Source organism: Thalia democratica, chromosome 6, assembly GCF_965202585.1.
Source record: "Thalia democratica chromosome 6, ktThaDemo2.hap1.1, whole genome shotgun sequence".
Lineage (NCBI taxonomy): Eukaryota > Metazoa > Chordata > Thaliacea > Salpida > Salpidae > Thalia > Thalia democratica.
In genome coordinates this window covers 25,629,193-25,773,371 of record NC_139170.1, presented here as the reverse complement: position 1 = coordinate 25,773,371, position 144,179 = coordinate 25,629,193, and the positions used below count along the sequence as shown (strand labels likewise).

Below are 144,179 nucleotides of genomic sequence, written 5' to 3'. Positions count from 1 at the left end.
AAATTTTGCTTACTCAATTTTTTGTAGGTGGGAAATCACATTAATAAAAAGAACAAAAAAAAAATTCCTAGCTATAAGCCTGTTAGAGCTAGACACTTTAAAAGATTTTGCTTTATATCAGTATAATTAAAAAAACGAAAAAAGACTATTTCACTAAACATCTATTTTCTCCTACGTTTTTCGAGATAATTACTTTAAACTTTTAGGAAACGTTCCTTACCATATTTAGAAAATTCTATAGTACAAAATTTTTTTAAATTAAAAAATTAGAACTTCATGCAAAAAAAGTGAAAAATATTCAGTTTTGTTTCTTTTTAATTGGTATTATTTTTATTTTTTTATTTTTTTATTTTTTGATTTTGCTACGAAAGAATTTTCTAAATATAGCAAGAAACATTTTCGAAAAGTTTGAGGTAATTATCTCAAAAAACATAGGAGAAAATATATTTTTAGTGAAATAGTTTTTTCGCCTTTTTAATAATACCGAAATAAAGCAAAATTTTCAAAACTGTTTAGTTCTAACAGGCTTATAAATAGGCAGCTTTTTTTGTGCTATCTATTTATGTGATTTCCCTCCTACAAAAAATAGACTAAGCAAAATTCTAAGATCGGGGCAATAGATGCATCCTATTATGCATATTTTTTTTTGTTTGATACAACATATACAAAGTTTTAAACATTATAAAATTTCAACATAATTTGTATATAAAGCGGTGTCATTTAAAAATAAAAATCATGAAGAAACCTATATATAAGTTTAAAAATAGGTACAATTTAAAACTAGTACTTTCTCTGAAAGTTAAGTTGTTTATAGCATTCTTTTTAAAGTTCGTTTTTTTCGGTTTAATAAAAGTATAGCTTAATGATTTATAACAGCAATAAGAAGCACAGTTTATTACTTATACAAAACAAAGCATAGAGCAGTCATAAATTTTTCAAAAATTTGTATTTAACTTTAAAAAATTTGAAAAAAGAATATTTAAACTTTCTCCTAAGTGTATCCATAATGAGTAATACTAAGTTTGCAACAAACAGAAATATCTTTATTTGATTTGATACGATATAGTATGATTAAGTGAGAACTTTTTTATTTTTTTGCAAATTTTTTAAGCTTACTTTCAAACTGTTATAAAAGTTTTTAATTTTTAGAAAATCTTTTTTTCTTTATTAAACGTAGCACAAGCTTAATTGTTATTAATACAAATATACTCGTAGTTTCATTCAATACTTTTTTAAGTAAAAATCAAACATTACTTTTTGTTGAGAGTGAACTTTTTAAGTAGTTTTCAGAGCGTCGTTTTTCCCACAATGTTTTTTCAATAATAGGAGCATACTTGCTAACATAAGCGCCAACAAACCTTACTGACTCTGTTAATTTTTGTTCAGTTATTATCTAACAATTTTTTTTTGAAACAATCTATTTTTTTCCAGAATACATAAGTTACTAACAATATTTACGATACTTTTTACGATAAAATATTACTCAAAGATTAAATACTTTTTCTATATCTTAAAAAAAAATAAAGTAGTAATTGAAGTTCAATTTATTAACGGATAAACGCTTAATATTAAGTTATCTATTAATTAATTACTTAATTAACTATTACTTAGCTTAAAAAAGCTGCGTTTTTTGCAGTTTTTATACTTGATGCTATTAAGGTAATAATTAAGTTAATATAAAACTAACAATTAATATAAAAGGTTATTAAAAAACTCTGATTAATTTTGAAAAAGTTTTAAATTATCAAACAATTATTAAGTATGTTAAAGATACCACTATGTGCTTGAACGGGAAACATATGAATATTTTTTGGTTGACACGACCCAATTTGACCATTTGCTAATCCAATCATTACCATATTTTTAATACCTTCCTTAAATCCATGAACTTTCAAACCAACCATACAGGTAGGTACCTGATCTTGTTTGTTATCGTGTTTAGCATGAACTCTTCTGCGGTAATTCGATGTCGTAGAACAACAGTATTCCTCTAGTGAACCATCATTGTTTAACAAAAAGAGTTCATCGTGGTAAATATCATAGACTAAACTTGTAAAAGCCTGTAGTGCAACAAATTGAAGTACATAAGTTGTACTCAAGTTTTGCTTTGTATACATAATACGTAGATTCTATTTGTTAATTAGAATAAGGTTTTGTTTAGAAGTTCTTCAAACTTATAATATGTAATTTTACAGCAAAGTATTAAAAAAGAATTTTGTGAAGTTTAAATGTTTGAATTGACTATACTGTAAAACATTAGTATTGTTTCTCTGAAATTATTATTGCATAAAATAATTGTTTTATTTTTTACCTCTTAAAATAAAAAGCTACTTATGTTTTTTTTAAGTTTTAAGAAAGATAAAAGTTTTAGTTTCTATTTTGTTTGAGTACTACGTAATTTTAATACTAGTTTTTAATCTAAAATTGAAATACAAAAGCATAAAAAAATACTCTTTTTAGGTTTACGACTTTATACTTTTATAGTTTAAGCGGCAAAACCTTCAAAACTGTTCATACAATTTTACAATAATTTAAAAATTAAATGTTTTTCAACAAACTAATGTTAAAAATCTTTCCTTAGAATTTAAATGTATATTACCAAGCTTTTTTCTTACTAAGTTTGAATGAGCAGGATGGCTTACGGACAATAAACAACCGTTAAGTGGAGAAAAAAATGCAACTGAACCATCTGAAAAGTATGCTGCAACTTTACCAGGTATAGAGAGATCTGTGTCACTTCTTATATGCTGCAGTTTTAGCACTGCTGAATCTAGTTTTGCAAAGTACTGACAAATATAAGACACCCAATAAAGGCCGACCTAAAGTAGTTTATTCACAAGTAGTTAAAATTATCTATATGAATTCATTACTTTAGTGCATGCTAGTTTCAACATTTTTTGTACAAAAATTAGTTGGATATTAGAAAAACATATTTTTTTATATTCTACTGGAAAAAAAATTAACATTAATAGGGATATGCAACTGAAAAAACTTTTGTTTTAACTTTTGATTAGCTTGAATACCACCTTTAAAGTTTATTTATGTTTAAGAAAATTGTTAGCTATATAAAAACAAATTTTAGTTTAAACGACTATTTTGTTTTGATGTTTTTATGTATAAAATGTGTTGATTAAATTCAAACTTTATTTTAATTTATTTATAATAAACAGTTTTACAAATTTTTAGTAAAAATTAAAACACATTATAAACTAACAGACTTAGCAGTACTGTAAGCAAGCAGGCTGTTGTCTTTAGACAGTTGAAGCGACTCAATATGATCTGGGACTTTGATCCGGTCAATTTGAGTAAATGTTTTCATGCACCACATTCTGATTGTAAGGTCTGTTCCTGTGCTTATTACGATTGGGTTTTTCTTGTGACATTTGAGCTCAGTAACTGCTTCTTTGTGCGCTTTAAGTAACTTTACAAAAGTAAAGTACGGCTAAAATATTAATAAAAATAGTCCTGAATTTGTTCATATTATACCATTAGAAAACATTAGTTATTTCTTTTATGAGCGGTTTCATATTCAAATAATGATAGTTTTAGTAAAACTTACATGGGTCATGTCTTACATAAAAACAGTTTAGATAAAAAAAAAGCGTTAACCATTTAAAATAGTCATAATTAAGTGTATTAAAATAAGTTTTTTTTTTGTTACAGTGACCGTTAGAAAATTGAAGGTTTTTAAAATTTACAATCGGGAATAATTGTATATGTTATTAAAATATTAGAAATCAAAAAAAAACAACAACCCTTAAGAACACAGCAAACTAAAAATATTAAAAAAAAATAATAAGAAGAAAGAAGTTATATATTTTGGCTAAAACATCTGTTAGAGTAAAAGTTTCAAACAAAAAACATTTTTTTCTAAGGGGCCCTACTCAAGAATTCAAACCCCAATCCAATGGATTTTTTTCTTACTAATGACAAAGGAGCATTCTCTAGAATTAAAAAAAAAATCTTAGTTAGCTCTAAAGATGAGGAAAATAGTTTGATCTTTAGTTTGGACATATTTAAAAAATTGCAAAAAATGCTAATCGAACTAAGTTAATGCCCGTAAAAACTTCAACAATTTACAGTTACAGTATGGACCAAGGTTTCCCAAACTCATTTACTAAATCGCCCCCTTTTCGGAAGTTCAGAAAAAAATCGCCTCCATGATTTCATACAGTAATTTTTCTCTTAAGTACGCATTTTTGAGCCAAAAAAGTTGTGTTTGAAATGTAATTTAGACTGCTACTTCCTAGGCACGCTTTTTTGGGCTGTATTTAAAGTAATTTACAGGACTTGAGAAAACAATTTGCTGTTATTTTATTATAGGCCTGGTAAAAAGTTTTAAGATATTTAATTACTAAAAAGTTTTATGTATTCTGTAATCAATTCTGTCCAAATATGAATTGTTTTGAAACTAGTAAATCCTTTATGTTAGTGGTGGACAACTTTTTTGTCAGCAGGTCATATTTACTAAAAAATCCTTTATCTTGTCGACTTGTTAAAAAAAATGTACTTGCGGGCAGCGTTATTTTAAAAACTAACATATAAGAGTTTTAAAAACTCCAGCAAAATTGTAATAAAATTATCTAGTATTATTGTGACCTGAGAAATGCTATTTAGAACTGAAAACTAAATTAAAAGCGTATTTAAAAATATTAGCTATCAAAAATTTTATTTGTTTTGCACAAGTAGTTTTCAAGTTACTTAGTGGGCCGAAATTTTACTGGATCTGGACCATACGTTACCCATCTTAAATCTTAACTGAAACCTGACATTATAATAATCTCTGATTTAACGAATTTCGGACATTTAGTAGTTAATTCTAAGTAACTTATTTAAACCGCACAAATTATTGTGATTACCAAATACTTATAATAATAACAAATTTGCATATACACTACCTGGGAACGGGTCAAAATTGTACGAAAATAAAATTCACGGGGTTACTAAATTGCACGAGGGGCTAAATTGCACGAGAACAAAATTGCACAAGTGCATAAAACTTCACGAGGTCACAAAATTGCACGAAGACAATTTTGCACCTAGGGCCAACTTTGCACGAGTTACATTTTTGCACGAGAGTAAAAAAAAAGAGAAAAAAAGTAAATTAAAAAAAATAAATAAATAAAAAATAAAGGATAAATTGATAAAAAACAAAAAAAAAATTAATCAAAAAATAAATATAATTAAAGTTAATAAAAAAAAAAAGAAATCAACCCGTGCAAAAAATTCTCCGTGCAAAATTGTCTGCTTGTACAAAAGTGTCTTCGTGCAAAAGTATCTTCGTGCAATTTTATCCCCTCGTGCAAAAGTATCTTCATGCAATTTTGTGCACTCGTGCAATTTTGTCCTCTCGTGTAAATTTGACAGCACACTACATATACTTAAAGTATTTGATTATCATGTGAGTACATGATAGTCAAAAGTTTTTTTTTTAATTTAGTAGTGCAGGCTCAAAAACAAAATATTGATTTCAAAACATAACTTACAAAATATATCTTAATAGTTTACAACATTTTTTTTGTTATATTGAAAAATTGACTTTAGAATAGTTTTATTTTTAGTCTAACTAAGTTACTTTTTTAAAAACAATTGGAAATATAATGAATAATAGTTTATAATAGATAACATAGATTTTTACAAACAACTTATGATCCCAAAAAGCATATATGTCAGATCATGCTCAAAATTTTAAAATTGAATTCCCCCTTTCGCCCTTTTACTAGTTATTGCTACCGACCTACTAAAATCGCCCCCAGGGGTGCGGTACCGTCCATTTTAGGAAACTCAGGTACGGACATTGATAAAGTACTCACTAAATCTTAAAAGTTAATGGGATTTCTTTTTTTTCATTACACTTTATTAAACGAAAAAGTTAAAAATAACGAAAATATGACTTTGGTATGATTAATGCACTGATAATATAATTACTTTGTGAAAAAATATTTTTACTTAAAAATAAACAAGAATAGCTTGTATTTCTATTTTAAAAACCTAAAAAATGGTAGTTATTAGCTATTACTTGGCGTGAAAAGATTGATACTTTCCTCAAAAGTTTTAAACAAAAAACACTCAAAAAGATAGTCAGTCAATCATATGTATGTGTATATAGTTTTTAAGTCTAGCACTAAATCCAACTTCCTAGAACCCTAAACATATTTCTTTTGATAAAATAAATTTTTAGCCCTCAAATTTTATTTCATTAATACATTAAAGTATACTTTTAATATTTAAAGTGATCGTCAAAGTATACAAAAATTTTATAAATAAGAAATTGTGCTTACTTAATTTTTTAAATACAATTTAAAGCACAAAGCCTTACGCAGTTTAACACGAAAAGTTAAAACTTTTTAAATCTTTACTATCTGTGAGGATTTTATTGCAAAAAATTTTTAATTCTTTCTAGTTTTAGTATGACTTCATTAAATATAATCTAAAATCCAACATTATTTTACCTTTATGAGATAATATGTGTTATTGAAACGAGACAATACCTATTTTTTCTTAGTCTTTGTACACCAAGTACAAAGTCGTCCAGCCTTGGTCTAAATAATGCTTTTATTCAGATTGTCTAAATAGTCTGAACAAAAGGTACTATGTAATTTTTTACAGCAAAATACTTATAAATGCTTACTTGTTGCAATATAACTATGTTGCCTTCAACTCCAGCGCTGATGAACAACTTAAGTTTTGGGCACATAGTCATACACGTAAATCCAATATGTCCTCGCAACCCATACGAAACTGATCTAAATTTTTCATCTAAAAAATAAAAAAAATAAAAAATAAAATAGAACTATTGCTTAATTATTGCAAAAAGAACCACCATAGGTTTTATAAGAAACTACAAATACAATAAATTACGTAATGGTTAATGAATATACTTTTGTAAATAGCTAAACATTGTTTCAAAAATAATAAACCTAAACATAAAGTTAAAAAGATATTAGTTTTATAAATCAAGTTGTCTATGCAAAGCACTACTACTAATTAAAATATAATAGTAAAAACTCTAGCAGCCATATCTTGTATATTTTCTTTGTCCTATTGTTTGTTGAATGCTAGTCTATAGGTTATTTTGAGGTTTTAGGCTATTTTTAAACAAAAAAGCATAAAACGCGTGCTATAAACGCGTGCTAATAAAAAAAATCGATAAAATGGCACTCACAATAAGTTTTTGACTAAATTAGCGTATACCAGAATAACTTACTTTTTTTTACCATAAGTTCTTTGTTCCAACCAGGATTGCCAATGATGTCCCACATCATGTTTCCTTGCAAATTGAAATTTAATTGTATGTCCAAGCCCATAATCCACAACTGTCTTTTCTTTTTGTAATCAATGGCTAAAATCCTTCTGCTCGTAACCGCAATTAGGAGACAGACCGTTTTTTCGGTCGCGTGGTTGTGATACTGGTGGACTGCTAAACACACAACCCAGTCGTCGTCTTTTAAGTCGCAAGAATAAGGCTCTAGTTTCTAAAAGTAGAAACAATTATTTTTATCAATTTTCTTATCAAAAAAGGTTTGATAAAATTTAGATTTTAAACAAAGTTGTTTTTAATTGTCATTTTTTTCGGCTGACGATTTTTCGTCAACATCGAACAGCACTTTTTAGTGGTATTGTATAAAATTTTTGATATCTTGAGAAAAATTTATCCAAATCATTAAATTTTTTATGTTTTTTCATTAAATTCGTTTTGTTACTTCTTTCAAGAAAATTTATTTAGTTATTATAGTTATAATTTTTCTTTATCTGAATTAATATCAAACAATTTTACTGATGCTGCTCTTCAACAAATGTAAAGTCTGTATGGAGGACTCGGGTATTATTGGGATGGCTCTTTAAAAAGCACCAGACAGTGACTATATGCAAGCCTCTTCACTCTGTCATTATAACTCCTGTTTGTTGCTCCTTCTACATGACATATCAGTCAAAACTTAATTATATATTCAATTATACAATTTAGGCTCCGTAAAAAAGCTGACGGTCGCCTTTCCATCCTTGCACGTGTGAAAGCAAAGCGGAAAACGAAAATCTTTAAAGTACGTGATGATACTGCACTCTGCCGAAGATCTTCAGACACCACTAAGTCAGTGTCTAAATGCTCGAATTTTGGTCTGCCCATTAGCCTTGGTAAGTACTACACCAAAAAACATTTATTTTACCACCAATCAAGATCGACGGCAAGAACATCAGATAACTCTGTAAACCTTGGCTCGAGTTTTGCGTACACTGTATTATTTTAGAGAGGAATTAGTTGTCGGATCGTAAGGATCTTCAAGTACTTTCGCTTGAATGACTGCAAGGATTTGGAATAACCAAAACTCATGTATTTTCACAGGGGTAAAATAAACACCTTCAACCTACGATGTCTTCGTCTTATCTTTAGAATTGAATTGCAACAAAAGATCATCAACGAGGAAGTGTTGAGACGTATTTGTCTCACCATAAGGTACTATACCCTAAGCAAGTGCTAGCTTCACTGACTAAATATGTAAACCGAGTTGTTTGTTATTAGACGCAAAAATTTTCGACTAACACTACACTTTAATGATTTCGGCAAGCGCTGATAAGAGGGGAAAGCTTTTTAATGAGGATAAAACCAGGTAGCACAATGTCTGTTTTGAGTTTTTGCTGATGATCGTATGATTCAATATGATGTTTAATGATTTAAATATAAATCGTTTTCATCAAAAACAATTAAATGATTATTTTTAAGTAAACTTTGACTCATTTTTTAAGTTTCTTGTCCTTCACTGGTGATAATGCTTTTTACAAACGATGCTATTATTTAGCTACAACCTATAAAGATCTAAAGTTAAGAATCTTTTTATGTTTATTCAAATAACTAGACAGAAAAGTCTGAAAAAAAAAATAAAAATACAGTTGTATAAATGGTGTATACTATCTATGAGTAACTTATTCTTTTGTTAATTAAATATATTAAAATAAACTGATTTGTTTCTACAACATAACATAACAAAACTAATATAGTGTTTAGTGTATAGATTCCGCATACTTCTAGTAAATGACGATCTTTTCCATAATTTGAAAACTTCACTTCTTTTTCCTTAACACTTCCTAATTCAGTATCACTTTCTGCATTTTTTTAAGATTTGTTATACTTTTAAACGTTCTGAACCCAACTTAAACCTTTATTTTTATTTCCATATAACTGCTTTAAGTATTTTTATATCATTAGAATTTTAATAGCCTATTCTACGGTAAAGTCGTAAAAGTCAAATACTTAAATTTTATCTCTTATATTATTAGATCTAGTAAAAATATTTACAATTCTGTTAAAGTTTATTTAGTTTTATCAAATGAAAGATACAACAACGGAACTTATAGAACTAATTTTAACTATTTCAACAAGACAAATTTTTGAAAAAAATTATATTTTTTACCTAACTTTATACACATTACAATATTAGATTTCACTATACAAGTACAATTTTTAATAAAATTTAAGCTTATTAGATGAAACTACGTAAGTAACATTTTTAAAAGTGTAAAAGTCATTTTTTCTACTAAATCACGTAAATTAAAGTTTAAGAAAAAACAACTAGTCAAAATTATCAACTGTTTAAAGTAGACTAAAACTATTATTTTACTTCAGGTAACCGTAAAACTCAATATACAGTTTTATTAAACTAAAATTCCTATAGATAACAAAAGCCTTAGATTCTTTCCTTTTTTGACATTAAAGATAAGTGTTTTGAACTTTTTGAATAAAATATACAGTAAGAATTATTTAGTAGAAAAAATATTTATATGTTGTTGCTAAACAAAATTTCAAAACTTTAATTTTAATGAAGCTAAATAATTAAAAAAGTACCAAACACAGCATCTTACAAGCAATAACCGAAAAAGCAACTTACAATTGAAGGTAAATTAAACAGATCAACTATATATAAAAACTTTAAAAAAAGAAAAGTACACAGATAATAACTATTTTGATGTATACTTAATGTTTTCTAATAGTTTTACCTTTATCCTCATTTTCGTCGTCCTTCAACTCTGTTATGCACACTTTCCACGGCTCAATTTTACCTATCGAGCCAACAACCACCTCATCCGATTCTTTCAAGTAAATCAAGCTCAACACGAGCGGACTACAAAATTGTGGTTTTGAAAGAGGCTGGCAGCCGTTGCTCGTGTCGCTGAAAACTCGCCACTGTTTGCCGCAGCAGTGAGCTAAAAAAACTCTGAAAATGCAAAATTGCTTGTCTTTTAATATTTGAAAAGAACAGTTTAGAGTTCAAAAATAACATTGAAATATTTCCTTAAATTCATTTTAAAATAGCATGTATGATCTTATATTTTTAGTTGTGTACATACATATTTTTATTTAAATTGAAATAATCACTAACATTTTCGTAGCCTAAATATATAAGCTGTTCTAAAAATTTTTGTGTTTACAGTAACCTCTCGCTTATTTACGCACATTGTGTCCACAGAAAAGTTGCGTAAAGATACGAGAGATCGTAAAGATACGAGTGGTTCTAAATATACTTACTAAAATGGCTGCTTTTTGATAATGCTTCTAGTTAAAATCAGACTGGGGACTTCCCACATTTAACAGTTTGTTTACTTTACTTCTAAATTTGAAAACCAAACATAAAACTATACATATATCAAAAAAAAAGGATTTAAATTTAATAAAATAACAAAACTTGTAGAAAAATTTTACTTATTTTTGATAGAAAGTAGACTTTATCTTTATCTTTAATTATATGTGACTTATTTAATACTTAACATTTATATAGTTCTACTTAGCAAATTTGATTTATAATTAAGCATTTGTTTACATTTAAGAAATGGTGTGGTGTCTATATTAAAATTTGTTTATACAGCCCTTTACAAAAATATGCATTTGGTGCTGTAATGGGTTTCTTATTTAGAACAAAAATATGTAAAATATAAGAAAAATGTTTAATAAAATTTTTTTATGTTTAGAAATTTTATTTAATCTATTATTGTTAACAAAATTTCTGATATACTTAAGAATAATTAAATGCTTATCAATTAGTCAAGGAAAATAAGTTAACAAAGTCTTAAGATATAGAGAGGTGAAATAATTTTTTTTTTAATATTTCAAAATAAAAATATACAATAAACCTAATTTGTGCAATATTAAAAAGAAAATGAGATTTTTATTTTTTGAAAATTTTAGAATTCTAAAATGCGTAACTAAACGAGAGTGCGTAATTTCACGAGAGCGTAAAGATGCGAGAGGTTACTGTATTTAGCTTTATTTAATACTTTATAAAATTCCAGATCAAAAAATAAAAATGATGTTTTAATGGTTTAAATTTTGCCAAATGTAACTTAATTAACGATATATATTACAGATAAAATATTTAATCCTAATATTTTCAACAAAAGTGCTGATACATTTAAACAATCCAGTCCTTTAAAAACAAAAAAATTGTTTTTTATCAAAAAAATTTTATCACTTGAAACACTTCAAAAATACATTTCAAAAGTAAAAAACAACAAAAATCTTTAATAGCTAAATAGTATTTATTAAATGAATCACTATACTTTTTCAGTGTAACTAAATAATTTTTATATTTACAAACAAAACATTTTTTCTTTTGGTAAAATTTTAATGTTGAAAAAAATTTAAGCTTTTTTATCTATTCTTATCAATTAAAATTCTTACCTATGAGTAGGTATCCAAAGCAAATGGTTCACTCTAGGAGATTGAATATTGTACGTTTGTGTTGTTTTACAGGTTTTATCTGAATAAAACCATATATGATTATAACATTTTTTAACAGTTGTTAAGTTTTAAACAGTACAAAAAAACTATCCTTATATAAAACATTTTCTATTCAGTTACTTCGTCATACTATTTTTTAGAAATTAATTACAGTTATATATGAAGTATTTCTGTCGTAATTATAAAATAACTAAATAAGATTTTTGTTTAGAAAAGCTAGACTACTTTTTTGCAGATGGTGCTCATTGAACTAACAAAGTAAATACTATACAACTAATTATTACAATTTTCTTTAAATACTATAATCTTTTTCTGCAATACATTAGTTATAAAATCTAGTATAACTAGTTTCTATTGTTTTAATATATGCAAAACTTTATCTTTTTATAAAAGTATTGTACAATTTTTGCATAAAAAATGTTTGTAATAAGATAAAAATAAAGTTTATTTTTTTATTTGAATTTTTTAAATAAAAGTATAAGAAACGTCTGAAATTAAAACAATAAAGCAGTGTAAACTGTTGCTTTATTTTATTAGTAATTAGCCTGAAAAGTATCAGCTAAATTTTGTTAAACAACTGGTCATTCTAATAAAGAATTGTTACTTAATAATTTTTTCTTTTGATCAGAAAGTGTAAAAAAGATTCTTTCTTAAGTGTTTGTTTTTTCAGTTTTAACATGTATAAAAAATTAGAACAAGATATAACTTTCTCATGGTTGTTATATAAATATAGTTTAAAATAAAGTTATTACAACGCCATTTGTCACTAAATAAAAGTAGGAAAAGTTATTTTTAAAGTTTAAGCTTGATTTTTTTTTATCAAGTACTTAACAATATTTTTTATAAGTTTCCTTATTAAGTTTTTTTTCCAATTTAAGACAACTCATATAATAAATTTTATTAGGACATTTTTTTGTTTTTAAAATTTTAGCTTCCATAACACAACAAATTTTCATTAAAGCAAAACAAAAATTATAGTAGATTGTTATTATGTTTTTTTTTAACATTTAAAAATATTTTGGAGTTTTATAATGATGCTCTAATATTTAAATACTTACCATTAACGTCGTCATTAACATGGCTAGGTTTCCGAACTGTTCTTAGATTGAAACTATTACGAGCTCCAGAAAAATGGTTCACTGTAAAAGTTCTGAAACTATAACTGTTATAATACAATTAGTTTTATTTTAATACATTAAAAAAATTTTTTTGTTTAAATATAGCTCAATCATACAGTTCATTCTGATCTGTTACAGCTTTTAGTACTTAGTAACGTAGCTATCTTTGGCCGCAGTTTTGTTCACAAATGTGTCTACAAAGCAGATTAGTTATAAATGAAGAATTTTTTATTTTTAGCATTTTTAAAACTTATACTTTTTTGCACTTTATTATCAAACTAAACGCATTACGGTCTAGGTTTAGGAAACCATAAAATTAAGAACCGCTAGATTTACAAAAACTTATCTTATAGTAGAGGTGGAAAATTTTTTTGATATGCAGGTTAAATTGACCATAAAAAACTCTTTCGCGGGTCGGAATTTAAAAATATTCCTAGCGGACCGCGAAATTTTGAAAAATGTTTACTATAGAAATTAAAAAACTAATTATAAGCAAAAGTACGAGAAGCTATCATTTAAAAAGCGCTTTTTTTACCGATTTTCAAACTAAGAACACATTTCAAAACACTTGTTACAGTTTTATCTATTTTGCTTTAGCTATTTTCAAGCCATATTTTGCTTACTTCTATCTAATAACAACTTTTACGATAGTTAAATTTATAAGTCTTCGAAAACTATCTAATAAGTGAGAACTGTAAAATTAAAACTTCAAAAGAATTTAAAAAATGTTTATTGCAAAAGTTAAACTTATCAATTCAATTTTTTTAATTTTTTAAACTTGAAATCATATTATTCACCTTATCATTATTTACCCAATTCAAGTTTGAGAACTTTTATTGTAATCTCAAAAGTTAAAAGTACACAAGTTAAACTTATGTCTAATGATAGTAAACTGATGATTTTAAATCGTTATTTGATAATTTTGTGAGCTTGTTTTTTGTGACGTGTTTTTCAAATAATAACTTTTCAATTTAAGAGTTAAGCAAACCTAAATGCATTGAAATAATAATCAAAGCAAAAAATCCGAACAAAAGCTAGTTACTTTTAACATTGAAGGTATATAAGTGTTTAAGAAATAATTAAAAACTACTAATATACTAAAAGTTTTTTTATAATTAAGTGATGTAGCAAAGCTTAACTACGGAAAGTAAAACCGGTTAATCAATGTAAAGTGTTTTAATGCAGTCACTAACTTTAAAATCCTTATTATAACTTAATCATAACTAAAAGTATTACTAATTACTATAAGATATTTTAACTTCACAGTTTTGTCCAATATATTTTTTCAAAAATCAAAAATATAAGCAAATTATTGTTTTTCTAAAACAGAGTATTTTTTATTTGAAAACAACATCCGGAATAAATTAAGTTTTTTGTTTTTTTTCAATTGTTTATACAAACAAATTACTCAAAACTTAAAAAATAAATACTACACAAGTTTTTTATTTGCAAATTATTTAAAAGTAATAATTTTCTAAACCTATAAATTCTTCATTGTGACGAGTGCTTCTCTGCGCGATGCATCTTATCGTTTCGTTGTACTTATGGGACGTGTACTTGTGCAAGCCGTGACGCAAGTGAAACGAATTCAATTTGGACGCTTCGTTTCCGTGGTCGCAAATTTGCTTCAACTCGGCTTTGGTGTCCGCCCATTTTCGAAAGAAATTAGTCGATGAAATGTCCATCATACTGTTTTTGAAAAGCAAAACAAGTATCGAAATGCCGAGATTTGACTTTCAAATGTTGCTATGGAAATATTTTAACTAAAATAGTTTAACTGAATATTCTATTTAGATAAGAATCGTTTAACAACTGAAGATATCTTATATTTTACTATAAAAGTGAAACATTATATTGTTTATAATAGTCTGCAAAAGTAAAATCTAAAATAGTTTTACTTAAAATAAGTAAGCAAAGAACTACTGGTATTTGACTTTTTACTAAACTTGTTACGCAGAGATTAGTAATTGCGAAATCACTTACTGATAATTCTAGGTAATCTTTATGGTATGAAAATATTAGGTCTGCTACCTAATAAAATTTTAGTAAGTAGTTCTTTTTACTTTATCTTTTTGTTACAGCTTATTTTACACGACGTTGGTTAAGTGACGTGAGATCTTATACTGATTTCAGCTTTCTTAACTTTAAAACTTAAGTTTTTTAAAGTATTATTATTAACAACTTACTATCTTATGAAAAAAAATATTTTATTTGTTTAGTCCAAGGTTTCCTAAAATAAACCACATGGCCCCTTTGCCATAAGCTATAATCTGCGAAGGGTCCAAAGGGGCGTGACTAGTTAGGACATAAGTCCATAATTTGAAACTTACACTAGATATTTTGGAGTTGTACTTCCTTGATTTTATAGCTCTGATGAAGTGTGTTAATCCGTAAACACACAGAAACATGTGTTAGTGTAATAAAAAAGGATACTGTATAATTTGTTGTTATTATATATTCAGTTAACTTGTTTCGCTAGGATCTTTCGTTAACAAACGCTTAAATTTATATTTTTGAATAGTTATTTTGAAGTTAGTGATGAAAAGATGAAAAGCAAAAAAAAGTTTTAGGCGTACTTAAGGGTAACTTTGAAACTTATACTAGATACTATAGAGTTAATTGCTAAGAGCAAAATTGGTCTTAGGCATATTTTTGGGTAGTTTTAAAATTTATGCTAGGTATTACAGAAAAATTTAAAACTTACACTAGACAAGGACTACCCAAAATGGGCCATTTTCGAAAGTTAAGGCCATAAGCTGTAAAGAAGGGAAGTTAATAAGGTCATAAATTTAAACTTACACTAGATACTCTGGAGATGATGATGAAGAGCAAAAAAAATCTTAAACGTATTTAAGATCAATTTTTGGATAAATTTTATCGGAGAAGCCATAGCATAGCCTTTTTAATTTCATAAAAGGGACCTTTAGAAAATTGGGAGACCACCAGGGTCTAAATGTTTTCCAATTCTATGTTTTTTAATTGATAAGCATATTTCTGAACTAATTAACTGTCTAAACGTTTATATACTTCAGTATGAGAACCAATAAAAACAATTCTAGTATAACATATATATATATATATATATTTATTTATTAAATTCTTTCAAGATATTTTAAAGCAAACTCAGTTTAAACTGAGTCTGCTTTAAAATATCTTAAAATAATTTAATAAATATAATTTATCCTCTAGAAGTTGAGATCTTGTTATTAGTTTTCAAAAAATCAAAACATATAATAACATATTTATTATAATAAGTACAGTAAATAAGGTTATTTTGCCTATAAGCATTTAATTTAACAAATATTGACTGCTTAAAAAAAGGCAAATGTTAACAATAAAGTTTGAAATGAAATGTACACAGATAGAAAATTCTTACAACTTTAAAACTAAGCAAGTTTATTTTAAATTTTGATCTGTAGTTAGTCAAAAATAAATTACAAATATTAGTAAAAGTAATTAAAGTTTAATACCATTAAACTTGAAGCACCATCTATAATGGCTCAGCAATGAAAATAAACTTTTATTTGGACACAAAATAAAACCTAAAACAGAAACTGTGGTCACTAATATGTACTAGTTTACTTATAATTTACATTATTGTTTAAAACAACTTCTAACGTCTTGTAAAAGGTGTAATTACGAAGAACTGGAAATTAAGATTTATTGAACTCTAGTTAAAAAAATGATAATATTTGAAAAACGTTAGAATTCTTTTAAAACGAAATGTAATTTTGACATCTGCTACTAACTAAGCGAATATTCCACATCACCTCGAAATTTCGCTTGAATTATAAGAATCTTGACTTTTTGATGACTTAATGTCAAAAGTATATTCGTTTTTTTTTTGCGTTACGGCGACAATATTTACAAAAACTCATTTTAAACTAACAATGATTAAAAAGAATTAATATTTGTACAACTTACATAGGCATGATTTGATAATTTTACTAACTTTATAGTAATGTATTTAACCAACTTCGGCAAAGCCAAGATGTTTTCTCACTATCACAATAACCATCATTAAACTCAACTGTTCTTATGACCTTCCTATTCTTTTTTCAAAGTAAGTATTTTGTACTATACCTTATTCAATAATATAGTAACTAGTAAAACTTTAAAAGCTTTAAAGAAAACATCAAACTTTAATTTATTGCTGAGGTAAATAAGTTAAATCGTGCAAAACTTAGTTAACATATCTCAGTGATTATTAATATGGTAAGTTATAGTTTAAGGAAAAACGTATACTAAAATGAAAGTATTACGTTTACTGGAGTACTATAATTTGTTTTTTTATTGTTTATTTAACGACAAAAAAGCACTCTAAAAGTTCGATCTATGGACCTGGTGTACGAAAAACCTTAAGGTTATCGAGTCATACTACAAGGATGCAGTTTAAGTCCTTATAGAGTTTTTATTGTCTTTATTTTATTCAATAGTTATTATAAAAACATAAAGCAAGTTGCGACCACTTTAAAGAAAAATGTTCAAGATAGTAACATTAAGTTATTAAACTAAAATACCTTAGATTTTCTGTGTAAGTTATTTAAACTCACTTTAAAAAAAACTTTTGGAAAACATATTTTAATGAACATAACAGATAATAATTATTTTTTCTATAGCTTCAAACTGATCTTGCACTGGTGATAAATTATTAGAATAATCGATTTTCAAACAATGAATATATAGGTATATGTAAAGAGTGTTCCTTTCGCACAAAAGATCCTATGCACTCCTTGAATTCGTTTTGAATAGTGATTGTTCCCTTTTATAACCACATTCTCCTGCAAATAGTCTTAGAATATCAAGTGTAAGTTTGATATCTCCCGTCAATTTACCTCAGACCACTTTTAAACTTATTATTAAAAGTTGTTAGATATTTAGAATAGTGTCTTACTAGTTATCTCCCCATTATTTTAACGTTGACCACAAATATTTTAATATATGGTAAAGTACACACTACTCAGTCTAGTTAGTATTATGTTGTTTATCATATTAGTAACATTTTATGTTTGAATAAAGCATATTTTTTATGCTCAAAATTTGAAATGAAAATAAATAAAATCGTACTAAAAGGCTTATTTTTGAGGATATAATATTTTTTTTCAGTTCTTAATAAAGAAATTATTTATGTACTAAGTTAACCATATATTATTGATTTTTAAAACAGGGCTCAGCAGGTACTTAGAAGTCGTGGGCAAAAATAAAAAAATAAAAAGTTTTGCGGGCTGCAGTTGTACTTTTAGTTACTAAGTAACCATTTTTAAATAAACTCCAAAATTATTCAATATTGTGAAGTCTTTTCATACAAACACAAGGGCAACCATTCAATATGATGGTAGTGTATCTGATTCATTTGAAATCAAAAGTGGGGTAAAGCAAGGCTGCGTACTTGCTCCAACTTTGTTTGGAATCTTCTTTTCGATGCTATTAAAGCATGCTTTTAATTCATTAACCACTGGAATCAAGCTTCATACAAGAACTGACGGACACCTTTTCAACCCTTCAAATCTAAGAGCTAAGCGAAATCTGAAGAAAATCACCATACGTGATCTTTTATTTGCTGACGATGCTGCACTCGTGGCTCACTCTGCCCAAGACCTGCAGACACTGCTGAATCAGTTTTCTTCGGCATGCTCGGATTTCGGCCTTACTATAAGCCTTAAGAAGACTAAAATTCTAAGTCAAGGAACAAATATTTTACCATCAATCAAGATCAATTGTAAGGATATCGAGAATGTAGATAACTTTGTATACCTTGGCTCAAATGTTGCGTCAAACGCATCATTGGACAAAGAAATAAATAGTCGCATTGGCAAAGCATCAGGCACTTTCGCTCGCTTGACTGCAAGAGTTTGGGATAACCAAAAGCTAAGCATCCGAACAAAGGCTAACGTTTACCGTTCCTGTGTCTGCAGTACTCTGCTTTACGGTAGCGAGACATGGACGTTACCTAGCGTACAGGAATGAAAATCTATACCTTCCACCTACGATTCCTTCGTCGCATCCTTGGAATTACATGGCAGCAAAAGATCACCAATGAGGAAGCATTGAGACGTACTGGTCTTACCACTATGTACTTTACCCTCAGTCAGCGCAAGCTTCGCTGGCTAGGTCATATCCTGAGAATGAATACTGAGCGGATCCCAAAGTTTCTATTGTATGGCGAGTTGGTCGTTGGCAAACGAAACCGAGGACGTCCAAAATTACGTTTTAAGGATGTATGCAAGCGCGACCTAAAAAGCTTGAACATTGGAACTGATGATTGGGAGTTGCTTGCAAATGACCGTGCCAAATGGAGATCAACTATACACAAAAGACTGCAAGAAAGAGAAAAGGAATATTTTAGAAAAACGAAGAAGAAGATGAAGAAATAAGAAGCAGAATGAATTTAATTGTTTTTTGTGTGTTTATGTTTTGTTTATTGCATCACTGTGTATGTTTTTTTTTTTTTAAACATGTAATTTTTTATTTTTTTCTCTGTGCACAACACGCATAGCCGATCTCGGCTGATAGCGGCCTTATTATTATTATTATTAACCATTTTTAAGCATAACAACAAACCTAAGAATATCTAGTCTAAGTTTTATATATCTTGTAACTTACATTTGTGAATTGTGACCTTTTTTCGTACTCTTTATTACGAACCCCAGTACGTCTAGCATAAGATTTTTATTTTGTTAAGTATGTTTGTAACCTTTCTAGTTCTATATTACAAACGCAAGAAAATCTAGCGTAAATTTAAACTATTTCTGGTTTAGCGGGAAAAATTAACGTGCTCATGAGCCACATGTCATTAAAATTAAAAACGTCTTCGCGGGCTGCAGTTTGCCGACTATAGTACATTATAACATTTTAGTTTTTTACTTAAGTGTTTTTAGAAAATAACTTTTAAAAACTTTACGCAGTTTTTAAAACTACTAGATTTAAATTAATTTTATTTCATATTTATATGCGTTTTAAAGGAAACAGATATTTGTTCTACAATTAAAAGAATCAACAAAAAACATCGGGGAAAGTCTGCAGAGCAGAAGCCTGGACTTTCGTATGCCGTGAGACAAGCTCAAGTTTAACAAAGGGTTGTTCATACCAATTCGATCATCAGATCACAAGCATTCGGTAGACTGAGATAATTAAAAGATTGAAGAAAATATCGGTAAACATATATTATCACCAAGACCTTAAACTAAGTGTGCTGTGAGTCAAGTTCAAGTAAACACAGGTTTTGATCATACCACTTGGACCATCAGACCACAAGTTTTTGAACACGTCAATTAATCAAGACTGACTTACCTTCATTATAAACTTGATAAACCGTTTGTACACTGAAGATTACAAGTTTTTAAGTTGCAACTTACTGACACGTTTCCAAAAAAAAAACGAAACTTGGATTCATTCTTCCAAATACTAGTGATCTGATAATCAAAGTAGTATAATTGTTAAGGGAGGTATAAGTATTTTAAAAACTATTATATCTTTGAAAAGTTGTATAAGTTTTTGCCTTTCATTGTTTTTTTTGAAAATTTATAACTAAGTTTTCTAGACGTAACTTTGATGGTTAAAAAAAAATATGTTAATCACTAGTATAAATTATTTAAACATTGTTAACTCTTAATTTTATTTTCTAATAAAATTCTGAACGAAACAAGCTTGTTGAAATAAAAAAAAAAGTTTTAACAGCACTCATTTAATAAAAAATTACGACACTTTTTTATTTTTACATATAACATTAAGAAGCTTAGTCTTTTTTAATTGTATTTAGAACTGTTTATTTTCTGTTGTTTAATTATAAATAATCAAAACTTATATCTGTCCCGGTATATTTTCTCTCATTACTAATGAGTATGCTTAAAATAAAAAGTAACAAATACTTTTGTTATTCTGAACTTATTTTCTTAAGAAATAGTAAAAAATAAGCTTTAGGTAAAAAACTAAAAAAACCGACTAAAACTGGATCGGCTGCAATTGTAAGGTTTTTAAAGGTTTTATTCATCACATTATGCAAATGAGGTAAAAAGATAATACAGCAGTATGTTAAGAAGGCAAATATGCACGAAGGGACACTTTTGCACTACGACACTTTTGCTTAAATGGTCACTTTTGCACGAATGGACATTTTTGCACGGCATCAATTTTACACGAAGAAACTTTTGTACGGGTTGAAAAGATTCCTTTTGTTGATGTGACGGAAATCCCCCAATATTTGCTGAGTCATCATAAAAGAATTATAAATTTTTTATCTTTTAATTAGTTTTTAATATGTTTGGGTAAAGTGGGTTAGGGTTAAGGGTATAAATAAAAAAAAATATTTTTTAGGTAAAATGGGTTAGGGTTATGAATGTAAATATTAATTTTTTTTTTAAATTGATGATTCAGTAAATGTTAGGGGAAACGTTTTTGCTTTAAAATCGGACCCGGTTTAAAATTTTATTTATTTTATTTTTAATTATAATTTCTAATTTACTTCATTTCTACTATCACTGTTACCCCTAACCCTTACCCTCAGTCGGTAACTTTGTTTTTCTTCTTTTTTGTTTATTTATTATTTTGTTCTTGTTTATTTATTTTGTTAATAACTTTTATAGGTAATTTTTATTTATTATTTTTACTATTAGTTTTACCCAATAACTCTTACCCTCGGTCGGTAACTTTTTTTTTCTCCTTTTTTAATTTTTAATTTTTTTTTTTTTATGCTATCAATAACTGTTATTAGTTACTTCTAATTATTACAATCACTGTTACGGTAACCTCTAAAACTACCCTCGGTCGGTAACTTATTTTTCTTCTTTTTTGTTTTTTAGTAATTTATCTTTTTTTTCTTGTTTATTTTGTGTTTTTTTATTCTCTCGTGCAAGAGTGTCTTTGTGCAAAAATATCTTCGTGCAAAATATCCCTTCGTACAAAAGTGTCTTCGTGCATATTTGACCCGTTCCATCAGAAAAATCTATACCTTATTTTCTAACTCACCTTACCCAAGTATATAAAAATTAAACAAAAAAAAAAGTTCTAATACTTAAACTTTAATTACAAATAAGTAAAATATTATAATCAGAAGAGCCTTAGATTTGCAGACGCATTAAAACTGGATCTCTGCAATTCCTAGCTAAATTTTAAGAAAATAAATTGGAAATTTAGTAAAGATATATGGGAAATAGAAATTAAAACATTCCTTTCCTCTATGATAAACTCATACTAATGTCAATGAAGTATAAATATCTAATATAAACAAAAACTACCATAATCTTATATCTAAATGCATTATCTAGTTACATGTTGCTTGTAAACTTAAAAAAAAAAAGAAATCCAATAATGAGTTTAAAGAAAATCCTCAAGTTTTTTCTATTTAGTTGAAAAAATAGTTTTTATTTATGTAACTTTGACAAATAAAAGTTAAATGTCAAAGGGCAAGGAAAATTACACATGTTGTAACACATTCACTTTTAAGCTTGGTTCAACTTTTTGTGTGTGGCAAATCTCATAAAAAAATAGCTTTGTGCCTTTAACAACTGTAGTGGTAGTTATATTTTTCTGAAAACAACCGCTTTGTAAATTGTATGGGACCTTAAAAATTAAACAAGTTTTTGGCTGAAAGTTTTTGTATGTGTAGTACAGTGCTTATTCACTTATTTGGACTTCACTTATCCGGACGCTCACTTATTGGGACAGATTCGGTCAGAAGAAAATTTGAAAAATTTTCAATAGTAAACAAAAAAATTCATTCAAAAAGTTTCACAAAGTTTAGTCAAAGTTTCTTGTTTTTTTTCTGTCTGTTTTTTATTAAAAAAAAAATCTTTTAATTCAATTTAAAGAGATAGTTTTACATTATTTTTTGTTGTTAAAGATAAATTTAATTTAATATTTTCTCTAAAACATAAATTGATTTTTTTTTTAAATTAATAGTTAGGCCAGGTGGAATTGCAAATTATGAATTTTACTTGCTTGACCCTCAAAAAACGTATATAGTTGTAAAGGGTTAGTAAGTCTGGTGGTTTTCTACCATAAAAAAATTAATTAACCTAAAGTTTAGCTTTTATTATTTATCATTTTTTTATATATTACTCACAATTACTATGTATTTGTTTTTACCATAACACTTTTATTATGCACTGCATTATACACAGCAGTTACATTACTATATGAAAAAAATGATTTTTTTGTAGTTTTTTTTGGATTTTTAGTTATCATCCGGACATGTTTACAGAAAAATCTTGCCCAACGTGTCCGGATAAGTGAATAAGCACTCATTACAAAATATACTAGTTTATTATATAATTTTTGTGAATCTCTTCCAACTCATGCTCAATTGACCTGTGCAAAATTCCCACCGAATGAAATTGAAAAAATGCTTTCTCACTAAGGTTTAGGTTTAATGTATAATTTATGAGAGTAAAAGATGGGTGGGAATTGTTAGTATACCATAAACTCCAAATATACTCTTTTATTGATGGTGCTAATTGTGTAGTTGATCATTAAAATATTTTCAAACAATTTTGTAACGTAAATGTTAAGGCCATAGTGGGGAGTCCTAAAACATATTTTTTACTGAACAAGACATTATCCGTGGTGTGCGACTCAAAAACCAAAAGGTTATTTGTGCACCAGGTCCTAGGACCAAATATTTTGAGCGTCTTTTTTTTTGTTATTCAATAAACGTTTTACAAAAATTTCTATTGGCTCTTATATGAAAGCTTAAAGTATAAGCTACAAGATTTTTATAATTTTTTTAAATTTTTTAGAAACTGTAACTTTTGTGAAAACATTTCTCTATACAAACAAATGGAAAAAATTATTCATTGTTAATTTTCTCAGAACTTGAATATTCACTAAAAATCTATGTTATTCTTCATTTTTATGACCTACAGACTTCAAATTTCCAGGAAACATTTCTTTTATAGTTTCAAAGACTTTGGTTGTTGGAATTTTATAAATATTAAAAATAGAAATTTTAGATTATAAAAACAAAATAAAAGTTTTTATTTTACGTTTAATTTTTTTTTCTTACTAAAAAAACTCATCATTGAATTGATTTAGATATTAATAAAGGACATAATGTAAAAATTTGAAGAAAAGTGGTTATAAAATGAAGTAGAAGATAGATTAACTGAGGTCACCAACTTTGATTACTTATATCTCAAAAGTTACTTAACATATTGTTAAGCAGTTAAAAATGTCTGATAGCTCAGATTAAACTCTACAGAAATAGATCAACTTGTAAAAATTAAAGTGGACCCCTATGGCCTTAATACCAACTGTGGAGCTAAAGGTTCTAGCTTATATTCAATGTATATTTTGCTATTTTTCTTTGAAAAAACGTTTTTAAAAGTCTTTATAAACACTAATAATATCAATTAGTTATCTTTTATTTATATCTTATTAATAACAATTCAAATTTTTCAGTTTAAATCTTATTAAATTTACTTTTTATTTTTCATGTAGTTTTTTTCAAAAGTTTTTAACAATTTGTGCAAATTTTAAGTTGATTTATTTATTAAGTTTTTTTCTAGAAAAATCTAAAATGTATTTTAAATGTTACAATTGTGAAAAAGACTTTTTTCTTAAGTCAGTTTCCATTAAAGAGTTTGCCAACTGCGTGTGCGGTTCACTCTTGTGTCAAGAATGCTACACCTACTTCCTTAAAAGGAATTCAGGAGTTGTCTGCAGATTTTGCCGCAGAGAATTTTTGCAACCTTGTCAGCTACAAGACAATGATTCATGGACTAAACTTGTCCAATACTGCCGTTCCACTCCAACATCGTTTTCTTCCTTAAGCAATGGTTTTGCCAATAATCTGTATCAAAAAATCAGAAATAACTGCAAAGCAAAAACAAAGCAGAACCTTAACAAATGTTATGAGTGTCAAAGAGTTGAAGCTCAAGTTTTCTGTTATAATTGCCAAGTAAATTACTGTAGTTTTTGTTTTGATGTTGTGCACAACTCTTCAAGAGCAATGAGAACACATAAAAAAAGTCAAATTGATAAAAATAGTTCTTTTTGCAACAACCACCAGCTTCTTAGAGATCAATTTTGTCAGTCTTGTAACAAAAATGTTTGCAATGAGTGTTCAAATAGTCATCACAAAGATCATCAGGTTATTTATTTTACAAAAATTTTATTGTGCCAATTTTAATATAAAGTAAATTGATTATATAAATAGAGATATGCAATTTAAATATTTTATTTACTACCAGGTTTTGGTGGCAAAAATTGTTACCTTTTCAAGTATAGTAAAGTAGTAAACTGCTCATAACAATGTTGCTTATGTATAATGTTATTTAAAAACTTATTCATGCATGAAAATCTAAACAAAAAACCAAAATGTTACATATTCGAAAATTAAAGCTTGTCAGTGTATAATTAGGTAAAATTAGTAATAATTTTAAAACAAATTGAACTTAACTAATGTAATGAGTCAAAAAAATAATAAATAATCTGAATTAAGAGCTTTTTAAAAAAAGAATTTAAAGATGTTTATATCTATAAATTTATCTAAATGGAATTAAAAACTATCTAAAATTGGAATTTAAGCCAAGTATCAACAAAACATTAGCAAAACTTAAAGTCACTGAAAATTTCAAAATCTAATTTGTATCAAGTTAAAAAAAATATGTCTAAAAATTATCTAAATTGAACTAAGAACTACCAGAAAATTTAAATTTAAACCAAATATCAACAAAACTCAATTAAAAAGTCAAAAACCTATTTTGTACTAGTATTATGTTCTGATTTAAGTTTTATTTGCTTTCACGTTTATTTAAAAAAATGTTTCTGTGTCTGCATGAGTTCATTAATTCAGTTCTTTTGATGATGTAATTTGTATTAGGTTCAAGTAATAGTAAAGCTTCTTTTAAGCATAACATGCATGTTATTGTTCCTGGTTTAGATTTTTTTCCTTTTTAGTATTTTCCAAATTGATTTGTAATTCTTGTTTTCATTTTTTAATTTGTGTGTTAGTTTTGAAAGTTCAGTTGCTTGTTTGTACTGGTGTAATGAAACTAACATTTCATTTTAATATTTTAAAGCTCGTGAATAAATATGTTATTTTTTGTAACAATAAAAGCTTTTCCAAAACATTTTAAATTATTCTCAAAACAAGCTTTTCCAAATTTATTTAAAAGCGGATGTTGTAAACTGTTTTACGCAGATTTCGTGATGTGCTTCCAGTTTTGAAAAAACAAAGATTTTTTATTGTTAGGAGTTACATTTGTTTTAGTGCTTATAAAACGGAATTTGACTTTCATTTACTTGCAGTAGCAGTTTCGGCAGAGCATTCGGCAGTTATTAGTGTGCTTTAAGTTAAGATGCATTTTAAACACGTTAGATTTAAGAACTGATGTTTTCATGTGTGTTTAACTTTAGTTCTCGTATAGAGTGATGTAATTGTATCTTTGTGTTGTTTAGTTTATGTAAATAAAATAAAAGTGTTGTTTTGATTGTTGTACTAATCTACTTTACTAATCCCTATTACCCCCTAAACAACCCTGTAACGAGACACTGGAGGTAGTTTTTGTCGTCTAGTTTGTGGTATTGTGTGTTGCTATATTTTTTTAGCTGATTGGCTCTAAGTCCAATGTATATTTTTGATGAATTGTCTGTTTTTATTGTTGCCTGTCAAATTACATTTTCTGGCCTACATTCTTCTCCTTCCAGGGAACATGTTTGTTTCTTTCTGCAGTTACATGCTTCATCTTTGTTTATTTTATTGTTCTTTATTATTTTTTTGTTGTGGTTTTTTATTATTGTTTTAATGTTTGTCATGCAGCTGTAGCTTAATTTTATATTGTTTTTGTTTAAGTGTTTGTTTAACTTACTATTTTCTCCAAAGTGTTTGTTTATTATTTTCAGAAACTTTTTGCCTATGTTTGTTTTTACAGATTTGCAAAATGGGGGATTGAACCATATCATTTTTCTTTTTCTATTTATTTTATTTATTTTTGCATTATTCTGTATAGTTAATTTCATAATTGTATCTGTTTATCTTTAAAGCATCATTGTTGTCTTTTTTATGTTGTTCAATAGGTGTTTGTTACTTGAATTTTTAGAAAGTCTGGTCTCTATCATTTTTAGGATTTGTTTGAGTACGGTTGGTGGGTGCTTTATTTTGAATTTATATAATTTATTTTGTTGTTGTTTTTTCTGTATGGGTAGAATGTATGGTTCAGTAGGTTGAAATTTACATCTAAGTAGTCAGTCTTCCAAGAGAAGTTTTCTATAATTTAATTTATGCCTATGCTTTTAGTAAACTTGTCCTTTTTTTATTTATTTTTTCTATTTGGTTATTGCTTAGATTCTTTTCTACAGCTATTAGTCCGTTGTATCTGTATAATCCTATTATTAAGTTTGGTAAGATGATTTAGTCCCTGTAAAATATATAGCCCAATTAACTCACATATAAATTGATTATATAAATATTGAATGCAACCTATTAGTACAAAATAAGTTTTATAATAATTAGAGTTTTTGTAAAGTAAAGACATAATTAATTTTATTAAAACTAATTCATCAACCTTATTTTAGGTTGTCATGTACAATAAAAAAATAGAAGAATGCTTAGATACCATCAAAGAAAATTATGAAAAAGCTGGTTCAGTAAAACAGCTTTTAATTGTTCAACTAAAACACATGGACTCTGAAGCTGAAAGCCTTTGGAAAGACACAAATAAAGTCATTCATGCGGCATATGTGATGTTTTGTAAAAGGGTTGCTTGTTTACAGGTTTCCTTTTAAATTTATAGTACTTAGCTGCCATAGATGTTTATAAAATTATTTAGATTAGTGTAAACTGAGTTTATTTTAAGTACTTAAAAATATAAAAAAAATGATATAATTTAAATTTTTATATACTAATTTTAAGGAAATACTGAGTAATTAAAATAAATTAAAATTAAATAGTTTAAACATTGCTTAATTAGACATTTAGTTTAAAAATTATAGTTTCAGTCCTGAAAAAGAAATTTAAACTGTACCATAATGGTTTATGACTCAATAACCCAGGGGTCTGCAAACTGCTCGGTGAAGGCCCGCAAGCACATTTGTTTTTTGAATAGAATGTGGCCCGTAAAAAAAACCTGGCCATCAAGCATGTAAATGTTGCCCGCCAATCAAAGTTGTTTTTTCAGTTTTATTTTTGGTAAAACTGCTCTAATTTGATTAATTTCATTTTAAGTCCCTGATATATTTGATAATTTCTTTAAAAGTTTACTGCTTAGACTTAAAACTGTTAAAAGACAGACTGGCATTGTAGCAGTGTTTTTTCTTCTTTTATAAAATAACTTCCTTTTTATAATAGCAATTAGTGAACCTAAACAAGAATTTAAAAGTACTTGAGTTCAATATGCTAATATTGTAATATTAAAACAATTAACTTAATGTAAATTTTTTCCATTGTGTACAAAATTAATGCATAGTAATTAACGAAAATGTTATATTTTTATAATTTAAGAATTTTTATATATATAGTTTATAACTGATTAGTATTATAAGATGTAACGTTAAAAGGCGTTAAATCCTGGAGATCCTGGTAAGCTAAGCTTATCGGAATATATACCACAGATGTTCTTGTGCTAAAACTTTATTTCAACTAACGGCGTTTCACTGCTCTCAAATAAATTTAAGAACAGATCTACAGAGTCTATAAAATATTAACACACATTAGAAAAAAAGCAGAAAAAGCATGTATAATTATGTATAGTGTTTATGTAGGTAGTAACTATAAACGAACTTTATGGTTTAAAAACAAAGTTTGGGATAAAAACATTGGTAACATGGTTTGTTTTTTTACACAACTTTTGTTCGTAATAAAATGCACGCCATCTCATCTTTATAAACCATGTTACCGATGTTTTTATCCCAAACTTTGTTTTTAAACCATAAAGTTCGTTTATAGTTACAACCTACATAAACATTATACATAATTGTACATGCTTTTTCTGCTTTTTTTCTAATGTGTGTTAATATTTTATAGACTCCGTAGATCTGTTCTTAAATTTATTTGAGAGCAGTGAAACGCCGTTAGTTGAAATAAAGTTTTAGCACAAGAACATCTGTGGTAATTAGTATTATATATTTTTTATCACTATACATTAAATTGAAGTGTGAATAGAAACATTTGAAACACCATACCAATAATACATTATGTAAAATATTTTATTAATTTTTTACTTTTGGTTTTATCTAAATAAACTTTTTGTGCTCAAATGCTCATTTTCATATTTTTATCTTTTACTTAATTTAGATTAAGTTTAATTTGATCATAGTTCATTTTTAAATAGATGGCTTATCACTATATATTATATTTAAGTGTGCACGTAATTATTTCAAATAAAATATAAGGTATAACAGTTTTTTTAATCAGAATTAATTTTGAATTATTCAAGTAAATCTTCTGTGAACATAATTAATTTCTATGCACACTAGTGTACATATATATTCAGTTTTAAAACTAATTGTTCAAGTAATATCTAAATTACAGTAAATTTTATTTAAGCAAAGTTTTATATATGTTATTTCACTACATATTATATTTGAGTGTTTACAGGTACATTTAAAACTGTATAAGGATATGACATAAGCTAAAATAGTTTTTTTTCAGAAAATATTTTATTTTTTTTATTTATATTTTGTTGCAAATTAAGTTAATTCTTACACCTTACACACTAATATACACTAATGTTTTTATTTGCATTTACCTATTTATGTTTACTTGATCTAGGATGTTAAATTTAGTAGCATATGTCATGACTTCTAAACTAGAAACAAATATTTGAAAAAATATAAGAAGAAACACATAGAAAAAAGTTAATAAGTCACATAAAATATATTAGTTTCTTTTATAGAAATAACTAAAAATATATGTTTTTTGTGGATTTTTAGTAAAAATTTTTTTTCTAGTGTAGTTGAACCAATGACTTATTTCAAACAATTTCAAAAACTTTTATTTCAAAGTAGTTTTGTGTTACTCTATCTATAGTCTAAAAAAGGGTATAAAAACAAAAAAATCATAAACATAGAGTTGTTGTTTAAGATTGTTGTCAGCAGAGTTTCCAAAAAACCTGGAATCCTTGAAAAACCTAGAGTTTAAAAATTTAGTCTAAAAGAAACTGGAATTTTAGAAAAATTTAAAAAAAAAAACTGTAATTTTAGCAATTTTAACATGTAAAGTGACAAAGTTTTAATTTGACACAAAAAATCTGTCATATTGATAAATGTTTTTTGTAATTTTTGTGTGTTAAAAAACACATTTAAAGTAGGTTTACAATGTATTTTCAATGTTTTTATACTAATTAAGACAGTTTTATACCTTATACTTTACGTAATTTTAAAAATAGACCCAAAAAATTGTACTTTTGAAAACCTGGAAAACGTTTATCAAAACCTTTGGCAACCTGTGTTAGGCAAATTGGTTTTGTAAACTTTAGTTTTTGATAAAGCAAATGATTTAAAAAAATTGAACAAAATATAATAACTTTCACTGGTGTTACAAATATATTTGTTTATTTGTTTTTAAAAAATAAAACAAACACATTTTATTTTTTCTTGAATATATTTGAGTAGTTTATTAGTAAGTCTTATCAAAAAATTGTATCTTACTAAATTAAACTGAATTGAATCAAGATTATACTTTTATTTAAAGTATATATTATAAAATGACGTAATAATCAAATGTAAAAATTAAGGCTATAGGTGGGTCCAACACTTTTTTTCACAAAAATTGACTTTGGCTTTCATATGAAAGCTTTAAGTACAAACTACAAGCCATTTTTGAAAAAATTCAAAATTATCATTTAACTTTTCAGATATTTTAATTTTTTGTAATAAGTTTCCAATACAAACGTATAGAACGCAAATTTTTTGAGGTCAACTTTCTCGGAAGTTTTAAAAATCACTAAAAATCTATCTCCTCCTTCATTTTTCAAGATATCTTCTTCAAATTTTATAGAAATGTTCATGATATTATAGGAGAAAATGTTACTTATGAATTTAAATAATTAGAAAAAAAAATTATGACAAAAATTGTAAAAAAAGTTTTTTTTTTCAAAATAATAGTATTTTTACTTGAAATATTTTAAAGTTCAAAGTAACGTTTTTTTTATTTTTTTATAGATTAGACTGTAAAAGTTTGAAGAAGATTGCTTGAAAAATGTAGGAGGAGATAGATTTTAAATGAAATAGTCTTTTTTCGCTGTTTTAGTTTTCCCTTCCCACAGGGAACCTATAATGCGTCCCGACTTTGACCTGTCATATCTCAAAAAATAATTATTTTTTTTTAAGACTGTAAAAGGCAAGTTGAACCTTAGTAAAAACTCTATAAAATAAAATCAATTTGTAAAAAAACATGGCTGACCCCCCTATGGCCTTAACTTAATGCTTATACTATAGAACTTTGCTGTACTAATAAAACTTGTTAGACTAAAATCAAACTAAAAAAAAACCAACGATAAAAATAAAAATACACTTATAATTTTTTTACGAAAGACTAACCACTTAAAAATTACTAAATATAAGGATTTAAAAAGTCTAGTTTGGTATACGAACTTTTTCTGCTTACATAAACTGGGCCTTAAAGATTGAATGCATAAGGCTTCTAGAATATGTCGCTGAAAAGAGTTCTCAGCTCTCATTAAAACTTTAAAGTTCTCTTTAAAATTTTTTGCACACTCATGATTGTCCAACAAAGTTGCCATATTGCCGAAAAGTATTTTTTTTTAGGTTCTTCGAGAATGTTTATTTTCAGAAGCTGGCAATTTTTACGAACAAATGCGAAATCGATTGCATTTAAAAACTGGCGAGAAACTTTTATATCTTTATAACAACTTTAAGAACAAGAATAGGTTTCTTTGTAGCTTAATGGCGTTGATATTAGTAAATGTTATTTACTTAATTATTTATTTTTTTATATGTTAACGTAAACAGTTGCTAAAGAAGTTATTGTTCATCTTATAGTTCGAACTTTTAAAAATAAAAAATTTATGTAAAACTGAACATAATTTAAATAATTAAATTTTTTTTTAAAGCATTGTAACATGTAATTTCTTTTATGTCATACAAGGTACAAATTTCAAGTTTAGTCGTATAAGTAACTTGAAATTTAACATTTAAACTGAGATTTCAGATAAGTAGATTTTTTACAACGTTCTTTTTCCTTATGTTAAAATACAATATTTAGACAATAACATTGTGTTTTTTTTAAACAAAATATTTGTATTAAAGTTTTTACTATTTAATGGTATTATAATAATTAAATTTTATAAGTTTGTTCTCTATTGAAACTACATAAAACTCCAAACATATAGGATCTTAAATTAGAAAAAATATCCAGAACCGTCCGAATCCTAAATAGTAGATCAGGTAGATCACTAAAAAACATAAGGTTATTAATAATTCATATCTTTTGTAAATTTGCTAGTCACCATATTACATTGGCGAACGGCTCTAAATTGCACGAAGACAAAATTGCACAAGGGAACGAAATTACATGAAGACAATTTTGCACCAAGGGTCAATTTCGCAAAAGTTTCATTTTTGCACAACAGTGAAAAACTACAGAAAAAAAAATAATAAAAAAAAAAGTTACTGACCAAGGAAAGGGTTAGGGGTAATAGTGATAGTAAAAAAAAAAATAAGTACTAAAAAAAACTATTTAAAAAATAAAATTAACCCGTGCAAAATTGTCTGCTGGTGCAAAAGTGTATTCGTGCAAACGTGTCTTCGTGCAATTTTGTACGTTCGTGCAAATTTGACAGCTACCCATATTGACATAAGTTGTTTTTTATAATAGGTTAGTTTTTTAACATCCTCAGATTAATTCCTAATTAACTATAAATTTCACAAATTATCAATTGATATTAAAGATTGTACCAACGTTTTTTAGTATAAAAAAAACAGTCTGTTTGTTATTCTTAACACCTTATTTCTGATTTTGTAAGTATTGAAACTTGTATAACTAACTATTTAGAAATAAAATATTTTAGTTTAATATTTTTGTTTAAAAAAATACAGGTCCAATATCAAAGATGCATTAATAATGTTGAAACTGAAGTTCAAAAAAAGATGATAGACATATTAAAGTATAAAGAACAAGTAAATGAAAGCCTCATGGCAATAGATGATATTTTTGAAAAAACAAAACCTGTAAGTGAAACTAGTTAAAAATTTAAAATATATAAAAAAACGCTTTTTATACATTTATTACTATTTTGATTGGACTATTGTTGAACTTTTTTACTTTAAAATAAAAATATGTCATATTTTAGATTTTATCATCAAGTTCTGTCCTTGATCCTCATGCATTTGTCAATCCACATCTATTAAATGAAGAATTATTAAAAGTTCAACAAATGGCATTCAAGTTTCAAAACAGTATTGGTAAAAACAGGTTAATTATAATTTAGCTTTTAAATTTTAAGTGAATAATTATCTTAGTTTAAATCGTTAATTTTTTTAATGATTTAGAGAATACCACCTAAAAATATGCTATGTCTTAAACTTAAAAAACAAAAAAAAAGATAGATAACAGAGAGTTTGCTCTCTATACGTCTGTAAGAACATTTTTACTAATGGTATCACAAAAGTTAAAGGAAAATTTTATTAACTATAATTATTAGTTTATAAGTCGTTCTTAAAAAATAAATATAGCATATAACCTGTCTGTCCTGGACAAGACCTTAAAAGGTATCCGTGGTGTGCGACTCGATAACCGAAAGGTTTTTTCGTGCACCAGGTCCTAGGACCAAATATTTTGAGCGTATTTTTTCTCGTTCAATAAACTATATATTAATTTAGTAAAATAAACTTTCAACCCCAAAATGCATTAATTTGAATTTTTATAAAATAACTATTGTTTTTATTTATTTTGACATGTAAATTATATACATTAAGTTAATTTACACTTTTTATTATACCTGCATGATTAAAGGCTTTTTTAGTCAAAATATTTCCTATTTAGAATTAGTTATTACCTAAAATATAAAGTAGTTAAATTAATCTAGTATTAGTTACTTTAAATCCATTTAAAAAGTAGTGACTATTGTTGGCATTGAGTTAATAAGTCTTGCTTTTTATTTAAGTCTTATTGTTTCAGAATTAATATTGAGTTTGGGGAATTCCATCCTGTTAGCAAGTTTGCTGATGTGACAAGCACCTTGTCATACGAGTTCAGAAAAGTTGATGCCAGCTTATCCGAGTTGGCGCCCTACTTTAAAACGAAATTACCAGACCCAAATAAGGGTTGCTTGTTGACAAGCAAGCTCCAAAATAAGTCATCTGTTAGTTCTTTTTAATTTCTGTTTTGCGGTTAAACAATCACAAGTTTATCTAAGATAGGGTTTCCGAAACTTAGCCATTAAATTGTCCAATTTTTAGTTAAAAAATAATTTTCTCTTGGTTGAATGAACTTTTTACAAGATATTTTATATATTTTTACAAATTGTAGAGCTATTTTTTTTATTTTTCTGTAGTAATTTTATATTTAAATACTAAGTTTTATTAAATGCTTAAATAAAAAAACTGAAAAAATTATGATTTACTTTAACTAAGTATTAGAACTTATCTATTTTTTATTGTTGTATATGATAGTTATTATAATTTAAGCTATAATTAAAACTTTACTTTAAATGATCTAATTTTATAGTAATTAGTAATCTATTTTAAAAGGGTGTTTAGAAAACCTATAACTATTTGTTTAGTTACAAAAGTAAAAACAAAGTAGTTGCTTTGGATATGCAACTGAGACAAGTTTATTTTTTTGCATGAGCTTAATTTTTAAATAAAAATAAGTATTTAAGTTTTTTGTTTTTAGGTTTTAATAGTTTTATAGAGTTTACCTTAGTTATTAAGTTGGGCTTAAAGTTTTGATTACACTATTTTCAAAACAATATTAACCACTTTTCTAATATCGATCCCTCTTTTTCCATATATTATTTCTTCCTCTATGACTAACTAAGTTGAAACCCTTATCTAAGATGTATGAATAATAATTGATTGAATAGGAACAAGACAGCGAACAAATAACTTGATAATTAATTAATAAATGGGCGATTTCTTATAAATGGGGGTGATATTTTTTTAAATTTCTGTCAAGGGGCGTTTATGAGAATGAGTTTGGAAACCTTGCTCAAAATGTTTTGTTATTTATTTTAAAGTTATGTACATTTATGACTTTTAGACTAAGAGTTCTTACTCCTTATTGATTTTTGTATATTAAATGTAATCTATATGTATAATGTATAAAAGTATCTATAATTAAAAAAACGTACATACAGTTACATGTTTCTGTTATAGATTTGTAACAAACTATTTACACGGACTTCTTTAAAAGTGTGCCCTCGTGCTAAAGTGACACTCGAACAAAAGTGTCAACTTTTGCAAAAGTAACCCTTCGTGTAAAAGTGAGGCTTCCTGCAAGAGTGATTCTCGTGCAAAAAAGACCTGTTCCCATCTTTAGACTTTATAAAATTGTGTTTCTTGACCAATGGATAAACATTTAATTGTGCCTCAGTGTACCATAAATTTTAATAGTTAAGCAGGGTTGCCAAAAAACCTTGAAACCTGGAATTTGACAATTTAGGCTATAAAGCCTGAAATTTTAACAGTTTTAATATGTTAAGTAGTAGATTTCGATTTAACACAAAAAATCTATCCCATAGATAATTATTTTTGTCTTCATCAAAAAAAAAATTTTTAACACATTCGAAGTAGCTTTAAATTATCTTTTCAATGTTTTTACACTATTTAACACAGTTTCTTACCTTAAACTTAGCTTAAAACTAAAAAATAAACCCAAAAATGTGCTCTTTTAAAAACCTAGAGAATTGCACGAGTTCACAAAATCGCACGAAGATAGTTTTGCACGAGGGCACAAAATTGCACGAAGACACTTTTGCACTAGCAGAAAATTTTGCACGGATAATTTTTTTTTTAAATATCTGAATTAATTTTTTTTTTTTTTTTGATTGATTTTTTTTAATTATCACTATTACCCCTTACCCTCGGTCGGTAAGTTTTTAGTTTTTATTTTTATATCTATTTTATATATATTTCTTTACTATCACTGTTACACCTAATTCTTACCCTTGGTCGGTAGCTTTCTTTTTTTTTTAAATTATTTTATTAGTAAAATTTTTATTTTTACTATCTATGTTACCCCTAACCCTTATCCTCGGTCAGTGACTTTTTTTGTTTATTAATTTTTTTTGTATTTTTTCTGTTTTTTTTTTAATTTTTTTTTTTGTATTTTTTTACTCTCGTGCAAATATGTAACTCGTGCAAAATTGACCCTTAGTGCGAAATCGTATTAGTGCAATTCTGATCCCTTGTGCAAATTTGTGCTCTCGTGAAAATTTGGGTGCAATTTTGTTCTCGTGCAATTTTGTCTTCATGCAATTTAGACCCATTTCCACCCAACACAGTAGGTATTTTTGCTACATCCTGTTTGATTATGTTTCCTTGTTTAATTACGCACTTGTTGAGTACGAAGTGTGCGTAGATTCGCAAGAGGTTACTGTAGTTCTATAAAAAGTACTTCAAATCTATAATGAAGAAATACAATAATATCAAGGCAAACAATTAGTAAGTGAAAAATAACATGGAAGTAGCTTGTTGTTCTATAATTTTAGAAAGCTGTGCACGCCATACTATTAGAGATTTTTTTTTCAAAGTCTTTGTTAAATATGTTTAATCAGTTTTTATAATTTTTTTTTGAACAGGGTTGCCACACACTCAGGGAACTCAGGGAATTTTCATACTGTAGAAAATCTCAGGGAAACTCAGGGAATTTTGACATTTTTCTTTTAACTCAGGGAAACTCAGGGAAGTTTTGATTTTTTCTCTAAATTTCAGGGAAGTTTTTGAAAATCTCAGGGAAATTTTTTTCTAGATCTAGAATGAGGTTTAGTTAATCCAGTTTCAATATTTTGTTCAAAAGTAGTAATTTTTATTATTTAAGTGGTTATTTAGAATTTTTTTAGCCTTGCGGCTAGTTCTTCAATATTCTTAGTATTAACATTGTAGTTTTTTTTAAGTCTAAAATTTATATTTACTTAAGTTAAATCAAACAGTTTAGAGAAATGAAAGTTGTTGTTAACTATTTATTGAAAAGTTCTAATAAACTTTTTATTTTTAGTTACTTATGTAGTTTAAAAAACACTATTTTTTTAACTTTGTTGCCTCAATTTTGGTTCCATATTTAACAAGGTATCAGGAAAACAGCCCAAGCATTCCTTTCATGTATGATGATATACAGAAGTTAGTATACAAGTTAATGAATATTGTTTTTACTACTTCTTTCATGGAAGCCCATTAAAATGGAAAAAAGCTACTTGAACTAAATAATGTGCATTTTAAAAATAAAAGTTTTCACAAAAAAGATGTAGAGTTAGGATGTGCTGCTTCTACTTTAATTCAAGATTTGCTAAATCAAGGTAAAGTTTCTAACATTTTGTTCAAGTCATTTCACAATGAATGTAAACTTTTTATATTTGCTATAATAAAAAAAATTAAAACAAGAATGACTGTTGGTTTGAACTTTTTAAGAAGGGCTGCTGTTTTAAATCCGGCATGTCTAATTGGAATGGGTAAAGACCGTTGTGTCAGAAAGTTTACAAGGTTGGTTTAACAACTTGTCAGCATGAAGATACTAAAAGCAAAAGAGGGTGATGACAGCATTAATCAATACATTGATTTGTTAAGTTCTTCTAACACTCAAATACTTTTTGAAAATTTTCTTGAAAAAAGTCACAGTTTAGACACCTTTTATTTTGACACACTCGATATCCCAAGCAAGTATAAAGATTTAACAAGAGTCCTTGAGGCTGTTTTTGTGCTTCACAATGGCCAGGCAAGTGTTGAACGGGGTATTTAGCTTAAATAAGAAAGTAATATCAACTAATATGGGAGAGATGACAATAAGGTCCCGAAAAATGATCAAAGATCATCTATATGCAAACAGTCTAGAACCAAGCACAGTTGAACTAAGTTCTGAATTGTTAAAATTTGTAAAATCTTCTAAGGCCAAATATTTAGCATATCTGTTCCAAATAAAGGTGATGCTTTGAGCAAGTTAGGAGAACAAAAAAGTAAACTTACAAAGCAACTCGAATGTTTGAATGAAGACTATGACAAATATACTGCAGATGCCAACAAACAGTCTGATTTAAAAGCAATGAAATTTAGAGGAATAGCTGCTAAGGACAACGCAATTAAAATAGATTGTGTATGAACATCTAAAAAACATTAAAAAAAAATTAATTTTAGATTATTTTGTATCAGTTGTTAGGTATTAAGTTGTACTTTGATATGAGATATTTCTTTAGCTATTTCTATAAACTTTCTTTTTGCAGGTTTTTTTTACAAGAATGTTAAGCTTTTAAGTTTTATTTACTGCATTCAGAACAGTTGCTAGGAAAGACATACAAGTCATAATGAAGTTATTATGTATGCATTTAAGTGAGTTCTTCATGTGAAATTATTATTATAGTATAATTAAATTTTGTCAATTAAAATGTCAAACAAATTAAATTTTATTCTTTTATGTAGAAAGTTAACTAACAAGTTTACACAAAGTTGTGCAAAAATTTAGTTTTTAATTTTTAATTGGTGTAAACCTTTTAAGATTGAGTTTTTGAAAACAGTTTTTTTCATAAATTTAATGCAGAAGCATACACATACAACCTTCCTTTTATTATTAAAGAAGAAAAATGAGAATGAGGTATTAATAATTTGTGTTAGAAGAGAAAAATTTATTTTAGGATTTGAAAAATACTCAGGGAATCTCAGGGAAATTTAAGGTTACTCAGGGAAATTTTTGGTCACTCAGGGAAGATTTTTTGGCTCAAAGAGTGGCAACCCTGTTTGAATTAAAATGTTGTGATGTTTTATGTTGAATATTATGTTTTTAAAAGAAATGTTTTACAAAAAAACTTTGTCATTTATTTTGTAGATTTTTTTTGATTTTTTTAGATTTTAGCTTAGCCACTAGACTCAAACTGACTAAACGAATTTTGTTACCAAGTTTTTCAGCAGTGCTAAATAGTGCTTTATAGCTGATAAATTTAAAATATTTCAAAAAAAAAATTCTTTAAATATTTCTTTTAGTTTTAATTTGAATCTTGTTTGTACCGTCATTCTACTTTTACAAACCTGCAGTGACTTTTTAGGAACTGGAAATAGATTTATCATTAGAAGCAGAGGTGTGCGTTGTGCTCGCCAACATTGTCAGTCCTCACGATTTCTACGTAAGGAAAAATATTGACAAAAGAAAAAATGCCAGCAACAACAAGGTGATTTGTTATTATTTACTGGAAAAAGCCAGTAAATTTATTGTGTTTATAACAATGTTTCTAACTAGTACACAGCTTAACAAGTTTTTTTTAGTACAAGGTTGAAGTTAAAAATTCTACAACCAGCATTGTTGTTGTATAAAATCAAGTGATTATAGTATAAAAGGTCAAATTAAAAAAATCTTAATCTGCAGAAAACGCTAAACGCCCCCACAAGAAGGTGTTCGTTGATAGGGTTGCGGCCACCCGATGGCAACAAAGAGTGGACGGAAGCAACGAGAAAGGGCATGATCAGGCTAGTGATGGCTTCCAGCCCCGTCTACATGAGCGTGGTGTCCGTGGAAGGCGACATGCTGATGGTGGATTTGGTGAGGAGACCCGGAGACGGCCACGGTCCGGCCCACGAGTCCGTCAGAAACATGCTCGTTTATTACGACCTGGCAAGGTTTGTGTGAAACAATTTAAGGTTTTGAATAACTTTTGTTTACTGTTTGAAATTTTTAACTGTGCTATTTGAAAGCATGTGATTAGCTTATTATACAAGTTGTAAATTGAATATTAAAGTTAAACTCAAAATACTATAGTTAAATAGCTTTTATAGTTATATAGCTAAATTAAAATGCTATTCAAATGTCACATAATAATAATTATTATTTTTTTACTATATGGTCTGCTCTTTAAGTGAGAATACGTAATGTAGAACGATTGCTAAAAACAGGGTTGCCAAAAAACCTGGAATTTGAAAATTTAGGCTCAAAAACCTGGAAAATCTGGAATTTGAGAAATTTTGAACAAAAAACCTGGAAAACCTGAAATTTTAAATAAGTTTAACATGTTAAGTAGTAAAATTTCAATTTGACACAAAAAATCTATCATATAGATAAAAAAATTCGTCATCTTCAAAATTTATATTTATTAAAAAACACATTTAAAGTAGTTTTACAGTATCTTTTCAATGTTTTTATACTAAATAACACAGTTTCTAACCTTAAACTTAACTTTAAACTTTAAATAGACCCCCAAATGTGTACTTAAAAACCTGTAGAAAATTTGCCAAAAACATTTAGAACCCTACCCTGTTAATAAAAATATAAAAATGCTATTTATAAAAGAAAAGTTTTATATTTGAAAGTTTCTTAAACTAAGCTAACAAATCTTAAGAATTTATTTAGCCATTGTATTTTTTTTCAAAAATACTTTATTTCATCAAGAACAAGGTTCGGCAAAATGCAGCCCTCTAAGCTAAAATCAGCGTCTTCGAATAAGTACTTTTCAGCTAAAAATATACCTTTTCAAAACAAAAAAAAATTACGTATTAAAATCTTACAATTAAACTTTTTGTTCAATTAATATATTTAATCACAATTTTAGTTTAGCAACAAAAACATTGGCGAAAGTCTGCAGAGCAGAAGCCTGGACTTTCGTTTGCCGTGAGACAAGCTCAAGTTTAACAAAGGGTTGATCATGCCAATTCGATCATCAGACCACAAGCTTTCGGTAGACTGAGGTCAATAGACTAAGTCTTGCCTAATGAACAGTTTCTTAAACGTTGCGCGGAAAAAATACAATGCTGATGACGTCACTGATCATTGCCAGCAAATGGGTGCTTCATGTTAAAGCATAATAAACCGTTTGTAAATTAAAGACTGCATGTTTCTTCCATTGTGACTGAGTGATAAATTCTATTGAGGACAAAACCGGTCTCAGTTTACCGAATGCTTGTGGTCTGATGATCGAATTGGCATGATCAACCCTTTGTTCAGGGTTGCCACTTTACCTGGAATTTGAGAAATGAAACCTGGATTTTTTTCAGTTTGAGTTATTATTGATTTTTATAATATATGTTTTGCTATTTTAGTTAAAGTCAATTTTTTTACAGAAGTTAAATAATCTATTAAGGGATAAAATTAAAGTTTTGATATAAAAATTGTTGTGAAAGAAAAGTTTCAATAGAAGCAAGTAGAAATCAAAGAAAAATAGTAAGTTATAACAAATCTTAGTTCTGCATACTTGTTAAATTTTATTTCGGTTCTAGCACTTACTTCTAGAATTTAGTTCTTGTTTAAAAAAATATTTTAACTAATTATTGCAACTTTTAAAATATAAAATAATCATTTAATAAAATAGTTTAACAAGAATTAATGAAAGATAACACGTTTAAGCTAAGAAAAAACGTAAGTAGACTTGCTATTTATATTAAACCAACATAAAGGCTTTTGAACAACCATCTTAGAATAGTTTAGTACAGCTTCCAACATAATAAAATAAATTGCAATACTTACAGTTACTCTTAAGTAATCTATATCTTTTGAACAGCAGTTTTTTAATAATAACTTATAACAACTAAAAATTATAAAAAGAAGATGTGCTTTCAAAAACCTGGAAGAAATTTGGAAAACCTGGAAAAATTTTTGAAAAAACGAGTGGCAACCCTGTTTGTTAAATTTTAGTTTAGAATATTATCTTTGACTGATTACCTTTTTTAATAACTGCATCCTGCAAGCAAGTTTTATAGAAAAAGTTGCTTGCATTATAAACTGCCGATTCCTGATCTGGATTATATTTAGTCTAGCTAAACTATGATTGGTATTAATTTTTATGATACATCTTTCTTTGAACTTTTTTTTTATTAGGTAGCACTACAAATTTTTGATTATATAAGTTGTTGACTTAGTTTAAACAACTTTGAAAATATAAATTGGTTTTATTAATTAAAAATTAAGGGATATTTAATACAGGTTTTAATAATAATATCCGTAAATAGAAATAGGAAAAATGTAAAATTTTAACTTTTGCACAAATAAAAATGATAAAATAGAGTTAACTGATATTTTAATAATAAGTTTTACGTTTATTTTACTAACTATAAAAAAATAGTGAAAACCCGTGCAAACTCTCTGGTGAACTGGAAGAAAAGTTGAAAAAGAAAACATTTCGCGCTTTTAAACCACCACCTACATTGAGAAAAGGTGACAATAAAGAAGTAGTTCTAAGTCATTTGGAATCCCCGTCCCGGTAAGTTAATTCTTATAAAAATAATAAACTTAGTAAATCAGTATATCAAAATTACTTTTTGTTGATCCATTTGAAAATACTTACTACTAGCATTTTAAGCAAATGAAAACTTTAAACTTTATCAATAAACCTTTGCTTCTAAGTTTCAATTGCTTAAAAGATAGACCATCTTAAAACTTTTAAAAAAACTTTTCTGGGCTGGAGATCGAAACTGAGATAAGTATTTAGTTTCCAACTTGATTTGTTAGTAGCATTGCGTTTGTTTAACATTTAATTGAATTAAAAAAGGTATTTAAGTAGTTATAGCACAGCATAATGTTTGTTGTCTTATGTGTTCATGCTCTTCATGAGAAACATAATGTGTTAAACAAGTATATTTATAAAATTAAAACTTAAGACTGCAAATAAACTTATAAAAATTTGTCTGTGCATTTATTTCAATAGAACTTTTATTTCATTTATTTTTTTTAAATTTTGTAAACAGTATAACTTTGTTTTACATTAGTTTTTATTTAATTGATAATGAATACATATGTTTACTAATAGCTTATCTTATCTATTTTGGAAAGCTATTGATCATTGTAATAAAACTTAAGAACTTCAGTTGTCAACATTTCATTTTAAAGTCTTCATATGCGCACTGTTCTGAACTTTTTTTGTATCTATCATAATTTATTACTATTATATTAAACATACTTCTAAATTTGTTTCTGCTTCATTTTTAGTATGTATGTTATTTTTAGGTTTGATAACTTCGATTAATTTTTATTGATTCAATGCAGAATCTCCCAAACTCAGTTTCATAACCTTCGACTAGGCAGAAGTTACAAAAAAACTGCCCTTCATAATTAAATATCCACCATCTACTTTTCACCCCTTACTAATTATTGCCCACTGGTAGCCAAAATCGCTACCAAAGGGGTGATATCTCTAACTTCGCGAAACCTTGGCCTAGTTAGTACCATGCAGATACGAACAGCTTCTAATAAACCAATTTAGCTGAGCACTTAAATTGTTTGTTCTTTGTTAACAACGTACTTTTATTCTAAAAAGAAAACAGTTAATTTGAGCTAAATGTTTCAAACGTTAGACACATTTACAAAATGTTATTAGTAGAAACTGTCTTAAAATTTAGTTTTAAACATCATTTTGGTTTCTTTGTTCCCCCTCTTTTGATGTTTTTAATTTCATAATATTTACAATGGAAAACGTTTAGAAAATTTAAATTAAATAGTTGTTAAAAAGTTTTTTTTTACATAACAGTAAGTAGCTTCTCATACTAATTAATTAGTTCAATAATACTTATAGTTTTATTTTTTCACTTGTAAGCAAATAAAATTTTTCTTATTTCGTTCTTTTGTTTCAACCTTTTTATTTTGTTATAAATAGACTAGAAATTAATTGCAAAATTAAACATTTCGTATGTGAAAAGTGATAGCTTTTGTTATTTATGTTGTATTGTTTTTAGTGTTTTTTGATACAGTTGTTTCATTTAAGAAAAGTGTTCAACTTCTTAAAAAGTTATTAAACAAAAAGCTCATGAGAACATAAAGTTGAGTTGTTCAATGCAAGTACAGTTTAGACTTAAATCTGTATAGCTCAGGGTTTCCCAAACTCATTTACTAAATCGCCCCCTTTTCAGTAACTTGAAAAAAAATCGCCCCCCACGATTTTACAAAGTAGTTTTTCTTTTGAGTACAAACTTTTGAGCTAAAAAAAGTTGTGTACGAAATGTAATTTAGTCTTGTACTTCTTATGCACGCACTTTTGTGTTCACAGGGCTTGAGAAAATAATTTACAGTTATTTTCTTAGAAGCCCAGTAAAGTGTATCAAAATACTTAATTATTAAAAAGCCTTGAGTAATCTGTAATCAATCCTGTTTAAATATGATCTGTTTTGAAACTATTGAAACTTTTACGTCAGTGGTGGACAACTTTTGTAGTCAGCAATTCATATTTACTAAAAAATATTTTCTATTTTCAACTCGTTAGAAATTGTAATTGCGGGCTGCATGATTTAGAAAAATTACAAATAAGAAAATTAAAAAACTCGAGCAAAATTGTAATAAAATGATTTAGTATTATTGTGATCTAGGAAATACTTTTGTGAACTGAAAACGAAATGAAAGCGTATATCAAAATATTAAATATCAAAAAACTAAATTTTATTTATTTTGCACAAGTAGTTTTCAATTTACTTAGCGGGTCGAAATTCGACTGGATCTGCGACTGGATCTGAGCCGTACGTTACCCACCTGAAATTTTAACTTAAACCTGACATTTTAATAATATCTCATATAAAAAATTTCGGACATTTAGAAGTTAATACTAAGTAACTTATTTAAGCCGCACAAAATACTTAAATTACTTTATAAATAGGCTTTTTTAAAATATCTATACCAGAGATTAAAAAACTATAAAAGAATTAACAGTTTATTTTACACATAATGTTATAAATATTAAAACATTATTTCTGATCTTTTTCAAGGAAGTTTGACCGACTGGTTGATTATCTCACATGAAAAGTGGTTTCATCAACAGCTTCAGTTAATGCAGTAAATTTACTAATTTTAATGCTAAGATATATTGTAAGCAAGTTAGTTGTAAAGTTAAAAATTTAATTTTTAACTTTTTAAACTATTTTTTTCGTAGTAGAATACCATGAAATAGCATTTGACTTGGAATAATCTTTAGGGAACTAAACCTTAATTCTAACAATTTTTTTCTTTATTTAAATTCAAAAAAAAATCCAATGTTTTACAGTTAATTTTGTGAACAGAAAGTAATCAATTAAAAAAAACTTTTAACTAGGTTTAAATTTTGTTTTGTAACTGTAGCAGTCTTTTTGATGGCTTATTTAATTCTGTTTAAAAAGTTTTTTTTCTAGCTATTAGCCTACAATAATTTAACAGAGGAAAATTGTGAAAAACTAAAAGCTAGTGTTGAAGTATTAAAATAAACTAAGTATATTCTAATTGCTAATATATATTGAATTCAGATAAAACAAAAAACAGTTGTATTAATAGTTTAAAACTCCTTATATTATAATAAACTTTTGAACAATAATAAATCAAGTTAGAAAATAAAATTGTGTTTAAGAAACTTTTAAATGAAAAAGTAGATGTCATTTCAAATAGAGACCTCAAATTTATACTCTTTTAAAACCAAAAAAATCTTTTTAGAAATAAAAACTTTAATGGTTGTCAAAATATTACAATCAGATAATAGTTTTATGGTGATATAAGTTGTATACAGATTAAACTAGTAATAACAAAAACCTGTCAAATAAAGGTCTTTCAAACAAATATTTTAATCACTATGCTATAAAAACTTTTAGTGTAATGTAAAACAACGAATATCAACTACAAAATTAACCAGGTCAAAATAAAATTATTAAAATCTTTAAAACATAAACCATTTAATAAATATAGTAGACTTCCGCTTGAGTTCGCACTTTGAAAAAAATCAAAAAGTGCAAACTCAAAAAATTATTACCATATTTTTTTTTACAAAATGAGAAATTTCAATATGTTATATTCAATGATGTTATGAATAAACATGAAATCCACTAAAACATAAAACAAACTTTCATTAAAAAAATAGATCTATATAATCTATTAAATATTATATATATTTTGTTTTATTAATATTTAGTTAGTAATAGACTTTACTTAGTTAAATTTAAGAAAATATAAATTTGCACTTTTTTTTGGGTAAAAAGTGCGAACTCAAGAGGAAGTCTACCGTAAATAATATTTATTAGGCATTATGCAAACCTGTTGTAGAATAAATAGCTTAATAAAGTTGTTATTATAAAAAGACTACTTAAATACAATACAAACCAGGTTAAATAAGAAATACTTCAAAAGATCAAATAAAATTAAAAAACTTCCATAAAATAATGTCTGCTACTGAAGTCTTATATAATGTGAAGGATGAGGAATATGACTGCTTGCAAGTTTTTCTAATCTGATTCTTAATTAGTAAAATAGAGCCTTAAGTCACCTCCTTTATAAATATTTAGATTAGACCTTTTGCTCAAGATGTTGATAACTGAACTTAAAGCTTTCTCAACAACATAGCTAGAAGGAAAAGCTATAAACAACAATCTAAATTCCTCTAAAATGATTGGATACTTTTGCCTTAGTTTTTGTTGAGTCCAAAAGCTTTCATATCGTTCTTTGGAAGAATTTACTTTAAGTTCAAGGTCAGTTTGTAAGTCTGAGAAGGTTTCCTGTAAGTCGTTTACTTCAAAAGTATTTGCCTCGAAGGGATCCATACTTTTATCTATATGATAGCTTTTTTGTGTCAAATCTAAATTTTACTACTTAGAATGTTAAAATTGTTAAATTTCCAGATTTTTTCCAGGTTTTTTTTTTTGCTTAAATTGTCAAATTCTATGTTTTTCCAGGTTTCTAGGTAAATTGGCAACCCTGTATAGTTTTATTTCTTAGTCTAACTTAGTGACTTTTCAAAAAGCAACTGGAAATATCATAAGGTGATAGTTAGTAATAAATAACATAGATTTTTACAAACCATTTATAACCCAAACATATATGTCAGGTTATAAAATAGTGAGAGGGATTCCAATCGTCTATGATATATGTAATTGTTAAATATGGAAATATATAAATGAAAATATAGTATTTACTTGAAAGTAGGAGTCATAAGCACTAGATTTTTTTCTTTTTTTTTCATAAATAAAATAAACTTTTTTGTTTAAGTTTTACCTCAGGGTCATATAATTAATAGCAAGCTAAAAATAGTAAAATAGCAAGAAAAAAAGTAAAAATCTTATGATAACCCAAAATTTAAAAATCGCCCCCTTTTCGCCCCCTTACTAATTATCGCCCACTTTGGGAAACCCTGGTATAGCTTGATACTTAAATGTACTCATGACATCATTATCTTAAAAGAAGTAAACCTTATTACGTGCCTATATAATTTATTGTTTGTTTTAAATCTAGTTAAATAATTTACACAACATATCACATGTTAATAGATGAGACATAGATAGTGAGTCATAGATTTAATTAAGTTATGCTTCTCTTAATTCTACTTTTGTAAGGGTTAGGTTGCTAGTAAAAATAGTTAGATGGTTTTTACTCGTTGAAATATCTTCAACTGTTCAATAAAAGCTGGGTGAAAGAATTTAAGATTTCAAAAGTTTCTAATACATATAAAATACTTTATAAGTTTTAAACAAGTTTTACTTTTTTAATGTTTAAAAAAAGAATTATTCTTAAGTGCAGTGATAGGCAGCCTTCGGCCCTCGGGCCAATTGCAGGCCTAATAACCAAAATCTGCGGCCCGCAAGGTACTTTTCAGTTCATAATATACCTCTATAAAAAGTATACAAATTTGTTTTTGTGTTAAAAACTTTTAACTAGGCTAAATTAATAACTACTCTTTATTAGTGCTCTTTTATTGCTTATTTCATATTTTTTCTAGTTTAAAATAGTATTTTTATATTGATTAATACAAACGTTTTAAAATAACTGTTCCCCGCGAGCACCTTTTTTTAATAAAATTGGTCTTTTACTTTTCAAAGGCTTCTGACCAAAGTTGTCAGAACACTAATGTTGTTATTGTAATTAAGTACCTGAGCGTAATAAACTTTTGTTTGTTTTAATTTTGAGTTTCTTGCTCGAATAAATAAAACAGTTAGTTTTAACAAGTATGCTGCCGACCCCTGCTCTAGTGTTTATTTTATTTCCATACTTATATTTTGCTTATCGTAGTTAAGCGGTAGGACTTAATGATTTTAATGTTGATAAAATAAAATAAATGTTTTGAGATAATATGTAATTAAAACTTTAAGGTGTATTATGCAATGTGGAAATGTTTATTTTCATATTCAATATTGCAACACGATAATCTTATGTCAACTACAAGTTCAACCGCAATATAATTATGTTCACCCATGATAATTCCTTTGTGCAGTTTGAAATTCTTACACACCTTACCCGGTAATTGTGGATTTCCTTGATTCGAGACAAGACAATTATGTCAAATTTTACTGAAACGCTTCTCACAATTATGAACAGCTGTGTAATATTGTCATTGTTTGTAAAACCAGTTAAAATAAAAGTTCAAGCCCTCTGAGTTGTGATGTTAGCTCTATAGCGAACGGCGGGTTTTCCCAATTAGATTAATTCTTCAAACTTTATTATATGTTGTTGACCTAATCGATCATTCACATATTTAAGAAGAGCTTTTTTAAGTAAATTTTATATTAAAAGTTGAACTATTCAAGATAAATTTTTTGTTATTATCAAAATCCTGTTGCCTGTTACTTTTATATAATTACAACTGTAAGATTTTGTAATTTATTTACTTAGTTTGTCAGTAGCTTTAAAATTGTTGTTTGGGTCATAATTACAGCACTGCTAAATTTTTTAAAGTAGATACATAAACTAATTTTAAAGCGATTACTACTAAAGTTTTAGTATTTAGCTTTATTTGTCAATACTATTTTTAGTTTCTCTTGTATTCTATAAATCTAGAATTTGAAAAACTATTTTCAAAGCTTCTTATTACTAAAATGCTAGTTTTATTAGTTTTTAATCTCAAACTAACTACTGTTTAATCAAAACTTTGTTTACCTTAATATACATCTAAATGAGAAAGCAAGTTAACATTTAGTATATTCTTACGATGCGCTATTGTAAAATCGTTAAACTTACATTCTTATTCTGATTCATCTAAAACTCCCTCCTAGTTTACAGGTTGTCGTGCTTAAGTTTCATTGTTTAAATTTATAACGAAAATTATTTTATTTGGTTTATCATCTTTTTAAACCTTCTAATTGCTTTCAAATAATGTTTCTTGACCTTCCTTTGTTTTTTCGATATGATTTTAATGACTCTATCGTTGATTATAGTTAACAAACATTATTTATCTTTCGTGGCAATACAGATTTAGAAACAAAAGCAACAGTTTAGTTATTTTGTTAAAGTTATTTCGTTTAATATACTTACAAATTTCTGTACAGTTTACACGGTGTAGTATAAGTTCTACACAAAGAATAATTTTTCAGCTTAAAATTATTAATTGCTGTTACTCTTTAATGTTTTATTTTTACAAAAATTTTTTTAATTTTAAAGCGTAAAACAGTACAGTATTTTAATAAAAGAAATTATTAGTTTCTAAAGTTCTGAAACATTTAGTTAAACTATATTGATCCATCAATGTTATAAGATATTATAAGCCTGAACTTGCAACGAAATATTATCTTATAGTACAAAACAAAAAAAAACAACTCTGAAAAAGCTACAACAAATTACTTCAATTTAAGTACTTGGATTATAAGCATAAAATGACAACTTACTTACGTACAGAAATAAAAACAAGTTTTGTATAAAACAAAAATCTACCTAACTTGAAGTCTTGTTATTGTCAAAATAAGATTTATATACATAATAAATAAAAAAATTAATTAGTAAAAAAATTATGTATTTAAGAGAGTAAGCTGCACTACTACAGTTATTGAAATATAATTTAACATAACCTAGCCAGCCGTTATACTCTAAAGTTAACTCACATTTTCTGATGCAAATTACATTGTATTAACTGTAGTTGGTTTTAAGTTACTGCATTTTTTTTTGTACTCACAATGTTTAAACATTTAAAATAAAGGCAATACGGGTAGTACACTATGATTTAATAGGTTTCAGACCGTAATTTATATCAAATGCAGACACGTGAAATCAATTCATGTATTTTATTTAACTTAAATTTGAAGTAGTTCTTCTGTTAGCTTTGGCTATCTTTATCTTTTTTAGGTTTCAGTTACTTCAGATATTTTGTACGATCTTTGCCGTTCTAATGTTGTAAAGTTTGTTCCAGTTTGTTTCATATCTAATGTTTTCAATTATCAGTTGTTTTCCGACATCAAAGCGCAGTTTTATTTTAACAAATTTGTTGTCATTGTTATGACTATATGACCTATTTTTAAATATCCTATCAGTCGACTTATATTGTGTTTTGTGTCTTTAAAATAAAATATATTTTTACACTATACTCTGTAAAATTTCTCCTATACTGTATTCAGGTTCGGATTTGCTTACACCACAATTGCTATGTTTATAATTGTGAGTTTCTGTGAAATTATTTCAAATCATTTTTCGTATATTTTTATCAGCAACATTTCAAAGGATAAGCAATTATATGTTTTTATTCAACTTGTCAAACAAAATAGAGATGTTTAAGTCCGCAACTAAATTCTTATTTTGTTGTATGCTGCCTTTTTCGAACTTTTAGATTTTTCAAACGAATATGAATGTTGTTTCATAGCAATTTCCTTTTAAGTTTTCTAAAATTTATTTCTATGTATTGGTAGGTACATCTCTGATTTGAAGAGTAATTAAATTTCAAAAAAGCTCTTGATTTCTGTCTACATAGTAAATTCATAAGATTAACTCCTATAAGTAGAGTTTTAACTAGTTTCACTGACTATTTGTTTAAACTAGGGTTTCCAAATGTGGACAATATCATCCCAAAAGGGGAGATTTTGGCTCTCAACTGTGTTAATTAGTAAGAAGGCGAAAAATTTAATTCGTAATTAACTAGTAAAGGGGCGACATCTAATAAATAGAGTTGATTTTGTTTGAATTTCTTGCAAGAGGGTGTTTATGAAAATTAACTTTGGAAACCCTGGTTAAAACCATCACATATTTTTTAAGCAATTCGCTTATGTTTTTGTATTTACTTTTTCAGTAACAAAAAGAACTGCCACTGCTGCTTTAAATTTAAATTATACCATAAATCAATTTAAACTTTCAAATTAACAAAAATTGCATTTTTTAAATTCAAAAGACCATGCACAATTTTTTAGAATAATTTTACGGACTCAATTTTTGACTCACACAATTATTCTCAACAGTTTCACAGTGCAGTTGGTGGGCGGTTACACGAGCAAATTGGAAATTTTAAACGCTAAAATAAATAAATTTGTTGCAAGCAGCAGTTCGGAAAGTTACCAGATGTGCCTTCCTGTTGTCGGTATGCCGTGTCTCGCTCATTTCAAACCTTATAATCAGTGGTTCAGAGCGAAAATCACCCTAGTTGATAAAGAAATAGTGGGTTTTTATTACTAGTTCCTTTTTTTTACCTTTTAGCCTTATAGTTTCCTTTATAACGTAAATTTAGGACACTTACTTTTATTAACTTAAGTTATATATCTGTTATATTATAAAGATCAAATAATATTGCATAGTACTTAAACAAAGGTTGAGGTTGTTTATGTTGATTACGGAAATAAAAACAAAGTTAATCTCGATCGTTGCCTGTTAATACCAAATGAGTTCATGCAGTTGTCTTACTGTGTAAGTTTTTCTTTATACCTTAGCACTACATTTATTTGCATTTTATTTTTATAGTAATTTACACTTATTTTACTGTTACGCTAGTTATTATAACTTTTTAGTAAAATGTTTAAAGTTAGTCTATACAGACTTCAGGTTTTTCTTTGGTATGTTAAAAAATAAATAAAATTTAATTTGTAGTTTGTAAGTTCAACATTTAATTTACACTTTTAACAGACTTATGAATGTAGGCTGCACAACATAGAGAGCAAGGAAGCATCTGATTGGCCAGAATCAGCTAAATCGCGTTTTATGGAATTATGCGATGCTACTGAACTGGTCATGCATGTGTTGTTAGTTTCATTCATTTTAATAATGCTTATTATCTAAAAATCTATACAATAAAAATGAATAAATTAAAACTTTTAGTATCGCAGTATATGGGTTTGCTTATGTGTAATAGGGAATAGAAGAGTATAGAAGACGTTTTAGATTAATATAAAAGCGAAATAAAACTAATATTTTATTTACATAAACTAAAAAGCACAAAGATACATGACACTATACTAAAACTACAATTGAACACAAAAGAAGAATAAGAATACTAATAAGTGTTTTAGAACTTAACGAAGCATATTTTATTTAAATCTTACATACTTATATAAGTAATGACACACATCATTACCATTAATTCAACTGCAAGAAATTTCAAGTTAAATGTTTTTTATAAGCATTTCAAAAATGTACCTCCTTGTAATAAAAACCTTTATTTTTAATAATATTTGTTTATGATACTTTAAAGTGTAAAATTTATTATTATTTTTTTTTTTAATTCTGTATTTATTCACATTCTTTAGATTTATAAAATGAAAGATGATTTCATTACATTAGGGCAAATGTTAGTAGTTTAAAATACTAAGTAAAAAAATGTCTTTATCACTAGAATATTTTTATTGCTTTTAACAGCTTCTAAGTATCGATCAAAATTTTAATGTGAAATTTCAATTTGCAGCAAAGAAACAAACGACTTTTACACAGTTGACTTGTGTGACAAGAATGATTTGATGAATGAAAGCGGGGATCTAATCAACACAAAAACATTAGCTGAGAGGCTTGTACACGAAGGACTTGCTTCTTATGTTCATATAACAAGTAATTTGTTTAAGTTATATTTTAGAAATTCCTGGTAACTTAAGGCATAAAAAATTGAATTTACTTATGTACAAAGTTTTAACTTCGTAATTTTGACAAGTCTTACGTTTTGTTTACTCGTCTGTAACTAATAAACTAAAATATCTTGTTTATCTAGATTCTAAGTGTCTATCTAGAAAATGATCATGATTAAAAGTATAATTTTTAAGATAAAAATTTGAAAAACTTTATAAATACCAAATCAGCTTTTAAAAAATTGTTCTAGGCTAGGAATTTTGAACTTAAAATTTTAGTCTTGCAGTTAAAGGTGATTTTGAGAAAATACTGAAATTCCGTTAAAGCTTAATTAACTTCTTTAAACACTTAGCTTTTATAACATTTTTATTTCATAAGTTCAAGTTGTTTGTTGATTGTAGCATCTTTACTTCTTATCTAAACACAGTTTAAAGCTACCTATAAAATAAAGTTAAAGTACAGTCATCTCATCTCTCGTAAAACTACGCACATTGTGTCCACAGCAAAAGTAAGTAACTAAACGAGAGAACGTAACTAAATGAGAGGTAGCAAATATATCTACTTAAGGCTGTTTTCTTGTAAATCATTTGATTAAATACAGTTTTAGGACGTTTTCCTTCATTTTTGTTTGCAAAAATAGTTTTCATTTAAGTTGTACATATGTAAAGATAATTTTGATAAGTGGTGTTTATGTGTATACAAATTATTTTTTTACTTTCTTCATTGCCCACCTAAGATCAAACTTATCTTGCATTTTATTAGATCAGGGGTCGGCAGGTAACTGGTTCTCGCGGGCCAACTTTCAAATTTCAAAAATTTCCGCCGGCCGCAGTTTTAGTTTTAGTCAGTTTTTATTTTCAATCGGTTTTAGTCACATTTAGCTACTTATAGGGCTCTGGTCTGGCCTATTTAAAATATATTTTTATTTTAGAGTCTAAAATTGGTATACAATATAATACTTATGTCCTAATACTAGTTTTATCGTTACTTATTTTTATAAATTTATTTAAATAAAACAACAGTTTTGTTATTTTCATTACCACCTAACTCTTTAACAATGAAATAAGCAATCTATCAGACGTTTTTTGTTTGAAAAAAAAATAGACGATACTTAACAATAAAAGATCAACTACATACACAGTGATGCAATAAAACAATTAATATAATTTGATATCCATTTTCTCTTCTAGTTCGGTTTCATAAAGTGTTGTTTTTTCTCTTTCTTCCAGTCTTTTGCCTTTTGTAAATTGGCGTTTCACGTAGTAAATTACAGGCAACTCTCACTAACATCTGTAAAAAACTAAGCTCAAAAAAAACAGATGTGGATCACTTTGTACACTTTTTATATAATCATCTTATATTTATTTACTTGTTATTTTATTTTAAGTTGTTGAAAATAATTTTTATATATTCAATACATTGCACAGCACATATTTAAAGTTTCAGTTATTTGTTAAATTAACTAAAATATAAGCAAAACATATATTATTAATTTTATTTTAAACAGCGCAAGTTTTTTAAAAAACCCTTAAATACTTTAATAGTCTATGTATTTAAAGTTTTCTTGGTTGCAACTTTTTGAGACAAAAAAGTTACAATCAGTTACATCAAACCAGTCAGTGTTTTTAAAAGATAAAAAAATGTAAAAAAGCCAAGATTGAAAAACTTTGCCATTTAAACAAAATAATTTAAAATTAGAAAAGTATTTTAGTTTTAGTAAGTAGTTTTTGATTTCTTTGCAAAAACTTGAAAAACTTTTGATAAAAATTAGTGGCAACCCTGAATAGTTTACAGGGTTGCCATAAAATTAGGCTAGCACGAACAGTTTTGGCTTCTTTTTTGACGACTTAATGTTGCAGCAAATGTATCCTATTTATATTTTATCAGATATTTTTTCTGGATTACAAATTACATAGTAAGTTTATAAAAAAAGCCTCTTATGAGTTTTTCTGCTACCGTTTTTTTCGAATTATATTGTAAATGTTTCTAATTTAAGTCAATTTGTTAAAAAGCAGATATTAATCAAACTCTGAAGCCGCAAACAGTTGTTTTATCATCATCTTGTAACAATGAGCAAATTAATGCACAAATTGATTTAAATAAAATTGAAGAAAGCGTTGCTCAATTAAGTGTAAGTGATTAATGATTATACTTTTAAAAAATTTTGAATTGATATTTTTTATACCAAGTTTTTAAACAGATATATTGTAGTTAATTATAGTTTTAATTCCAGATAACTGTTTGTTTCTTAAAAACTTTTTTTTGAAGAAAATTATATGGAGTATAATAAGTGTTTTACCATCATAATCTATATTAAAATATAAATGCAGTCAAACGAAAAAATTGACAAAGAAAAAGACGCGAGCGCAAAAGAAGAAAACTCGAAAGTAGCCTTGGTCGATGTGAGTGATAGCATATCGGATTCACAGATAAATTCCGAATGTTTCGTCATGCCCGATCGCGTGAAAGACGACGGGAGATATTATGATGTCAGAGTGACGAGCGTTGAGAACCCTTGTTCGTTTTACGTGCAAACGCAGCAGCAATGGGAATTTTGCAACGAAAACGTCATCAACCCTCTGCACAATTACATGAAAGTTCAACCTGCAGAGGTTAGTATTTTTTATTGGGCATAAATAAGAGTGTTTAATTATTATATAACGCAATGTAGTTTTATATTAATTATATTTTAACCCATGATGTAACCAAACTGCAGCCTGCGGGCACTGATAGCAAAAGTCTACGGCCCTTAAAGTACTTTTCAGCTTTAAAAAAAACTTTTTGCACAAAAGCTTACAATTAGTCTTTTGATGCATCAATTAGTAATAACTGCTGCTCGTAAAGATTTTTTCTATACAATGCGGCCCGCGAGCAATTTTTTCTAAGAAATTGATCTTTCAAAAAGCAGCCGAACCTTTGATGTAACTATACCTTTGTTAAAATGATTCACAATTTAAAAGTATGTACTGCTAAATTAATCTTTTTTAATTAATTTTAATGCAGAAATTTGATGGAAAGCCAGGAAAACTAGTTGCTTGTTTTTCATCGGATGAAAAACGCTGGTGCAGGGGAAGAATACTGTATAAAGTCTCAAATGAGGTAAATTTAAATTAAATTAAAGTTTTTTTTTGTAGCTTTTTGATTTTTTGTTTCAATCTCAGAAGTTTCAAGTTCGTCTGGTGGATACGGGATGTTTGGAAGAGGTTGAATTGAAATTTGTCAGGAAACTTCCTGAATATTTCTGCAAAATTCCTCCGTTTGTCACCAGATGCTGTCTCACTAACGTCATTCCAGCGGGCAATGCTGAACAGTGGACAAATACTGCAAAGAATTTGCTGAAAGTTTGTTTAATTTAAGTTTACATTTACAGCACAAATATATGTAAGAAGGTTTTGTAGTATGAACGCTTGAAAAGATTAATAACTGAATAAAATATATAAGTTGTTTTTAAGATCGGTAGTTAGTTTATTCATGCATAAGAATGATCTGACTTAATTTTCAAATATATTTTTTAGTAGAAAAATTATTATGTTTAGTTTAATCACAGGGTTGCCACACACTCAGGGAATCTCAGGGAATTTTCAAACTGTAGAAAATCTCAGGGAAACTCAGGGAATTTTGGCATTTTTCTTTTAACTCAGGGAAACTCAGGGAAGTTTTGATTTTTTCTCTAAATTTCAGGGAAGTTTTTGAAAATCGCAGGGAAATTTTTTTCTAGATCTAGAATGAGGTTTAGTTAATCCAGTTTCAATATTTTGTTCAAAAGTAGTAATTTTTATTATTTAAGTGGTTATTTAGAATTTTTTTAGCCTTGCGGCTAGTTCTTCAATATTCTTAGTATTAATATTGTAGTTTTTTTAAGTTTTAAATTTATATTAACTTAAGTAAAATCAAACAGTTAAGAGAAATGAAAGTTGTTGTTAACTATTCATTGAAAAGTTCTAATAAACTTTTTTATTTTTAGTTACTTATGTAGTTTAAAAAACACTATGTTGTACTATTAGTTCTTACTTTTTAAATAATAAAGTTAATTGTTTTTTTGTTTACAACTACTTGTTTTCAGTAAAAAAAAATTAAAATGAATACAGATTAGTGTTGTATTACTTTTGTTAAAAAAATAGAGGTTACATTTTTGTTTAGTTGTAGAGTTAGGATGTGCTGCTTCTACTTTAATTCAAGATTTGCTAAATCAAGGTAAAGTTTCTAACATTTTGTTCAAGTCATTTCACAATGAATGTAAACTTTTTATATTTGCTATACTAAAAGCAAAAGAGGGTGATGACAGCATTAATCAATACATTGATTTGTTAAGTTCTTCTAACACTCAAATACTTTTTGAAAATTTTCTTGAAAAAAGTCACAGTTTAGACACCTTTTATTTTTACACACTCGATATCCCAAGCAAGTATAAAGATTTAACAAGAGTCCTTGAGGCTGTTTTTGTGCTTCACAATGGCCAGGCAAGTGTTGAACGGGGCTTTAGCTTAAATAAGGAAGTAATATCAACTAATATGGGAGAGATGACAATAAGGTCCCGAAGAATGATCAAAGATCATCTATATGCAAACAGTCTAGAACCAAGCACAGTTGAACTAAGTTCTGAATTGTTAAAATTTGTAAAATCTTCTAGGGCCCAATATTTGGCGTATCTTGAGCAACAGCGCTTTGCTAAAAATGATCCAAATAAAGGTGATGCTTTGAGCAAGTTAGGAGAACAAAAAAGTAAACTTACAAAGCAACTCAAATGTTTGAATGAAGACTATGACAAATATACTGCAGATGCCAACAAACAGTCTGATTTAGAAGCAATGAAAGAATTATTAGCAAGAGGAATAGCTGCTAAGGACAACGCAAATAAACTTGAAAATAAAATTAAAACTATTGATTTAGAAATTGCATACTTAAAAAAACAGTATTAAGATTTTTTTATTAGGTAATGTGAAATTGTTTTAAAATCAAAATTATGTTTTCAGTTATTTAAAATAGATTGTGTATGAACATCTAAAAGACATATTTTTTTTTTTAATTTTAGATTATTTTGTATCAGTTGTTAGGTATTAAGTTGTACTTTGATATGAGATATTTCTTTAGCTATTTCTTTAAACTTTCTTTTTGCAGGTTTTTACAATAATGTTAAGCTTTTAAGTTTTTGTTACTGCATTCAGAACAGTTGCTAGGAAAGACATACAAGTCATAATGAAGTTATTATGTATGCATTTAAGTGAGTTCTTCATGTGAAATTATTATTATAGTATAATTAAATTTTGTCAATTAAAATGTCAAACAAATTAAACTTTATTCTTTTATGTAGAAAGTTAACTAACGAGTTTACACAAAGTTGTGCAAAAATTTAGTTTTTAATTTTTAATTGGTTTAAACCTTTTAAAATTGAGTTTTTGAAAACAGTTTTTTTCATAAATTTAATGCAGAAGCATACACATACAACCTTCCTTTTATTATTAAAGAAGAAAAATGAGAATGAGGTATTAATAATTTGTGTTAACAGAGAAAACATTTTTTTTAAGATTTAAAAAATACTCAGGGAAACTCAGGGAAATTTAAGGTTACTCAGGGAAATTTTTGGTCACTCAGGGAAGATTTTTTGGCTCAAAGAGTGGCAACCCTGTAATCATTACTGTTAAAGAATAGTATACCTGTTAAAGCACTACAGATCACTGTTTAACTGACTCTTCATGTAAACAGAAAAAGTTTCGTTCTGTTGCTCGTAAACATCTGTTCAAATAAAAATATTAACAAGTATTAGAGTTAAATTAAAGTTGTTAGAATAAAGTTTTCAAGTTAGTTAGTTACTTAGTAAAAAATTTTAAATAAGATAAAATGTAAGTATTAATTTTGTTACACAGCAATCAGTCATGGAAAGTTTGTACAAGAAAGTCAAAGTTGAATCGTTACCATGTCAACCCAGTAGCTGGATGCCGACCCCTGTAAAATTGTACTTGCACGGTCGCCCCTCGCAACCGGATTCGAGCGACCCAGTGACAACTTGCGATGAAAACGAAGTGGGTCGCATTTTGCATTTGGCGGGTGCCGCGCTGAAACCCCTAAAAATGATTAAAACCGGAAAATTCAAAAAAGTTCTTGAAGTTTACCGGAAAGCCGAAGAAAAATATCAGCGAGAATACGACGACCAAAATGAAGATTTTTATGAGAAATTTTCTGGTGAGCTTGATGTTGAAGTTATGATAAAGTTAAAAGACAAATGTATGGTAAATAATCTTGAAACAAAAGTTGGTCAAGAACCTGTCATCGCAGAACAAATTGATGCTGATTCATTGAAAGAAATTTCCGATAAAAGTTCTGTAAACTCATCATTTGTTTTATCAGCGAAGGATGAAAACCTGATAACTTTTTCATCTGAAGAAGAAGGCGAGCCCCCTTTTAAGCTACCGCCAGCCCCAATCTTCCCTGACAACAGCCACTTTGCCTGTATAGTTACCCATATCGAGAAGAGCGACCTCGTCTACCTGGTGCCCACTCTGGTCCCGACCGTTCCCCCCACCAACTTCGACCCTTCAATCTGCCCGCCCCTGGAAAACGCCGCCCCCAACACCCCATGCCTGGCCCCGTACTCGAAAGACGACTGCTGGTACAGGGCGGTGGTCACTCGGGTCCACGACCGAACGTGGTCGACCATTTTCTACGTCGACTACGGCTTCAGCTGCAGATTGGAGGTGAACAAGCTTCTGTGCATGCCCAACGAGTTTAGGGAAATTCCCCAGCAAGCAACATTGTGCAGGCTGGCGGACGTGAGAGACGTGCAAGAGAATGACTTCCACGGCGAAAGCGATTACGTGTCGGCGGTGGCCAACCTGATCAGCTCGCGGGAGCTGCTGTGCAAAGTCGAACGAAATTGTCATGACGACCGCTTGGTTCAGGATTCCACCTGGGTCAGGTTATACCTCGAACACGAGATAGGAGAAAAGGAGTCGCTAAGAGACATGCTGGTTGATTACCTGGACACCGCTGAATGGTAACTTCATTAAAATTTTGTTTCTTTTTCATGGCTTGTTTAAATTGGGTTCTTTTTCGTCTTTGCAAATAAAAATCGTGTTAAGGTTATAAGAATTCTAATCTTGCTCTATGTCTGAGTTAATTATTATTCGAGGTATTTTTTGTGAGGTATTCGAGGTATTTTAACTAGTTAAAAAATAATTAAATTTATGAAATATTAATAATTTGTTTAAAAATTTAGATTTTTGTAGCAAATAAGCGATGCTAATTCTTTAAATTAGAAAGAAAAAGAAAACAACTCAAATTTTTAAATTTTATTGTATAAAACAGTGTTTCACTTGTTTGAAATAAATCAAACGAGATCTTCAGTTGAATTTTAAAATCTTTTTGTATAAACATGCAAGAAGACATTAGGCTAAACCTGAATTAAAACTGGCATTTATGTGTAAAAAACAAACAAAATAAAACTTTTATTTTATATAATATAAGATATTTGATTTGACTAACGCGTTTTGGTATGTGCATATATTGGCGTCAAAAATTTTTTAATTGTTGTTTTTAAAATTACAATAAATACTGGTGCGACTATATGCAACTCTATAAACGTGACATTAGACCTTGCAAAAAACGAGTTCTAACAGTTCATAAAGAAAACATAGAAATTAGATACAGTAACCTCTCGCATCTTTACGTACTCATGACGTTACGCACTCTCGGTCAGTTACGCATTTTAGAATCCTAAAAAATTCAAAAAAATAATATTTAATTTTTTTTTATATTGCACAAATTAGGTTTATTGTATATTTTTATTAAAAATATGTTTTTGAATTTTAACTCACCTCTATATCTTTAGACTTTGTAAACTTATGTTCCTTGATTACTTGATAAACATTTAGTTATACCTCAGTATATCAGAAATTTTGTTAACAATAAGAGATTAGATTTAAGTTTATCTTTATGTGGGCAAAGGTAAAACTAAAAAAAGTTGTAATAAAATAATCAACTTTTATTAAACATTTTTCTTATATCTTATATATTTTTGTTCAAAAGAAGAAATCCATTACAGCACCAAATGCATATTTTTGTAAAAGGCTATAGAAACAAATTTTAATATAGACACCACACCATTTCTTAATTGTAAACAAATGCTTAATTATAAATTGAACTTGTCAAGTACAATAGAATATAAATGTTAAGCATCAAATAAGTCAAAAATAAATAAAGACAAAGATAAAATATACTTGTTATTAAAATTAGTAAAATTTTTCTAGAAGTTTAATTATTTTATATAAATTTATATCCTTCTTTTTTTCAATATATTTATAGTTTTATCTTTTGTTTTCATATTTATAAATAAAGTAAACAAGGTGTTAAAAGTGGTTAAGTCCCCAGTCAGCTAAGTAGAAACAATAACAAAAAACAGCCATTATTGTAAGTATATTTGGCACCTCTCGTATCTTTACGCATTTTTTATGTGGTCACAATGTGCGTAAATAAGCGAGTGGTTACTGTACATTAAAATAATTCCAATCATCTTAAAATTACACTAAGTAAGTAAGTAAGCCGGAGTAAGTGAATACGGTGCATTATCAAACTTCGTATATGTACCCGTCGGTTTAGTCTAATGAAAATGTTTGTGCGAAAAAAGTTGTGTCGTCACGTAACGAGAGGCTCATGCATTAACATCCTTTGCTCTATTTTATTCGCTTAATTTAGTTCAGATTTTTTGCTATAACTTATTTTACTTAACTTTGATTTCATTTATTTTGATCAATACAAGCATACTAATTAAATCAAACTTTTTATTAAGATACAACTACGAAATTTTTACAACTTAAAACTATATAAATAGCGTGTTTTTAATATTTTTTTGTAACGTACTTTTAAATTTAGTTTCAAGTAAAAAATTCTACCGTCTTAAGTGTTTTTATTTTAACATTTTTGTCTTAAAAATAACTTGAAATTAGTTAAGTAAACTTAATTCTATATTATACCTTTAAACATATTTTTACATTTAACTCTTTATGACTTAACTATTTTTAGCAAGATATTTAAAAGATCATTATACACAACTAAATTTATCATAATATTATCAATTTTAAGCAACTTTGTTCTGATGATATGCTAAATGAAATTAATCAACAAACTTCCCAACTTTTCAGAAATGAGTGGTTTGTATTTAAACTTTTTATTAAGCAAGTAGGTATTTCTTATTTTAATAAATTTTATGTAGTTCTGGTTTAATAAAAACGAAATAATTTTAACTATACTATTAATTATAAACAAAGTTATCCAAAAAAGTAGGAACGCTTCACGATTTTGCGTGTCATCCTTGCGCAGGGGCCATGCTAATCTTCTCTGTATCGTTCCAATTTTAGTATATGTACTGCCGAAGCAAGTACGTACAACGTTAAGTCAAAGTTTGTATATATACGCGTCGGTTTAGTCTGATGAAAATGTTTGTGCGCAAAAAGTTGCGACGTCACGTATAAAGAAGCTCATGCATTAACATTCTTTTCTCTCTCTCTTTAAATACAGTATATTTTATTCGAGTATGTGTCAAAAACTCACAGAAAGTCTTTTTTGCACGACGTCATTTGTAAACTAGTAAAATTTTAGACCAAGTTGACACTTTTGCATAGGTGTCTTTTATAAACTGAAATTAAGTTAAGGTATATCTAAACAAACATTGTATTGTAGCATAAAATTTTATTATAATATACTTAGATAGATTTATGCAAAATATATATTTTATTCGCGACAAGTTTCGGTGGCAAAAAATTGCGACCTTATCATGCAAAAATAAAATATTAAACTGCATATAACAATGTTAGTTATTTATACTGTTATTTAAAACCTTATTCATCCGTGATAAATATAAACAAAAATTTAAATGTTGCATACTCGAAAATTCAAGCATGTCAGAATATAATTAGGTAAAACTGGTACTAAATTTTAAAAACGAACTGAATTAACAAAAGTATACTGAGTTGAAAATAAAACTAAATTCAAAGCTTTTTTAAAAAAATATTTATATCTCGAAATTTATCTAAATGAAATTAAGAATTGTCTAAAATTGTGATTTTAAGCCAAGCGTAAACAAAACATTAATAAAACTCAAAGTCGCTGAAGATTTCAAAATTTAACTTGTGCTAAGTTAACATAACAGTCAAAATTTAAACGGATTTAGGATTTAAAAAGAATTATAAAGTTTATCTAAGTTGAATTAAGAACTATCTAAAAAAAATTAATTTAAACTAAATTTCAACAAAAAGTCAAGAAAAACGACCTATTTTTTACTATAATTATAATCTGGTTTAAGTTTTTTCTGCTTTCTGGTTTATTAATAAAAATATGTTTCTGTGTCTGCATGAGTTCATTAACTCCGTTCTTTTGTTGATGCAATTTGTACCAGATTCAAGTGTTGATAAAGCTTCTTTTAAGCACAGTCTGCATGTCATTATTCCTGGTTTAGATTTTTTTCTCTTTGTAGTACTTACCAACTTACTTTGTATTTCTTGTTTTCATTTTTTGATTTACGGGCTAATTTTGAGAATTCAGTTGCTTGTTTATACCGGAGGTAGTTTTTGTCGTTAGGATTGCTTTTTATTGTTGAATTGTGTGTAGATATACGTTTTTTTAGCTGATTAGCACTTAGTCCAATGTATATTTTTGATGAATTGTCTGTTATTATTGTTGCCTGTCAAATTACATTTTCTGCCCTACATTCTTCTCCTTCCAGGGAACATGTTTGTTTCTTTCTGCAGTTACATGGTTCATTATTGTTTACTTTATTGTTGTTTGTTACTTTTTTGTTGTGGTTTTTTATTATTGTTTCAATATTTGTCATGCAGCTATTGCTTAATTTTATATTGTTTTTGTTTAAATACTTTTTCAACTTACTATTTTCTCCAAAGTGTTTGTTTATTATTTTCAGAAACTTTTTACCTATGTTTGTTGTTACTGATTTGCAATAAGGGGGATGATAATCAAAAGTTACTTTTTTAACTTAGTAGTGCAAGCTCAAAAGCAGAATATTGATTTCAAAACTTAACTTACAAAATATATCTTAACTAATTACAACAACTTTTTTATTCTATTAAAAAACTGACTTTAATATAGTTTAATTTTTAGTCTAACTATGTGACTTTTCAAAAAACGATTGGAAATATCATGAGTAATAGTTTATAATAGATAACATAGATTTTTACAAACAACTTATGATCCCAAATAGCATATATGTCAGGTTATAAAATGGTGAGAGAGATTCAATTCATCTATGACCTATGTAGTTGTTCAATGAGAAAAGATATCAATAAAAATATGTAATTTACTAAAAATAGTAGTCCTAACAACTTAAATTTTTTTAAAATATATTTTACGTAAACAAAATGGACTTTTTTTGTTCAAGTTTTACTTCAGGGACAAATATTCAATAGCAAGCTACAATTAGTAAAATAGCAAGCTAAAGAGTAAAAGTTTTATGTCTGCCCAACATTTTGAAGTCTGGGCACTAGTTATTACAAAAACTCATGATTTCTAAAACATATTTAATAGTTTTCACGGTTGAGTAAGTTTGAATATATAAACCTTACATCCTCAACAAAACGAGGTTTAATAATTGATAAAAAACAGCTCTAGAAGCTATCAGAAACTTGAGTCTTAACAAACTAACAAGTTTGCTATAATTGATTGTTTGTCTTTTTTTTATAAAGAGAAAACTTTCACAAAAAAGAAAATTCGTAATTGTATTCCAGTTAATAAGAATTATAAGTTTATACTTAATATTTTTTTTTTTTGACTTTAACACCAGCAGTTAAGTTGTCTTGAAACTTTAAAACTGTACTATGGTCTCTTGCAAAAAGACGTTATCCCTTACAGTACATAAAACAGTATAGATATTTTGATCTAGTAGTAAATAGCTAACAAAATAACACTAAATAACGTGTGGACATCCCTCAGTGAAATAATTTCTAACTTATATTTAATTTTGGTGTAAAGTTATAATAAAAACTAGATTAAGTTATGCTTAGCTTTATTTTAAGTATATCATAATATCAAATACTTTAAGTAGTGTGGGTTGCTGTCAAATTAGCACGAGCGTGCCAAATTGCACGAGTGCACAAAATTGCACGAAGATACTTTTGCACGAGGAAATAAAATTACACGAAGATACTTTTGCACGAAGACACTTTTGTACGAGCAGACAATTTTGCATGGGTTGAATTCTTTTTTTTTAATTTAAAAAAAAAAATTAATTTAGTTTTTAATTTTTTATTATTTTATCTATTAGTTTTTTTTTTGTCTTTTTTTATTTTTATTTTCTTCCTGTTTTTTTTACTCTCGTACAAAAATGTAACTTGTACAAAATTGACCCTTGATGCAAAATTTTATTCGTGCAATTTTGTTCTTTCGTGCAGTTTTGTGCCCTCGTGCAAATTTGTCTTCTTGTAAAAGTATCTTAGTGCAATTCTTTGCACTCGTGCTATTTTGTTCTCGTGCTATTTTGACTCGTACGGTCCAGATCTTAGTATCTTTAAAACTACTTGTGCAAAAAAAATAAAATTTAGTTTTTTGATACTTAATATTTTGAAATACGCTTTCAATTTGATTTTATGTTCACAATAGCTTTTCCTAGATCACAATAATACTAGATAATTTTGTTACAAATTTGCTCACGTTTTTTAAATCTCTTATAATTTAGTTTTTTAAATAACGTAGCCCGCAAGTACATTTTTTAACAAGTCGACACAATAAAGGATTTTCAGTTATTATGACCTGATGACAAAAAAAGTTGTCCACCACTATCCTAAAGGGTTCATTAGTTTCAAAACAATTCATATTTGGACAGAATTGATTACAGAATACATAAGGTTTTTTAATAATTAAGTATTTTAAAACACTTTACCAGGCTTATAATAAAATAACTACAAATTATTTTCTTAAGTCCTGTAAGTTACTTTAAACACAGCCCAAAAGTGTGTGCCCAAGAAGTAGCACTCTAAATTACATTTTAAACACAACTTTTTTTGGCTCAAAAGTACGTACTCAAGAGGAAAATTACTGTATAAAATCATGAGGGTCGATTTTTTTTTTCCAAATTTCAGAAAAGGTGGCGATTTAGTAAATGAGATTGGGAAACCCTGATATAGATGATATTAGTATAGCCCCTGCGCAAGGATGACACGCAGAATCGTGAAGCGATCCTACCTTTCTAGATACATTTGATTTAATCGATATAGGATATAACATCTTGTTTCTACAAAACTAAAACTGTTCACAAAGTGATTAAAATATCAAACACCTACTTGCTTAATAAAAAATTTGATAAACATTAATAGCATACTTGCACTAATCAAAAATATAAACTTTTTTTATGGTAAAAAAATAACAGTTTTACTCTAACCTTTGCAACGATAACGTTTTCAAGGCAAAAGCGAGTGTGTTACATTAAGTTTAATTTTTCCTACCCCATTTATATTCTACTTTTAAGTAGCCAAAAAAACATATAAAAAAATAAAAAACCCTTGGTCGCACGCCACTTGGAGAACACTCACACGGCTACAAACTCAAAAATAAAAACCACAAAGTATTGATAAATCATGAAGCACAGCTCCTAATCAAGTTTTCCTATAACATAAAATCACTACAGCAATCCAATCATGCATATACTGCCACAAGAGTTATTAAATAATTTATTTTGCTTAATTTTTCGTTGTTTTATTTTGCTTTACTTAAGATCATTATGTTTAATTTTCTTTGTTTTTCCATACTTTTTTTTACTTTGTTTTACTTTATTTATATTTATTCAATTTAAGTTTATTTTATTTTTCTGTATTTTATTTATACATTTTGTATACTATTTTGCTTTATTTTATTCTGCTGTATTTTTATTATTGTTTACTTTTTTTTATTTCGCTTTATCTAATTTTCCATTATTTTGCTTTAATAGATTCTTTTTTTTTAACTACTATTTTTATTTCGCTTTATTTTATTTTACTTTATTATGTCTTACTCTACTTTATTTACCTTCATTTTATTTTTCTAAATTTTGTTTTACTTTGCTTTGTTTTTCTTTATTCCTTGAATTTGCTTTATCTAGTTTCAATTTATTTTAAATTGTTCTTTTTTTTATCCGGCTTAATTTCGTTTTTATTTAATTAAAATATTTAATTCTTTTATTTTGGTTTATTTTGTTTTGGACTATCTTACTTTGATTTATTTCATTTTGCTTTATTTTAGTTTATTTTACATTATTTTTTTTAACAAAAGCATGTTGTTAAACTTAAACAGTTAACATTGTAAATTTTTAAGTAAAGTTGTACTTTTAACTTCAAATACAAAGCATAAACAGAATCTATTAACTTATATTAAAAATTTTAATTAAAAAATTTAAGCATCGTACTAAAAGGTATAAATTTCTTTTACACGTAGGTTCTAATAAGGGGAACTGGTTAAATATGCACAGAGATTTTTGCACGAAGAATCAAGTATGAACTAAGACACTTTTACATGAGGGGACATTTTTGCTCGAAGGTTCACTATTGCACAAAAGGTCATTTTTGTACCAGACTTTAAAAAAAACAAAGTAAAAGTAAAAAAAAGAACTATTAAAAAAATACAAAAAGATAAACTAAAAGAAAATAAGTTACCGACCGTGGGTAAGAGTTAGGGGTATCAGTGATTGTAAAAATAAAAAGAAAGAATAGAATATAACTATTTAAAACTATTGTTGAAAAACAAGAAAAAAAGGTTTAATTAATAAAAATACAAAAAGAAAAAAAAGTTACTGACCGAGGGTAAGGCTTAGGGGTAACGGTGATAGTAAAATATAACTAATAAGAATTACTAACAAAAAAACAAGAAAACAAAAAGATAAACACAAAATAAATCAATAAAAAACAAAATAGAAAAACAAAATTATCGACCGAGGGTAAGGGTAAGGGGTAAACAGCAGTGGCGTAGCGTGGTATTTAGGTCAGGGGAAGCGTAAATTTTTTTCAAAAAATCCCTTAAGTTAAAACTTTTGGGCCGCAAATTTTTCGGGGTCAATTTTCTCGGAAATTTAAAAATTTACTAAAAATCTATCTTCTTCTTCATTTTTCAAGAAATCTTCTTCAAATTTTAGAAAATGTTTCTTAAATTACAAGAAAAAATATTTACTTATGAATTAAGATAATTAAAATAAATAAAAATTTTATATAATAAAAAAAAATGTCTTTTTCTTTCAAAAAAAAAATACTACAAGTTTTTAAATTCACAAGTAATGTTTTTCTGTTATTGTATAAAAATTAAACTGTTAAAGTTTGAAGAAGATTGCTTGAAAAATGTAGGAGGAGTTAGATTTTAAACAAACTAATCTTTTTTCGCTGTATAGTTTTTCCTTCTAATAGGTAACCTATTATGCGGCCCGACTTTGACAGGTCAAATCTCAAAAACTAACTCGAACTTTTTAAAACAATAAAAAACATCTTAAAGCTTAAAAAAAATCTTTCAAATAAGATCAACTTCTAAAAAACATGGCTTACTCCCTATGGCCTTAAACTACAAACAAATAGTAGACTAAATATAACAATTAATACCTCAAAGCATTTTTCTCTGTGCAATTTTTAAGTAATGTTAAATATCTATTTTATATCAACAAAAAAGATTTGTATTAAACTTAAAATAACTCATACTTTTAGTTTGTTGCACCTTTTAATATACTATCTTTATCTTTTGTATAAAAATGTTAAATCTTAAGTATTAACATTTAAAGTTTTAAATTTTTTGTAGGAGAAATTTAAAGAACTAGTTTTTTTTTTAACTTTTACATTTTTACCTATATTACAATATAAAACTGTAAAAATAAACCTTAATAAATTAAGAAAATCTGAAATATACACAAAATTAAAATAAAAAAATTCATACCATTTGAACTGCAGTCTTGAGTAATAGCAATATCTGGTGTTGGTCTGCTATTTTTCAATTCAAGCTTTTGAACTTCAGATAATTTTCCTACCTGACATATTTTTATACTTGCAACATTCCATACAATATTATTTTGCATATTTTTTTAAATAATAATCTAAAAATTAATGAAAACAAATGTTTACTTTTTCTTTAGTATTATAAAACATATTTTACAAAAAAAAAAAACAATTAACTTTGAAGATATCAGGATTGCTTTGCCACTCTTTGAGTCAAAATAACTGTCCTGAGTTAGTTTAAAAATGTCATGTGTCATCATAAGCATTTTAATTTCTTTTACAGAATTTTTTTATTGTTTTTAAACTAATAGAAACTAAGCTTTATAACAAAGCTTTTAAAACCACTAAATTTACCCTGAGTTAAAAAAAAACAAGTCTATCCTTAGTCAGCCTGAGCTTAAAAATACTTAAAACATTCTGAGTTATCATGATTTTTACTGAGTCATACTAAAGTTTTCCAAAACTTCATAAAATCCTAAGTTATCCTGAGTGTGTGGAAAGATTTTACTAAATGTATTTGATACAAAACAAAATGTTTGAAAGATAAATTTTTTAAGGTCAACTTTTTCAATGTTTTTAAAAATTCACAAGAAATATAACTTTCCACTTATTTTAAAGTCACTTTTTCTAAGATCTTTAGGGAATAGCATTTTTTTAATACTACAAACAGTTGGTAGAACGATTTTTTTTTAAATATTATTTAAAATTTGATTTATAACAAAATAAATTTAAATTTAAAATTCATCAAATATGTCTTTTAGACTAAAAATTGATTGTAAAAAATTATGTTTTACAAGTTGCAACAAATTTATTCATGATGTGTCTGAAGAAATAATTTTAAAATAACTTGCTACAAAATTTGATTAGTTTTTAAACTTTATGGGTGATAAAATAACAAAGTTTGATTTGTTTGTTATCTTAATAAAAAAGAACTAATTAAAAAAAAAATTTAAGTTTCGTTAATTTAAACAACACTTTTTGTATAGTGAGATTAAAATTGTAATCACAGTATGAACTGTTTGTTTATTATTTGTCTTAATTAATTTTTTTATGTTTTTTTGTTTTATTTATTTTAAATTGGTATAAATACGCTACGCCCCTGGTATTCAGTGATATAAAAATTAAGATAAATAAAAAGTAAATAATCAATTAAATAAAAATTCATCCCGTAAAAAGTGACCCTTCGTGCAAAGGTGTCTTTGTACAAAAGTAATTCATTAACCAAAATTGACGCAGTGCAAAAATGTCTTCGTGTAAAAATGTCTCTTCGTACAAAAGAGTCTCTTCGTGCGTATTTGAAACTTACCCCTAATAAGACATAAACTAATTTTGAAATTACAATAAAACATTTATAAAGTTTTATAATTTCGAGTTAATCGTTTGTTAATATAGATTCTAGCAAAAAAAGTTCGCTGGAATAAATATTAATTTTATTTTTGTAATCTTTCCTTACTTTTTAAACATATGTTTCTGTGAGTCGAACCGAACGACTAAAAACATCGCTTTAACAGATTTGTGCAAGTCTAGCGTACTCTCAAATTTATCTAAATATTTTTTTTAATCTCTTTCAGTTGAATGCAAGTAACCTTCAAATAACCAATAATGAAACTTATTAACAGTCTAACTAATTTTTGCCTCTTAAATGTTTAGTATCAATGTTTGAAAAGTTTACCAAAAAACCACAAACAAATTTGTTAACTTGTGTAAAGTTTCTGTTAAAACAACGTTTTTGAAAAGGATCTCACTATCCTTTTTTTTTCTTCTAGTTTTTAGAGGTATCACAGGGTTTAGGAAATCAGTCAAAATACGCTTCTGCCCGAGATTAAAACAAAGTATATTAAAGTAAAGCTTAATCTTAAAGTAGATAATTATATTTAGCGTTGTTTAATCTTTTTTTTTTTTAATTTAAAAGAGCTACCTATCATCAAAACGACGTAACTTCAAAAATATAGTCAAAAATATCGTAGAAGTCACTGTAAAGTCCTTCTATATTATTATTGTTATTTTTATTATTATTATACAAATTTGTTTAATGATAAACCTCGGTACGTTTATGTTTTTTAATTTTTATTTTAAGTAAGAAGTTAAGCTAGATAATTGCAAATCAATTTAGCAGTACTAATTAGATCTTTTGTATATTAATCTATTTACAAAGTTTCAAGAAACACCTGAAACTTATTTTAATCGTAAACAGACTTCTTACTTTTAGTTTAATGAGTGTATACAAATAAAAAGTATTATTACAAAACCAAAAACTATTTAATATTTTTGTGAATTATTTTTGACTTAAAAAAAAAATCATTTTTTTATTTGTAACTGTATCGTTAATTTTTTTTTAATGAAACGATGAGTATAAAACTAAAAACTGCATCGATGTCTGTAGTGCGTCCCGAATTTTTAATAAATACATTTACATAATAAATTTAGTTACCTTTTAGTAGCGCTACCATTACAGCTGTTTTATTAATGAATTGTAATAGTCAAAAATAAAGTTTCCTAAACAGTGTAAACTAGTCAACTATCTCAAAAATGATTATCATTAGCAGAAAAAAGGTTGTGTTACAGTAGTATCACAAATTGTTAATGTATATCACAAGAAAATAGTGGTATCTTAAGATCAATTTTGGTTGGTAGCAGTGTGTTTAAGAAGGATGTCTTAAATTTTATATACATAAAGAGTTGTTTTGTTTTTTTTGATCTTTAAGTATTTTTTAAATTTTAACTATACTTTATGCCTCTGAGTTAAAAGATTTAAACCCAGTGGTTGACATACATAATAAAAAAAGTTATTAAAAGAATAAACCCTATACAAAAAACATATCACTTACTATTTATTTTTAGTAACCACAAAGTTTGCAATGAATCACTAAAAAATGTTTACAGCAAACTACTAAAACAAAAACACACTAGGGCTGTCACACTCCACACCCAGGACAACTCAGGATATTCTGAAGTTTTTGAAAATCTCAGGATGACTAAGGACAGTTTTGCTTTTTAATGAAAAACTCACGATAGTCTTAAGATTTGAAAAATATCAGGACAATTTTAAAAACTATTTTGAATTAGTTAATTAAGCTAAAATGTTGGTTATTTTATTTATAACCAATTTTACTGAAAAACTTATTTTTTTTTACTTTTCAAAACTAATAAAAACTTTTCTTATGTATTTGTAAAAACTCTAGATGTCTCAAGACAGTTTTTGGTCACTAAGGACTCTTTTTTGACTCAATAAGTGGCAAACCTGTTTTTATAATCAATTTTGTTCTTACAGTTGATTTTGATTGATCATTAAATTGTTCTTTATTCGTTTTTTAGCCATAAAGCTAATTCTTCACTACTCTCAGAAACAACATTGTGTTAGTACCAGAAGAAAAAACATTAAGGGATTTCAAAACGCTAAGAAAAGTTTAAGGTCACTCAGGATAGCTTTTGGTCTTTAAGTATAGTTTTTTTGACTCAAGTAGTGGAAACCCTTAAATTACTTATTGCCAAAAATTATATCACAATTGAAATTTCATTTCTTCTAAATGCTAATGTATAACATTTCAATAGTTTAGTTTTAAATAAAAAAATCTTTTTTACAACAGGTTTTCTAAATTTTGCAACAAACATTTTCTGAAAATTTAAAGTACTATCTTAAAAAGCATAGGAAGTAGATTTTTGGGAAACCTTGTTTTTTACCAGTTGATCTTAGTTTATAAAATTTTATCTGAGCTATTTGACAGACATTTTTAACAATTAAAATTTTTTTGTAATTTTTGAGATATAAGGAATAAAAGTCTGTGATCTCAATAGGTTCCTAATGGAAGGCGCACACCAAAAACGCAAAAAAAAAATTAATTCATTTAAAATCTATCTTCTCCTTCATTTTTAACTAATATTGGGTTACAGACCTGTATAAAAAAAGTGATATACAAAACTCAGCTAATAAAATAAAAAATATCAGTAACAGTTTTTTCTAGTTAGATGTAACAGAATTAGAAGTATTTAACATTATAAAAACTTAAATTCAAACAAGGCCTATGGTTATGATAATATATCAGTTACAATAAAAAAAAGTCCTATCTCTTAAATTAAAGTGAATTGATTAAGGGCATAGGGGGGGGGTAGGGGTAAACACCTTTTTTTGGTTTTTGATCTTATTTTATATACTTTTTACTAAGCTACAAGATACTTTTTACAGATTTTAAAAATTCAAAATAATTTTTGAGATATAACCGGTCAAAGTTGGAGCCAACAATAGGTTCCTTATGGGAGGCGCAAACTAAAACGGCGAAAATAGACTATTTTACTAAAAATCTATCTTCTCTTACGTTTTTTGAGATAACTACCTCAAACTTTCAGGAAATGTTCCTTGATATATTTCGAAAATTCTGTCGGAAGGAATTTTGAAAAAAAATAAAAATTTTAAATAAAAAATAAACAAAAAAAACAGTTTTTTTTTTGTTTTTTTGTTATAAAATTTTTATTTTTATTTCTTCAAAATTCCTTCTGACAGAATTTTCGAAATATATCAAGGAACATTTCCTGAAAGTTTGAGGTAGTTATCTCAAAAAACGTAGGAGAAGATAGATTTTTAGTGATTTCTAGTTATTTGCCTTTTTAGTTTGCGCCTCCCATAAGGATCCTATTGTTGCCTCCGCCTTTGACCGGCTATATCTCAAAAAATATTTTGAATTTTTTAAATCTGTAAAAAGCATCTTGTAGCTTAGTAAAAACTAAATAAATTAACACCAAAAACCAAAAAAGGGTGTTTACCCCCCCTACGCCCTTAATCAAGCATATTACAACAGTAAATAACCAAATGGTTTAAAATTAGCAAAAGTAATTCCAATGTTTAAATCAGGATCAAAAAATTACCTGGTAACTGTACATCAATCTCTATATTATCCAACTTAAACAAAACAATTGAAAAAGTAATATACAACTGTTTATATAGTTTTTTTACTAGAAATAATGTTTTAAACAATTCACAATTAAGTTTCCGAGAGAACCACTATACTACCATGGTTTTGTCTGAGTTTGTAGAAGGGGTTCTGAACAGGTTTGATAAAGGAGAAGCAGCATGTGCAGTATTACTTGATTTAAGTAAATTATTTGACAGTGTTGATAGAAAGGGTTTTGTTAAAAAACTAGAATGTTATGGTGTAAGAAGAAAAATGCAATTTTTAATTAAATCTTACTTGGCTGAAAGGAAACAGCATGTTAATTTTTGTGTGTATGAATCAACACCTGAAAAAATTAACATAGGAGTACCACAAGGTGCAATCCTAGGACCACTTTTATTTTTTTTACACATTAATGACATACAAAACAATACTAGCTTAAAAGTATTAAACTTTTCAGACGATACCTTACTGAACATTTAATAAAAAGACATATTTACAAGACAGTGATAACCTTAATTTTTAACTTCAATAAGTCTCATGTTGGCTTAAAGAAAATAAACTTTAATCAAATATAGATAAAACTAGAAGTGTTTTATTTCATCTAGTTAAAAACAACTTTTTTGAAAAATATAAGTTTTGAAATCAAAATACGTAAAACAGTTATAAAGATGGTAAAAAGTTACAAGTACTTAACAGTAACAATAGATAATAATTTAAGTTGGGCAGAACATATTGAAATGATAAAAAGTAAATTATTAAAGGCAATTAGTGTTCTTTATAAAAGGTACTTTTTAAATGAAAAATCTTTATACTTAATTTTTAATTGATTTTTTATGAGCCATATAAGGTATGGTCTGTTATGCTGGGGCAGAACTAATAAAAAATTGAGTTAATAAAATCAATGTACTCATAAATAATGCACTCAGGTGCATTCACTATAAAAAGTACAACAAGAGTGTAAGTAACTTAAAAATAACAAAAAAAAATAGAATGTTGAAAAATTATTCTAATATGAATTATGAGTTTTTATGTTCAAATTTGTAAATAACTTTTTACCAGTAAATTTTGAGTATTACTTTAAAAATATAACTCAAGTACATAGCAATTCAGCAAAGTTTTCAAAAGAATTTTTTTTACTACCAAGATTTAAAAACAGTAATGGTCATAAATCACTGGCTTACTAAGGTAGTAAGCTTTGGACATACCTACCTAATAGTTTGAAAGACCAAAGCCATCTTGGAAGGTGCCAGGTTGAACCTAAGGATAATTTATTAAATGATCAACTTTGGAGTTTACATGAGATGAATAGGATTTTTTTTTTTGTAAGCGGAAAACTAGTACCCATTTTTCATCTGAGTAGGTATTTATATTTTTAGACTATATTGTTTGGGTTTTAATAGCATTGGTCCAGTCTGGTTTGTTGAGAGTTGTTATATGTATTTTGTTTTCATACTTTGTTATTGTATTAGTAAAAAACTTTATTAAATAGTCTACATTTTATCTGTGTAAATAAACTTATTAATCTCTAAATTTTGTCAAAAAAAGTTCAATATTAAAATCATAAGCTGAAATTACTGTTAACATTAATTAGTATTAGGTTGAATTTTTTTAATTAGTGTTATTGGTTTTTATTTTATTTTTTACAAAGATTGAACTGATTTAATATTTTAAGAATTTTTTAATTATCATTTTGGTTTGGTTAAATTCTTATATTTAGCTATCTATTTAGATTAGTAAAAACTAATAGTTTAATTAAAAAGGTATATTTATTTTATTCTTTTTATTTAGTTTAAGCATAGTTTTTTTGGATATAGCTTTATATTACTGTATTTTATTTTTTTTTCAGATTTATTTTGTTAATTAATTTTTTATGTTATAGCTTTATTTTATTACTACTTATTATTTATTTGATAAGTTAAAATAAGTTCATAGTAGAATCCAAATTCTTAAACATACTTTTTATAACCTAGTTATTATTTTTTATTCAATTTTTTTTAATTATATAAAATGTATAAAAGGTTAGATATTAAATAAAATATAAATAAATAAAAGGTATTTGCTAAAATTATTAATAAGTTTTAAATTTAAAAACATTTCCGATTAAATTAACCTTCTCAAAACGATTTCAATATATATTTCATGTGTGTTTCATGTTATTATCTAAATTTTGTTTAATTTCTTTGGATATTTTTGTTTATGAAAATATTTAATGTTGTAAAGTTTAATAGTCGAATTTTTCATAGAGTTTTTAGTTTGAGAGTTTAATTTTAAGTAAACTGTTAAGTTTTTTTACCATGTTTTAGCTCATTATAGTTTGGTACGCAACTTGATGACCAAGAGGTGTTTTTGTGTACCCAGGTCCTTGAACCAAACATTTTTGAGTAATTTTTGTGTTTTTTTTTCCTTTTTTATTTTGTTCTTTTGTTTAATAAACTATATTCAAAAAACTATATTAAACTATATATTGAAACCAATCTTCTTTAAATTTTTACAGAAAGTCCATTATTGGATTTAAAACAAGTTAATGCAGGATTTTTTTTGATTTTGAAAAAAAAAACTACCTGTATATCAAACACTTATTTTCTGATATTTAAAAAATTACAACACTAAATTCTTTTAAATTTTAAAAGAAACATTTTCTGGAAGTTCGAGGTTTCTTGCTCAAAAAATTAATGAAATTATAGATTTTTAATGATTTTAATTAATTTCCAAGAAAATTGACCCTTAAAAGTAAAAAATTTGTGGTCCATACATATGTATAGGAAAACTTTATACGAACATTACAATATTTCAAAAAAAAAAAAAAAAATTAATTCTATAAAAACTGGCTTGTAGTTTGTACTTAAAGCTTTATAAAAAATGTTTGACCTCCTTATGCCCTTAAATTAATCTTTTATAAATAGTTCAATACAATTCATGCTACTTTTTGTCACTAAGTTTGATTTTTTTTTTAAAGTATGGCATTCTTAATCAGTTTATAATGTTTTGTTTTCTGACTCTTTTTGTTTTAACATCTATTAAGTTATTTAATTATTTTAAATAATTTAATTTTGATGTTTAGTTTTATGAATACTTGAAAGAATTTATAAAATCAGAAGGGTCTTCTAGTAAAATTTACTTTTTTTGTATAATTTAATTAAAACTAGAAGTTAATTATAGTTCTTACTATAGTTTTGTGAGCTAATAGAATACTTGAATTTTAATGATCTACTGGATCTGGCCATTTTTGCTAAGATCAGTATCCAACCAGATCTAAATTTGAAAAAAAAGTTAAGTCACTATTTTTTGCAGCAAGTAACAACTAAAAAAACTGAAAGTTACATTTCTACAAAAATCTAATTTCTTAGTAGGTTGTCCCCTAAAACAATTATTGATTATAAAATTCTGTTTTTTTAAATAAACCAAAAAAAAAAAGCAAATCCAGCTTGGTCTTGGTAAAAAAAAAATCAGGCTGATAATTTGTAAATTTACACATTAAAATACATTTTTAATTTCAAAAAAAGGGCATATCTTGTATATTACAAGTTGAAGTATTTTTTAGAGTAATATATAGCTATCATAGTTTTTAACCACTAAACATAATTTAAAATGAATTTTGTTATATGAGGGAATAAATTGTTGAGTTCAATAGACTTCTGAATGAAGAGGCAAACTAAAAAGGCAAGAGAGGACTATTTCTAAAAATTCTACCTTTTAAATTTTTAAAACAAAATTCTTAAAACTTTTACTGCTAAATTTTTCAAATGTTTAAATAGTTGACACATAAATTTTTAAATTAAAACTGCCTTTAGTTTTTATCTAAAACTTAATTTAAAAATCTTGAAAGACTCAATATTTTTTTTTTAATTTAGTTAAAAGTGATGATTCCTAAAATCTTAAGGTTTTTAGATCTAAGAAAAAAAAAGTAAATAGATTTTTAGAGAATTTTAGATTTCTAATAAAATTGACAAGGAAAAATAAAATAGTTATACGCTTTTATTAAAATTGACAGATTATAAAAATGAAATTTATATTTTCAATTAAAAATGACTTTAAAAAGATGTACACTTTAATTCTTCTTATAAGAGCTAATGTTTTAAACAAAAGTATTAGATGCCCTTATGGCCTTAAGCTACTTTATTTTTTCAGTTTGGTTTTTTTTTCACCCCAATTTTTAAAGATTACCTAATTAAAAATTGTGTAATCTAATTTTTTTTTCCTAGGCTATTTAAAAACTAAAAAAGTATGCCTAATTGGAAGAGTATGAGTTTAGATGAAAAATTTGGACTTCAAAACATGTATGTAGAGATTACTTCTAGGCAAAATTGTATTTCCAAAGGTAATGTTTTTGCAGTTGACCCAGTGACAGAATCTGTTGTTATTGAAACTAAACTGGGACTAGATGTAATAGTTGGACATTTTATTGAAAAAGTTGCAGTCTTGAACAAAGAAAAGGAAATTTGCACAGGATTTGATTTAACAAAACTAATAGTGAATGGAAAAGATAAAACATTGCTTTCTCAAAAAGATATATTAAATAAGAAAACGAGATTGTTAAACTGGTTTAAAAATAATAGCATAGAAGTTCAAATGAAAAAAGATAAGATTTATGTGTTTAAAGTAGCCTATATTGAGCCTCCTTATACTACTGACTCATGTTTTTGTAAAAATTTGAAGATGCTGCACAATGTTAAAAAACTTGTTAAAGAGTTTTCCACTTGAATATATGTGTAAATATAAATTTTTAAAATTTGTAGGTAATTTTTCTAAGCTAAATGTTTGTAAAGTATTTTTAGTATAATTTGTAATAAGGTAATGTATAAAATTTACTCCTTTAGATTTTAAATTTCAATACACACTTAAAATGGATGAAATAGGAGTCATTGTTGCTACAAAGAATGTAAGATATAATATGTTTATCTATTTATTTTTACAGAGAAATATATTTTCACAAACGTTATTAAATTATCATTGTTTTTAATTTGGTTTGAGTGTAAATATTTTAAGTAGTAAGATGTTCAAGTTGGTTTAGCTCATAGTTTATAATATTTTAGTATGGAATTTGTGTATATCTTAGAATATGATTGTAGATTTACTTAGTCGTGATTTTCTAGATAATTGACAAAACAAGTTAATTATTAAAAACCAACAATATGTTAACAGAACAACCATAATGGTAAAAATAGATTGCAATTAACCAAATAATTAGATTACAGACTACATAGATTTAGGGCAATATACAAAAACCACAGTAACTTGCAGTTTTTAAGTTGTACATAAATTGTTGTTTATTTATTTTGGCTTTAAACTTCTAATGTACAGTAATCCTACTGTTGAGTAAACTTGTGTTTAAAGTGAAATTTTATCTTAATCAATTTTTCAGTTAAAACCATACTTTTTTAAAACATTAACAAGAAATACTTTCCAATATAACTTTAAGTTGGGCTATAAAATGTAGTAATTAAAACTACTACTAGTGTTTTTTTATTGCTTATTTTATTACACTTTTGGCTTACAAAAATATTTTTATATTGATAATTATTAAAGCACTACTTGTTAGAACACTAATGAGTACAATTACAAGATAAAAAAAAAACTAAATTAAACTCTAATAACATCAATAAAGACAGTGATATCATAACATACATTTGCATAGATTTTTATGTTATAGACTTACAAATTTTACTGACAAGAAGTTAAAGAACTAAAATAAGTTTATATATATATATAGCTTTTGATTTAAGTTTAAAATGAAATATTTGAAATAAACTCTGCATATTCACATTTAATGCAATTTGATATTCTGTTGTTGAGTTAAGCTACAAGATGCTTTTTATAGATTTAAACATTCCAAATTTTTTTAAATATAGCTGGTGAAAGTTGGATAGTACAATAGGTTCCTTATGAGAAGCGTAAACAAAAAAGGTAAAAAATACTATTTCACTAAAAATCTATCCCCTACATTTTTGAGATAATTACCTCTAACTTAAAGAAAATGTTCCTTGCAATATTTAAAAATTATGTGGGAACAAAATTTGAAAAAGATAAAAAAATAACAATTTTATGACAATAGTAACAGGGTTCGTGCGCGTCAGGCTAAATCAAGCTAAGTCAGGCTAAATCAGTTTTTTTGAAAAAAGTTGAAAAACGTCAGGCTAAATCAGTTTTTTTATTTAAAAATTTGAGAATCTCAGTTTTTCTCAGTTCAAATGCTTCAAAATTTTTGATTAAAAAGAATTGAGAAATCTTTTTAAGATCAAATTAAGATGTGAATTGATTTCCAAATAATGATTTAGTTAATTAAGACAAAATCATTCAGTATTTGTAAAAATAAATACTTAAAACCTTTTGTTGAATCTCTGAAAATTTTTTAAGAATCTTCATTATTTTGTTTTGACTAGATTATATACGTCATAATTATGAAAATTCATAAAAAAAAAAATACAGTTTAAACATTAGAGTTTAATTCAACAACTTGGCTGTTTATTAGAATTTCAATACTTGTGTAAGCGTTTCATTTTAAATTTTAATAAAACACGACAATGCACGTCGTTTTGTTAAAAATCTTCTGGTTATAATATTTTTACTAAGTGCTTAATTAAATTGAACAATTGTGTTTAGTAATATATATTAAATTTTAACACTAGTATTAGATATAACACTTATTTTAAAAATTATCACTGAATTTGTTATGTTAAGGGCATAAGGGGGTCAATCACCTTTTTCACAATTTAGTCTTATTTTATTGAATTGTAACTAAGCTATGATGAGCTGCTTTTTGCAGATTTTTAAAGCTCAAAATGTTTTTGAGATAAAGCTAGTTGAAGTCGGAGACTACAATAGTACTAATTAAGACCCCTAATTATCTTAAATGACTTCTAAAGAAGATTTTCTTTACTTTGAAAAAATGTCAGGCTAAGTTGGTCTCAGTCAGGCTAAATGAAAAAAAAAATTGCACACGAACCCTGTAGTAAACAAAAACACTTATTTTTAATTTTCTTTTGCCGTAAAGTGTATTAAATTTGTTAATTTTGTTCCTATAAGAGGTTTGAAAATGTTGCAAAGAACATTTCCTTTAAGTTTGAGGTAAATATCTCTAAGAACATTGGAGATAGATTTGTAGTTTGCACTTCTCATAAGGAACCTATTGTACTCTATGAATTTCACCCAGAAAATCTCAAACATTAAAAAAAAATTTAAACTTGTAAAACTTAATAATTTTTAAATTTAATTGGTAGCAAGTAGTATTTACAATAAAAAAATATTTTAGCACAGTAAGTTGAAAAGTTAGTAATACTTAAGTAATTTAAGGTTTGTCACATAACACAGAGTTGCCAAAAAACCTATAAAACCTGTAATTTTGAACAAAAATCATTAATAAAACCTAGAGTTTTAACATGCTAAGTAATAAAATTTTCATTAAACACTAAAAATATATTATAAAGTTAAAACATTTTCGTCTTCATCAAAATTATTTTAATAAAAAGCACATTTAAAGTAGCTTTATCGTATATTTTCACTATTTTTATACTATTTAACACAGTTTCTTATTTTAAACTTAACTTTGAACTAAAAATAGACCCAATAATGTGTACTGGAGGAAATTTTGAAAACCTGAATAAAATTTGCCAAAAATATTAGGCAGCCCTTATAACAAAAACAAGAATTCTTTTTTTTTTCAAGTGATTAGTTAACTGAATTTTTTATACTAAGTAGTTAAAAAACTAAATTTTCTCTTGAACTAGTAGCTTCTATATAGAAAACTTGCCAGAATACTTCAATTTTTCATAACCATTAAAAATTGCTGTAGCTAGTATAAACTTTTACAAATTAAATAAACTTTTAAAACAACAGATTCTATGTCATTTAAAATCAACGAAATGTAGTATTTGTTTTTACTGTTTATAATATTGAAGTTGTAATACTATGTTTGGAACTTCATTAATAAAATAGTTCATTGCTTTTAACAATTTATCGAGTTGTTAAAAGAAATTAAATTAAAAAAATAGAATGAAAACATTGATCCAAACTACAACCAAAGTGATGTTAAAGAAACAAAAGATACAGATAACTACATAAAGTATCAAAAGTTGCAAAAACAGCTTGAGTTTCTCGAAGTTCAAGAAGATTACATCAAAGGTTTAATATTTTAAATTATGTTTAAAAGAATTAAATCTGAAAACAGTTTTTTTCTCAAGTCTGTAATAATTGTTAAAATAAATGCTAATTTTCACCTGCTTCTTCCATTTTTTTCATTTTTTGTTAGCAGCATTTTCTAAAATTTTATAGAAATTTGATAAGTAAAAAAGTTTAGCAATATTTTAAGAAGACTATGTTAATTTTATTAACTAAAATTTACATCTATGAAACTAAAAAATACAGTATGTGTGTTTAATAAACTTGTACATAATAATCTCTCTGAGAGCTAATCATTTCTATCTTAGAAATATTTAACTTGATCTTTTCTAACTTATGTTTTTAATTTGATCTTGTTTAAATAGATAGATTTTTAATGTTATTTTTTTAAGTTGATAGTTTTTAACCTAATCTTTTTTTATTATTTTTTCCTAACTCAGAATGTCCCTAGTTTTACTTGAATCTTTTAGGTTCAGGAGGAAATTTAAATTTGACTTAGTTTTAATTTTGGTATAGTTTCAACTTAACTTAAGTACGAATCAATTTTGTTTTGTTTTCAATTAAGTTTTAGTTAGTTTTTAATTAGGATTTGTTTTTTAATAAAAATTTTTTATTATTTTTCTGTCTATTGATTCTAAACTCAATTAAATTTTGCTCTAAGTGGTCACGTTTCAAATAAAAAGTTGTTACAAAAAATCAAATGATGGTTTAACCCGATCATTTCTAACCCAATAATTTCTTACGCGATCACTTCTAACCTTGTAATTCTATTGGCATTTTCTCCTTTTCGAGAGAGCTATCTAGTATTTAAAGTAAAATTACGCTTAAAACTGGCTTTTAGTTTTGGCTGCGTAGCAGCAACTTTAAGTCATGGCGGCTTTTCGCTGCACTTAGTTTATTTTCAATCTTGTTTATCGAGTTTATTTCGCTTTTAGAACACTTTATGAGTTTGGTTTAAACGAACACTTAGTTTTCAGCTACTTTGGTTCATGTATTTTAGTCTTTTAAAAGAATTAATAACTCGATTCATTGGCTTTATGTTGTATAGTATTTTTATCGCCTTTTTGTTTCGCAATTACATTGTAAATACAGTCATTATCACAGACACGAATTACGTTCATTAGTATAAGTAACTTATTTTTTAAACCTTTAGTAAATAGTAAGTAACTCATATTGGTTTATTTAAATCAACTATAGTTAAAGCGTTAACTTGGGGACATCTATTATACAAGTTTAAACGCACGTTGCGTTATAAACCAGGCCCATAACATTGTAGAAGTAGAAAACCCCGTTAGCAACAACCTGATCACTTCTAACCCGATCACTTCTAACCCGATCACTTCTAACCCGATCACTGCTAACCCGAACACTTCTAACCCGATCACTTCTAACCCAATCACTTTTTTTTTTGATTTTTGAAAAGTCAGGAAAAGTCAGAAAAAATTGGGTGTTTTTGAAAAAATTCAGGAAATTTGACAAATTTTGAAAAAACATCAGGTTTTGTAAGTTCAAATTTACAAAATTCTTTATTTTGCTAGTCTTCAAATGGTAAAAAATTAATTAAATATCCTTTAAAGTCAGACTAAAGTTTAAAAAATTTTCCTAGAAATTTTCAAAATAACTTAAATTTCAATGCCTTCATCTGGTAGAAATTAATAAAATATGTGCAAAAAGAAAAGAAATGAAGCTTACAAACTATGGCTAGACTTAGAGAAAGTATTCTCTTCTACAAATGTAGTGGCAGCAGATGAGAACGATTTATACAAAATGAGGCTAATATTTTAAATTGCCAAGAAAATTAAGCGGTATGCAGACCAGATGAAGGAAACTATATCTTCATTAGATGAAGAGGTTGAAGTGCTAATAAAGAAACGAAGAAAATAAATTTTAGTTCGTAGAAAAATGTGTTTGATTAAGTTCTTTATTATTTTAAAGTTTTAATTTAAAAAGCTTGTTAATGTTACAGGGTATGTAAAAGTTCCTTATATGTCTTTTTGTTTAAAAACATTTATGTTGGGAAATGCTAAGATATTGTTTCTTTTTTCAGACAAGTTGTGTTTATAAGTTAGAAAATACAAGTGTTTTGCTGATAGAGCTGTTTATTGCAAATACATCAATCATACACATGTGGTTCAGGTGATGTAATCGAAGTTAGATGATTGAGTTCAGCAAAAAAAAAACTTAAGTTTTAACCTGTATAAAAACAAGATTGAAAGCTTTGTATAGTTTAAAGTGTTTGATTATGTATTTTACAATAAGTTTAAATTAAGAGTTTGATTTAGAAAAGTTGGGAAAATTTTAGTAAAAAGTCCAGAAAAGTCAGGAAATTTTTCTCAGCTAGATCTGTGGCAGCCCTAAACTTTTCTTGCATGATATTAAAGAAAGATTGTTCTCAAATATCATGCAAGACCAGATTAATTTTAGGAGGACAAGGAACAAGATAAAAAAATAAATTTGTATAGACCAAAACTATTTTAATTTAAAAGCTTTTCACATTTATTTACAGCTTGAATGAAAACTATTTATGTAAACAAAAAGTAGGAAAGTTACCATTCTGTATTTAATTGTATTCATTAAGGAAACAGCCAATATAGTAGGTATACTTGCTACCTCTTGTTTAGTTACGTTCTTTCGTTTAGTTACACAATTTTGCTGTAGACACAATGTGCGTAGATTCGTGAGGGGTGACTGTACTTTTTTCCTGTACATAAAACAATGCTCAAATTATTTGGTCCTTTGACCTGGTGCTCAAAGAATTTTTCGGTTATCGAGTTGCACACAACGGATACCTTTTAAATGTCTTGTCCAGGACCTTGTACAGTTAAATATAATTGTATCAAATTTATTTAAAAAAATACTAAATATCTCCCTTTTAAAAGAGAAAATCTCTTATTTTTTTTGAAGTTTTCTGAACTCTTGGAAAGTTTGAAAATAGGAAAATATCAAAATGCGTTTTCAATTAAAAGTTTCACATATTTAAATATTAAGCTTTTAATAAAGTTATTTTTTATAACCATTATACCAAAGTTTTCCATTAGGTGCGATATTGTTTTTATTTTATTAAGTCTAAGGTCAATATCTAATGCTAAGGCTATTATTTTTCAAATTTTTGAATAGGTGGCAATTATGACCATAAGTTTAGGAAACCCTACATTAGAGTTTTAAGTTGTTGTACAATATAAACTTCTAATGAATTAGTTTTTTAAATAAGTTTTTCTTGAAGTACCTGGTAAGCTCTTTAAAGTTGGTATATAAATAATTCATACTGATGGTTGGTAACATGTTCTTCATTATTTGTTGTAAGAGAATTATATTGGACACTTAAACAAATATATGACCATCTACATAAGTGTTTAATTATTATGATTGTACAAATCAGAGATTTGCAAAATGCTGCATGCTAAGCAAAAACTTTTGGCCCGCCACATATTTTTAGTTACAACACAACTATTGCAGTAAAAAAGATTGAACCTTTAATAGTAAAATATACAAATAGGATTTTTTGTCTTAATAGTAAACGACTGCCTAATTTTTAAATTATTCCTTTGCACCTTAACATTTTTTTTCTCTAAAGTAAAGTTTTAGAAAAATACCATGTGGTCTACAATTAAATTTTTTCGTTTTAAAAGTTCTACATATTAGGGATACTACAAAACTCTGGAATCCTGGAAAAACCTGGAATTTGACATTGTAGGCTTAAAAACTTGGAATTTGAGAAATTTTGAAACGAAAAACTACAATTTTAAACAAATTTTATATGTAAAGTAAGGAAAATTTGATTTGACACAAAAAATCTGTTATATAGATAAAAGCTTTTTGTCATCACCAAAAGTTTTTTATCAAAAACACAATTAATGTAGGCATCACAGTAGGCACGTATACCTCCTATGTGCAAAAAAACTTGCTTTTATTTCAGCTTAAAAAGACTCTGCTTTCTTAGCTTTTAGTATTCATTTATACTTAGTTATGCACTCCTGAGAGATAATTTTGACATATTAGCATTTTTGGTGTCATAAAAATTAAACGAATTAAATACATCTAAAATGTATACATTTTGCGCGTTAAAGATTTAATTTATCAAAAAGCTGCATTGAAAAATTGTTTCTAATGAAAGTTGTAGCTTTTACTTCAAAAATCAAAATCATGCAACTTTATGTTACAAAAATTTGCATAATTTATTGTTGTTTCTATTGACTACGTTGAATGTTTGATTTTGAAAACAATATAAATATTTTTGAGTTAAATTGTGATTTTCTTATACTTATTTTCAATGAAAGTTTTATGGGTTTACACAAGTGGCAACACATAAAGCAAAATTAAAAGACATAGGGAATGTGGAGCAAAAAAATTGCCTTGTGTGCAGTTATCACCCATACTTCAACATTCTGTTTTTGAAATACTAACATAACTGCATATTTTCATATTAAATTCAATAACATAAGAGGTAATTTAAATTGCTGTGTTCCTGCTAGGACGTTATCACGCGTCATTTTAGATGCTTTAATTTTTTCAGATTTGTAACTTTTTTGAGCTAGCTACGTCCCTGCATCACAGTATCTTTTCAATGTATGTTATACTATTTAACACAGTTTTTAACGTTAAACTTAATTTTAAACTAAAAATAGATCCAAAAACGAGTACTTTCAAAAACCTGAAAGAAATTTTAAAAACCTGAAGAAAATTTGCCAAAAACTAGTGGCAATCCTGACATATAATTTATTAAATGATTCTGGCAGGTTCTTCATAACTGTTTCATGTAACTTGTGGTATTATTAATCTTAATGTTTTTATTAAGTAATTTTTTTGCTGATTTTAAAATATTTGAGTGTTTACTGCTAAAATGTTTTAATTGAAAAAACATAAGTTTTATGAAAAATAATTTAGTTATGATTTGTAAAAAGTCAATTAGCTTTAGTAAAACGACTAATTTAATTAGGAAAAGGTTTTTTATTAGTCTATTTAATTCCCATTTTCATTCATGATACTAAAAACAAAAACCAAAAAGGATTGAACCAAGCGTGTGGTAATGAAAGGGTTTAAAAATTAATTTATTAGATCCATTACTTTTTAGGCCATAGGGAGGAAAATCACTTTTTCTATATCTGGATCTTAATTTGAATAGTTTTTCAGATCAGTACTAAACTATTTCTTTTATACAATTTTAATAGTTTTAGATTTTGAGAAACATCTGCATTTCATCACCTTTTTTCAGCTACTAGCTTTTTCCTGTTTAATTACAAATCAGTACATGAAAGTTAGTTTGATAGACTTCAACCATTATATACTTAAAATAAAATGGACTTGGTGACATACCATACAAACATGATGTGTATACTGAGTGAAAATCATCTTTAACTAACAAAATAAATTACTAGTACCTTAAAAATTTATATTATTAAATCTAAAATAAACTTAAGTGAAAAATTTTTTATTTTTATTTAGATTTAAACATCTATAAAAATAATTATTTATTTCTAAGTTAATTTTAAACAATGACAAAACTAAAAACATATAAACAATACAATTGGAAATATAACTAAAATTGATTCAACTAAAAACAGCCGTGTTGATGCTTATTTGACGTGCACTAACTAAACAATTTATTAGTTTTTTGAATGATCTATTTTAACTGATACATTTTTCCCAATTTGACATTCAACCAAATGAAATACACTTGCACACAAGGAAGTGGCAGTAAATTATCTATCAAAAAATATATCTTCTACTTTTTCTAGAAGAAGATAAAGTCTTTTTGTGCTTCTTAGTTTTCTTCTTCCGTAAGAAACCAATCGAATTTTTTTAATTTAATTATTCATATCTTAAAAAGATATGCTTGTTATGAAATTAAAGTAAAAAGCAGCTAACTTATAGCTTAGATTAATATCTAAAAAATTAAACCAACTTGTGAAAAAAGGATAACACCCCTTCACCCGTTAACCTTATAAAAAACCGATAAAAAGCTAAGTTTTTAAATTTTATTGACTCAAAGTTGCTAAAAGTTAAAAAGCTAATTTTTTTCACTGCCTTCTTATATGATTCGTCGGGCTTAAATTTTTTTTCAAAGTTTGATTTCAATGTCATGGCACTCAATGCACCCTGATGTCCATGTATAATTCATTTAATTTTTATTTATTTGAACATACTATATTAATCGTAATTCTTTACAAAAACTTAAACAGGTTTTATTTTGAAATTAATAAGACCATAAATTTACTAAATTAATACTTTTTGTTAACAATGTTAATAAAATGTTAAGCTACGAACCATAATGTATATGATTCCTTTTAGATGAAATGAAGAATCTCCGTAAGGAATATCTTCATGCTCAAGAAGAAGTAAAACGTATTCAGTCCATCCCACTTGTTATTGGTCAGTTTTTAGAAGCGGTAGATCAAAACAATGCTATTGTCGGTAGCACAACTGGGAGCAATTACTTTGTTAGAATTCTCAGTACTATTGACAGGTTATTTTTTAATATTTGAAGAGGCTAAATATTAACTTAGTTCTTGATTATTGTTATTATTACACATTCCAACGAACTTTTTTAGTTTGGATCTTTATTAACAAACCGTTAGCAAGCTTTTTTTTTTAAATCTACGATCAATTAAAAAAAAAAAAAGTATATTTTAATTAAATTTTTTGATACATTATTCAGTTTTTATTGCTGTTTTATTTTTACTTTAAATTGACTTATCGGATAAAAACAAAAATATATATTTTATTAGTAGATATTAAAGAAATTGCTTGCTAATGGTTTTTAATAATAATCCTAACTAAACAGGTTCGTTGGAATGTATAATAATATCAATTTGCATATTACTTATTAAATATTAATTTCAACACCACTTTTTATTTTTTACATTATATCTTAGTCAAATAAAAAAAGTAATGTACAAGTTGTTGTTATTATTGTAATTTGACCGTCGAGACATAAGTGTTCATTAAAAATAAAGTTATTGAGTGCTACTTAATACTAAACTTAATGTATATTATCAAATAATAATTTGCAAACTAGTAATAACAATTTTTAAGTTTCTTAATTAGAATTATATTATTCAATTCATAAACTTGAAGTCTTATAAATATATAAACCTTGCTGTATTTACAACACGTTTGTAAAGTTGTTGGTGAAATTTATTTTTGCAAAATTGCCCAAGAACTACAGTAAATATCTTTCTTTTTCTTTTAGTTATAACAGTAATTTATTTTTGTTTAAAAATTATTCTGTTGTTTTCAAATCAAGAATAATTTTAATTTCTTTTAGAAGCTTTGCCCCTTTTAAAAAAGAAGTACATTTGCTTAAAGTATAAATGTGTCTTCCTAAATGTTTAAAGATTTACTTAAAAGAAATTTAAAAAAAAGTTTACGGACTGTCCTTAAACCATTTACTTTGGTTATCAAAACCATACGGCACAACTAATAAATTTATATATTACTAATGTTACATTACTTTTCTCATGTAATATTAATAATATTTTTAACTTTTTTTTTCTTTTTCTAAGCATTTACCTCAATTGCCGTCTCTAGGTATTAATCATCCGTCTATAAATACAATTGTTTAAAAAAAAGTTATACATAGGCTTGGTTTTTTATTATCATAAATCCACAATCTAACAGGGAACTGCTGAAGCCGAATTCCTCGGTAGCACTTCATAAGCACAGCAACGCATTGGTAGACGTGTTGCCTCCCGAAGCAGACAGCAGTATAACCATGCTTTCTGCTGGTACGTTTTGTTTTTCTTATTGGACAGTATTATACAGTAAAAAAATTCTGATATTGTGTTTTTTTTCAAGATGAAAAGCCGGATATTTCATATTCGGACATTGGAGGCATGGATATTCAAAAGCAAGAAGTAAAAGAAGCTGTTGAGCTTCCACTCACCCATTTTGAACTTTACAAGCAAGTACGTTAAGAAAAGAGTTTTTTATGGAGTGTAAATTTTGTGTGTGAATTGAGCTTTTCAATTACTATAAACTATAACTGTATTTTTTTATTTAACCAAGTAAATCAATATACGTAAATATCTTGAATGTATTTAGATATAGATATTTGTTTTAACTATAAAATATTGCTCATTATACTGTAATGTAGAAAGTATATTTAAAAATAATACTAAAAGTGCAAATTACATAAACAACATTGCTCAGTGCAATATACTATATTATTATTATTTCACAAGGTCGGAATTTTTCCCACTGAAACCTTGTAATAGACAGAAAATTTATTTTTTTATTATTTAGATAAATTCAAGATATAAGTTTTTGAATTGAATTTTGAATAGCGGTTATAAAGAATTTTTAAAACCAATCTTCGTGAACAATTTCATTTGGCATTTCTATTAGTTAAAACATTGTTTAGTATTATCAAAAGCAAACAAAAAGTAAATAAAATTAAGCATTAGACTGAAAAAAATCTTGAATTTTGCATTAATCAGAAAATTTTTATCTTAGGAAAACGTTTATAACAAGACTAAATAAAATTATCGTATTAAACACTATGATTTGAAAACGGTAAATAAAGAGTGATAAAATATTGAAATTTAATATATATGCTTCAATTATAAACCAACAAAAACTGTTTTTCTTTCAATGAATTACATGAACGTTATTTATCTTATTATTTATACCTCTTGCAAATTGGCTTAGTGTTTGATTAAACTTGATGAAGTGTTTGTTGATAATCAACGTCAGAGAAAAAGTTAATCTTAGACAAGGAACTATTTTTTCTGTTTTAAAATATAAGTAGTTTTTAATTGTTTTGTAGTTTATAAAGTTTGATTTTTTCTATCATAGTTACTCTTATTGGTTTTACATGTAATATATTTTGAGTGCACAATACTTGAAAAAAAAAGTTTTCAAACTGAAATTATTTATTAATGTCTGAAAGATGAACAATAAAATCATTTATATTATTTTGAATTAAGTTTTGTATTTGTAAAGAGTTTTTATGTTTTTGTATTGATTTATTAACCTTCAATTACATCTTAAATATAATTTTTAGTATTTAATGGTGTTAAAGCTCTTTTTTTAATCTATTTATTTTTATTTTTTTAGTGTATCTTGAAGTGTATAAGCTCGTTACATTTGATTATTTTTCATAATTAACCTTTTGTATTTTTTATTTACTTAACTTGTTGTTGCTCCAGCTGGATTTCGCTTCAAGCATGTACAAAACTGTAGAGTAATTAAAAAAAAAACTTGGAGGGTAGTTAATTTTGAAAACAACTGTTTAACTTTATGTTAAAGATAAGCTTAAGTTAACACGTTGTAATCACTTTTTACTCGTTTAAATTTAAACAGATAGGAATAGATCCACCAAGAGGAGTGCTCATGTACGGACCACCCGGTTGCGGTAAAACGATGCTTGCCAAGGCGGTGGCGCATCACACAACCGCCTCCTTCATTCGCGTCGTCGGCAGCGAGTTTGTGCAGAAATATCTCGGCGAAGGTCCCAGAATGGTCAGGGATGTGTTCAGGCTGGCCAAAGAAAATTCCCCGGCCATAATCTTCATCGATGAAATAGACGCAATTGCAACCAAGCGGTTCGATGCTCAGACTGGAGGTAATTCACTTTTTTGACTAGAGCATGTGTATTATTTGAACTATAAATAAACTAAAATTTAACTTACAGCTGATCGTGAAGTGCAACGTATTTTGTTAGAACTGCTCAATCAAATGGATGGTTTTGACCAATCTGTCAACGTTAAGGTGATATTTGTTTAGCCTAATTTATCATTACTTGAAAAGAACAAAAGAACTTATGTGTAGTTTTTTCAAAACCTTACTTCAACAACACTTTTCAATATTTGTATTAAATAACAAATCCTATCATTTTTACAGGTTATAATGGCAACAAATAGAGCTGACACATTGGACCCAGCCTTGTTGAGACCTGGAAGATTGGATAGAAAAATAGAGTTTCCTCTACCTGACAGGCGTCAAAAGCGACTTGTGTTTTCCACAATCACCGGAAAAATGAATCTCAGCGACGAAGTTGATCTTGAAGATTGTTAGTTACCTATAATTTTATGAAAATAACATCTTTTTAAACATATGTAAAGTAAATAGTATTTAATTACGGAATAAAATGTATGTCTGAATAGGTTAAAATTTAAAAAAACTGAAGTTTCTTGATTGTACTTTATTTGATTGATCTTTGATTGATCTTTATTTGCTTAGTCTAGGACTAGTTTTTAGATATATATGCAATGTTTATCTTAATTGTGTGATAAAATGTACTTAGATTAAGCTTATGATTTAAAAAGCAAAGCAGTTAGATTTCTGATTAGAATGCGTTTAAGCACAAATAGTATACAAGACTTTTTTTTTTTGAAATTTATTATTATACAAATTTTACGAAATGGACTTATCATTAATATTTAATTAGTATTTGATTCAAACTTCAAAATAATAATATTTATATAAAAATTTAGTATAATCGGAATTTTTTTCTTTAAACTTGGTACAAATTTCTAGTACTTTTTGAGAGTTTTCATTTTATTTTGTTTAATGAAAAAAGTATTAAAAGAAAAATCAGTACTTAAGATGTAATAAATAGTTACATTTTACTTTGTAAATATTTCCTTAGTTCAGTAAAATAATTGAATTTTGTTCTCGATTAAAGATTAAAGCATGCTTTAAATAAAATCGTTTTTTTTTTATTATTTAAAAAATAAAGATTGTCGAAGAGTGCGTCTACTCTTATTCAGCAAAAAAATTTTTGCTTTATTTCTACTCATTTATAGGCAAAAATATGTTAAAAAGTAGAAAACACCTTTATGCTGGAGCTCTTTCAAGTTCAGCATAATTTGAATGTGTAGATTTCTTTCAAACCAGACTACATAAATTTTGGCAAGAAATTTTTTGTGTAGAGTTGACATTTAAGTGGAATAAGTTTTAGGTATTGTAATAATACACTTAATTTTGATGTTTGCCTTCTTTTGTTATTTTTAATTTTGTGTGTAGTTGGTTTAGAGGTTAATATACTTAAAAAGAAATAGATATGATATGGTAAGTAACTCAAATTTTACTAAGTATTTGCTAATGATAGAAATAATCCAACTATCAGGTACTTTTATGTCCTGTACACATTTAAAAGTTTTATAAGTTATTTATTATTCTTAACCTTATGTAGAAATTTTATCCAATAAATATTTTAGATTTAAGATGCTATCAGTTGATTTTTCTAACGTTCTTAAATTGATAATTTTAGTGTTATAAACCTTAAATATTAAGATTTTTTTTTTACCATATCTAGTAAATACAAAGTAATTTTATAAATTCCGATACTAGCTTTGTTCGTTACTGATTTGTGTTTATATTCGCAATATGTGCAGCAAAGTTTTACTTTCAGTTGTGGCTCGCCCTGACAAAATTTCAGCAGCCGACATCAACGCGATTTGCCAGGAAGCCGGAATGCTAGCAGTGCGTGAAAACCGCTACATTGTCCTGAGCAAGGACTTTGAAAAAGCATACAAAACTCAAATGAAAAAAGATGAACTTGAAATGGACTTCTACAAATAAATGTTTTAAAAAGTGCCAATATTTGTTGTAAAATTTAAAGATTTTTTGTGAACTGCTTAGTTTTTGTTTTTAACAGTTCAAACATTACTAATATATGTAAAATACATTTCTCTATGTTTATAAATATGTTTTGCTTGGTTAAACTTTTATTTAAAAAAAAGAAATTTTAAAAAAATGTGTTAAAATTATTATTTTAAACAACAAAATAATAACATTTATTTTTTTAGTAAAATTTTAGATGTAGTCATGTTATATCTTTATAAAGTTGTAAATTAATAAATGAGTATGACTTTTTTCACACAAGAGCTGTCAGTTTTCATATTATTGAAAAAGTTTTTTTAACAATTTAAGCTTCCTAAAATTACACAATTATTTTTTTTGTAAGAAATTGAACTAAGGTTTTAAATCTTTTTAATGTTATGACCTATAATTTTTCGACTACTTTTCAGCACAATTTCAAGAAGCAAAGTATACAGTAGTAGTTTTTGATGACAGTTCAGCAACTAATAACAATAATTCTCCATTCTATTATCAAAAGGGATTATTTTGTAATCAGTAACCATTTGCGACTTGAATTCACAACATTTACAATTTAAATTTTATTTATTTTTTACCTAAACTGTTTTCAAAACTTAAATTAAAATGTTTTCTAAAACAGTTAAAAACGTTTAAATTCTATAGATTGTGATTTAGGTATAAAAGGTTTCTTTAAACAAGCTACTGTAACAAAAATGAGATGCTTCGGTTTTTCTCGTCTGGATAGTATTGGTTCTTAGCTGTTGAGTCTATTTCGAGCTTCAAAATATTTGAGTTGGAAGTAAAAGTTTGTACAAGTTATCGAAAATAGCACTACGCTTTGAACTTAACAATCCACAACTCTTCGAACCGTTTGACGAGATGTCTTCTATGCAGAAGATGCTCTGGTCTACACAGCAGGTATACTTGTAAATGAAATTTACAACACTTTTACTAGAACACTGGTAAGTTTGACTTCTTATTAACTGTGTTCATTCTGGTTGTTATATATAGTAACCGTTGATTTTTAGGGTGCTGATAAAAACGGTGACCTGTAAGTTTTCTAGCACCATGTAACTTTCATGCTGGCACCATTCGATTAATAAAAACTAGCCCAGTGCAAACTGTATTGGAGCCAGAAAATGCATTTTTTTTCTTAGAAATTTTGCATATGAAAAATTTAAGGAAAGTTTTATGGATGCTCTTCTTCATTTTTTGAAAAAAAAAACGATAAATTCAATAAACTGGCCCGCGAGGTGTTTTCAGTTTGGATTAAACTAGTTATAAACAAATAAAGTCAAGCACTTAACAACAAATGTTTTGAACAGTGTTCTTAATTTTATATTAAGTTAACATAAAATGCGTCGGCATGCTCCAGTTGTTTAACGTGTTTTTGTTATTAAAGGTATTTATGACTTATAGTGTTAAAGTAAAATTTAATCTATCGCCAAATTGTTTTTTTCAAAAAATTGATAAAATAGTTCTTTAAGTTACTAAAACCGGTTTTTTAGCCTACTTACCCTTGCATTAAATCTTACAAAATAAAAATTTTATTTTAAAAGATCTTTATTGACACAGAATAGCGAAATTACGAGGAAAGCGAATATTTTTAATGCGCCAATTAGATAAAGTTATTTATTTCTAACCTATAGTATCGCTTTTTTTATGTAAAAAGGAAGAGGTGTTACTAATTTGAATATATAACCTAAAACTAATGATGCGCGTTTCACCGAAGCTCCTAATTAATATTTTCTTAGTTTTGTTAATCTTTATATAGTTCAGTTGATATTCAGATTTCTCAATAGTGTTAATACCAATTTTTGTAGATTATTATTATTTTCTTAATTAATTGACAAAAAATTCTGAAACGTGTTTATCTAGGGCAGGGGTCGGCAAACTGCTGCCCGCGAAGGGTAAATCTGCGGCCCGCAAGCAAGTTATATTTTTGAATGGAATGCGGCCCGCGAGCATGTAAATGTGGCCCACTGAGCAAAAATATACTTCAAATTTGTTTGATAAATTTAGTTTTAAGTTCCTGTATAACATTTTGAAACAATTAAAAGACTTAACTGGTTAGAATTCTATCAGATTTTTTTTAAATTTCATAATAACTTTCTTCTTACAACAGCAAATTATTTTCTGAAAAAAGAGTGTAAAAAGTGCTTTGAATTAGTAAGATAGTTATATAATACTTATTTGATAAAAATTAAATGCAAATGTTTCCGTTTTGTACAAAAGTAATGCACAGTAATTAACTAAAATGTCATTTTTTTACAGATTCTTTTTTTTACACGTTTTTTATACCTAAGTTTCTATTACAAATGTTTTAGTTCTAAATTTTATATTCTAGCTTACACAAAAATATTGAGGATAAGATTGATAATAATAAGAAATAAGGTTAATTTTATTTTGGTTTCGACACCTTTGATTTTTTAGAAGTTTTCTTTGCATTTTAAATTAATTCCTATGCACACCAATGAACAAAGATTCTCATATTTTAAAACAATTTTTATTTAATACTTAACGAGATAAAAATTTGTTTATGCATAGTTTTCTAACATTATTGTTTCTACATGTAATATCCAAGTGTGTATAGGCACATTTAAAACAATATATATGACATAAATTAAAAAAAGGTTTTGTTAGTATAATTTTTGATTTTTCAAATCATGTTTTATAGCAAAGTAAGTTAATTTTTATGCGTTGCATACTAATATAAACAGTTGCTGGCTGTTTTTTGGAACTATCTATTTAATAAAAACTAGACTGAGAAATGGTAATTTATTAAGTTTGTACATTTTTAATCAATATAGTTCTAATTCGATCAAATAAACAAGTAAAAATTTCCACACACTCAGACTATGACTATTTGAAGACTTCAAATCTCAGGCCAATTTAGTCACTTTTCAGTTTTTGGCTTGAATTTCTATTTGTATGCTAAAATATTAGGCTAGTTTTGGTCACTCGGACTGACGTTTTTTCTTTAAAGAGTGATAAATTAAATTTATGATGTATGTTTTGTTCAATGCAAGTCTTGGTTTGAATTAAAATATACTTTAAATTTTACGTCTTTTAGCTGATATAATTTGAATTATTATTTATACTAATTGTATACATATAAGTGTGAACAATTAGTGTTGTCAAACAATCCCGAAAAAGCTTGGAAATTGAGAATTTATACTTTAAAAATCTGAAAAAGCCTTGAATTTGAGAATTATCGAAAACACCTGGAACTTTAAACAGTTTTTACATGTAAAGTAATGAAATTTCGATTTAACACAAAAATCTACCATATAAATATCTTTTATTAAAAAACACATTTAAAGTATCTTAACAGTATCTTTTAAATTTTTCTATTTTATTTAAGACCGTTTTTTTTACCTTAAACTTAAATATATACTAAAAATAGAAGCAAGAAGTTGTAGTTATTGGTGCATTGCACCTTTGCTTTTAAAATGTCTCTACCTATTGTTGTGCTTTGTATTGGAAATAAACCTAGAAATTCTTTTAAACGTTAAAATAAGTGAAACCAACTGTAATAAAAGCTCTAAAATTAGAAATATCTATTGTTTCAGTTCTCGCATCTTAACAGATTGATTCAAGTCCTAATTTGGTTTATGCGGCTTTATAATTTTCAGACATTTCCTAAACACGACTTCTTGTTGATATTGAAGAAATAAACAAAAGTATTTTACTAATGCAAACACAAACTATTTAGATAAGTTTTCAGCTTTTAACGGTTTCTTTTTTTAGTAATTACTTTTGCTACTTTATAACTTGCCTAAACAGTTTTTTCTGATCAGTCTGTAGTAACTGAAAATAATTATGTGCTTTGTTGAAACTGACTTAAACGATTTTTTTTTGTTTCTCGCAATAATTCCCAAACTAACGTATTATAGTTCTTATAGCTCGTCTTATAATTCACATTTGCTCATTTTAAACGCAATATTTTTATTGCAGATAAAGAATTGTTATAATGCTCAATAAAAACTAGGTTTTTCTAATTCATTAAGATTAATAAATTTTTATACATTTGTTTAAAATGTTTGACAACTTTACTGTCTATTCAAGCTGAACTACAAATTTTTTTTTAATTAAAGTACCCTCTCGCTTATTTACGCACATTGTGTCCCCTGAAAAATGCGTAAAGATACGAGAGATTGTAAAGGTACCAAGACAGGTGAGAGGTACCAAACATATTAACTATAATGGCTGTTTTCTAGCTAAAACTAGACTGAGGACTTTTTCAATTTTAACAACTTGTTAACTTAATTTATAAATATGAAAACAAAAGATAAAACTATACATATATTAAAAAAAAAGGATTTGAATTTATATAAAACCTATTATATAAAACATCAAAAGAATATTAGTGATATGTTTACTAAAAAAAACAATTAAGATTTGTGTTCAGTGTAAGCTCTATATTTATTAAGTACCACTGCTACTTTTTGCTAGGAAGTTTTATTAGATTTTTTTTTTGATGTTTATTCATGTATAGATCAAGAGTGCTGTATTATTTATTTGTGTTTTAAACTCTCATTATTTCATTATACTTTTATTATTTAACACAGTCGAATTTCTTTCAAAATTATAATAAAATTTCTAAATGTTAACAAATTTTATGATATAATGAGATAGAACTAAATGTTATCAATTGGTCAAGGAACATAAGTTTACAAAGACAAAAGGTATAGAGAGGTGAGTTAGCATTTGAAAACATATTTTAAAATAAAAGATCAATAAACCTAATTTGTGCAATATTAAAAAAAACTAAATTTTTATTTTTTGATTATTTTAGAATTCTAAAATTCGTAACTATTAACAATGAATTAATTATATACAGTAACCTTTCGCATATTTACGCACTCATGACGTTACGCACTCTCGTTTAAACTTTGGTATTTCTTTATTTTGTTAGTTTTATTTTAAACAGGGTTGCCAAACAAACAGGGTAGTTTAATTTTTTTTCAAATTCAGACTAGGTTAAATCTTTTTAAGAAATTTTTAAAAAACTCAGGTGTATCTAAAACTTTTATTTCAAACACTATGAATAAATCTACGAATTTTCAAAATAGTTTTTATGACTGTAGTGTAATTTACTAATTGTAATTTTTGTCTATTTACATATTGTACTTTTTATAATAAAAATATATTAGTTATGTATTTAAGCTTGATTAACAGAAAGTTTTTAGATTTTCAACTTATATTAAACTTTTAATATAATTTAGACATTTTTACTTTTTAAGTGGCAACCGTGTAAAAGACTATTTAATTACGAATAAGGTATTTTATTAAAGTATTCCAGCTTTAGTTATGCTAAATTTTTTTATTTATGTTTATCTACAGTATAAATAGGTCTTGATTTTATTTAATTGACTAATTACTGAATTAATATTGTAAACTATTTAAGTCACAAAAACAATTTCTAAAGTTAACATTTTTTTAAATATGAAAAGGTGGTTCATGATATAAAAAATGTATAAAAGTGACCCATAAATGTTTTTCAAGGTCGGTTTTTATAGAGACTTCCGTTGTAATCAAAATAAAAAAGTATTTGTTAAGTCTAACTTATTAAGTATCTAAGAAAGTACATATTTTATTAAGACTTAAGTATATTAAACAATGTAAATTATATCACAATAGATATTTATACATTTAATTGGCATTCTATGTGTGGCTAAAAGTCATTTAAAGTTACTAAGTGAATAAAAATAAAACTATCTCTGGTGTAACCAAAACTAAAGCCAAAAGATTATTAAAAAATCACTAAAACTAAAACTGTGGCCCACGAAAATTTTGAAAACTTGAAATTTGGCCCGCGAGCACCAACTGCCTGCCGACCCCTGATCTAGGGTTTTTTAACAAATTACTACATTCGAAAAGACATCATTAAAAACAACCAATCCTATAGCAAAAAACAAAAAATAAATACAAAACTAATATTTAGTTGTAGAATGGTTTATTGATTCTCGGAAAGGTGCAGTCAATAGTTTAATTTTAAAAAAAACTTGCTTGGACTTTACAAATAATTTTTAAACATAAAAATTATTTGAAAATATCTTTTATTAATGAGTTATGCTAGCTTTGTTAAAAAATATTTATAATTTAGTAAAAAAAAATGTTGTATGCTAGTATAAAACTTAAGAAAACTAGACCCTGGCCATTTATTTTTTATAATCCATTTATTTAACTTATCGTAAAAAACTGACTTAAGTAAATAGTATACAGAAAAAGTTATATATAGACACAATTTTCTGATGCAGTATTTATATGAAGAAAAAAGATATTCGTTTTGCTTTTAGTTTGAAAAATTAAGTGCTAAGGGCTTAATTAAAACTTAACATTATAACTAAGTTTTTATAGTTATTAAATTACTTAATTATATTTCAGAAATTTCCTGAAAATAAGATTTATAATTAATCGAATTTTTATTGCTCAATCAAACAAAAGATTTTAATGCAATTACAAAAATAGGATACTTTAAACTTCATATTCTTGGTTAAAAACAAGTAATCTACCGGATCTAAATATACTTTACTGTATTAAAAATGTTCTATAAAGGTTTTATTAACTTTAAATAAACCAAAGTAGTTTTATATAGGTATTTTTAATGTCCTTAAGTTTAAAATTTTTAGTAAGTTGTAACCATTTAATTTGAAGCAATCGTAAAGTTAGTGATAGGGATTGCGCGAACGCATGTTCACCTTGTGATAAATTGTACGGCCGAGTTGTTCACATTTGGAACAATCGCAGAGGTCAGTTTCACCAATGTGCAATGACGTAACCTCGCCCTAAGTCAACAGCCTGCCTGATTGCTGTTAAGACGTAAGTTTAATTAATCATAAATTAGTCTATGCGCATCCAAAAAGCAAGAATCTTTAGTTTGTGGCTTCTTTTGCGACTTCAGGATACGAGAAAAAGTAGTGCAAATGAGACAGTATAAGTAAAAATAGGTCGCTTCGTTTAACTGATTTGAACAATAAACATAACGTGTTTTTTTTTATAAAGAAAACTCTTACAACCATTTCAATACTTTCCATGCTTTTCTTTTTGTTAGAAACTGTAATTTTAGAGTATAAAATTGTTACACATATCCTTATTATATGATTCAACTCAGCGGCTTCATGTGGGGGTTAGAATTGTAGCAGATGCTTCACCTAAAAAATTAAAAAACTGGTAATAATTTTCACAATATTTAACTGTTTTAATGGTTATTTTCAAATAAACTGTTGTTTAAAAAAAGTTTGCTGTATTTGTAGTATTATTATCTTATAAATTAATTTTTTAAGACATCAAATCAATTATTTCCTAATAGTTAAAAATACCCTAGCACCAGACACCACGTTTCGCCACTGATTTGACGAACTGTTTTAGCACCAAAAAGTTTTACAAAAATAAAGTACATACAGCTTTAAATTAATATTATAATTACGAGTGTTATTAATAAAACTGACATTTCTTGATTATCTATCTCAGTAGAAATACTCTTTTTTTCAAAAACTTTATTTTTTGACAAAAAGTACCTCCCAGTTTGCTGACCCTGACCTGAGAAAAATTAAAGGCTTTTTTATATGTATATACGGAAGGCGCGCAAATGCAGCCGTTCGTTTACCATAAATTGTAAGACCGATTTCGAACAATCGCAAAATTCAGCTTTAACAATTTTTAGTGTTTAATCCTCGCTCTAGTCCAGGGTGTCCCAAAGTGGGCATGACAGATATTTAGAGGGCAATGAGTAGTAAAGGGTGGGGTTACGAGCAGTAAAGGAGCCACAGGGGGTCATGAGATCATAATTTGAAACTTACACTATAAATTCTAGAGTTGATGATGAAGAGCAAAAAAAAAAGGTATTAAGTGTTTTTAATGGTAGTTTTTTGAGCAATCTCGTTGAAGGGGGCAATAGCGTTTTTAACTTTTTTTAAAGGGGGCCATTTGAAAAAAAAAGTTTGGGAAATCCTGTTCTAGACTAACTGTCTGCCTGATTACAGTTTAGGCATCACCAAGTAAGTTTAATTGTAGAGGTATCAAATTCTAACCAAACTTTATGTTGTGTTCTATCGATTTGATTATTTTATATCTTTTGTATTGTACGTCACAAGTTATGAGAAATTTAGTGGGGTAGAAACAGAAAATGAAATAAACTTTGAATTTGTGCACTAAATCATTGGTAATTCACGAAATTTAAGCCTGTGTACACTAAACTGAAATAAGGAAATCTTTGCACCCCAAAATTAAAACTCCCTTAAAACAAGCCAAAGACTTTTTAATTTACTTTCTTGCTCTTCATCATACATTCCAGAATTTTAATATAGCTTTAAAACAAATTTCGTGCACCCTGTGAAGAACTGTATACTTTTTTACTATATATAAAGTGAGTAAAAAAGTTTAGCTACAGATTTGCAACAGCTTACCAGTCTTCGCCATGCACCAGAACTATTGTTAATTATTTTTTCAAACTTCTTCAGGGAATACACCAAATAAAAAACTAGTTCAAAATAGTAAATAACATTATCTTAATAAAGTAAAAAGTTGTTAGATGTAGATTGAAAAAGCATTGTACAATAAATAAATCATTAAAATGCTTTATCATGTTATTTTTGAACACAAAAATAAACTTCAAAAATAATAACTTGTGAAATATTATTGTGTAAAATTAATATTTCTATAAAGTTTTAGCTGGTAAAAGACCTCTCGGTCATCGAGCGCACACCCAACTTAAATGAAAACTGTAATGAGCGATACAAGAAAAAAAACTTTTTAGTCAGAATTTATTTGTTAAAAAAAAAAAACTATGAAATATAAGACTATAATACTTTAATATTTTCAATAATTTTCTAAACAAGAAATATCTATAAAAAAAATTTACATAACTTATTCTAACATTAGAGAAACTTAAAATATATATTGTTCTCTATGTTAAAACTCTAAAGAAGAGATTAACTCATAAGTACTATAAAGTTTTATTTTTATAAAACTATTTTGTTGATCTAGTACTGTAAGATTTTATTGATAAATTATTTATTAAGTTTTTAAAACTTAAACTTTTAATTATTTATTGATATGAAGCGAAAAAAAAAGATTGAAATCTGAGAACTTTTTAGATTATAATGTATTATGTGCAGCACACTTGTTAGAAAATAATTGCACAAAAGGCACACTTTTTTTTTTTAACTTTGAATCACACATTGTCACACACTCAGCTACTCCTGATAATTCAGACTAATTTGAAATTTTAAAAAACTCAAGCTGACTTAGTCCAACTCAGCCTAGTTTAAATTTATTTTCAAAACTAAGTCTAGTTTTGAAATTTTCTTAAATATCGATTTATTTTTTACTACGACCTTAATTTTCTTTAAAAATGTTTTTTTTACTCTTTTGTTAGTTTTTATTTGATATTTTAAAAGTACTAAGCATGATAACAGTAATTTAAGTTTTTTCTCAAATTAGTTTTATACTATTTTTTTAAAAATCATGCTAGCTTGATGTAATTCAAGCTAGATTTTGGTCACTCAGGCTATATATTACTTATACTACCTCATTCAAGTTCAGTAGATCAGTATTTATGGAGAAGCAGTTTTTTAGGCTCAGAGCAAGTACAAGAGAAATTTATTACACAACTGTTTGTTGCAAAACTGTTTTGTTTTTCAATATTGTAATTAGTTCTTCTAGAAATAAAATTTACATATTACTGGGCCCTGCTTTTACAGTTTTCAAGTTTAAGTTTAAAACTATGTGTAATAATGTAGTAAATATTTAAGTGTTGTTTTTGATTGAAAATTGTCACAGTTTGCAATACAATTTTTGTTGAAGAGATAAATGATTATTTTTCATAGAAAAAACGTTTTTTTTGATATCGCTGATAACTGTTTTACACACAATTAGTGTCAGTTATCAAAGCAAATAAATTTTATTAGCAAAATTTTATAAGATTTTATAAGTATAACCATTATGGCGTATCAAATAAACTAAATAAAAGCAAACTAAAAATATGAACAGACAAATTTTGACCGGGATTATTTGCATCAGCTGTCAGCAGTATAGAAAAATAAAAAAAGTCAGTTAGTTTTTTATAATTATAAAAAGCAAAAGAGATTTTGTATAAATGTTAAAAATGTCTAAAGTTATAATTTGTTTTAATTTTACAGTTATTTAAGTAGCTAATCAAATGGTCTTATAAAATAATAACTGTTTAAAATGACTACTGCTGCACCCATATTACACAGCTTGGAAATTTTGGAGAAAGAGTTTGAGAAAGCCTATGTTGATCTTGATGTGTTAGTAACTGATTATGAGAGCTTTGAATTCAGTGATGATCACATAGAAACAGTACAAACTCTAATGAAAACTATGTCATTATGCTTTTCTCAGCTTTGTCACAAAACTCAAATGACTGCTATCAGTAATGCAAAGTTAGAGGTAAGTATTCTTATACTTAATAAACATTTTTTTAAATAGATGATAGTCACCCTTTAGTGGACGGTTATAGAATATATTTATCCAGTATTGTTTATTTTTCATCAGGTAGTTAGCTTCTACTTTTATAAAAAAAAAACTAAGCTTTTTTATTTTCCTTTTGCAAAAACAGTTTTTCTTGCATTTTAAAGTATTGTTATATTAGTATTTACTTTTATATCAACTTGTTTTTAGTTGTTTAGTTTAAAAATCATTAGGATAATGTAATTTAAAATATTTGAAAAAAAAGCTAACAGTGTGTATTTGTTTGATCTGTTAAGCATAAATCCTTGATTTAAAAAAATCTAGTATTAATGTTGTTTTTGATGCTCTTTTTTTACATTTTCAAGTTAGTTTTATTTTTTTAAATTTGCTAAATACAGAGTAAAGCTCACTAACCCTGCGAAAAAAACTATCATTTAAAAAACTTTTACCTAAAATGTATATTTTTAAAGTCATGCAATACCAACTAAGAATTACAAATTTCTAATATGAACTTTTTTTCAAGTTTTGATGTAACATAAGTATATTTTAAGCTTATTTTGAAAATTACTATTAAATCGTTTCTAGAACATTGAAGCTATCTTAAAGTAGTTTAGGTAAACAATTGTTGTTTAGTTATTAGATTAAAAAACAGTAGAGTTCTTCAAGTTATCAGTAAAATTTAGCTAGAATTTTTATTAGTGTTTTATTTATGACAAGCTTTTGATTTTCACAAATAACTATGTTTTTGAAGTTTTTATATAGTATTCTATCTAATGTTTATTACTGTGTTAAGTTATTTTAAAATAAGGAACTTTTCTATGCTTTTAGTTTTTTAAGTTTGTAGTTACAACCATGTGATAAATAACTGACTTTTTTTATTTTTTTTATTTTTTAATTAATATAGGCTGTTTTATTGGACACCAAAGAAAATTTGTTAGATGCCAGGTCAAAACATTGTGCATCTGAAGCTAAACTTATGAAAATTATCAAACAGCCTGAAAAACAAGAAAATATGTCTAATGGTCAAAAAACCTGTGATTCAGAAGAAAAAACTTCGGATCTTCCTACAAGTACAGTTTGTATATTTGTATTGTCTAATACATATTAACTTAAATAAAATAAATAGAAAATAATCAATATTTTTTGCTTATTATGAGTTTATACTTTTATTTAATCTGAGTTACATATTCATCGTTTAAACTTTGTCAGTTTAAATTATAAAACTCCTATTTAAATATATTAAATTCAAATATTTAAAGTTTTATAAAATCAAAAAGTGAAATTTCAAATTTCATAAATTTTAAATTATCTAATTTTAAGTTACAACATCTCAAATTATAACAATTGCTATTTTGATAGTTGAGATTACAATAACAAAAACAGCTAAATGATTATTATAATTAAGTTAGTGTTATTTTTCAACATCAACTATAACAACATAATTTAATTATTAAATACCAGTTCATACAGAAATATATATCTTTATTAGCTAGTTTCAACCTGACATTTGTCATCACCAAAATACAACTAAAAATAAAATAAAATACTGTTTAAAAACTAAAAAATCATGTTCAACAAAAACAAATAAACATTATACTAACAATAAAATAATTGTATTAAGTAAATAAAGTTTAACTTCATAAAATGGAATATACTTATATAACACATTATTCATAAAACAAAACTAAACAACTAGTCAAAATTGTTTGTTAATGTGTGGGTAATTCCGGTTTAATTAATTTCTTATTCAAAATTGAATTACAGTTTTTTACCAAGATTGCTTAATTAAAACAGGTTTCAAATATTTTTTACATTTTTGATATGTTAAAGTTATTGACCATTAGTTTTAATTTTTAAACTAGGTAAAATTTAATATGACGTCTGATACAGCTGTTTACCTTCAAAGATTAATCCAATGTGTTGAATGCTTCTATCCTTTTAGCATATATATTCATAGGCTACATTAAATTTAAATCATTAGGTGTTGTTTTTTTTTATCACTAAATTACTTACTGACTTTAGTTGCGGAGTAAATAACCTTGGAGTCCTAAACATATTTTAACAGCTTTTTTCCGGTGCATAACTTACTAAAAATATATAACAGAATGCATTTCATTTCTTTAAATTTATTTAAGAAACTTATCATAAAAGTATTATTTTCTTTAAATTTATTTAAGTACTTTCAAGTAGGACTCGTCAGAAATTGTTTCCTACTGGATTGGAATGAATACAAATTGAAATAAAATTATACTGCAGTTTAAAGTTTTAAGATATAAAATGACGTAATAATCAAATGTTAAAAATTAAATAAGTGCTAATGCTAAACAAATTTGGTATACTAATAAAATACCGATAAAATTTTAAATTAAAATATGCTTAAAAATAAAGTTTAATAAGAAACTAATTACTTTAAAATTACTAATATAAGGATTTAAAAAATCTAGTTTGGTAAACGAACTTTTTCTGCTTACATAAACTGGGCCTTAAAGATTGAATACATAAGGCTTCCAGAATATGCAATTGAAAATGCTTTAAAAATGATTGGCCCTCAGAAGTGTCCAGTATACTTAAAACTTCCTTACCTTGGAAATATTTATGAGAGGTTTTCTGAGAAAATTTCGGAGGAAATAAGCCAAGTTTTCAGCTCTGTTCATTTAAGAACAGTTTTGTATACTGATCGACTTAAAAATGGAATTTACAAAGATATTTCTCCCACCCATGAAAAAAGTAACATCATCTATAAATTTAGTTGTCACTGTGGTAGTGACTACGTAGGAAAAACATCTCAAAGGTTTCATATAAGAATCGATCAACATGTTCCAAAAGTCTTGAAAAGCTGGTTTGATGGCCGTTCGGAGAAACCAACTAAAAAATACTTCTAGGCGATTGGGCAACATTTGTTGGACAATCCTGAGTGTGTTAAAATTTATAAAAACGACAATTTTTCAGTCTTAGTGAGAGCGGAGAACTCTTTTCAATTGCATATTCTGGAAGCCTTATGTATTCAATCTTTAAGGCCCAGTTTATGTAAGCAGAAAAAGTTCGTTTACCAAACTAGATTTTTTAAATCCTTATATTAGTAATTTTAAAGTAATTAGTTTCTTGTTAAACTTTATTTTTAGCATAGTTTTAATTAAAAATTTTTATTGCTTCTTTATTTAGATTGTTTTAATTCTACCGAGTTTTATTAGTATACCAAATTTGTTTAGCATTAGCACTTATTTAATTTTTAACATTTGATTATTACGTCATTTTATATCTTAAAACTTTAAACTGCAGTATAATTTTATTTCAATTTGTATTCATTCCAATCCAGTAGGAAACAATTTCTGACGAGTCCTACTTGAAAGTACTTAAGTAAATTTAAAGAAAATAATACTTTTATGATAAGTTTCTTAAATAAATTTAAACATATTTTGTAACTAAATATTTTAATTTCTATACTCAATATTAGGTTTTTATATGTAAGGGATTTTAATAAAGCTTCTAAAATTTGTTTGACAAATTTAAATTTGAATTTAAACAGATTTCAGAATTAGATTCATTATACATTAATTATTATATGTTTTGGTTTTAAGAAAACAAATAGAGAGATCTCAACTGCTGGAGGAGAAGTAATATATTTATTCTTTCAAATATTTATTTTACAAACTAAGTTTCGGTCAAAGACCTCGTCAGTGCTTAAATAAATCATATTCAAATAGAATTTGATTCTTATTCAAATAGAATTCTATTTAAATAAGATTTATTTAAGCACTGAAGAGGTCTTTGACTGAAACTTAGTTTGTAAAATAAATTTTTGAAAGAATAAATATACATTAATTATTAATAAAAAAGCAACCCTCCATTTATTAGAGGGTAAACAGTTTTTAATGTTTTTAGGTTTACTAGACCCCATGGAACTTTTAAATAAAAAAAAATGGTATGTACAAGGCGTTGATTTTCAACTATAAAACTTCACATGCAGTTTTGTATCGTACAAAACTTTTATTAAACTAATAAGGTTTTAGTTTTTTTAGGGCTAACTTGACCCCATGAAACTTTGAAAAATATAGGTTAACTTACAAGACATAGATTGTCAACTATGAAACTTCACACAGTTTTGGATCATACTAGACGTTTTTGCAGAATTAAAAAAAAAATTTTTTTTGATTTTTGTAACTTTTCACAGGAAAAAATTAACATGAAAGTATTTTGCTTTAGTTTATAACTTTATATTTTAGTTTGTTAAAATTACTAAATTTTATTTTGAAATATTTTAAAAACTATTTTATTTTTCAAGTTTGTGTTTGTACTTTCTCTATGTGTTAAAAAGTTTTATTTAAGTTGTCTATAGACTTTTAATGAATTAATTATAAAAAAAAAACTTTTTTTTTCTTTTTTGCAGAAAAAAACTTCTATTTATGTAGTTTAATTTTTTGTTCTTTTATGTAGCAAAAATAGATAGAAATTAAACTTAATCAGAAAAATATCTACATGTCATGGTTTTTACAAATTACATTTTGATAAAGGCTATTTAAAATCTAGTTTTTTGAAAATCTACATAGCTTTGTTTTATTATAAGTATAATAATATTATTAAATATGTTGAAATTTATGTTGCATTTTTTTTTTTTAATTAATTCCTAAAAACTTAGCTTTTTTCACCCGATATAACCAATATTTTTTGCAATTTATTTAAGAAATATTAAGATTAAAATTTTAGCCTAACTAACTTAGTTGTTAAATATAGTTGTACTTTTTTGTACTTCTTATAATTAAATTTTTAACATAAGTAGCAAAATGTGAGGACTATGGAGTCATAAGAAAAGCAGAAATAAACTTTTTTGTGTACAGTTATTCCTCATTACTAAACATTTAATTTATTTTAAAGATTCAATGTAAGTACGTACTTTTATTTTTTTACTAATTGATTTTTTTAACTATTATGTTATCCCTAACCTTTACCCTCGGTCGGTAGCTTTTATTTCTTTCTTTTAATTAATTTATTTTTATTTATTCATTTTTCTTGTTTTTTTAGTTAAACATTTTTATTAGTTATTTTAATTTTTTTTACTATCATTGTTTCCCCTAACCCTTACCCTCAGTCAGTATCTTTATTTTCTTTTTATTTGTTTTTTCTTTATTTTTTACTCTCGTGCAAAATTGACCATTTGTTCAAAAAATTGTCTTCTTGCAATTTAGTCCCCTCGTGCAAATTTTTTTTCGTACTAATTTGTCATCGTGCAGTTTTGACCCGTTCCAGGTTAAATTGCCTCTGTATCTCGTATGACATCATCACGTGTAGTGGCTGATGTTTTTTGTTTACTTTGCAGATTTTTAACTTATTTTAGCTTGCTATGTCCTTATGGTATACAAGTATAAACAGTTAAAACGACAAAAATTAAAGTATTAAGAGATATATTTAAACACCTAATTAAGACTTAAAGCAAAGATCTTTAAATTTTCTAATTTCAGAAACTAAAAATCATTTGAAATTTTACTAAACTAAAATATTATGAATAAACCTAAGAGTTTTGTTGGTAAAATTAACTTTTATTTATAATACTTAATAAAAAAGGATAAAATGTAAGTGAGCTTTAACCCATCTCTAAAAATTAAGATGATGTTAAGAATTAGTTTAATTTTGTTTAAATGTAGATTATTTGATGGTACAAAATTCGATGAATAAACATGTCACTAAAATAAAACATACAATTAAAGTTTAAATGTTGTTATAATAACCATATAGATATTTTAGTTATGAAATTTAAATATTCAAAATTTGAATGGTAGTGCACCCTGTTTATCTAAAAATGTTTTGATTTTAAAGTTATATAAACTTATAATAAGAAGAAACATATATATTATTATTAAAAATATATATTAAACAATTATCCATTTTTGTTAATTACTTGTCGTTTTAATTAGTTGTGTTTTTTACAAATATATATTATTAATCTTATTATTAATTATTTATTTCAAAGTAACACTTTTTAATTATATGTATTTTTATCATTTTGTAAGTTTTCTTGAACTTCCTTTTTTTTTTAAATCAAGAATTGCCTCTAAAATATTTTCTTTAAATCATCTTAAATTGTGCACAAAGTGTTTTTGTGATAATTGCCACATGTAAAAAAAATCCAGCTAAAAACTCCATACTTGCATAATTAGGTCCCTACAGCTTGCATTAGGTTTGTTTTCAGAAAATCGAAACTCGCTAGTATAAAAATTTTACAGGTCATCTAAAATTTTGCACAGAGTGTTTTTAAGCTATTTGTCACATTGAGCTGAAAACTCAAAAGTTGCCGTTTTATAAGCACCCTATTTAATATAAATAATGATGTAATGGAGATTGTGTACATCTTTAATCCTAACGTGTGTAACTGTAGTAGCAAAAATAGATCAACGTTTATAAAAAAGTTCTTGATGTTATATTTATTTACTAGCTCCTTGATTTTTAATTATATTTTATTTTATTCAAAAAAGTAAGGTTTTGCAAACATAAGCTCTTAAATTACATTTTAGTACTACATATACTAAACAATAACTTGAGACAAGATTAATTTTAAAACATTTTTATTGAGCAAACAAGTGAAATATTTTTCAGCTAACCTAATTAACTTTTATTAGCAATTAATTTTAAAAGTAAACAGTTGTAGTTTTCACCAAAAAACACTCAATTAATAAATTAGATCAAATTAATCGCAGTTTATAATTAGATAAGTATAAATCAAATAGTATTTTAGCCAAGATAAGCATATGTACAAAAATAAAAGTAAAAACAAACAATAAGTAATATAAAATAAGCCACAAACTAGACAAAACATTTATAACAACTTATAAAGGTTAAATTTATAAACATAATGTTACTTCTTTTTGGTACTAACTTTAAATTAAAATTTTAGACAAGAGTTCATTTTGCAATAGATTTTATTTTTTGTGAACTTAAAATTTTTCAATCTACTCTTTTCTCAAGTTCATGTAGTTAACTAGACAGATTTGTGTAAAATAGTAAACTTAATAAAATTGTAAGATTATGCGTTATAATAGGTAAATAAAATTATATGTACTATGCAATGCTATTATAAAGTTGTTTAACAAAATTTAAATTATAAAAATAATGTTGCTTGCATAGTTAGGTCTAAACTTTTTAGAATCTTTATTTATAAAAACACTTCAAAACTTTCTCCAACTTGTATAAAAATCAATCAAATGCTTGTTTTACATACATCAGCTATTTTAAATAACCTACAATACACAACTTCCAAATAGAATTTTATTTTTCGTTTTCTGTCAAATAATTAGCATATTTTACTTCTAAGTAGCTTGTGAAGCATTATATAACTATTTTAAGCTTTAGTATGACATATCTAAGTTGGTGAAACAAAATTTAAACTTATTTTTGGTTCCAGAAAGATGAACCACCAAGTTTTAATAACACTATGCTTAATGAAACTAGATTGAAAGTTGAATTATCTTTGTTTAAAGAAGAAAATGATAAATTTAAAACGACGCTACAACAAGTAGAAAGTGAACTTTTTGGTGCTCGTTTAGCTTCAAAGTACCTTGACAAAGAACTAGCTGGCAGGTTGGTTGTATAAACATAAATATATCTTAAGTGTGAAACATAACTTACACTTTAAAACTGTATAGATAAATTCTTTGTCTAATTAATTGTCATTTACTAGTTTTTTATGCAATAACTATTCGGAGATCGTTTTTTTTTTAGTTTCTGTAACCAGTGGTACTATCTTAACATTTGTATAAAGAATAACTGAAATTTAATAAAATTTTTATTTATTAAGAATTGATTTGTCGATTTTTTATATTGTAAGTTTAATTTTTTTTTCTTTAAACTCAATAGATAAAATTGTTGTTATTATAATGTAAACAAGACAGGTGCACAATGATTCAAATTCTTACAATTGAATTCTACAAGTCAAATTCCCATTTTTTAAATTTAACAACTCAAATAACAATAACAAAAAATCTGACATTTTAATTGTCAGGTTTGAATTGTCGTACGTTGAACTGTTATACTGTGAACTTTTATAGTTTTGTTGTTTGAAATGTTGGAATTAGAAATATCATAACTTGAATTTTCCGAATTCGAATTATGCACTTGAATTCTCATGTAACCAGATAAAACATTTTTGCAACGTAGCTTTGTTGAAATTGCTTTGTACAAGCCTTATTTATTTACTGTTTTTGTAATTTTTCGGACTTTTGTTATTAAAGTTTATGATGTAATTAAATTTTAGTAATCGTTGGGCCTTTTAAATACATTTTTTATTTGTGCATACAAACATTTGAATTTCCTACTTTTATTTAGCATTAAATCAAATGGCAAGACTGTCAACAACAATCCATGCAACATTATGTGACCTGGTTTCGTCCTCATTAAGGTTGTTGTTGATCGTCTTGTAGTTAAGTTTATTACTAATTGTGATAGTGGAAAAACATTTTTGACCGAAGATGGCGGTAAACGTAACTACTTTTATTTAGTGATATTAACTTTTCTATTTAAACCTTCCCATGCTGTAAAGATTAAATATGTGGTTATTTTTTAGTTGGGTTTTGTTTTGCACATTATTTCCTAGTAAAGTTGATTGAAAGCTGTAAATTTTCAATCAAAAACTTTACATCTGAATCAGTCCCAACAGAGTGTATATCATCTGGATTATTTTTAATAAGTTTTCAAACAGTCAAGAAAACTATAAATTGTTACAAAAATTTAGAAATTCTAATAAACGTAAACAAATCTATAAGATATTATATCGAAACAAATATTTTTTGCTATTCTACTAAATGACCTAACACAGTGGTCGTCAAGCTAATCAAATTTTGTGTACACCAAGCTGCAAAAAATAAAATTGGTGCACCCAAACATATTAATAAGCGCCGCTAGTGGTGGGACTACGTAAACACTTTTATTAATGCATTTCTCCTTAAAAGTCATAACTCAGTTTGCATTTACATATAAACCATTTAACAACTGAAGCTGACACTTTTTATTTGATCATCTTTTTAATTGACCTTTTTATTTGTTTTCTTATTTTCACAATGGTATTTTAGTTGTGTGGCTTTGTCTTACATGCTTATTAATTGATCACTTCTCCGTAATTACTACTAAATCCCCAGTTCATTATTCTTTAAATACTTTATTAGATATTAACTACAGACCTAATGTAACTCTCTGTATATTTTTTTCGTAGTCTCAAAATTTCGTGCACCCCTAAATGAGTTTCGTATACCCTAAAAATTTCGTGCCCCTCAATAAAAGTTTCGTATCGCCAGTGTACACCTTGACGACCACTGACCTAACAGGCCTAATTTCTACAATTACTTTGATATTCATATTTATTATTATTATTATATTGAACGACGAAAAATAACGCTCAAAACGTTTGGTCCTAGGACCTGGTGCACGAAGAACCTTTTAGTTATCGAGTCGCACACCACGGATACCTTTTAACGTCTTGTTCAGGACAAATCTAGTTCAAAATTAATCACTTATTCGCAAATACGTAGCAAGTTCAAAAAATTACAAAGCACCAAATACAAAAAAAAAACATTACAACCGTAACTTACATTAAAAACTACAGTGAAATTGTGTTGTGTTAGAAATGTAGCCACTCATATAAAAATAGTCCTATTGCCCAAAAAATTGTGTACGCTTTAACTAAAATTTTGAAGGATACAAATAAAAAGTTTAAAGGCTCTGAGTTAAAATTAAGTACCAAAAGCTTATAATTAATTCATTAAGTTTTAATTCAACGTTAAAATACACAGTAAATATTTGTTATACTAGGCACGTCACCACTCATACGAAAACTGTCCAATAGCCAAAAAATATAAATTAAGATGTTAAAATAAAACCTTAAAAGGCACAAAAAAAGTTTCAAAGTTCTAAATTAAAATTAAGTACCGAAAATGTATAACTAAATGCACTAAGTTATGTTTCAATGTTAAAATCTACAGTTAAAATGTGATGTATTGTAAACGTCTAATATTAGAAATTTAATTTTTATTTTACACAGCCACACTCGATTCATGCTAGTACCGATTGCACAGTGAATTGTCAACATCATTTAATAACCTTTGCACTCTTAATTACTAACCTCAACCACATAGGTATATCATTGTCTTTAAATAGTTTGATTTGTTCCAAAAAAAATTTCATAACTTGATTAAAAACTACCAAACTAATACCACATATATTACCACTATCTTCCTTTATAATCAACTATCATTTTAATTAACAATATATAATAGCAATAAAAAAAAACATTATTTATCAGGATGCAACAAATACAATTACTTAGTACTGAAAAAAAGCCACGAAATTTCGATCGCTTGTGGGACCAGCTAGAGTCTGAGATAAGTTTAAACAGACAAAAAATTATAGTAAAAGCCTGTCGCAAACAGCACTCCATGCTTAAAGTAAACACATTTAATTAAAGTATTATGTTATTCAAACTTAAACTAAAAACAATTTACAGACTAATGATCCTAAATTTTCCAGTGAAGTGAGAACAGTTTTGATTTCTAAAAAAGCTGATGAAAGTCTTGGAATCAGTATAACAGTAGATTCTATTATTTGAATTTTTTTAATAAAAACTCGAAATACAATTACTGTTATACTTAAATATTAAGTTAATCACCAAGAAATGTTTTCGTTGTACTTTATTTAATAACCTTTAAATTGTCTAGATAATATGAAAATATATATTTTATCTTTTTTTTTTGCATCAAAAACTCTATAATTATACACTATAAACAGTCAAGTTTACAAAATATCATTAAAACATATTAATAAGAAATATATTACAATACTATAATATAAATGAGTCAACATCCATTAAGTTAGCCTGCTGATATGTTAATACACTTCTAATTAGTCTCTTAAATTTTTAATGCATGGAAAAGATTCATTAAAAGCTAGGTATTTTTAAAGAAGCTATAAAAGTTTTATAACGCTAGTAAAATAATTTTTTAGCTTATGCTATTTATATATTTTAATTTAAGAATATTACAATTTTAATATTTAAGCTTTTAAATGCAAACTGACTTTAAATTTAGTGGATATTTTAGAAGAAAAAAAGGAACTTTAAAACAGGGTGGAAAAGACCAAGGATTACCCATACTAGTATCAGAAATACACAGTGGAGGTTTTATCAGTCGAAATAAAAATTTGCTTTATGTTGGTGATATACTTAAGTCTGTAAACGGTGAAGATTTACAATGCATTTCTCATTCAAAAGCTGTTGAACTACTTTCTGAAAAAGTTTTTTTTTTGCTATAGTAATTAATTTATTCATGGTTTAGCCTCAGCGATTTGACTAATATTAGAATAAATATATACTTTTTTTAGCTTAGTTGAGCGCATTTATTCAACATGCAGACATCATGCAATTTAACCTGTAAATAGTTACTTATACTTTAAAAAGAAAAGTCTACATGTGAACTTTAGTTCAAAAACTTATTTTTTTAAGACTTCTTGAAAAATTACATTATAAAAAAAAACAGCGGTTTAATATTAAGAATGGTATGTTTGAATTTTGTATGTTGAGTTTAGCAAATTTTTCACTGCTAAGCTATTTAAAAAAAAAAAATTCTTAAGTTCTGAAAACGTAAGCCTACCGTAAATACTACAAACATGGCATAAACTAAAACTCTAATTCTGCAATTAAATTTAATTTATGACAACTAGTAGTATGACAACTAGTGAATAAAAACTTCAATACATAGTTAAAAAAGAGATTTTTTAATCCTGAATACAATTAACTATTTTTGTGCTTTTTATTAATTTAAAAGGCTTATTTATTCCGGTTTACATGGTAATGTATTCACTTGTATAGTTTAAAAAAGTAAACTACGTCAGCTAAATTTTAGAAAATTGCGACTTAAATTACAAATGCTTAAAGTAACTTAGATACTTAACATTAAACAATCAGAACATTGTCTCTGACAGTAACCCTGGTACTAATGCGATTAAGTTCTTAACTCATTATGTATTGCTTTATATAGCGTTTCTCATCACTTTTGGTGCTTAGGAGTTACACTCTCTATAAACTAGTGTTCATGTACAACCAATTTGATAGTTTGTTTCATTTTATATACCTTTAGTATTAACAAAATATTTTTTTTTGTGTTTGTGTTTTTAAATGTGTTTTGTTTTAGAAATAAAATCTCAAGAAAAATTGAAACCAAAGTCGTACTAATCAAAGACATCTTTTATATTGAAATTGAAAAAAAATATTGCACTAAAATATTTTTTATTTAATGAAAAAGATTTTAGTGTTTTTGACAATTACCATAAAACTTTAACATTTTCATTTTAGTTTTCAAGAAATCATATAAAGAACACGATTCTATTTGTATAAGAACTGAAAATGTTTTAACAAGCGGAAAATGTCTTTATAAGTGTTGTTGTTTTACGAACTAAGACTTTTTTTCGATAGTTTTTTAACCAACTTCTATTTTCCTAATTATCATAAGCTGTCCGATCCTTCTTTAAAAAAAGGCAGACCTACAGCATACTGTTCATCGTATCTAAATTTTTGGCGGGTCTTAGTGTATGGTTATTACTATTATACATATTGCGTTTTTGATACGAACAACACCAAATGAACGAATGAGACATGCTTATTTCTTGTACATATATTAAAGATGCAGCGATGTAATGTTTATACACATTTTTAAATACCTCTACAAAAACTGATTTAATCACAAAATTTATTCTTTTTTGTTTGGTTTTTATATAACAAGTCTTTCTTGCTCTTTATATTACAAAATCTAATAAATAGTTTCGTTACTTAGTATTATTAAATATTAAATATTTGTTCCTTAAAATTCTCTTTTAAATAATAAATATGTATTCAACGAAAAATAAATATGTATTTTTCGTTGGTAATCTTATACTTTTTTATAATTTTGTTATTGTGTGATAAATTTATACGTCTCGCCTAAACACTTACTAATAGTTTTAAAGAATACTTTAAAATTTTAACTTTTAGAGTAATTTTTTTTTAAACTTTCACTTTGCAGTGTTACTATTAAAATCTACAAGTAATCAAGTTTTTTTAAGTCTGTACATTTTTTTTATTGTATTAGTTAGAAAAAAAGTATATCACTCTAAAGATACAACATTAGTAACATTTTTAATTATAACTTATGTGTATTTAAAAGTATAATGAGCCGAAATTTTATTAGTAAAAACTACGTACAGTTTTTTATAAGTTTAGTAACCTCTAGTTTTAGAGTCGAGCTTATTACTTTACTTTTACTAATTTTAGTTAAACATTTTGTTTTAATTAAACTAGAATTAGTTTAATCGTAAAAAATTGTAACTAAATACCTATAAAAGTCTTCAAATCTACAAATTAAAAAATATTCTGTTTTTTAACTATTTTTAACAAATTAGAGAAGTGTTGGGTAAATATATTTTTTGTCAGAATAATTTACTTATTTTAACGTAATTAAATGTATATATTTAAGTACAGTTTATTAAGTTTTTTTAACTTAATATTCTTTACTTCATTCTTGTACTTTAGAAATTTGTTAAACAAAAAAATAATAATTGAACAAAAAATTTTAATAATAAAGAAATATACTAGTTTTACTTTGAGCGTAACATAAACTTACACTATTTATGTTTCATTTGCTTTTGATTAAAAATCAACATGTTACAAACAATAAACAGACCTTATTTGAAACTAATTACAAGCCGCAATAAAACTTGTTTTAACTAACCTAACTAAGTTTTATGCTTTAAGCCATCGTTTTTTTTATAGAGAGCTAAAATCAGCAGTAAATAAAAATGACATAATTTTACTTTTTTTTTTTAAATTTATGATAATCATATTGATTACGAAATACTTAAGCAAAAAATAATGTTAACTGTAATCACTTTCAATAATTTAGCACTATTTCTGTTAAAATCCATTTTGCTCTCAAATAAGTTTTATACAAAATTTACTTTTAAGTATTTTTTATACTAACAAAAAGTTGATTGTAACCATACGTGTTAGTAGCAATATTTTTTGAGCATGTACATCTTTTTTGTGGCTGAAACTGATTAAATATTTTCAGCTTGATAAATTGACAATAGAAGCTTCATACACAAAAGATAACCAAGATAGCGAATATGAAACTTTATGTGTTCAAATTGCTTCATAAGAAAAGTTAGTTATATGCTATTATGCTTAATAAAAACATACAATTTTTGAACTATTTAACAGGTCTCGCACTGCGTACCCTTTTATTAATTTTTTGATCTAAAATTTTTTTTTGATTAATTATTTGAATTTGCATGACATTTTTTATTAGATAAAATTTTATAAAGATTACAAAAGGATTAAACACAGCTATGCTAGATTAAATTCTGTTCTCATCTGTAGATACACACATTATTGCCACAATCTCAAGAAAATCAAGAATTTAATTTTTTTTTGTAAAATTATCAGGAAAAGTCAAAAAAAGAGGATGTTCTTGAATAATCAGGAGTGTAAAATGTTTGCCTTACAGCTAAATTTAAATTGTACGTAATTGCTTATTATATTCTTAGTATCAATTAGTCATTATTAATTGTTTTGCAATCTTTGTTCTTGATCAACTAAAAGAACCAAGCTATTTTATAGCTAAGATTTGCACAAAACTGTCTTCATAGTTACTTTTTAGCATTTAGACGTAACTGTAAGCACTTAAATGATCGAATCAGTAAGTTCTTCAAATTTCCGACACATAATATATTTTTTGCTAAAATCTCACAATGAATGATTAAGAAAAACAAAAGGTTACAAGTGCAAGCTTCCTGAATGAAAGAACTAAAAAAACAATAAAATAAAAGTTACATTTGTTTTCAAATAGTTTCTGTAATTATTTAAAATTTATTCACTTCAAGCTGCGCGCTTAAGTCTCTGTAGGGTTGAAATCTGATACTTGAAAAATAATTACTAGTAATTAAAGCTAAAGGTGCAAAAAAATAAGGACAGAAAATTAAACTGCTTAAAGTTAGTTGAAAGATTTATTGTTAGACAAGCAAAAAACTAAATAATATTAAAAAAATTAATTATGTTGGTTGTAACTGGTTGCTTGAAGCATTGGTTTTTTACCATTTCAAAATCTATGCACATAAAATTACTAAAATTAAACTTTGTGCACACTAGAATATATTTTTACTATTTAAATTTTAAAAGCACTATATTTTTATTTTTTCAGTTTCTCAATATATAAAAAACAAGTAAAGATTTGATAATACATGTTATAATTAGTTTTTCTGATAGAAAGATGCAAAAAACAAGGTCATTAAAAAGTTATCAGTGTATTAAATTTTCTGTGTATAGTAAAATAAATTATTTGCCTACTACTGACAATATATATATATATATATATATATATACCTTAGTACTTAAAAATACAGAGTATTTTTTTTTACTCATATACAGTTTAAAGTTTAGAATGGTTTTTCTCTTTAAAGTATAGTTTAATAGCCAAATGTTTACCTAAAGAGCCATTAAACACAATTTTGTTAACAGAGTATAAGCATTTTTATCAAAATTAGGTTTTATATTTTATGATGTCTTCCAGGGTATCAAGTGAAAAAAAAAATTTCAAAATCTAACAATTAAAAACCATAAAATAATAAAACAAAAAATAAAACGGTTTGTTTCGTTTTGTGTAATTTATTAAAACATGTAGTAAAGAAGTATTAAAATTAAACTTGTAGATAATATGAAAGAAAGTTACTTAATCAATAAAAAAGATTAAAAAAGTGCACTTTTTACATATCTTCTAGCGAAATAGGAATTAACTCAACTATTCTAATTCCTTTCAACTTATAACGATATTTAAGCTTAATCCCTAAATTATCAACATTTCCAGTTATAGGACCGACAAAGTGTAGTCTATGATAACAAGTTTCATGATAAAATGTTTTGATATTAAAATTTATATTAACAACCAGGACGCTTCTTTACGGACACTGATGACTTGCAGTTTGAAACTCAGTTTTTGTTTACTACTAATTAAAGATATCTCAAACAAGAATCCCTTCAGTTCAAGTAGCAAAAACTTTCAAAATTTAATTGAATATTATTCTTATTAAATTGAACTTGGTTGTTATTTTACTTATTTTTTTTACAAACTATTTCAAAGTATTTCTATATTATTTTTACATAAGTTTTTTTTTTCTATTTCTTAGTGCAGTAGTTCAAAACTTTTTTGCTTATAATTTTATTGTGTTGTATTATTTTAATAAAATTGTAACCAGATGAAACACCTTGGGTAATTTTATATATGTTAGATTATTATTTTAAGTTTTCTGAAAAGTATTTATCATTTTATCAATAATAACCTAAATTAACAATTCACCGAAGCGTCCCAACTCGGCAACTGCAACAGAAGTGCTTAGTAAAAGATCTAGTTGGCCATCTGGTCTCAGATACTTAGCCAGATCAAAAGAACCCTTGGGTGCTTGGCCGCCAGTATTTACCGTTTTTAAGGGTACTTAAACTGAATGTTTTTTGTCGTAAGAAAATAAAAATTAAGACCAGGGTTTAACAAAGTACGACCTCAAGGACAGATCTGGCCCGTCAAGCAGAAGTTTTGTACCGCAACGTGTATTTAACTTAAAAAAAACTTAAGCAAACCAAGCGAAAATTAATTAAGTTTTAAAAACAAATATTTACAAATGTGCTCTTAATTTAGTTCTTAGTATACAGCAGTGGTATTTTAACGACTTCTACATAAATAAAAAGATTTCATGTTTGGTATTTATTCAAAAAAAAATTTTTTTTTAATTTTTTAGTGCAATTTTTCTAAACTAGATGGCCCTAGAAGACTTTTTTCTACCAAATCAGCCCCGCAATTTTGATAAAAGTTTCCAATATAGTTTATTTATTATTCACGTTTTTAATCTTATTGTGTTTAAATGAGTTATTTTAGTACTGTTACACGATTTGAAATAATTTAACTGGAAAAGTAAAATAAGGTGGTTTAAATTATAAAAAGCGGGTGCATGACTAGTCAAATTCTGTAAATCTAAGTTGGACAACTCATTTTCTAATAGTTCTTAGTTATTGTGAAGTATCTTTTTAACTATTTTGTTTAATATTTTTACCTTATAAAATAAAACTAAATCTTTTTTTTTCAAATTATAAAAAAAAAAAAATTAACTTACAAAATATGGCTGTTTTATGTAAATATGAGTTTTCTTTTTCAATTTTGTTTTGAATACTTTTTACCATTATAATTTTATCAATTAGACCTACGTAAGCATATTTTATTTTTTGAGATATGTACCTTTAATTTTTTTTATAAGATTTTAAATTGTCAGAATTTAAAAGTCATATAAGCATAAAAGGAATTTTTTTTTTCTTAAATTTATGATGTTTGTCACTATGATAGACAAATTGTTTATAATAGATAAAACATAGAAAAGATAGCTAAATATCAGCTAAATAAATATTGTAGGTACTAACACAGAGAAAATTAGTTTTAATTTTTTTCATAATATTTTTTAGTTTAAGTTACCATAAATTTTTAACCAAGTTAAAAGGATGAGAAAAAAAGCTCAACGAATAGCTATCCATAATTTATTGTACAACAAAAAAACGGTCAAAATATTTGGTCCTAGGACCTGGTGACGAAAAAACCTTTCGGTTATCGAGTAGTACACTACGCATACCTTTTAACGTTTTTTCCAGAACTGAATAATAGATTATTTTAGTACCCTGCTATCAATAAAAAAAACAATTTTTCTAAATCATAGCAGAATTATTTTACAAAAATATAATTCAAACTAAATTTTTGAATTAAGATTTATTTTGTTTAAAACAAACAGTTACTTTTCATTTAGATAATCTTTAAAAATTACTAGCAAATTCACTTCATTAAATCTTAAAATTGTTTTAAGCTGACTTTTAACTTAAACTGACAAAATTATGCGTATGTTTACACCTAAGATTATTTTTTCTACTCAATTATATTTTCTTTCAAATTAGCTAAAGGTTTTTTAAACTATATTTTGTTTTTAAATCATTTTTTCTCCGCCTGTTCACCAATCTCTGTATAAACTCCTAAATCTACCTCATAGCCATCGTCAAAACCAATAGAGCATTCAATTGGCATCAAATAAGTCTGCTTGTCGTATTTCGAGCTTCCTATCGCCTCTTGGTCACAGGCCATCGCGTACCTATCCCCGTCGTCCTGTGCCATGTTGTAGTTTAAAGAAGTGTTTATTTTTTCTTCTGAATTTTCAAATTGTGCAAAAGCGTACAAAACTGGGTTTTTCGGTGAATGGTAGATAGGGCTTGTAGGTACCGACCCGTACTCGTTTTCTTCTTTGTTGTCCAACTCACCTTTTACTGAAACATTGCACACAGCAATTACACTTTCATAGCTGTTTTTCTTTTCAAGGTAACCAATGGTATTAGGTTTAGCATTCTTCCAATAAGTTTTACAACAAAAAAGTGATACAGCAATTGAAACAAAACCTAAAATTGTAAAGATTATTATTAGTGTGATGACTACTTTATTGTTTTTGCTCTTCGCTAAAGCTACTGTTTCAACTTCACAACTGGATAATTTTTCACTATTTTTTAATAATGTTGAAACTAAATGTCCTGTTATATAGTTAGCTATTAAGCTGCCAGTACAGTTTATTACGTCTATAGAATTTGATTCACATGTTACTTGATTTAACGAAACTTTCTTTATAGAATTTGAAATTTCGCTAAAATTTCTATCACACTGTGTGTTAAACTTAAAATTTATGTTGATAAGTACTTTGTAAAATAAATAAACTGAGTACTGTGCGTAAAGTAATTTGTTTTTATTTAAATCAAAATTTTGAAGATACTTTAAAACATTTGTTGAGTTTTCTGAAACTGTTTTGATGTTATTGCCAAACAAACTTATTTTTCTAATTTTTTTATAAACAATAAAATCATTTTCGATTATTTTGCTTATTTTGTTGTGGTCCAAAAAAAATTCTTCAAGTAAACCTAAATTGCTAAAGTTTGGAATCCTTTGAAGACTGTTATTTTTTAAAGACAATAAAACTAGCTTCGTATTTTTATCAAAAACTTTGTTAGAAATTTTATTTATTTTCATATCTTCTAATTCAATTGACTTTAAATTTTTCATTTGTTTAAAAGTACTGTCTTTGATTTTACCCTGCTTAGCACCACTAACATACAAGTTTTTCAATTCAATAAGTTTGGCAAGAGCATCTGATAATCTCGATTTGTCTGTTTCCTGATCTAGCCCTCTTAAATCTAACTGAAACAAGTAGTTCGCAGTAAACTTTTCACTGCAAGAAACAAATTTAATTTTGTTGTAGGCCAGTTTTAAAGTTTCAATGTTTGTTGGAAACAAATCCATGTTAATGTACATGTATTTATTAAAACTCAAGTCGAGATATTTCAAGTTTGTAAGACCACTAAAGCTTTCTTCTTTTAAAACTGGTCCCATCAAATTTTGTGAAAGGTCAATATAAGCCAGTTCTGCATGTGAATCTCCATAATAAAACTCCTTTATTTCGTTGTGGCTCAACATGAGCCTTTTGAGATTTTCAAGTTTGCTGAAACGGTTCACTCCGATTCGAACAAGGTGGTTGTAAGAGAGGTCGAATGTTTCAACTTGATCTCTTTCTTTAATCCTTAGCTTTTGTAAAAGAAGGGCTATAATTTGTACAAAATGGGTTTCTTTAAAGTTTTCTTCTTGAGGTATTTCTTTTAGGTTTAATGAAGAGCAATTGACTGTAGTTGGAATTAAATTGCACTTACACAATCTTGGACAAACCGCTTTACTTTGGTCTGTAATCAATAACGTAAATAAAGTAAAAAACCACCTCATTTTTAGTGTAAATAACCTATAACAAAAATTATAAGCAATTAATAACATAAAGTCTTTTTTAGTGTTGTACAATTTTACTATTTTTTCAATGAAATTAACTCAAGATTAGTTAAAAAACAAAATTGTTTCGTTAAAACTTGTTGCTTTTTTTACATTTTAGTCATCTATTTTTTAATTTCTATATTCTAAATAATTAATTTAAAACAAATTCTAGTTTTAAAAACTTTGTTTTAATACTATTAAACTCTTGAAAACAGTTTTAATTACGCTGTAAATTTTAAAAGTAAAGATGTTTCTACATCAAAAAATTAGGAAAAACTTTTTACAATTTTAGTAACACTTTACTAAGTACAATAAAAAGTGTCTGTCTGCACTACTTAACTTTAATCACAAAATTACTGCTGTAAGCTAGTGTATTATTTACAATGAGTAAATCTAAAGTAAAACTTGATGTATGCATTCCAAACAATTTCTATGGAAACATGACATATCTCAAAAGCATCATAACTTCCTTATTGCTTACTCAAGTATATTTCTATTCCAAAAAAAGTGATAATTCTCTTTTACCTTATTTAACAACTTCAAGCAATGTAAAACATTTTAACTTTTTTTTTTAGTTTCTCAGATATAAAGTTGATATTTAAGTTGTAGAATCAATTTGTTTTACACAAACTTGATCTAAAAAACTTTAAAGTTTACAGGATCTAAATTTTAGGTATTTAATATAATCAACATTCTTATCATAAAAAAAGTTACAAACTTTGTTTTTTTTTATTCCTAGCTTAATTAGTATCTGTTGAAATTTTTTCAACATATTTTTTTATTTTTTTTTCAAAAACTATGTTCTTTAAAGGTCGCAGTCAAGCAGTACAAGTTTTAAAAAGAAGATAACTTAAATTATTGCATTCAGCCCTAACTTTTTTACCAGTTGAATATTTTTGCTTTAAATTGTAGTTTGTTTTTCATTAAACTATCTTGTTTATTAATTTTTTTATGTACACATAACAACTTATTACTATTGTATTTAAAATATTTTATATTAAAGAGGTTTTTTATTATTTAAAACGCGGATAAAAATATTTTTAGTCTTAAGCAGTTCTCCTTATCAATAAAGAAAAAATATAATTACTAAATTAAAACGTTTTTACCGACATAGTATAAAAGATATAATTTTTTGTAAAGTTCAATTAACTTTTTAGGTTTAGAGTTTTTTTTTGACATTAGAGTTCTACTTTTTTAAATATGTTTAATAACATTTATAAAAAGTAAAGTTACAAAGTTTGATTTTTAAAATAGCTAATAAGTGTATTATAATAGTTTGAAATTTAAAATTTGAAAATGCTCGTTTAAATACACTTTCGATTTAAAAAATTTGTAGCTATTTTAACTTTAGCTTGTTTTTAGTACTGTATATTCTCTAAGTACTTTTTACGTCTTATTTAGTTTCGTTATCTGTTAGGTTTAAAGCATTCTTTGAACTTTTAATTCTGAAAAAAAATGGTTAAGCAAAATTAGTAAGCTTTATTTAAAGGCGCTTTGGAGGGGTTCCGACATTTTTTTATACAAAAATTAACATTGGCTCTTATATGAAAGGTTAAAGTATAAACTACAAGTCAGTTTTTGTAGAATATAAAAGTTCTGACTAATTTTTAATATACAAACGTTTTTGTAAAAAGTTTCCGATACAAATGTAGGACCGCAAGTTTTTCAAAGTCAATTTTCTCGGAAATTAAAAAAATTCACTAAAAATTTATCTCCTTCTTAGGTTTTTGAGCTAGAGACCTTAAATTTTCAGGAAATAGTCCTAGTATAACTAAAAGAATTCAATGTCTGGTATTTTTAAATGTTCAAAAATAAAATTTTTAGATAAAAAAAAGGTTTTTTTTTAAAGATAACTTTTGCTTTTCAAAATTAAAAAAAAAACTCTGCCTTAAATCGATTTAAATATTAGTAATGGATCTACTATGAAAATTTAAAGAAGACTGGTTAAAAAATGAAGGAGGAGATAGATTTTTAGTGAAATAGCCTTTTTTTCGCGATTTTAGTTTGCCTTCCATTAGGAACCTATTGAAGTCACCGACTTTGATCGCTTCTTGAAAGTTACTTTGAGATTTTTTAAGCAGTTAAAATCGTCTGATAGCTTCGGTTAAACTCTAAAAAATAAGATCATTTTTTTAAAATCAAGGTCGACCCCCTATGCCCTTAATACCTCTACAATATCGATGAATTTAAGATCTTTTATTTATTTTTAAGTTATGGTTTTGGCACAATTTTATCTTTTTGTTAAGGATATTAATATTTTTATAACATGAACAAGAACTGTTAAGAGCTATTAAACAATAAACTATACTTTTAAGTAATTTTTAGCCTTCAGTATCTAGTTTGCTTTAACTTAAAAATTTGTTTTAGAGTTTTTAGTAGTGAGGGTATATAAAACCAAAATTTGTTAGCTATCTATAGAAAAATCATATACTCATTCGCATTAAGATCAGTATTCACGCTTTTTTTGTAGGTGAGAAATGTTGATCATACAATTTGTATAAACATGTAAAATATTTTTTTATATATATTTAACAATAAAAACACTATTACTACTTATCCAAAGAAATCTAAAAAGTTAATTTTTAATCTCGGAAATTTTTTAATTTAATTCGATAATCATGTATGCAAATATTTTTTGTTTTCAAACAACTAATTCTAATGAAGCAGACTGACTTTTTTCAAAATATATGAAACAATAACATTATTCAAACAATTTTATTTTCTTTATTGAAAAAAATCAAAGCATCTTTTTTCAAATGGAGATTAAGTAACCAATAAGATGCTTAAATTTACTATACCTGCTGTGGTGATTGTTGGTGTAGTAGTAATCTTATTCTTAGAGTTTATTGCTTTATTGCTCCTGGATCAAATCTTAAGACATGATCCAAGGCTATGTGCATTTTAGTTTATAAAGCTTTTTTCTCGATATTGTTGATTTGATTCACTTTTATGCAACTATCAAGTTCTGTAGTGAAGTGCAATAAAAATATGTAAAAGCTTTTAGTGCAAACTACGACTAATCAACTAAATAAAAAGTGAATTAAAATACAAAGTAAAAAGAAAATACTAACAGCTTTTCTGTTTCTACATAAATACTTGCAAAACGAATGGTTTCGCAACTAACGCATTGCTTTATTAATCGGTTCCAAAGCATTTAATTGACCTCGAACTTGATTTACTTTTTAATTTTAAGGACCTCGAAGTTAATTTACATGAAATTTGACTCAACTCCTAACTTCATACTGGTAAACCTCCATCGTTCCGCAACGACATTTTTTTTCTAAATGTAAAAAATTGGAAATCAAAGTTTGTTTTTTAAGCACTCTAAAAGTCTAAAGGATGATGCTCCTTTTTAATTATTTTTAAAAACTTTTGTTAGTTTCATTTTTGTATGTTTGTTTTTATAATTTAGATTACATGACAGCATTACTTTGTTAGTTAGTGTTTTTGCTAAAGGCATTAAGAAAATTCTAGGGCTTGGAAAACTATAAATAATATTTAAACTTTTTTGATAATAAACAACTTAATTTACCCAAAATGTTTACTAAATATATCAATAAATACTAAATATATCTATTTCAATAAAATAAACGCAAAAAAGTCAGAAAACGTAATAAAATCGATTCTATTTAAGTTTCGACTACCTTTCAATTTTTGAAAGAAGTTTGTTTACATGTCTATAATCAATAAAGATCTCTTATTGATACATTAAAGTTTAGATTCTACTATCTAAGTGCTTTATTTAAGCAAAGGCTGCAAATTTAAATAGCAAGCTTGGATTTAGTTTCTGTTGCTTAAAATTTCCAGCATATTTCGTATAATTTTTTGCTATTGGTATTTTGTGATAATGTTTGACAATTTCAGTAGCTCTTAGGGGCGGTCTCTGTTTTAAGGCATGGAGTAAGTAGTAATTTAATGTGCTGCTGTTCTTTAAATTAATTTGTTCGCGCTTAATCCGATGTAAGCTTTAGTTTTCTAATCTGTTTTGATTTGGCCTATTGTTTTATTCTGCTCGGTATATAAAATTCCCGTTGTCTAATTAGTGCTATTCTTTCATATATTTAAAAAAGGTCAGCTTGCCTCACCGAAACTATTTATTTTGAAACTTTAAATATTTACATACTTGATTATCTGGTTTAGCATTTTAGGCATTGAATTAAGCTATTTTTATTATCATAAATAAAAATTAATTAGTGATTTTACATTTTTTAATCTAGTCTATTTTCTTTTTCTTTTTTTAAAGTATTATAAATACAAGTTTAATTTACAAAATTAATATATTATATGTTTTGATGTTTGAAAAAACAACAAAAAATGATCTCTACTTCTAAAAGGAAAATCAATACAATTTATTCTTTCTAAATTTTGTTAAGTAAACAAGTTTTCGGTCAACAAACACATCAGTTCTTAAACTAAATTCTTATTCAAATGAATCCAGTAATTAAACTGTTTAAATATAAAGTTTTTTTTTATTATTTATCAGCGAAACTTTATTAATTTAACAAAATTTATAAAGAATAAATTGTGAAATTAATGTATGGTAATAAATTCTACACCTACGATTGAAACAAAACTTAGATTTATGTAAAACTTTAAACTTGTACAAAAATTTAGTTTATAATTGTGCAAACAAAACTTTTCTAAGAAAAAATGGTTAAAAAAACGAAATTTAGTTTTATAAAAGTAATGGGTTCGTATGATTTTTATTTAAAGTACTTTAAAAACTTTTTGAATTTAGTTATTTAATTTTAGATTATAGTAAAAACTTCAATCTAGTAAAAATATATTTTGAAAAGCTCTGGATAAAATGGTTAATATTAATCACACAAAAATTCCAGTATAACTACTGTTATGATTTTTATTCTTAGTCTACTGAAACATTAGTTAAGTGTGCACATAAAAGTCTTATTATCAATAAAAAAGTTATGCTTTATTTTTAAACACTGAAGTCAAATTTTTTGAAAAAAAAAGTTTCTAAGTACAATTATTGTACACAAATAATTATAAAGCTATTGATTTTTTTAATAAAAGAATTAACTTTCATAGAAACATATCTTATTTAAAAAATAATAATAAATTTGATGCGTTTTGTTTTCGTTTCAAAATTTTTCCATCAAACTCATTTGTTGCGTTGTGTTTAATTTCGATAACTAGTCTTTATATATATAGTTCGTTTTTTCCTTATTCTTTTTAAAATAATCAAGTATCTAAGAAAATATTTTTTACATTTACTGTAAAATTATATATTTAAATAATTATTCTATTAACTATAAATATTATGATTAATCTTACTTTTAAAATTATAAGTAAAAACTTAAAACATATAAAAACTTTAGTCTGTAGATATAACTGACAACATTTTCTTACTATAATTTTGTAAAGCAATATGCGCGCTCTTGCATTATACACGTTTTGCAAACTATACTTTAAAGCTAATTGAATTTAAGTGACATTAAACCAAAGCTAAACAGTAATCGTTTGTATTTAACAATTTAACTAATGAAAATAAAATACAAATTTTTGAAAAAAAAAACTAAATTACAATTACAATATAGTAAAGCTTTTGCTTAAAATTTGGATCCTGTATCTTCTTTTGAAATTAGCCGATGTTTAAAAAGAATTAGAGATTTTAAATTAATGCCACTTTTCCCTACATTTATTCCAAACAGTTATCAAAATAAAAAAATATATATACTTAAAGAAATAATAAACCTAAAGTTAATTAATTGACACGAAAAAACTTCATAGAAAGTTATGTTTATTTGTTGGAAAAAAGTTATACCGTTTTGTTTTATAAACTCAAATTTGAGTCAGACTACATGAAATCAGTAAAGTACTAAAGTAGTATTTACACTAATATTACGTTTCTTTTACTAAGTTATAACCAATATTTATTTCTGCCATCATCAACAAAGTTGAGATGTTCGCGCCATCAGCAATAAATAATGAACTTCACCGCACGACCAACAACAACAACAACAGCATCCGAGACAACCTACGATAGGTTTCGTCCTTATTATGAGTCCTAATAGTTCATTATTTATTAAACATGATGGCCGATTTAGATATTGGTTAAAACTTATCAAACGAGCACAGACTATAATCTCACAATAAGCTGACAATGACTGAGACGTTGGGCTGTGAATGTTTTAGCTGTGTCAATTTGTTCAACTCTACCAACAAAGCTTCAGTACTCTGTACTAAAGCCCACTTGGTAAGATCCCAACAGCAATTTCTCGCGACTATGCCAGCCTGATAAGTCCTAATCAGAACGAAACCGGTCGTAGGTTGTCTCGGATGTGTTGTTGTTGGTTGTGCGGTGAAGCTCATTATTTATTTTATTAGATTAAAAAGTTTTTTTTAAATATACAAAACATAAATAGTTCTTTAAATGCTTATTTAAAACACTTAGTATATAAAGTGCAACTACTTTATACTGTAATACTTTTAAAGCATGTTTTTTAAGACTTCAATACTAAAAAAATAATATTTTTAAATTAATTAAGTCTAAACAATAAAAAGTCAAACATATATGTTTATTTACTTGTAATAAATACATTCAAAATAAGTTGTTAAGCGATAAATAAAGGTAGTATTATAATCAAAAAATTTAAAATTAATTTTTCATTCAAAAAACAATTTTTACAAGTTGTAAAAGCTTATATACACGTTAAACTGGCTTGCGTTTTTTTTTTCAGTCATGATACTACTATTTTTAGAAATATAAAAACACTTTAACTACTAACTGTTATTTATTAAAATACTTAAAAGTCTATGATGAACAGTATTATTTTTTAGAGAGGAATCGAACAGCTTATGATAATTAAGATGTACCTAAAAAAACTTGAAAAAAACTTTCCTTCAACTCTTATAAGATAAACTTTTAAAAAGGAATTTTTCGTTTGTTAAAAAATATTCAATTCTGCTTATTCTAATAGATTCTATTTATTAAACAAAATATAAAAAGCAGTTGAGTTGCTTTTAATTGTTAATAGACTTATATGCTATTAAGAAACAGTAAATTTATCTAAATTCAATAATATTTTCTATTGCTTATACTTTAGATTGTAATTTTAACTAAGTTTGAACAGAAATTATTTATAACTCAAAAATAGTTTATCTGAAAATTTATTTGTAACAACTCATGTTAATATTGAAAAAATATGCTTACAAATCAAAAAAAGATTGTTTCTTTTACTCTAGAAACAAAAAAATAACCAATGCGGTTATTAGAGTTTACGTAAGGCAACCCACGAAACTTATTCTTTCTAGTAATCAGGCTTAGAAAATAGTCAATATTTTTCATTTTACTTCCGTTTTTAAGTTATATAATTGACAAATACATTCAAAAATTATTTGTTTTAATAAAAAAAGTAATTAAAGTAATTTTACATATGTTATTTTAAACTTCGATATAGAGCGTAAAATTAAATCATAGACTACTTTTGTTTATTTTTTAGCGTAATTTAAAGTATTTTTGTATTTTAACTAGTCGAAGTTTGCTGTTGAAATTCAACGATGGAGTATTACTGGTACAACTATTATTAATTTATGTCAACAATTGTCATTAGTCAGCTTCTATAAACAAAGTTCAAGTTTAACAGATTTAGTCTGAAACATCATTCAAAACAATTTATAATGGAGCAACAGTTCTAATAACAAATCAATATTGAATAATCATTTGATAAACAAACAGTTACTAGGCAAAAGGCTGCCTTAATGTACTAAAACTAACCAAATAACCTTTTTCTTTTATCAACAAACTACTGCATTAAGTTTTGTATATGCATACATCTAAGGTATAAATAAACTAAGTACATTCCCGATAATGGAACAAAACCTTAGTTATTTTTTTATAAAGACATTACAAGATAATTAATTAGATAGTAAAAACACAATTTCCTTTTCATTCTATATAAAATAATGCAATATTATTTTTGTGCAACTATAACTTCTACCTTCAAATAAATAAAAACTTTGTTGTTTAATATTATAATTTGAGATTTTTTTTTAATTAACAGCATTTAATAAATAAACAATTAATGTAAAGTCTGATAATACTGAATCATATAATCAAAATACTGTGAGGATACTGTAACTACGATGTTTATAAGTAAAATTAATGTGTATACTTTATGTAATAGTATTTTAAAATCCTTTTCTGAGACGATTATTTTAGAAATACAGAAAATTAATCCGCCAAGCTCCTAAAGTTCTTTCTGTAAACTTCATAAAAAAGATTTGAAAAGAAACATTGAGCGAATTTATGAATCAAACTATTTTAACTAAGTTACAATAATGGTTCAAGTGCATAGAGTGTAAGATTAATAATAAAACATGTTTATACAAGTTTGAAATTTCAAGTGAGATTCAAAAAAAGTGGCCTGAAGATTGGCCAACATTTTTTGAATCTCACTATATCTTAAACACTTAACTAACTATTCAGTCAAGTTATCAAAAGGACTGGCAGTTTAATTTTTACTTAAAATATCTGCTGAGTAGATTTTAATAGTTTGTAACTTAAACGTAACTTGGTCAAAAGGTACGTAGAGAAAAAAAGACTAAAATTAAGCTTAGTATTTGTTAAAACCTCTAAGTTGCTTCAAGAATCATTTCACATAATAAATACATATATAAAATATTTAAACATTACTTTAAAACAAATATTAAAAAATAAGTACTTATACGCTTTGTACAATTTGACCTAATAAATAAGTTTAATTATCAGTTTGTTCAATACAGTTTAAAATATAATAATTGCTTGTCTTAAGTTAAGAAACTTTGGTAAAGTAGACAAACTTAACAAATTGAAAAAAAATAAGCTTACTGTATAGCATAATGATACATATTTATATAAATTTTCGAATAATAATATTAGTTATTCAAATAACATATATATATATATACATATATTTGTCTGAATAGAACAGCTCTAAAAAACTTTGTTGATAGTTTTATAACTCATTTTCTTTTGAAACTTTAAAATATATTGTTATAAGTTGCACTTGCAAAAAATTTCCTTATATTAACACTTAAGCTTTTAACGTGAACATTTAAGGAATTTAAATTATCAAAGGAATTTATTCTAGAACAAAGTGAATGAAGTGTAACATAAAATAAATAATTTTTGCGAAAACGATAGGGTTTTTATTAAAAACATACTTAATTAAATTTTTATTAACTCTTACTTCAACATGACAAAAAAATATACAAAAATACAAACTTTGTGAATTAAAAGTAAATTTTATTGATTGAGGGAAATATTTAAAATTAAAAAATCAAACTTTCATGAAATTATGCTGGAATAAACAACGAAAAACAAACTTGTATATACATGATAACAAATATTATTGCATTAGATTTTTTATGTTTAAAGTTTCTACAGATTAAAATATATTATGATAAAATATTTTAAAATATAAATGAATGCAATTTGACTAAACATAAAATAAATTTTAAAATATACAGCATATATTAGAAAAAAAATTATCTAGGAAGATAAGATTTAACTTTAATTAGTTAAGCTTTGATTATTTTAAATTTTTTGACAAATCTTTGAATGGATCATATACTATTCAATTAAAGAACTTTAAGACATACGGTCTACGTTAATTTTTGTCAACTATTTACATTTAAGGATTCTGGTCATTAGGATCACATTTGAGCATAACCTTAACAGCTTTTCCCGACTTAGTGAGTTCAAACCCTTTTTGAGACTCTTCCATTGGAAATCTGTGAGTTACAAGCGGTTTTACATCGACCTGGCCTGAAGCCAACATCGCAATTGCTGTTGGATATCTGAAATTTTTTGTATACTTTCATAGTATTAAACACAAGTTGTTCTCAAAATAACATTTGAAAAAAACTTTATCTAACTCATTACAATTATAAATAATAAAGTTTTATCGACTATTTTTCACCATCATTCAAAAAGCACTAGAATGTCACACGGATTGTTGTTGATGGTTTTGTGGTGTTTTATGCTTATCACACATATAGCGAAATAATCAGTTTAATAATTAATCTGATCAGGTATATCAAGTTAACTTATTAAATCCTTATCTTTAATTTAATGTAAAAAATATAATAAAATCATTGATTTTTATACACTATCATAAGCAACATTTTTTATAGATTTGAAAACAAACAAAGTTACTTTGATCGTTACTTTACTATATTGCAAATCTTTTGTTTTTTATTAATTTTAAATCAATTGTAAATTTTCAAACTTTAGCTAAACTTGTAGGATTAATAACGTACGTATTACAGTATCTGAAAACTCCTCTAATATCAACTTCTCTAACAGCTGCATCAACAATTGGAACATTGACCATTGCAGGACCTAAGCCAACTAGTAAAAGAACTCCGCCTGATTTTGTGGCCTAAAAATAATTATTCGACTACATTTATTTATTTTTTAATATTATTAGCAACAATAAAGATTAATACTTTATATTGAGTAGAAGATATTTAGCACTTCTTTAATATATAATACCAAATTAATGTAGTTTTATTGTAAAATCGTTATAACATAATGCATTTGAGTAGTGACTTAATTAATTATAGAAGTTACATTTGAGAGAAGAAAATAAAACATATATTGCCTACAAAAATATTACTGCATTCTAATACAATAAAGTAAATAATTGTTTAAATGTGTGCAATAAATATTTACTTAAGACAGACATCAAGCTAAAATTTAGTATTTGAACTCAAAATTTGCTTGTTAAAAACATTTTAATAGTTTCGTCAAAAATAATTCATACTTGAATTTTTTTATTTCTTGCACAATTAGGATTATATTTCCTTTTCTAATTGAAGAAAACAAGATAATATAACAAAAAAAAAGTGTTTTGTTATATGAAAATATGAATTCTATTGAAAAAGTAATTAAACCTCAGATTTGGACAGTTCCAGATGTCTTAAAACTAATTTATATTAACATGTGTCTAAGTTTATTGAACCTTATATTGATAATAAACAATAAAATAAAAACAGCAGTAAAAAACTAAAGGATATAAAAGTATTCGCATAAAAAGCTAAAATTTGACTCATTTAAATTTATAAGTATCTTATTCATTTTTTTATTGTATACAGAAACCTAAAAAAAAAAAAACTTTTTTATAAAAATTATTTGGTTAAGTTGTAAATTTAATAAAACAGTATATATTTTTTTGTTTTGAATCAACTTAAATTTTTACAATTTCAATTATTAACCAATTATGAGTAAATTTAAGTATTATTAAAAGACACAAAATCCAAACACAAAAACTAATAAGTTTATTTATCTATTCAAAAATTTAAAATTAAGCGTTTGTTAACAAAATATCCTAGCGAAACAAGCTCACTAGAATATATAATAATAACAAGTTATACAGTATCCTTCCTTCATTACGCTAACACGTGTTTCTGTGTGTTAACGGATTAAATTTATTTATCTAAATATGTTTTAATCTTATTCTTAATACTTTTTTTAGAATTTTAATTTTATGTATAATTAAACTAGAATGATATTTTTGCAAAGAACTTAATTTTATTACAAAAAACTTATTACATAAATTCCAGTTTGAATAGCAGATTCAGCACCAGTACACTCAATAGTGCGATCAGGCATTCCACCAAGTTTTTCAGCTGCTACTTTCGCTACTTGTTTTGGTGTCATACTCCTGTCTATTTTAATAACATCATCTGCGCCTATTTGTTTTGCCATTTCTAATCTTGATTCAAACAAGTCTGTAAAATATCAATTGTAAATTTTGATTTTTAAAATCAACTTGAAAAATAAATTGCTCAGTGTGCAATGCACATATAGAAAACTAAACTATTAACTTGTCAATAATAGTTACCGAAAGTTTTCTAGAACTGATTAAACTATTTTATTCACTAATGAAAAACAAAACTTAACACAGATAAAAGACTATTTTTATAAAACACAACTCATACCATTAAATTATTATTAATAGTTAAACTAACCCGTTATAACTACTTTTGAAGCACCCATTGATTTAGCAACCAACAATGATACTAAACCAATAGGACCTGCACCACATATTAGTAGTGTGTGCCCTGTGTTTTAGATATTAACATTTATTTAGTTGACTTAGGTTTGAATAATTCAAATTCTAAATATTATAAATATTGTTTAGCTTGAAATAAAAGTTAGCCTTTATTCCTGAAACTTTGTAAAACCATATTTTTTTTTAATGATTCTGAACAGAAAAATCACAGTAATAAAAGAAAGATATTTGTTAAAATAATTTATAATAATGTTTATAGTTAAGTATATAATTTTTAAGTTTTGCTTATAAGATCAATAATAAAAACTTCTAAAAAATTTAAAAATACAACAGTTTTAAATATTGACTTGAATTTGAAAAAAATAGTTTTTAGTTAGTAGTCATTATTTTTACAAATTTTTTTTTGTTTTTATATCAAATATAAAAAGTTTCTAAGTACTTTTTTTCTTATTTTAAAACATACCAAGAGTAACCCCTGCTCTTCTGCATGCATGTATTCCAACAGACAATGGTTCAATCAGAGCACCTTCCTCATAACTCACATTGTCTGGCAATCTGAATGAACTCAGAATAAGCTTATACTATTACATAAAATAATATCTTTAATACAAATTATGAACAATATCCAAGAAAAAACTTTTTAAAGTTTTATAATTTTTCAGGTATCAACTATACCAATATCGAAGTGTAATCATAGTTTGTCTGTGTACAAGTGTGAACTATATTTGTAGTATAGGTAGCATTTTTTCTAATTAAAATGATAATTTGAATCTATTTATTATCAAACAAACTTGTAGCAGAAATCAGCATTGTGGCAGTAAAATGTTGACAAATTACCATCATCAGGAGGTGTTGCGCAGAAAAAAACTTCACTCAAATTGTATCTTCCTTGCCTGTAGAACTCATCATCATGAAGTGGGTATCCTGGTTCTATAGCAACTCTATCTCCTTTATTTTTTTTAATATTGTTAAACTTTATATTTTTTAAAAACAATGTGGTTTTTTTTTCAAAAAAAAAGTGATCATTGTTTTAATATTAGGAGTTTTCATAACTTTTTTTTTAAATACTTGTTTGTAAAAGTAAAATAAAGCAGATTTCAAGGTATAAACACAAACGTATTTAATATATATACAGGTTGTGTTTACGGGTTTAAATAATACTGAAGTCTTTAATATGTTGCGTCCAAGCCCTTAAGCTAAACTTACAGCCTTACTTCCGAGTAGCTTACAATGCTAAATTGCAAATAATGTCTGTCTTACTTACAAGTAACTTTTACTCTTGGTTATAAATTATAACATACTTAGAATCAATTTCAAGTACTTTATTAATAAAATTGATAAATTTTTGAAAGAAACTATTGTAATTAATAAACAAGTAATCTACAATGCATGCAATAATACTTTAAGTACCTAACAGCGTCGCTACTTACTGTTTTCAGGAAAGTATAGCTCTTTCGTGACTCCTAAATGTTCCCTTCTTGCGGAATAATAGAAATTAGTTTAGTAAATAAACCTTTCACGTAACAAATATTATCATTAAATATTGGCTTTAACTTACTACAAAGTGCACTTTTTTGCAAACTAGTCAGAGTTTTTACGTAATTAAAAGAATGAAACTTCTTATAGTAAAAAAAAATTATTTATTCGGCGCTTCGTCTTAGGAAACTTCACAATATGTTTGTTTTTATATCTAATTTTAAATCCGAAATAAATTTATTCTAAAAACTATAAATAATGCAGCCTTTGGCACAAAGGCCTGTAGAAAAGTCAAAGCCTTTTTTCACAAAAATAAACATTAGTTTACATTTGAATCCTTAAAATATAAAATATATGTTGTTTGTAAATAGTATATGAGATATTTCAATTTTTGAGGACTAGCTAGTTCCTATTGCAAAATATAATAAGTAATTTGTTCTTCATATTTTTTCTATTCACTAAATTTTATCTCCCTGGTTTTTTAAGAAAAGCAACTCAACTTTTCATAAATTTTATTTTTCAAAGAGTAACAACATCCAAACTTTGAAAATATATAATTTTATAAGCAATATTTAAAAAAATTCTCATTCAATTTCCTAAAAATAAAAAATATCTAAACCTAAAATATTCTAAATTCAATTCAGATTGAAGTATGAAAATTTATAAAGATTTTTCAAAAACTAAAAAAGACAATAGATTTTTGTTATTTAGTTTTTTTATCATAATCCATAGGAATATTACTGTAATCTACAATTTTGATTTCTTGATTGATAAAATTCAATTTGAACTTAGTTAAGATAAATATCTGGTAGTTTAGATAAAAGTCTAAAAAACAAGATAAATTTGTAGAAAACAATACTGTTCCATGTTAAACTTTACTGAAAAGTTTAAATTTGTAAAGACGTTCTTATGTTTATTTAACATGCAATTTTTTTAATATGTAATATCTAAGAAAAATACTAATACATTTCCTAGTCAAAACTTTTACATGTTGAAATTTGAATTTGTCTAAAACTAAGTTTTGACTAGTATATGTATTAGTATTTTTCTTAGATATTACATACTAACAAAAATACTAATACATTTCCTAAACAAAACTTTATTTTAAACAAATAAAACATGTAAAAGTTTAGAAGTTTGTTTAACATTAACATTATTTCAACAGATTTTATTGATTTGAGTTCGACAGAAATACTTAACTTAATTTACCACCTTCTCATTTAGTATCTAATTTAGCATTCAGAAATCTAAATATTACAATAGAAATTAATAAGTTTTAAGTAAAGAAATATTGTACGAATACAAATTTAAGTACTTCAACTAAAAGCTGATATAAAAACATTAATTAAACAATTAAACCTTTAAAAACATTTAATACTTATTGAATAAAACAAGCACCTGGTTTAAGATGCTTGACTTTTTTTCCACATTTAACAATTTTACCAGAAGCTTCATGACCAATAATCATTGGATTCTCAACAACAAAATCACCAATTCTGCCCTTAACCCAATAGGAAACATCAGAGCCACATATTCCAACTGAATGCATTTGAATCTGGACATCTGGAAACATGTGCTTTTTGTCATATATCTTTAAATACTAAGAATTAAAAAAAAAATAAAAAATTTAACCAATACTACAAATAGTTGTATTTCTTAATGACATTAAAACAAAAGTGCACTTGTTTGTTAAAAAATAAAATTATATTAGATTAAGTTCATTAATGTAAATAAAACTGATAACTTTTTCACTAACCATTGTCACCAGGTTCAGGAATTTCGCGTTTTTCCTGTAATTTGCAATAAATTTAAAATAATTACTTTTACTAAAACTTTACCAGTAATAATACCATTTACAAATTAGATATAAAAATTATTACATTATGTATATACTTATGGTATAAACAAAAGCAACATATATATTTTTTCTTTGAAAGGTTTATTTTTTAAGTGTTTATAAAACAGTTATATTACCAAATTAGAGTGAAAATTTAATTTTTATATAAAAAAAATAGATGATGTGCCTTGGTAATTTATTAATCTATTAGCCAAATTTTTCTTTATAAAGTACATTCTTGCTTATCCTGGCCTCACTAATTTGGTCCCTTACTAATCTGCCCGGTTTCAGTTGAGAATTAAATTCAGTTATTTCAGCTGAAATCAATGTTTTTTCCTTAAAACAGATGTAAATAAAAGTGTTTCCTGTGTGTAATGTATTTGAAAAATTTATTTTAAAATGTATCAAAGTTTTCATTTATTACTTTTTGCCAGTTTTAATTGTTTGGATAGTTAAAAAATAACAAAATATAATATACTAACAAAAAATTTAGTGTGTATTTTATCATATGCATTGCATAACAGGTATAATATTTGGAGACGTGTCAAATATGCACAAAAAATCAAATATGCACAAACGGTAACTTTTGCATGAATGAAGGGTAATTTTCGCAGGAGAATTAAAAGAAAAGTAAAAATTAAAAAATTAATTTCCAACCAAGGGTTAAAGGTAACCGTAAAAGTAAAAAGAAAATATAGAAATAAATTTTAAAATAAAATTGTATATACTAAATAAAAAAACCAACCAAGGGTAAGGGTTAGGGGTAACAGTGATAGTACAAAAACAAACATTAAAAAAATAATCAACTAAATGAAAATAAGAAGAAGTAAAAAAGTTACCAACCAAGTGTAAGAGATATGGGTCTACAAGATATTAAAAAAATACCATTGATTATCAAATTAAAAAAAAATTAACTTATGCAAAAGTGTCTTTGTGCAATAATGACCCTTTGTGCAAAATTGACCATTTGTGCAAAATTGACCATTTGTGCATATAAAACAGATATCACACAATATCTAAATAAACAACAATGTTTTGTTTTTATCCAGCCAAAAGCTAATCCAAATATAATTACAAAAAAGCTTCCCAAACATGACCAGATTAGCAAGGATGCACTGTACTATAAGTTTATGTCACTCTACTTTGTATGCAAAGTTTTTAACACTTTAAACCAAATATTAAAAAAAAAAAGATTTTTTTTTACAATATATACTTCTTAATTAATATTTAATTTTAAAATACTAATATATTATTATTTTTAAACAATTTATAATAAACATCCTAATAAACAAAATCAGACTACTATCAAATTTTTATTTTGTAACAAAACTGAATACTAATTATTCTTATATGCATAGATTTATTCTTCTATGAACAGCCTTCAACATTTTTAGAACCCTTAATTTATTGTAAAAATTTTAGGAAATTTGGAACAAAAAAAATATAGTTAAAGTAAACTACTAACCAAAACTATATCACACTGGGGGTACTCTTCCCTTTTTTTATGAAGAACAACACAGGTATTTTTCATACTTGTACTCATAATTTCAGACAAAATTTAAATTATCTACAAAATAGTTAAAGTAACAACATTAATAAACTGAACTTATTTTTAGGTTGATAGGTAAGGATAACTAGTAGTTAAATTAATAGTTTAGTTCTTTAAAATGTAAGAAGCAAGTGACATAAGAGGAGCAACTCTATTTTAGAAATTACTAAACAGAAAAAGAACTAAACAGAAATTTTTAAACAAAAATAAACATAAAAGGAAGATAACAATAATTTTTTTTAATGAAGTTTTAAAATTTTTAAAGGTTTAAAAAGATCATAATTTCAAGTAATATTAAAACTTACTTTATTGCAGAATATAAAAGAATCAATACTAAGCTATAATCTACAACAAAAACTGATTTCTTAGTTATAAAAACTAGCCTGAGATTTATAAAAACTTCAAACAAGCTTGAGTTTTTCAAATAACCTGAATTTTTATAAACTAATCTGAGTAGCTTCAGCTTGTGACAACCCTGAAACTTTTAACAAGCTTACAAAATATTAAAATTTATAAGGTTTATGCATTTTCAATTTTTATCAAAGTATTTCAAGTGACTTTAATAGTTTTATTGTGTGTATCAACTTGTTTTTATTTCCTTAACTTAAAAAACTATAATTTTTACGTTACGTCCAGTAAGATATAAAATGAACATTACTTTTTTCATTACCTATTATATTAGCAAAGTGCATTAAAAAAATTTAAATATAAAATCATCCGCTTTAGATTGTTGGAATATCCAACTTAAATTTATACCTGATAAATAATTAGTGTAGTCACAAAAAGAGTGATGCATAATAAAGTCACAAAGGTTACAAAGGTACAGAGCAACATATAATAAATATATATTTTATTAATATCAATAAAAACAAATTATACAGTAACCTTCCTTTATTCTACTACCATTCTAAGATAACTTTCCCATTAACTATATAGATAACTTATTAATGAGTTATCTTTCCCATTAACAACCCAGTTGAAGTGTGTTGATTCGTTGACACACAGAAGCATATGTTGGTAGAATAAAGGAAGATTACTGTATAATTTGTTTTTATTTATATTCCAGTGAAGTTACTTCACTAGGATCTTTTGTTAGCAAATAATTAAAACTATATTTTGAACAGTTATTTTTAATATCTAAATGTTCCATTTGAAGTATTTTTTAAAATATAATCAAAAATGCATTAATTAATGTGAACATAATCGGATTTAAGTTAGTTTGTTTAGCTCCAGACTATCTATGATATCATCGATTGTCACCCCTGGTTCAGATACAAATAAATCATAACTAATAGTATTTGTGTAAAAAACTTTTAAAAAAATATCTAGTATGAAACGAACTTTTTCTTACATTATCCACTTTGTATAAGTTTTCAAATTAGAGAACCACTTAACAGATGACTGGCAAGCTTACATTGACTTTTTAGTTGACTAAAAAACTTGTCAAAAGTTATAGATAGTTCTATAGAACTGGACTTCTTTTTTTTAAACTGTTTATGCTTTTTTGAGCTTAAAGTATATTGGAAGTTAAGTAAATTTAAGTGTTTCCTATATTTACTTTTTTTTTCTAAAACCTATTCTAAAATATTTCATAATTCAAATTTAAATTTAAAACCTGCTTAAACTACCAAAAAAAAACATAAATATTAATCATACCTTTTTTTTACAATTTTTCTGCAATATGTATAAATTTTTTTATAAATAAGATAAATTTATATGATAATATGGTTTTTAACATTATTCAGGAAATTCATGGAAATTCAGCCAAGTGGGAACCCTGTTTAAACTGAAATAACATTTAAAATACCTCAAGTAAAAAAGGACCAAAACCAGCTTTGATAATTATAAATTCAGTTCTATAACTTCTATTATGTATAAAGCTTAATTTTATTTTTAGTTTTTAGTCAACAAAACAGTTTATGTCCGCTTAACCTCCATTTTCAGATAACTGTTCTTTGATTTTAGTTTTTTTGAATTGAGCCAAAAGTTTTTTGAATTTTTTTCTTGATGTTCTAAATTTCTTCAGGTTTTTTAAAAAGAGAACTTTTTTAGTCTGGTTTTATATAAAATTAAATTTAAAGTCTTAACAGGTATAAAAGTATTGAAAAGATACTTTAATGCTACTTTAAATGTGTTCTATAACAAAAAAAAACTAAATAATACAAAAAATTATTGTTTATCATAAATTTTTGTATCTAGTCTAAGTTCTGTTTTTCAAATGTAAAAATTGCAAGGTTGCCACTCTTTATGTCAAAAAAAAAACCATCATGAGTGACCACAAAACTGCCCTGAGTCATCCTGAGTTTATTTTAAAATTTTAAAAAAAATTGATTTTGCCACAAACTACTTATACCTCATGTTCATTTTTCTTCTTAATAATTATAAGGAAGGTTGTACGTGTATGCTTCTGCACTAGATGTTTACTAAACTTGTGAGAAATACATTTTTAACCATTCAATGTTAAAAGGTAAAATTAATCAATTAAGATTAAAAAAAAAATTGTCAATAACTTTATGTAACATTAAATTACATAATAACATTTAAATTTAAATTTAAAATAACAAAGCAGAAATAGTTAAAAAACATAAACTATAAATGATTAGATAATTAGAAATAAATTAATAAATATGTTATAAACATTTATTTCTTGATTTACATTAATGAACTTTAAGTACATTCTTTATTAAATTGATGTATGTTTCTTTGAGTCAAACTAATAACACAGTTCCACAGAGTTTTAAAATATCAACTATTCCAACCAATAGAAGATAAAAAGTAAAAAACTTTTTTCTTTAATAAATTATAAGTAAACAAGTTAAATATTATATAATATTGGTTTACAAACATATGTTTACAACATAATATGCTTTAAGTATGACACTATAAAAAATTGTATGGTAGTTGTGGAATAAAACTTCAATTATCATCTCATAAAATATTACAGTTACTAAATTCAAACTAAATTTAGATACTTATTAATAAAAATTTTATTTTATGTGCACAGCTATGCTGATAAATTAAAACAAAGCTCAAACACATCATTACATAATTCAGTTAAAACTAGAATAAATACTACCTTAATGTAAACAAAAAATAAAACATTATTTTAAAAAGTATCATTATTAATTATTTATCATTCTGGTATCATCAACAATTCTTTTTTAAACTTGTAGATGTTCTATACACTATTTAGCATACTAAACTAAATTTTAAATGGTGTATGTAACTCACTTAATTTTAGTAAACTAACTAAATGAAGTCATCCAGAACGATACTATAGTAAAACTTGGTCTTTTTGAAGCACTGTTTTCTTTTTCGAGTTTAGTTGTGTGATTTTCTTAAATCAATAAATATTAACTAGAATGAATCTTTTAAATAAATTAAATTTTAGTTTATAATACAAAACTAGCAAAGTGTTTTTTAGATAAAGCAATAATACTAAAGTTTTAAAATATTTTAGGATTTTTTGTGGATTTTTATTTAACTTACAAAACATATTTTAAATTTTTGTTTAATTAATCTTATTTTATTGACTTATAGATTTGGTTTCCTTTAAAACAATACCACAAAAAGAACATTTATTAACGTTTAAATTGTTGTACAAAAATTCAATTGTCTGTTTTAATACTTATATACTAATTTGTTTAACAATAAAAAACGCTAAAAATATTTGGTCCTAGGACCTGGTTGACGAAGAACCTTTCGGTTTTACTTCAAAATGTTATATTTAACCACTATTTATTTCACTTTTCTGGGCAAGACGTTAAAACGTATCAGTGATGTGCATATTTATAACCAAAAGGTTTTTGTGCACAAGGTCCTAGAACAAAACATTTTGAGACCTTTTGTTTTTGTTGTTCAATAAACTATATACACATTTTTAATAAATATTTT

The 144,179-nt window shown here is 26.0% G+C and overlaps 5 protein-coding genes, 1 non-coding gene and 1 pseudogene across 10 annotated transcripts; 3 read left to right on the top strand and 4 right to left on the bottom strand.

The window, feature by feature from the left end:
- Positions 1–33,176: 33,176 nt before the first annotated feature.
- Positions 33,177–59,595, top strand: LOC145838908 (RING finger protein 17-like). Its single transcript, XM_082946529.1, has 14 exons — positions 33,177–33,214; positions 33,920–34,103; positions 38,991–39,113; positions 39,308–39,558; positions 41,991–42,128; positions 51,013–51,208; positions 51,359–51,454; positions 51,671–51,786; positions 52,446–52,585; positions 54,616–54,731; positions 54,931–55,212; positions 55,604–55,699; positions 55,762–55,941; positions 58,465–59,595. The coding sequence occupies exons 1-14, from the start codon at positions 33,177–33,179 to the stop codon at positions 59,593–59,595; spliced, it is 3,087 nt and encodes a 1,028-aa protein (XP_082802655.1).
- A 2,272-nt stretch (positions 59,596–61,867) lies between these two features.
- Positions 61,868–61,974, bottom strand: LOC145839653 (U6 spliceosomal RNA). Its single transcript, XR_014370093.1, has one exon. It is a non-coding gene; the product is annotated as a U6 spliceosomal RNA (small nuclear RNA).
- Positions 61,975–77,638: 15,664 nt separating this feature from the next.
- LOC145838334 (26S proteasome regulatory subunit 6B) lies at positions 77,639–93,362 on the top strand. 2 transcript variants are annotated; one of them, XM_082945908.1, is made up of 9 exons: positions 77,639–78,309; positions 81,419–81,548; positions 87,834–88,008; positions 89,163–89,269; positions 89,340–89,449; positions 90,846–91,107; positions 91,177–91,253; positions 91,386–91,554; positions 92,899–93,362. In XM_082945908.1, exons 1-9 carry the CDS (start codon positions 78,274–78,276, stop codon positions 93,066–93,068), a joined length of 1,236 nt encoding a protein of 411 aa, XP_082802034.1. In that variant the 5' UTR covers positions 77,639–78,273; the 3' UTR covers positions 93,069–93,362. The 2 variants fall into 2 exon arrangements, with proteins under 2 accessions (XP_082802034.1, XP_082802035.1); XM_082945909.1 differs by lacking the exon at positions 81,419–81,548 and having other exon boundaries at positions 78,246–78,309.
- A 6,402-nt stretch (positions 93,363–99,764) lies between these two features.
- On the bottom strand, positions 99,765–99,919 carry LOC145839638 (U1 spliceosomal RNA; annotated as a pseudogene).
- Positions 99,920–103,095: 3,176 nt separating this feature from the next.
- LOC145838067 (Golgi-associated PDZ and coiled-coil motif-containing protein-like) lies at positions 103,096–119,707 on the top strand. Of its 4 annotated transcripts, XM_082945602.1 has the most exons (9): positions 103,096–103,140; positions 103,310–103,502; positions 104,428–104,598; positions 110,917–111,092; positions 113,806–113,947; positions 114,007–114,090; positions 114,624–114,791; positions 117,599–117,690; positions 119,472–119,707. In XM_082945602.1, exons 2-8 carry the CDS (start codon positions 103,425–103,427, stop codon positions 117,683–117,685), a joined length of 906 nt encoding a protein of 301 aa, XP_082801728.1. In that variant the 5' UTR covers positions 103,096–103,140; positions 103,310–103,424; the 3' UTR covers positions 117,686–117,690; positions 119,472–119,707. The 4 variants fall into 4 exon arrangements, with proteins under 4 accessions (XP_082801728.1, XP_082801725.1, XP_082801727.1 ...); XM_082945599.1 differs by lacking the exon at positions 103,096–103,140 and having other exon boundaries at positions 103,237–103,502; XM_082945601.1 differs by lacking the exon at positions 103,096–103,140 and having other exon boundaries at positions 103,237–103,502; positions 119,390–119,489.
- A 1,464-nt stretch (positions 119,708–121,171) lies between these two features.
- Positions 121,172–123,370, bottom strand: LOC145838337 (uncharacterized). Its single transcript, XM_082945910.1, has one exon. It carries the CDS (start codon positions 123,362–123,364, stop codon positions 121,544–121,546), a length of 1,821 nt encoding a protein of 606 aa, XP_082802036.1. The 5' UTR covers positions 123,365–123,370; the 3' UTR covers positions 121,172–121,543.
- Positions 123,371–132,667: 9,297 nt separating this feature from the next.
- Positions 132,668–140,305, bottom strand: LOC145839390 (sorbitol dehydrogenase-like). The gene is made up of 9 exons (XM_082946965.1): positions 140,202–140,305; positions 138,656–138,689; positions 138,298–138,462; positions 136,215–136,371; positions 135,887–135,978; positions 135,380–135,472; positions 134,961–135,139; positions 133,667–133,788; positions 132,668–133,204 (listed from the first exon to the last, which is right to left on the bottom strand). Exons 1-9 carry the CDS (start codon positions 140,277–140,279, stop codon positions 133,039–133,041), a joined length of 1,086 nt encoding a protein of 361 aa, XP_082803091.1. The 5' UTR covers positions 140,280–140,305; the 3' UTR covers positions 132,668–133,038.
- Between the last annotated feature and the right edge of the window lie 3,874 nt (positions 140,306–144,179).

Excerpts from the sequence above, each read along its gene's own strand:
- LOC145838908 (XM_082946529.1), top strand. The coding sequence starts at position 33,177 with ATGGCATTCAAGTTTCAAAACAGTATTGGTAAAAACAG. Across the intron at positions 54,732-54,930 it reads AAAGCGTTGCTCAATTAAGT|TCAAACGAAAAAATTGACAA; the intron begins GTAAGTGATTAA and ends ATATAAATGCAG. Across the intron at positions 55,213-55,603 it reads TGAAAGTTCAACCTGCAGAG|AAATTTGATGGAAAGCCAGG; the intron begins GTTAGTATTTTT and ends ATTTTAATGCAG.
- LOC145838334 (XM_082945908.1), top strand. The coding sequence starts at position 78,274 with ATGGATGAAATAGGAGTCATTGTTGCTACAAAGAAT. Across the intron at positions 81,549-87,833 it reads TCAAGAAGATTACATCAAAG|ATGAAATGAAGAATCTCCGT; the intron begins GTTTAATATTTT and ends GATTCCTTTTAG. Across the intron at positions 89,450-90,845 it reads ATTTTGAACTTTACAAGCAA|ATAGGAATAGATCCACCAAG; the intron begins GTACGTTAAGAA and ends AAATTTAAACAG.
- LOC145838067 (XM_082945599.1), top strand. The coding sequence starts at position 103,281 with ATGACTACTGCTGCACCCATATTACACAGCTTGGAAATTTTGGAGAAA. Across the intron at positions 104,599-110,916 it reads CGGATCTTCCTACAAGTACA|AAAGATGAACCACCAAGTTT; the intron begins GTTTGTATATTT and ends TTTTGGTTCCAG. Across the intron at positions 114,792-117,598 it reads TTGAACTACTTTCTGAAAAA|CTTGATAAATTGACAATAGA; the intron begins GTTTTTTTTTTG and ends AAATATTTTCAG.
- LOC145838337 (XM_082945910.1), bottom strand. The coding sequence starts at position 123,364 with ATGAGGTGGTTTTTTACTTTATTTACGTTATTGATTACAGACCAAAGT.
- LOC145839390 (XM_082946965.1), bottom strand. The coding sequence starts at position 140,279 with ATGAGTACAAGTATGAAAAATACCTGTGTTGTTCTTCATAAAAAAAGG. Across the intron at positions 135,140-135,379 it reads TTCAAAAGTAGTTATAACGG|ACTTGTTTGAATCAAGATTA; the intron begins GTTAGTTTAACT and ends GATATTTTACAG. Across the intron at positions 133,205-133,666 it reads GTTTTCAGATACTGTAATAC|ATATCCAACAGCAATTGCGA; the intron begins GTACGTTATTAA and ends AAAAAATTTCAG.